Here is a 144,179-nt window from a genome sequence, read left to right on the forward strand (position 1 = left end):
AGTGACACATGTCATAACTGATAATCTGGAGCTATTGCTATTCACCCTGAGCTATGCGAGCAAAGACACCAGTACCTGTACCGATGGTGTACCAGTGGTGAAAGGCAAATATTTACAGTCCGTCCTTTTGATTAAGGGCCTAGTCATCTTCTCTGCCTACTTACTATTACGCCTCTCAGAGTCGGCTTGGAAGACGTATAGGAGAGCTGCTGGTCAGAGGAACATGTATCAGAAGATGCTCCCTTCTCCCTTCCCTCCTTCTAAGCTAATAAGCTTTCCTGCCATCACCTTCCTGCCCAAGAGGAAAGGCCCTAAAACTCTGGCAAGTCCATTCTACTCAATGTTTGGAGAGGGGGCACCCACTATATACAAAGCATCCTACTGCTGTTGAGTTTATAGAGCTGAGTAAGACATGGTTTTGTATGGTATCTACATACATAATTTGAATGAGGGAAAAAAAATGTAAAGCAATGTGGTACCAAAAGGCATAATATGCTATCAGAATATAGGGGAAAGAGATTAATTCAGGCAAGGAGTCCTAGTAACACTGCTTTTGCAAGGTACTGACTTCTCTGCTAGTATAAAGGCCAATAAGGAAGAACCAAAAAGCTAAAATTATGTTTCATGCCTGCCACAGTATGCAAACCCACATTGCTTTATTTGCCCTCAATTATCTAAATCAGAGATTTCCAAGTAATTCTTATCACATGCCCTAATTTAGAAAACATTTTAACAATTTTATAAATACATACATATTTAGCTAGGGGTAAAACGTGAGCATATACTGATATACTGTGTAAAACACATAAAACATAGCAAGATAATAAAAATGATAATCTGTGAAAATTGTATTTCTCTTAGATGTCTATGTCAATACAATTTATTCCAACCTATTCTTTTTGCAACATGATACTGACATTCCTTGATTGAGGAGAGGTGATGTCTGTGTTCCCTCCTTTTGAACCTGGACAGAAGTTTGTAACCATCCGGCTAGGATAGGACATAAAAGGAGATACTGTTGGCTCTCTCTTGGCACGTGTGCCTTGGGTGCCCTGAGCTGACATGCAAGAGTAGATGGCCAAGGTGGAGGGAAGTTGACAGTCGGCCTCAACTCCCTGACAGGATGATTGGATTCTAGCCTCTGAGCTGACCCGGAGACACCATGTGGAACAGAGACAAGCTATGCCTGCTGAGCACAGTCCTAACTGTAAAATAGTGAGCAAAATCAGTATTGTTGTTGTTCTAGACTACTAAATTTGGGGATGGTCTGTTTTACGGTCATGGTAACTGGGAAAAAGAAAAAGATGAAGTATTTCATCAATATTTCTAATAATTTTTCTAATAATATTGCTATGTAATTAATAGTAATTAAGACTTAATTAAATTATAGTAATTAATATTCTAATACTATTTCTAATAATAATTCTAATCTTTCTAAAACCTCATCAATATTTCTAAAATTATTTTCACTTTTAAGGGTATAAAAGCTATTCAAGCTCTTTTAATATTGTAATTCATAATGACATTTTTGGTGAGAGCAGCATAGTTGGAAAGACTTCATTAAAAAGCAAACAAGCCTCATTTAAAAATGTACAATGTGGGGTGCCTGGGTGGCTCAGTGGATTAAGCCTCTGCCTTCAGCTCAGGTCGTGATCTCAGGGTCCTGGGATAGAGCCCTGCATCCGGCTCTCTTCTAAGGGGGGAGCCTGCTTCCCCTCTCTCTCTTCCTGCTTGTGATCTCTGTCTCTCGTCAAATAAATCAAATCTTAAAAAAAAAAAATTACAGTGTAATAATTCAAAGTCATGATTCTATGCCCAGTTTATTTCCCCACTAAATTTTTTTAAAGAAGGAATAACTGGTACAATATTATATTAATTTCAGGTGTACAATATAATGATTTGATATTCATATATATTTTGAAGTGATCAATACCATACATCTAGTTAATATCTTAGGTCTACTTAATATCTATCCCCTTACAGTTAAAAAAATTTTTGGGGGGGCAATAAGAACTTTTAAGTTCTCTCTTAGCAACTTTCAAATATACAATGCATTATCGACTACAACCACGATGCTGCTGTATATCACATTCCCTTATTTGTTATTTATTTATTTATTTTACAACTGGAAGTTTGTACCTTTTGACCCCCTTCCCGATTAGATTTTCAATGGCAGACTTGGCCAAAAAGATACCTCATTTCATGAAAACACAATATATATCTATGGTTTGTCCCCTATAGTTAATGTTACTAATTCATATTTCAAAGGGTCCTGAAAAATTGTAATTTTTGACTTTTTGTCAGAGCTAAGTATGTCCATTCTGCTTTTACCCCATAATGTGGCTGACAGCTCATACCAAGAGTAGAGGGCTGGCTCTACCATTCTCCTGTTTTCTCTTCTGCTGCTTTACAGGAATCTCCTAATGCCACGCATTCATTTAGTGAGGAAGAGTTCAGTTAAACCAGATAAAGACAAGCACTACTGCTGCGGTGATCTGTTCCCACTGTCTCTGTTTACCTCCTCCAGCGCCTCCTCACCACCCTCAGGATAAATAAATATCCAAGCCTCAAACCTGGCAGACTGTGTCATCTGCTCCCTTGCATGCACCTGGGCGCCAGCCTTTCCAAATCACTTGCAGCCTCCGTTCAGTTTCTCACCAAATGAATGATGGCGGGGTACGTCCATGTATCTGAATTTAAGTCAAATGCACAGAAGACAGCCACTCTTTCAAATCATATACGCTTTGTCAGGATGACGCAGGGAGGGGGTCCCATTTACTTGCCTGGGGTCCGTCTTACACAAAACAATGGCAAGCACTAACCAAACATTCCTTAAATGTGCCTGAGATCTCCGGGTTGGGGGCAGGGACAGAGGAGTCCTTGTCCTGGCTAAGGAGTCTGTATCAACCATAGTGTAATCTGTCTCTTCTGACTGAGCATGGACAGAATCATGACAGTAACCCAACAATCAGCCTTGATGACCTTTCTTTCAAACGTATGATCTTTAAAGCCTTGTTATCTTTTAAGAATGGTTCCTGTTATCCCCTAGAATGAGACTGTTTATCTAGGACACAACTTTACTTTTCAGATGAACATCTGTGGCAGAATCCAATTCTGTTACCCAAACATTTCTTTTGCAGCCAAACCTTTAAAAACTCATCTATTCTGTAAAGTAGGTATATTTATATTCCTCTTTTCCTTCAGGGATGGAGGAGGGAACTGGGGTAGGCGAATGCGGTCAGCTCACCAGTTATTAATGTTGTGGATTACATTCTCTGTGGATTATAAGGGTGTGTTTTTCATTCTGGGCCAACACTGACCGAAGTACCTGGGGAATAAAAACTCATTTTAAAATTAGCCCAAGCAAAAATAAATAATGAGGGAAGAAAATGCATTGTAAAAAAGAATAATATGAGGCAGGTGAAAGGCAGATAATACGGTTTTGATCAATCACTGCTTTGGACTGTCTTTTCCCTGCTTTCTCTGCCATTTGCATGCATAATTGAATGTTCCCTACTCGATGAAAAAGAACACTTCCGAGAACATATTGCTATCAAAATGGGCAAGAGTGGCTAAACGTGTGCTTTACGAAAACCTCAGGGCCCCCTCATAGAAATTCGTTTTCAGAATCTGTGCTCCTTTACAATTTAGGTCTGGTTCGCCTTTCATGGATAGCTGATGGACCTTACAGGAAATGAGTTAGCTCTCCGTACCTCAGTGTGTCTCTATGAGGGATTCTTCATAGTGTTTCCTCATGAAATTTCCTCAGCCATTCACACCTCCCAGGAGATCTGAAAATGGCACTTCTTTTTTTTTTTTTTTAAAGATTTTATTTATTTATTTGACAGAAAGAGATCACAAGTAGACAGACAGGCGGGCAGAGAGAGAGAGAGAGAGAGAGAGAGGGAAGCAGGCTCCCTGCTGAGCAGAGAGCCCGATGCGGGACTCAGTCCCAGGACCCTGAGATCATGACCTGAGCCGAAGGCAGCAGCTTAACCCACTGAGCCACCCAGGTGCCCCTGAAAATGGCACTTCTTAACACTCATAATTGCCTTTTGTTTTCTCTTATTCATCCTTTGGAAAGTATTTTGAGGATGTGGTCTCTTTCCTTTCCCAAGTACGTAGTGAGCTAAACCTCTTAACTCCTTGGCAGTCTCTGTTCGTGAATCTCTCCAGCTTTTATCTTCTTTGTCACTGGAGTGATAGCATCTGAGTTAACTCAAGCGAAGAACATAGCATTAATTTCATACACTTCCAAAAGAATGAGAACACTGTATGTATGTGACAGCAAGGCAGCTACTGTGATGACTGATTTATTAAAATGTAAGGTTTATAGTACAGATAAAAGAAAATTAATCATTTGATGGCAACTTCACTTTTCCCTCTGTGGTAGGAGCATCCAATAGCTCAGGCCTGTATTCAGTGGAGTAATACCCCAAAAGCCTTTTCTTCTGCCTTGCTAAGTAGCACCATGCATCAGAACATCAACAAACCTCGTAAAATAATACCCTGAGGTGCCCCATCGGCACTCTAGAAGCCATCTTTAGGAGCCAGTCAAGCTCAATGAACTGCTCCAGGGAAAGTTCTGACCTTCTAGTAAGTTCCTTGCTGAGTTTCTGTTGACAAGCCATTGACCTAAGGGGCAGAGGGCATCCTGTTCTCTTGTTAACCACTGGAAATTACAATGTTTTCATAGACTCTCTTTACGCAGAGCAGAACGTGCTTTCTTTTACTCCTTTTGTGATAAAGTTAATTACTAGGACCTTGAACTTCACACAAAGTAAGTGAAAATTGGTCTTTTACCACTCCCCATACAGGTAGGTTACTCAGAAGATTTCACTACAACCAGGTGGCTTTCTCCTCCCATGTATGTTTTTCCATTTTTAAATCCAGACTTATAAATGCAAGTCATTGAAGATAACAACAACAACTAGCCTTTGGGCCTAATGTATTTTTTTTAATAATGATTTTTTTTTTTTTAATGGAACCTACATTGGCCTGACTTCCTTTTGTCTGAATAAAAGCTTTAGCACAGTATAAAAGGGTTGCATGTGCTGAAATGTTGCCCAAGGATATGTGTTATTATTCCTCCCCCCTTGACCAGCAGGGTCTCCGTTCTCTTTCCCTTTCAGCCTTTTGTTTGAACAGATGGGATTGGGGAAGCAGGGAAAGAAAGCCATTCTGTTCTCATTAACTCTCCCCATACACAAACACAAACCTGGGCTTCAGGGACTCTGAAACGGGACAGCTCCCACTCGATTGCCACTGAGACCTGATGTACTGAGATACAAAGAAAGCCAGGCTGAGGACCCACATCACCATTTCAATGAGGCCGCTAACCAGTGAAATTACATGTATATATGTTTTTATAAATACATTCACAAAAACATGTGCCTATATAATATACAATACAAGCAAACATTATGTGTATAGAAAAATCAATCTATTATATACACTCTATATAGTCCATGATTTTCAGGAATTTCTTTGTCACGTTTGGTGATAGCTTGGGTACAAATATATTTGTGATGAAAAATAATGGTATTCTGTGAATTATAAAACTCTTTGCCCTTTCATCATATCTTCTCTTTATACAAAAGAGCTTAAATATATCGAGAATGGTGGGGTTCCTATTATTTCCTGCTCTCTTGCTCAGTTTTAATGCGAAATAATTATTACTTTTTAATGCGAAAATAATTATTAAGGTTTCTAGTTTGGACAGTCCTGTCTGTTAAAGCTCTTGACCATGAAAAATGTCATTAAAAAATTTAAAAATATGGCCCAAATATTGAAGGCTCTCTCTTTAGGGGTTCTTATAAAAGTAAGAGGCTTAAATATATATATATAGAGAGAGAGAGAGAGAACGTGAAAGGCTTTACAGAACCAGATGAGGGTGTTTCCCCCTGGTGAGCTAATTCTGGGAAGTGCTATCTTTTGTTCTGGACATGGATTAGAAAGTGGTCTGGCCTATTTGTTAGATCATATTTGCCTTTAAATCTCCGTCCGTCCTCATTACTATGATGAGGGTACTGAGGCAAGGATAAATAGAGCCTGAAAAGATGTCTTCTCATGGCCAGATGCTACCACCTGAGCTTTTGCCTCCATGAGCCCCAAGTCTCAGGAGGGCGAGGGAAAAAGGAACACTGCCCAGGAACAGATGCATTTATGTTTCCAGCACATTCATACATTCAGAGTGCAGTCCCAGAGGACTGGGATGCTACTTTTATTCTTCCAGGACTTCCAACGGTGTGGAATGTGTAGAATTAAAACAAAATGGATAAAACTATGGAGACAGTGAAAAGATCAGTGGGTTGCTGGGGGTTGGGAAGAAGGAGAGATGAGTAGGCGGAGCACAGAGGATTTTTAAGGCAGTGAAAATATTCTGCGAGATACTATGATGACGGATGCATGTCATTATACATTTGTCAAGCCCCACAGAATGTACACCACCAGGAGTAAACCCTAATGTAAACTACAGGCTTTCGGTGATAATGATGTTTCGATGTAGATTCTCTACTGTAACAAATGTACCTGCGAGGGGCCGCTGATAGTGGGGACGGCTGTGCTTGTGTGAGGGCAGAAGGTATGCGGGAAATCTTCCGCGCCTTCCTCTAGTTTTGCTGTGAACCTAAAACTGCTCTAAAAAATAAAGTCCATTTTTTAAAAAAGAAAAAAATCCTATTTTTTTTTTTTAAACGAAATGGATTCTGTGGCATCTCTCTTGGAGGGATGTGTCCCAAAACAAGCATTTCTAAGTGATAAACAATCTCTTGCAGTTCTATGAAATATTTCCTTGGAGTTTGTTATGAACACAAATTAGCCAGTTTGCTTTTTTTTTTTACACCCAAAGAAACTAAAGCACAAAGTGCTCCAAGCCTGAGTTTGTGATCAAGAAGAGAAATAAGGTAGAATTTATATTCTAGATTATTCATTACTAACTCATGAATACAGGATTCAAAAGAACCTGTTGAAAATAAAACATTTTGTCAACTATCCAGAGCACATCAAAATATGCTCATATTTAATATCCTGTTAGAAAAAAAATGAACACTGTTATATACCATAATTGTTTCCTGCTGTATAGAGAGAACACATATTTGGACTCTAACTAGAAAATCTTGCAATATCTTTCAGTATTTTTATTTTCAAAATCGGTTCAGATTGACTAGGCTGAGGGCAGAGGGAGAGGACTATAAATTGGCCAAACAACAGCAGGAAAAAAAGGCCAGTGATAAAAGGCAGCCGATCCCAAGGGGGCTTGTCTAGCAGGGCGCTGCGGGGGTCAGCACTGGCTTTAGTCCTATTTAATATTTTTATTACCAATCTGAAGGGGGAGGGGAGACTGAATAAAAATGAAATCTGCAGATGGCTACTCATTACGGAGGATTTGCAGACCCTAGGAAGAGCAGGAATGAAATTCAGAGGTTCATTTGGAAAGGTGGTCAGAAAAGGACAAAGAAGGCTGGAAAGCCGTGAGATGGGGAATCATGGGGCAGTAACTCCACTACGGCAGGTAAAATGCATCTCAGGCTACAGGAATTCTGACAGCATCCTGGCAGCGGACAAGTTTCACCCCACACATTTTAGGTGTTAGTGCTGGCAAGGTCTGCGAGACTGCCTTTAGACTCTGAATTTAGTTACAAGAAGGCAAAAGGAATTTAAGTTAGGATTTCATCTCTGCGTTCGTAATTGCAGGTGCTCCTGCTGAGGGGTGATTTAAGGTATACGAATGATGGAAAAGACCAGTGTGCAACCAGGTCCTTGCCATTCTTTGATGTGTACCAGCAGCCCTCTGTCCTCAGATGTTGCTCTGGGCAGCTTAGCTCCTTAGAGGCACAGTGAGCACAAAGCCTTTCTTCAGGACAAGCTACCCACCAACCTGGTCTCCCTTTGCCAGTGCCCCCTTTATTGTGTGAAGTGCTGTCCCTGGAAGTTCTGCAAGCCTTGACATGATGATGACAGAGAAGTCATCATCAACTGATGAGATCTCCCCTTTGCTCTGAACCTTCCCTGGCTCCCTAGTGCCTGCAGAAAATTGGCTTTCCTTTGCTGGGGATTCTGGCTGTCTTCCGAAGAGCATATAGCTGTCTGCACCATCCCTGGAGTCAGACTGATTGGCCTCAAACTGCCAAACTCACCAAATGCCCATTGTTCCAAATATTAACTCCCAGCCACTTTCAATTACCAAACAGGATGATAACAATAGTTGCCTCATAGTGTCCTAAGGGTCAAATGAAGTAAACATACATGAAGTGTCTATATCATGTCTGGTACACCATAAGTGCTCAAGAGATGCCAGCCACAGCTTTTCGGTTGACAATTTTCACAGTCGATCCTTAATAACCATTTAAAATATTTTTCCTGGAAATATCAATTTCTGGACGATAAGACAACATGCCATAAATAAAATAATGAAGGTTGTTTTTGAAAGATCATTTTATAAAGTGGTTTTATTATGATATCTACCATATAAAAGTGGTATTTTCCGGGACGCCTGGGTGGCTCAGTTGGTTGGGTGGCTGCCTTCGGCTCAGGTCATGATCCCGGCGTCCTGGGATCGAGTCCCATATCGGGCTCCTTGATCGGCAGGGAGCCTGCTTCTCCCTCTGCCTCTGCCTGCCATTCTGTGCCTGTGCTTGCTCTCTCCCCCCTCTCTCTCTGATAAATGGATGGAATCTTAAAAAAAAAAAAAAAAGTGGTATTTTCCTACAGAACCCTGATGACCTGCTCCATGCTCGAACAGGTGCCAGTGTTCATAGCTCTGCCTACCTCACTGTGGACTAGCTTGTCACATAACATCCTTCACTTTGATCTCAGCCCCCAACCTTCTAGCTGCCCATCATTCCCCCTCTTCCCCAGGCCTCTCACAGTGTGTCCGCCAGGCACATCCCGCCTTGGTCCAACCCCTCAAAGACTAGTCACCCTTGCTGTTTATTCCCCCACCTCACTCAGTTGGGGTTTTCATGTCTTAATGAGTCACTCACGACGCTTCCTCATCCTGCCATTACTTCCTCACGTGGGAACAAAATCTCAAGTGTTCCCTTTAAGGTTCAGTCAAGATGGAACCTCTCCTGTGAAGCCTTCCCAGAACTACTCTGCTCCACCCCTTTTCTGAGGAACAGAGCTTCTTCTTCTGTGTCCCCACTATTACAACTCCCAACGTGCTGCGTATCTGTCTTCATCTCTATTGTGAGGGCTCCCTGGGTCAGAACTGTCTTACTCAACCTATACCTCAAGTTCCTAGCACAGAAATCCTCAATAAATACTTGCCGAGTGTTTTCATTAAGCTTGTTAAATTAATGAACAGAAGTTGGTCTTGCTAGAGAAAGGGAAGAAGCCCAGGAAATCCAAGGATCACCTAGGAAAGGGGAGAGAGAGAGAGAGAGAGAGAGAAGAGCCTGTTCTATCCACTGGGACCCCCTGCTGGACAGAGAAAGTGAGCGCAAGTAGCTTTGAAATTAACCTTGGGACTGGGAGCCCTTTCCCCATGGGAACTGGGTCTGGGTTAGCCACAGAGAAGTGTTGGAAGTGAGACTCCAAAATGCAATTTCACAGTTGGAGCCACCTCCCTCCTCCAGCGTGGCAGCAGCACGTCTGTCCTGGGACAGGCACACAGACTGTGTAATCAGGCTCAGCTGGTAATCAGGGAGCTGCCAAACAGACGCGAGACTAAATTACCTCCCTGTCCCAGACAAAGTGGCCTTCTCGATGAGGGTTAAAACCAGTGATGGTGGAAAAAACAAAGGAAGGAAAGTGGCAGCTGCTACCAAACACCTGGCCAGTGGACGGCTCCCAATCCGTCCTTATTCACCCGCAGACCCTCTAAAGCCAGGGTTGCTTAATGAGGAACGGGCGTTTCAGACCAAAGGTATTTGGTGCCAAAGTCATCGTTAGAGGACGAAAACAATTTATGCCCACAGTGACAATGAAAGGGGCAGAACAAATTTCCTGTCAATAGCTTGCCAATGGTGGGCCGAATAAACTTGTATGAGACAATGTGCCTCGGTTTCTCTCTTTTGTAATTGAGAGGGATATGCCCTCACACCTGAGATCCAGATCACAGGCTCCTTGTGGGAAAGAAGATGCTATTTCTGTTCTTGCATGTGTATGTCCTTGGGGGGCTGGAAGGGACCTGGCAATCACAGTCAGAACCATGTAAGTTCACGAGCTTGAGATAAAAAGGGCTACACAAAGGAAGGAAAGCCCAGAAATCAAATAATGACTGAGGAAAGGGGTGCTTCTGAGGCTTGGAGAGAGAATGAGGCTGCTCTGCTTGATCTGTGGTGAGTAAGGGGTTGGGGTGCCCGGTACATGCTGTGCACTGAGTATGCAATGGTGGGCAAAACCAACCAGAAGTTTGCCCTTGCCTTCGTGAAGCTTACAGTCTGGGAGGCACATTGCCATTAAACAAATCTTCCCACACGTAAATGTAAAACTGTGCTGAGTGCTCTGAAGAAGCAAGGGGTTATGGGAGCTGCCATAGAGGACTTGATTCAAGCAGGAAAGGCCCCTGGGAAAGTAGCAGCAGAGCTGAGAGCTGAGGGACAAGTGGGGTTCACTCCAGGTAGAAGGGAAAGATGGGCATCCTAAGTGGCTTGGACAGATAGACAAAAAAGCTTTCTACAATTGCAGGTAGGTCGTATTATCCACTGCATCGATTTCTGTCTGATTCAAACATCTTATACTATAGGTCTACAGTATAGGACCAGGCTAGCTAACAAGGCAAGGCTGCTTCCTACTACTGAAGCTGGTGATGAGGCAGGGGTTCCTCCTGAGTAGGATGGTAAAGTTCACCCTCTACAGGGGCCGGAGGCAGGTCTCGGGTTTCACTCAGCTATCCAGGTAACAGGAACAAGGTCAAGATGTTCTGCTACAGCTCGTGGGTAGCAGACAGTGAGGTGGGCAGGAGTTGCTCCAAGGAAAGGGATTTTAGACATGGTCTGTGACATTATATCATCTATATCAGTTAGCTATTGTCATAAAGATGCTGGAAAACAAGGCAGCCCAGCATTTAGTGCATCACCTATACCAGATATGTGCCCATGCTCATGGTCTACAGTTTTTCTGCAATTCAGATGATCTAGAATGGGCTACTGGGAAGCTCTGTTTCAGGCTGTGGGTCATCTAGGCAGGGCTCCTAGTTTCATGCTGCGTTCTGGTCCATTCCATGTGTCATTCTAGGATCCAGGTTGGAGTCCATGCTACGCAAGCCACATTCTTATGGCAGATCACTGGATACAAAAGCATACCAAGCGAGCACATTTAAGGCCTCTGTTCATGTGGTGTACTTGAAAATTCCAGTTTTCAAAGAAAGTCATATGGCTAAAGTCAATATTAATGCGACAAGGATGTATAATCCACCCACAGTGAGAAAGGATAAGAAATGACCATTTGCTGAAAAACAATGCAAATTACTACACTATCCTTAAGACCAGCATGTGGTTATCTTAGGATCAGAAACTGGTGCTCTGGAAACTCGCTATTTGTGTTGTCTGCTATTATTTCCTTTTTGTTCTCCCTTAGTATTTAGTTAAATTCTTTTTAAAATGTCAGATTGTCTTAGCTGTGTATGAAGAACTGGGGGAAACACTTTTGTCTACCCTTGATCCTGAGTTTGTTTTATTTATTTATTTATTTATTTATTTATTTATTTTTAAAGATTTATGTATTTATTTGACAGACAGAGATCACAAGTAGGCAGAGAGGCAGACACAGAGAGAGGAGAAAACAGCCTCCCTGCTCAGCAGAGACCCCGATGTGGGGCTCGATCCCAGGACTCTGAGATCATGATCTGACCAGAAGGCAGAGGCTTTAACCCACTGAGCCACCCAGGCGCCCCTGATCCTGAGTTTTAAATGGAAACTGGGTTACCCCAGGATCAGAATCCCAAGTGGGAGGTGAAACTCAGGGGACAGCTTCCAAGGACTCTTGTTCAGTAGCCACCACCCTCCTTGCAGGGGTTTTCCTTCCAGCGTTCTTCTCTGCTCACTTCTTGGAGGATTCTGGGGTTTGATTTCCTAAGAAAACCGTTTCAGTGTGCACATGTGTCAGAATACAGCATAGTAGATACCGTGTACTATCCATTCTAAACCAAGATGCTTCCAGCTGACTTGCCATCAGCAAGACAAGCCTCCGTAAGCACGGCCAGTTGCTCTAACCATCAAGGCAGGACTCTACACACCAGATTTCAAGTATGTCTTCATCTCCAGCCAGGACGAGTGAAGTTCACCAATACTCATATTATTGAAAATGAAACTTTGGGAAATTATCAACATTGCCATGCTGTTCCTGAGAATGAGTGCTGGTGGTGGTCAGGATCTGTCACTGAAACTCAAAATGCAGGTCAACCTCTGTGTCGCAGAGGGTAGCCTGACCCTCTCCCCATTCTTCCTTATCACCAGTGGTTCCAATACGCAGGAGTGTTCCTCAAACCTTAATGGGCTGAGGAATCACTTAGGGGTTTTGTCAAAATGTAGATTCTGACTCAGTGGGCCTGGGGTGGGCTGAGAGTCTGCATTTCAAACAAGTTTCCAGGTTCTGACACTGCTGCTCCATTGGTCACACTTTGAGTAGCAAGGGTTATAGAAATCAAGTCTGTTCCTTCTAGGAAATGAAGGAATGAAACTGCCACTTTAGGTATATCAAAATGTCAAAGTATGGGGTAACTTTTATCAGACTTTGGTGGGGATCAGGACTGGCTACATATGGTTTCCAGGCAAATCGGGGAAAAGGGGAAATGTTCTACAGAAGCCGATTTAGGTTTAACCCAACTGGTTTAACCTCAATTGACTGATTTAACCTATATCTGGTTATAAAGGACTTATAACCAGAGTTGTTTCCCAATGAAATGGCTACTTCTGAAGTACTGTACTTCCTGCTCTTGAAGGTGCTGGAAAAGGGGTGAAGGGACTACTGATGAGAGAGGGTTGGGAGGACTCCAGCTGGGTGCACAATGTGATCAGAGGACCAAAGACCTTCAAGCTCTTGGTCTATACTTAGACTGCATATCTGGTTTCTATACAAGGTATGATTCTTTCTAATTTGTGATTTAGCATTTTTTGGTTGCGAAATGCTCAGAAATGAAAGACGCTGTAAAGCAATGCAGTCAATGGAAATGAATTCTAACCCTTTCTTCCCTCAGAGACTTTGTACTCCTGGGCAATCACATGTGTTTTAGACATAAGGAGCTGATGGGAAAGTCTGTACACTGACCTCAAGGTACTGGCTTTGGAAGAATTCCCGTGGAGTAATGTGGAAACAAGTATGAAAGGCTGGCCAAGTCAGACAGGAGAGAGTGCCCACCTGAGATTAGAGCCTGTAGGCCCCACTGCTGGGCCTGCCACTGGAATAGCTCTAAGTTTTGGATAGGCCTTCACCCTTGCCAATCCTATAAGGGAATGAGAGAACTAGACTCGAGCTCTTTGCTTTCTTTTTCTGTCTTCTAAGTCATGGAACCCTTTTGTCAAATTCAATGTTACGTTAGGCAGCATAGAACATAACATAAAGCTGCTCTTACTGGAGTAGGGAGTCTGAAACTTCTCTATAGGTCCCCTAATGACTCCATGAGGCACTTCTGTGGAAGCCAAAAGCTGTACAGACACAGTCTACAAACCAAAGCAAATATCTTCCCTGGATGACCCCAAAGGTCCCTCCTGTTCCAAAGCTGTGGGGATCACCTCATCTGCAAGAGTACTCCCTAAGACTGTGTAAAAGATTGGAACTAAACCTCTCCCAGCAGTAGGACACTTGTCTGTGAAAGGCTTGGGCCTCTCCTTTTTACTCTTATACATACAAATTTGGGTTTTCAGGGATGAAGAATACATGATAAAATCCTGAGCATGGGGTACTGCTCACCAATCTTTGGCTTCAAGGGACAAAAAACAAATTTGATCCAGGTCAGGCAAGAAAAGGAAAATGTATTGACTCATATATCCAACTTCAAGAAGGATAGGAGGAGCGGATCTAAAGTCAACTAGAACCAAAGACTCAAAATTTCTCTTTCTCTTCCTTCTATCTCTGTTTATGCATTGATTCCATTATCACCTCCCAAAGTGAGCAACATCAGCTCTGAACAGTTATTCTTCAAGCTTAGTAACTAGAAAATGGTGAAATATCCATTGATATATCAAATCCAGTTAAAAAAAAATACCAAAGGGAGGGCTTTCCCTGGACTATCATGGGCTAGACATCCCTCCCTGGGATCCACTGCTATGGACCACAGCAGGGTATCTTCTGTGGTGGGCAGAATCCACTGGAGCCACATGGCTGGTTCCAGTGTGGCTATTATGAAAAGGAGGGGAAAGAGTAAGGGAGAAGAAAAACAGCATTCCAAGCTTTCCTGTGTGAGTCCAATGTGTATTCAAGAACTACTGCTCATTAAGGCTGCACACAGCCTTCATTCCAGCCTGACCAGAGTGTCTCTTGCCTTTTGCTTTGTCTCCCTTGCCTGACATGCCCCCTTTTCTCCCTTCTCAGCTGGTTTCTAGTCTTTCTAGTCTTCAAGGGTTAGTTCAAATCCAAACTCCCCCAGAAATGCCTTTTCTTCCACCCTGTATATTCTTTCCTTTCCAGGAGAAAGGATCACCTGTCTGTACATTCAGTGGTGAGTTGGCAAATGTTTAAAAACCACTCTCCTGAAAAACAAAGAATCAAACAAAACCCTGATTTTTCACTTGTCAATTCCCATGGTGTAAATACTCCTACCATGGTCAATTTCCCGCTCTCAGCAGGAGAGTCAGTGAATGAAGAATTGGAAAGATGTGTGTAATACAGCACCATTACACAGAATTCCCACCAAACGGATACTACAGATCTAAAGAATCTTGAGAGCATGCACATTCGTGAACTGAAGTAATAATTATGAAGTTTATGAGTTTTGAGTATTTATTAGCTTTGCCTTTAATTTAATTGTAAATTATCATATAATTTTTTAGTATCGGCAGTGTTTAATAATCATCTCACAAAATTCTTGGAAAATTAACAGCTACAGTTTTGAGTTTTCTAGAATTTCATTTAAATACAATCATATAGGGCACCTGGGTGACTCAGTTAAACATCTGCCTTTGGCTCAGGTCACCATCTCAGTGTCCCAGGATTAAGCCCTGCTTCAGGATCCCTGCGCAGCAGGGAGTCTGTTTCTACCTTTCCCTTTGCCCCTTCCTGCTGCACATTCTTCCCCCCATCACCTCGAACTTATTAAAAAAATAGAATCATATAATAGATAGTCTTTTATTATCTGGCTTCTTTCACTAAGCATGCTTTTTAGAATTATTCATGTTACATCATGCATCAGTAGTGTATCCACTCTTTATTGATGAAGGATAGTCCATCATATGAATAATACCACAAAGCTATAGTCATTCACGATTTTGGATTGTTTCTGCTGTTATGCATAAAGCAGCTGTAAAGATCTGTATACAGGTCTTTATACGGACATGCATTTTTGCCTGTCTTGGATAAATATCTAGGACACTGTTGTGTTGTATGCTAAGGGTACATTTAACTCTAAAAGGAACCACATCAATGTTTTTCTAAGTGAGCTTATTATTTTGCATGCGTATGAGAGATGTAAAAGAATTCCACTTGCTCGCCATGCTCTTGAACACTTAGTATGATCAGTCTTTCTAATTTTAGACATTCCTGCAAGTAGTGTAGTAATATCTTACTCTCATCTTGATATGTCCTTCTCTAATAACTAGGGATGTTCAGATCTTTTCATGTGTTTACTTGCCACTCATCTATCTTCTTTGGTGGAGTGTCAATTCAAATCTTTTGCTCAATTATCAACTGGGTTGTTATTGTGGAGTTGTTTTATTATTGAATTGTAAGAGTGATTTATACATTCTGGATGCAAGTTATTTATCAGATGTATGTTTTGTAAAAATGTTTTAAAGAGTCTGTGGCTTTTCTGTTTTCTCCTTTTGCTGCAGATTATCTAACCATTGTGTTTTTTAATTTAAGCTCAATTAATTAACATATAGTGTATTATTAGTTTCTGAGGTAGAGTTCAGTGATTTATCAGTTGCATGTAGCACTTGTGCTCATCACCTCACTAGCCCATCAGTCAGTTAGCCCATTTTCTGCCCCCTGCCCCCAGCAACCCTGTTTGTTTCATAGAGTTGAAAGTTTCTTATGGTTTCTCTTCCTCTCTGATTTTGAGCTCTTATTTTCTTAATAGTATCTCTGCTTGACCCAAAGTCACAAATACTTTCTCCCACATAACTAAAACTATTATTTTTCTTGGCTCTCATATTTAAGTCTATTTAATCTTTGTGCCTGGTATGAAGTGAGGTTTGAGGTCCATTTCTTGCATACAAATAACCAAACAAATAACCAGTCTTTTTTTTTTTTTTAATAGTTTTAGGTTCACAGCAAGATTGAGGGGGAAGGTAAAGAGATTTTTCCAGCTACCCCCTGGCCCGCACAGGCATAACCCTCCAATTATCAATGTTCCCCACTAGAGTGGTGGATTTTTTATAATTGACAAACTTACACTGACATGTCATAATCACCTCCAGTCCATAGTTCATGCTGGTGTTCAACCTTGGTGTGGTACGTTCTGTGGGTTTGGACAGGTGTACAATAACACGTATCCATCATATGACAGCATACAGAGTATTTTCTCACTGCCCTAAAAATCCCCTGCTCTGTCTATTCGTCCCTCCCCTTGTTTCAACTCCTGATCTTTTTACTGTCTTTTCTAATTTCTGATCTGCTTTTACTCCTACCTATGTATTTTTATTTCAGGTATTTTTCATGTCTAAAAGTTTCATTTGAGTTTTTTAGTAGGACCTATTCTTGTCACTTTAACACTTAAATAATTTGACTGGTCTTACCCAGTATTTTATAAGGCCATGGGATCTCTTATAATAGTCTACCCAAGAGTAAGGGTTTGAAATATATAGATGTGGATCATCTAACTTATTATTTGTGTCACCTCAGGAAAGTCGCTTAACTTTTCTGAGTTTACGAATGATCATCTATTAAAAAAAATGATCACCTATAAAATTGAACTGAAAGATAATGTCAACTGAATGGGCAGGAATTTGTTGACACAGCAAACAGGTGGAAGAGGTATTTGAGGCCATGAGGCCCCTCCCTCAAGTACTACAACCTCACCACTTTGGAAGCTGGTTTTAGTTATGAGTCAGAGGGGGGATTAGCAGTCCCTTTGCCCTCAGAAGGAGTGGCACAGGAATGCTTCTGGATGCTACAAGCCCAGCCCATATACTGCAAGGTACAGTGGCTGTTCCCAGAACATTGCTAAGATGATGATCGAGAGGATGTCATCCCCGCTCTTAAGAGCCCACAAATCTCAGGATGCCACCACAGGGGCACTGGAAGGATCTACCCTATGCTCCCCTTTAGGTTCACAGCTTCCTTAGCACTTGCGAACTCTCCACAGGACAACATCTCACTTGTGTTCCAGCATCTCACTGGCCGTGTGCTGAGGAAGCATAATCAGGGAGTTTCAGAGAATGGGTGGTTACTACCATAGGACCCAGCAAACAGGACAGGCAGAAAGACTAATCAATCAAAGGACCATATTAAAGCATGACCCCAGGAAAGGTAAAAGAACAAGGCAGGCTGTGACAAGTTGTCTTGGAACAGTTAAGGACAAGAGTGCCTTTCCCAAACTAAGCTTATCCTGCAGCCCATGAGGCAAGGAGACAGAGCTATAAAGAGCAACAAGCTATACAGTTGAGGCTGGAGACAGGCAGGGCAAAGCCAGTGCTCACGTACCAAACAAGGAACGAATTCTTCAGGTTCCATGAGCCGGGGGAAGATCGTTGCTACTTAAGTTACAAAGACCAAAACACAGGGTAATGTCCGGAGAGTGAGTCTCAGCCAGCACATGGGCAGCAATCTTTCCGTCTAGCCCAGGCTTTTTCAACTTCAGCACTAGTGACTTTTGGGGATCAGACAATTCCTAGTTGCGGGGAGCTGTCTTGTGTATTGCAGAAAGTTTCATGCATCGCTGGCTTCTATCCACTAGGTGCCAGTAACACACCAATCCCCTCGCCTTGGCTTGTGACAACTGAAAATGTTTCCAGGCACTGCCAAACGTCTCCTGGGCTGTCAGATCATCCTCAGATGAGAACTATTGATCTGACCTTCTGGACTCACACCTTAGAAAAACTGACAACACGAGCAATAATATTAACTGACAGCAGAGCTCAGTGTGAACTACAGGGACCTCTGCTCAAAACCCAGGATTTATGTTGGTTTACTTATAGCTGTGAAGCAAAAAGCCACTATTTATATAAAAGTTTACCCCAAGAACTTAACAGAGGAGAATGGTTAATTACATACACATGAAGGCATGGATCCTCGCTGCTCAGATTCCAGCTTCACCTGTGGATTATCACAGGCTCTGCTTCACAACGTATCTGAGGATATATATATTTGTTATTATATGTAACATGCTCAGAGCAGTGTTTGGCAAATGGTGAGCCCTAAAGATGGATCTCTTCTAGCACTTCTCAGCTCGGGGGTTGTGGCAGTGTTCCCTGTGTTCAAGCGTTCATGACATTAATGGCATTGAGACTTCTTTTTCTTTTCACAAGTCCCCAAACTACTAACTTAAATATCTTGCAACTTAAAATAAAACTGCTTGAGAGCCTCCAATGAAATAGGAGCACACATGGCCCTTAGTGAGTCAGACAGGCCAGCTCCTGACTCAGACAGTCACTGAGCTGCCACAGTGCTTTTGGCTATTGCAGAGCTTTCAATTATCTTTATTCTTACTCATCATGTTTTTTAACCTGTGCCTATAGCACATTATTGTACAAAGACAAAAAAATACAAGAATGCCAGTGCTGAAACACAAGAGGACACATATGAAATTAACTAATTCTAACTGCATCTGGAAATGATCTTCCTAAAGCTGTGAGTTTACTTTACCCAACCCAAATCCTAATTCACAGATCCAGATATAACCAACATTTCTAAAGTCAGAGTCCAAAATATACTATTATAGAGAATTTAGCCTTTCATTTATTAGGAACAAAGATATGCCTCACACCTGCTGCATTGTGTTCTCTGTCCCAAAGAACTTACAAACAACCTGATCCCCATCCAGGTAGACACTGTGATTTGCTCCGCACCCCCATTCCACTGGCTTTTGACAATGACTCCTTCCTGGCAGTCCAGGGCTTTGGAGGAATCTGACCCATCAGAGTCTCAGTGATTCAGTGTAAGTACATCCCCTGGACTCTGGTTTTCAGAAGTGGGGACATGACCTGATTTTAGCTGAGGAGATTGGAGAAGATGGTTGCTGGTGGTTTCTGAGGGGAAAGGTACCCACATTGTCTTCCCGGAAGTGGAAGAGAAAGCCTAGAGCCAGGACTTGTCTGCAGTCATCTATCAACAACCAAGCATAAGCCAATAACATGATGAGGGTTTAAGACAAGAGAAGGTAGGACAGAGAGATGAAAAGTAGAAGAAATCCTGAAAAATACTATCAAGCAGGTGAATTATACCGACACTACAGCTCTCCCTGGTTCCAGTAAAACAAGCTAAGCCAGCTTGCATTGGGTTTTTGTTACTTGCATCCTAACATAATTTCACTGCTATACCTTTAGCTCTTCCATTTAGAAATAAACTTTAAAAATTATAAAAACTAAATTAGTGAAGATAAATGTAATCTATGGGAATGATGAACATATATCACAAAAAGTAATTTTTGTCTATTTTGCTTCTACAGTCCATAGCTAAATTTCTAAGACTTTTGCTTCCAGTCAAAATGGAGTACCAAATACCAACTTACACGCGTATTTGAAACAATCACAACCAAAACAAATCCAAAAAAAACCCCACATGAAATAACAGTTTTGGAGACACAACACATTAGGCAATGGAAGAGTGTGATTCCTGAGAGACAGGAAACCAATGATACAAGCCCTACAACTGCCCTCACACACGGCCTACAGAGAGCTTCTAGGGAGCAGACATGGAGGGATAAGCACAGCAGAGTCCCTGTATTGAGGAGAAGAAGCTGAGGGCCCAGAGAATGCAAAAGGCTAAAGCTCCCGGGCCATAGGAGCAGAGAAGAGAGTTGTACAGAGAGACAACCACAAAGACTGCGATCACAGAGGGCCCTCCTCCAGTACTGAGCAGAACATCAATGAGTGCACGTGAGTTAGGAAACTTCATGAGACTAGTAAAAGAACAAACCAAAAGGATCAGACGAGGGGGAAGGGTACCCAGTGCTCCCATGGCCTAAGAAAGCCTGTTTCCACTAGCCAAGCTGAAAAACGTAATTTGTGAAACACTAGGTGGACTGCTTAGAAGAGTCCTGCCTTGGAAACAGAGAATAATTCATCTTAGGTCAATTACTGCTCTGGTCCTGCCAAAAATATATCTTAACATTGATACCAGAATGGAGACTTTTCCTCCCCAAAATTAACTTCATCACAGAATAAAGTTCAAGAAGATTTATAAAAGTTAAAAAAAAAAACACCACAGTATCCAATTAGATAAAATTCACAGTCTGGCATCAAGTCAAATATTATCAGGCATTCAAAAAAGCAGAAAAATAAGACCCATAATGATAACAATAGTAATTGAAATTGACCCAGAAAACTGACACAGATGTCAGAATTAGCAGACAGGGACATTAAAATAATTATTATTCTGTGTGTTCAAAAAATTAAAGAAGATACAAAAAGACCTAAGTCAGACTTTTAGAAACGAAAGCTGTAATATCTAAGAGGAAAAATACAGTGGCTGGAATGAACAAATCCTATACATTGAAGAAGAAAAAAACTAGTGAACTTGAAGACATAGCAACTGAAACTGTCCAAAATGAAGCACAGAGAGAAAAAAAAAGAATCTTGGAAAATGGAGCATCAGTGAGTCATGAGCCCAAGTGACTCTGTTTGCATAAGTGGAATTCTTCAGAGGGAAGAAGACAAGAAGAATATCTGAAAAAACTGTGGTCTAACATGTAATAAATCACGTGGAAACTGCATTCCCAAAGTTTCAAGGAGCTCAACACACCCCAAGCACCAGGAACATGAAGAATACTCTTACCACCAAATCGCTAAATCAAGGCCCATCGGAATCAAACTGCATAAAACTAAGGACTGAAAGAACATCTTAAGGACAGCCAACGGACAAAAGAAAACTGTGTACAATGGAACAAAGATCAGGATGACAGCAACTTATTGTAGGGCACAATGCAAGGAAGATGACAGCAGAACAACTTTGAGATACTACAAAACAAAACAAAAAAACTGTTAGCCTAGAACTTTTATCCACTGAAAATATCTTTCAAAAACAAAGGCAAAATAAAAACATTTTAAGATAGACAAAAGCCAAAACAATTAGACAAAAGCTAAGACAGACAAAATGAGAACATGTTAAGACAGACAAAAGCTAAGATAATTACGCCTCAACAGAGCTGTATCACAAGAAATGATAAAGGGGCCCTTTGGGCAGAAGGAAAATACCAAATGGGCAACTTTCGATGTTCACAAAGCAGTGCAGACCAATATCCCTCATGAAGCAAAGGTGCAAACATTTTAAACAAAATTTTAATACATTTAATACAATATTTATTAAAAAGGACAATATATTATGACTAAATGGGGTTTATCTTAGAAATCCAAAGTTGATTTTACTTTGAAAAATCAATCAATGTGGTAATTAACCAAATCAACAATGTAAAAAAGAAAAGCCATATGGTCATTTCAATAGATGCAGAAAAAGTGTATTCAACACCCATTCCAAAAAGTAAATTCAATATCCATTTCTGGTGAAAATTCTCAGCCAACCAGGAAAAAAGTGAACTTCCTCCAACTAATAAAGGGCATCTATAAAAAATCTACAGCTACTCTCATACCTAGCAGTGAAAGACTGAATTCTTTTCCCAGATCAGAGACCAGGCAAGGAAATCCATCTCACCATGTCTATCAACACTGTACTGAAGGTTCCAGTCAGTTCAATAAAGCAAACAAAAGAAACAGATGGCAACTAAATTTCAGATAAAGAAATAATATCTTTTTTGGAGATGATGTGACTATATAGAAAATGCAGAGGAATCCCCTCAAATCTAGAAACTCATAATTCAGTTTAGCAAGTTGAAAGGATATAAGACCAATATACAAAAATCAAATGCATATATACTATCAACAAAAAAGTGGAAATCAATATTTCAAAAGTTTATCATTTTAATCATCAAAAATATGAAATAGTTCGGATAAATCTGCCAAAAGATGAGAGACAATTATATGAAAAACCACAAAACACTGCTGAAAGAAATTAAAGACCTAAATTTACAGAGAGATATATACCTTGCTCATGTTCTAGGAAACTCTGCATTGTAAAAGTGTCAATTCTCTCCAAATTGACTTATACATTCAACACAGCGTATAAATATATAATACAACTTGATGAGCTCATTCTGAAGTTCACATGGAAATGAAAAGGCCTTAAGAAAGACAAAACAACTTGAAAGAGGAAGGTAAACACTACCTGCTTTCAAGACTCTCAAAACTACAACAATCAAATCTATGTGGTATTGACATTTAAAAGATAAATAGATCAAAGGAACGAAGTAGAGAGAGCAGAAACAGACTTACAGGTATATAATGAACTAATTTTTGACAAAGATACAAAGGCAATCTAGTGGAGGACAGTTTTTTCAAGAAGTGGTGCAAAACCAACTGGATATCCTTACATACACACAGCACAACCAAATTTGATCCATAGTTCCCACAATATTAAAAAATTAACTCAAATCACAGATCTAAATTTAATACTCACACGAGCTTTATGTGTGAAAACAACCCCATGTTTACCAACAGGGAACAGATAAACACATTGTATGTACTGATATGATGTAATTCTAGTTGGCAATAAAAATGAATGAACTAATAATACATGCCATAACATGACTGAGTCTCAGAACAATTATGATGAATGGCAGAAGACAAACTAAAAAAAAAAAAAAAAGAATAGATAGGGGCGCCTGGGTGGCTCAATGGGTTAAAACCTCTGCCTTCGATTCGGCTCAGGTCATGATTCCAGGGTCCTGGGATTCATTGATTCCAGGGTCATCGGGCTCTCTGCTCAGCAGGAGCCTGCTTTCTCCGAGCTCTCTCTGCCTACTTGTGATCTCTGTCTGTCAAATAAATAAATATAATCTTTAAAAAAAAGAGTAGATAATATATGATTCCACTTCTATGAGTTCTTCTCATAGAAGACTGGTGCAGTCTAAAAGCTGGGCAGATGAGTTTCAATCCCCACTTTGCCATTTAATAGCTGAATAGACTTTGGAGGATCACTCACACTCTGATTCTCAGCTCCCACCCCCCTTGTCAAATGGGGATAATTATGCCTATAGTTAGTTAACAGCCCAGTGTCTCAGTTTACCAATCTGTTAAAGGAGATAATGATTTAAATTTGTAAAGTACTTTAGAATAATTCCTGGCACAAATTAAGTGCTTCAAATTTATTTAGTAAATTTTTAATGGGAACTGGGAAAGGCCAGACTGATTTTGAGGATTACTGTGAACAGATGCTGTCCTCGCTCCTATGAGGCTCAGTCTAGCTGGGAGAAAATAAAATCCCCAGGGTAGAAATGTTTCCAAGGAGAAATACTATGTAAAAGGAGTGAGTCAGGCCATGGGCTACACTGAGAGCTTCCTTGAGGAAGTGATCTTAGTTAATACCTGGACTTGTTATTGGGAGGGCTTTGGGCTTTTTTCCAACTAGCTCTGGTCTTTTCCTGCTTGGTTCTGTTTGGGGTTTCCTGGTGTTGGGGAGCAAGTTCCTGGGGCTGCTTGATACTCAGAGGCAATAGGAAAGGAAGGTCTTGGGGTGGCTAACAGGCCTGTTCTGATCTAGTAAAGGCAGGCCCGAAGCCGGGGAACGCAGGGCTCCAGACACAAGCACTTATGGGACTGTCTACCAGGCCAGCAGGCTGACTTCCCGGACTAGGGGCCCAGGGCGAGGGAGCAGCGGGACCCAGGAAAGAAAAATGCGATACTCGGTTTCGTCCACGAGGTGGAGTATTTTAGCCGAAGAAGGGACCTTTGGAGGCCGCGCAGTCCTAGTTGCAGGACTTGTCTAGAGTCGCGCCCATCCAACCCTCCTCCCGCAGATGCGTCGCCAAACTTCTCAAACCTGTGGGCTGGGCCAAGGCCTATCCTGGTGAAAGGAAATCCTCTACAGACATTAACAAATTGGAACATTTCAGAGTCAGTAAGGGGCCAAGGGAGACTAGTGAGCCTGGCCCTTGTCCCCGCAAGTGAGCACTGTGAGGGCCAGGAGGTGAGTGACCGTGTGGAGCACGGTCGGTCCCACCGCCAGGGCTGCATCAGACCAGCTCAGAACCCAGGTCCCTCGGCTGCCTGTCGCAGCCCTCTCGCCGAGCGGCCTCTGGGTCCTTCGGGCCGCGTCCCTGCCCTGCAGACCTCCCAGCGCAGCTGTGAGCCAATCGGGAAGTTCTCCCGGGAGATAGAGTCTGAGCGAGAAGACGGACTGGGCGAGGAGGAGGGACGGGCGGGACACGGCTCTCTCGTGGTGGAGCCCCTAGGTCTCCAGCCTGGAGGCTCGCACCTCTTCTCCCCGCGACTCGCTTTCCTCAGCAACCTGCTCCCTACCTTGCCCCTCTCCTTCCTTTCCCGCGTTCCCTCCGGCAGACACCTGCCTCAACCACCCTTCCAAACCCTCAGCCACCGAGCCACGCTCCCTGGTTCCCAGTTCCCTGGTTCAGAGCACGTGCCTCTACTGGGCGTTACGTCACGCACACTGCGTGCGCATGCGTGCAGACTTACGCGCGTGCGCGCACACAGAACCCACGGTTACATTTGGCATTTTTTTTAAAAGATTTTATTTATTTATTTGACAGAGAGATCACAAGTAGGCAGAGAGGCAGGCAGAGAGAGAGAGGAGGAAGCAGGCTCCCCGCTGAGCAGAGAGCCCGATGCGGGACTCGATCCCAGGACCCTGAGATCATGACCTGAGCCGAAGGCAGCGGCTTAACCCACTGAGCCACCCAGGCGCCCCACATTTGGCATTTTTGATTACCGCCTGTCTCCCTTTGAAGATGTAAACTCAAATGAGTTCAGATTACCAACTAATCCCCAGTACCCAGAAGGGTGTCTGGTGCATAGAAGATGCCCAATAAAAATACAATTAACAAATAAAGGAAACACCATGGCTTCAAGTCCTGATTGATCTGTAAAATGAATTATTGTAAGGATAAAATTAAATTAATAAAAATTAAATAAAACATGCATAATCATTCTGCCACCCATGAAGAATTTTTTTTTAAAAAATGAAAGCGATTAGGTTAGATTAAAGGACTGTATGTAGTGCCCACTCACAGAGTGGAGGACTGGAAATTGGTAGCAAAAAGAAGGGGACTGAGTTGTGACAATCATCAGCTTCTATTTATATTGATTTGTTTATTTTGTTCTTGTTCAAACAAAACAAAGCAAAAATACCTGCTATAGTACATAAGGATACATACCCTTTAGCACAATCCCCCAAACTAAGAGTGTGTGCTTGATACACTGACTGGGACAGTAGCTAAAACCAGAATGAAACAGCTGATCTGGTAGATATACGGTTGATTCAGAAATGTCAGAAACATTCCCTGGTTACCAAATGAATTAATTAGAGCTGGTGATCAAGAAAGCAAAGGAAAAAAAAGTTAGAAAATAAAAGCAGCCAGAGAAATGGCGGTTACCTAAAAAGTAGACCGTGGATGATGAGAAGCCTGATTTCTACAGAATGTGTCCTCAGGGCTGGGCTGTGAGGCCCCCAGTAGAATCCAGGATCTGGGGACAGGAGCTTTCCACAATGGAGCTTTTTTCTGCTAATACAGAGTTGATCAGAAGCCAGAGAAGACTTAACTAAATTTTAAAAATTTCTTTTTTTCTAGGGTGCCTGGGTGGCTCGGTGAGTTAAAGCCTCTGCCTTCAGCTCAGGTCATAATCCCAGGGTCCTGGGATCGAGTCCCACATCAGGCTCTCCACTCAGCGGGGAGCCTGCTTCCCCCTCTCGCTCTGTCTGCCTCTCTGCCTACTTGTGATCTCTGTCAAATAAATAAATAAAACCTAAAAAAGAAAAAAGAATATTTAAAAAAATTTCTTTCTTTCTCTTTCTTTCTTTTCTCTTTCTTTCTCTCTTTTCATCAGTTTCAAGTCAGGAAATTCAAAGACTCTGACTTTAAATATTTCCCAGTTTTTCAGTAAAATTAAAAAAAAAGCCTCACATATTAAGAAAAGTGGGGCACATTCTAAATAAAGGTAACCCCATGAGATTGAGACAATGGGAACAGTTTTGGGAAACTGACCTTGAAAAGACAACACATACATCGTTTCACTCAGAAATCTTGCTCCCCTTAAATTCTCTAAAGAAAGCAGAGATCTCTCATGCTTGCCAATGACCTGGAAAGTTAACCATGCCTTAGAATGGCTATTTTTGGCTCCATCTTTAAAAGTTTACAGAATTCACCATTAGAAAGAACTAAAGGCTTTCATGGTTTCAGTGATGGGGGTTCTCCAATGTCCTGGCTTCCTGGGCATGAAGTGTCCTGACTGACAGCTCCTTGTTACCCTGCCTCTCAGCGTAAGGCCCTCCAGATGCAGTGAAGGGGTCTGGTCTCCCTCGAGTAGGATGACAAACTTCTCCTATCCTTCAATCCTCTGTAAATGTTATGCATGAAAGAGTCCTCACTCTTGCCAAAGCTGGTTTCCCAGTCCAAGAAAGACAAAAATTTGGTCCAAATTTTAAGAGCCATTGACCACTCTAAAGAGTCGAAAGATATGACTGGCCTGTTGTTTAACTAGAAGTGATGGTTGAGGAGCCACTTAAGAAAGGGGGTATTTGCAGGGAATTGCCCTGAGTTGGAGGTAAGGCAACCAGGAGCACCAGATTCCCAAGTCCTCATGTTGGCAGTTAATAAGGCAATCTCAGACAAGTTGCCAATCTCTGAATCTCAGTTTGCTCACCTGTGAAACTAACACTAATCACTTCTGCCCCAATTGTCTGCTAGATTCAAGGGGAAAGTGGATAAGAAAGGATTCACAAACCATTATTATTAGAAATTGACAAGTAGTATAATAACCCATGTTCTACCATTTCCAGCAAGAATAAAGTTAGGTATGACAGCTACCATGTTTGGGCACTTGATTTTTATAATAATGCTTTTCCATCTGTATGTTCCAAACCTTGCAATAGAGTGTTATTTGACAAGGGGGGAGCTGAGAACCAGAGAGAACGAGTGACCCCCTCCAAAGTGTATTCAATCATTAAAAGGCAGATGGGGACTGGAACTCTCTGTTCAACTTCTAGGCTTTGTGTACAAATCTGTCTTTAAAGAAGAAGAAAGGGGCAAGAATGTTACATTAGGGGTTAAGGTAAAAAAAAAAATATGACAGAGGTGGTAGCAAAAAAATCTAAGACGGTTTCTGAGGAAGACTGTTGAATTTTTATTTTATTTAAAATTTTTTAAAATATATTTTAATATTTATTTATTTATTTATTTTAGAGAGAGCGCATGAGCAGGGGGAGGGGCAGAGGAAGAGGGAGAAAGAATCTCAAGCAGACTCTCCACTGAGCACAGAGCTGGACATGGGGCTCAATCCCATGAACCCCGACATCACAGCCTAAGCCAGAATCAAGAGGAACTGTGGCCCCCGGTGGGCTAGCAGGCAGGGTGTTCCTATATTGCTTGCCTAGTTCCTGGCAGAGCCGTGTCAGCATGCATGGTACAGCGGCCAGCCAGGGCCAAGTTCCCAAGAAGAGAGGATGGGAGGCAGGGAAAGGCAGGTGCAGAATGTGAAGCTCACCTCGGGGCTGCACTTGGCTCCTGTGTGAGCAGTGTTAGGGGACAAGTAACCTGCCAGGAGGGGACAGGCTGAATACTCTCCCCAAATCCGAGGTCTGGGTGACCCTGTGTCTGTGCAAGCATCTTCACTGACTTGTCCCACTACTGTCCCATCTCTTTCCCCTCTCCTCGTCTCTCCCTCCTTCTTGAGTCGCTTTCTCTTCCTTGACCTTGCTGGCCTCCTTATGTCTGCTGCACACATTCTCCTCTTTCCCTCCTGCCTCCTCCCTTCCTACCCCTCTGACAGACTGTATCAGCGAATCCCTCAACAGAGGCATATCTAACTATTTTATTCATTGCATGATTTATTTTTAGCCTGAAACAACTGCATCCTAAAAATGGAGTTCCTGATGAGACAGGGGCTGGGCCGAGCTATGCGAGGTATCTGGGGGTTGGCCGCTCAGCTTGGCCCTCAGTCTCCGCACGCGTGTGTCCTGAGCCTAAGAGTACTGCTTGGTTGGAGCCCAGGAGGTGGGGAGTTGGTCCTCGGGCCCAGGAGGGACAGAGGGGAGGGACCGAATCTACTTCTCTGCTCCCCACTTCTCTCAGCCAGTCCTCTGGAGTCTTCCGGCCGCTTTCCCGCACTCAGGCTTCCTGGAAAAGTGAAACGACACTTCTCCCAGATGGAGAGAGTGCACCTGTTCATCGTGGGGGTCTACCTGCTGTCCTCCTGCCGGGCAGAAGAGGGGCTCAACTTCCCCACGTATGATGGCAAGGACCGCGTGGTCAGTCTCACGGAGAAAAACTTCAAGCAGGTTTTGAAGAAATACGATGTGCTCTGCCTCTACTACCATGAGGCAGTGTCCTCAGACAAAGTTGCACAGAAACAGTTCCAACTGAAAGAAATTGTGCTCGAGGTAAGCTGGGGACCTGCTCACCGCATTATCCCAGGGCGCATGGGCTGGCCAGCGGCTGGGAGGTGGGAACACCGGTGCGGAGACTCTGTCCTGAAGTCCAGCTGCAGTTTAGTCTGGTTTGAATCTGAAGATATCCTTGTTGCAAAGCTGGGCTGTGGGAAGAGCAAAGTGTGGGTCCCGGCTCCTAAAATGGGGGCAGTCAGATGTGTTGCACAACACAGAGTTCTGATTTAAACTCTGTCACCTGATGCTCCTCTTGACTTTTCAAGGGCAATAGTCAATGTTAAATCTATCATTGAAAAGCCTGGTCGAAATGCAATTCAGAGATGATCTGGTTTCCATTTCGTGTGATAACTCCCCCCTCTCCGCTCCCTGAAGTTTCCCCATGATCCTGGAGAGACAGGAGGCATTTGACCTTGCTTCTCCACATGGGTCAGATGGGGAATATCACAAAGTGGTCTTTGCCTCTAGGGATTTGGGTTCGGTCAACATTGCACAGTGTGCATATGCGGAGATCTGTAGTAACACGTTCATTAGCGGGATTTTTTTTTTTTTTTTCTCAGAAAGTTATTGGTGTGTGTTCAGGGCAGATGCTGAAGTCAGTTCTTATTTTATCTGTATTACATGGCCAGTTTGTAAGCCTGGCATGGGGGTGCATTCTCTAATCCTTGGTGAGTGCTCCAGGGCCAATTCCCACAACACCTTCTGGACAGTGTAAGGTTGCTTACACTTCAGGAGCACCTGTGAATGCCAGGAATTCTAGTAGTCACCAAGATCCCTTCACAGCCCCACGCCCAGCTTAGGGGACAGGGCTATTTGAGAATTATAGCAGCTTATTAGCTAGCATATCAGAAAGCTCAACAGAATCAAATATTTTGATTAACAAAGTTACCACATATCAAACACATGTAGATTTGAATCCCTCCAAATAGATACCAATAAATTCCATGAAAATCATCTCAAATATCATAAAATATAATTTAAAAAATACTTGAGAATTCTAAGTGTCTCTTGATCATACAAATACCTATTTTCAGAGCTCTTCTGTATGGTGGCGTGGTTATTACAGAGAGCTTGGGTTGACAAAAAGCTAAGCATTTTAAAAATATCACAACTACCATCATATTTTTCCCCAGGCTTATCCCGTGGGCTGGAAGTGGAAATTCAGTTCCCTCTGTGGGTTGCAAGCAAAGAGAAAGCAGGGACAGTTTTTAGATCTTTGTACTATATATGGGAATATCAGAGGCTGGAAGAAACCAGGACATACAGCATAGCTGCTGCTTAGCCCCTGAAATACTCACATCGTCATCTCTGTTTCAAATGGCCCTACTCAGTTATCAAGAGACACTTTTCTGAAGAAGTTCTTTGAAGACATAAGGATTCCACCCCACATGCTCGTCACTGTCTGATAGCCTGTAACTCAGAAAGAATGCCAGTACGAGTAACGATCTCCAGCATATTAAAATACATGCGCACCCACGCACACACATACACTTGCACACACATACACACACACACACTCCCTCAAGAATGTATCTCTCCCAAAGACCTAGGGCCACGTAGACCTGAGAAAGGACTTTCCCCTGGGCTCACAATCCCTTCAGACACCTTTGATCCGAGAGTGCCTGGCAGAGACCCATGGGGCATAGGCGATGTCCCACAGGCTGCTGAAGCTGAGGTGGGAATCATTAGGAGGAGAAGGACACAGAACATGGAGTCAGGGAGATCTAGATTTATATTTTGGCTTTGCTTTTCCCGGGCACATGATATAGGGCAGGGACTTAATTTCTCTGAGTCTCTTTTTCTTATCTATAAATATGGGAAAAACAATCATTATACCTATGTAAGAAATAATTAAATAACAATAATATTTATTGGATGCTCACTGTGTCCAGAGACTGTTCTGAGCACTTTGTATATGTTAACATGTTGAATCCTTACAGTATTTCTATGACATTGGCATAGTTCCTATCCCCATTTTACAGAAGGGGACACTGAGGCTCAGAGAGGGTAAATGCCCAGGGTCACTCAATCAGTGTAGGCGAAGGTGGTCTTAGTCCCTGCATTGCACTGCTGCTGTAACCAAATAAGATGATGTTTAGTTAGCTGCTAGATACCCTGTTGAGGATCCTTTCTAGTCTGCCTTAAATAGAGTTGCTCCGCCCATGGGCTTGGGCCTGGAGAGGCCAGCTGTATCAGCAGCAGGGTTGAGAAGCACAGAGCAACCTCCCCCCCATCCCAAAACAGGATACCAGTCACGTAGCTGTCCCAACCAGGGAAGAGTCCCTGCTTCCTTAGTGATGACCCGGGAGCGGAGGGGGATTTGCTGGGGTACCTGTCAAGTGCAGACTCTTTCTCAGAGTCCAGGACAAAAAAGGTTCTGGGAATACCATGGGTAGAAAGAAAGGGATGTAAGCCTCTATACTTCCCTCCTCATCAAAACAGTTATTTTGTCCTTTTAATTCCCTAGACCCCCCTCCCCAAGCTGCATTAAGGGAAATCCTCTGCCAGTGCCGGGGCTGTGGCTGCTGGGGGCTAAGAGAAGAGGAGGCAGCTCCCAGCGAATGTCCACAGGAATGAGGTCTCAGGCATGGGCAGACAGGGCAGGGACAGGGCTCCTTTCCTCCAACTTGTTCAGGGAGGTGGCTTCCGACGTTTCTCTCATAACTCACTCTGACCCAGTGATCATGGACACATGCATGCATCCGCACACAGGAAACACAGATTTCAAGGGACTATTACTGTTTGGGGAATACTTGGATTTTTAACAAAATTCCTTTTCTTCTATTTCATTCTGTTCTGTTCTTGTCTATTTTGATCTTTTTCAATTAAAAAATATTGATTCCAACGCATTAAACCGATTGCATTCTACAATGATGAGCTGTCACTCCCCTCCTTGCCTCACCGCCAGCCAAAACACCTAAGAGAATTTTAGGGATTAGGAGCTCATAACTTGTCATATAAGGGCTGCCCCGTTCTGACAAAAACTTAAAGGAGCTGACCATAGCTCTTGCCACTCAAATGGATTTTGCCTGCCACTCTAAGGGATGACCATGAAAAGACCCAGCAACAGCCCTGTCTGCAGGGTGAGGAGGCACTCCCCGACTTGGGGTCTTGAAATGCTGATCAGTCACACATACATCTGTCACTTGCATGTTGGGGTTTGGGCAGGGGAGAGATACTATGGATAAAGGAAAAGGAGACACTTGGGTGGCTCATGGCCCATTATGGAAGAAGGGCAAACAAAATCTACAGTGCAAGGAGCTCATTGTAATAATGGAGAGGCTTATAAGGTTCTCTGAGGGCACAAACAAGAGCCCCACTCTCTGGGAGAGAAGTGGAAGGCAAGACAAGGAAGAACTGGTTTGTTACAATGAGTGGAATTTACCAGGCAAGAAGCAAGGGCTGGGGAAGGAACTGCAGGAGGAAGGGTTCTGACAACACTCAAGTATCTCCCCACCAAATTTTCCTAGAATTTGGCCGTGATGGCCTCATTCTTTTAGGGTAGGTAGGGTTTTTGTCCCTACTTGGTTAAAGCCCTGTGGGCAGATCCTTTAAAATATTGCCAATCACTTGTACCTGTGTCTGACCGAGTTTGAGTTCTGAGTGAGAACAAGGTCTGATAAAGGGAAAGAATGTAAGGTCACTAAAAGCTTAGGCAGAAAAAGTGCAAATAAAATGATACCAGGAGGCACCAAATTCAAACTGCTGTCCAGTTTGGCTGGGTCTGGCTCTGGAAGGCACCAGGGGTGGTGCGGGGTACATAGTTCGATAGAGGTGTTCTGTAGATGCTTGCTGAATGAATGACGTGTCTGATGAAACTTTGTCTTTAAGAAGCATCTAGATTGCTCTGAGCCCTTTACTTCAGAGCTGTGGCTTTGTAGTGATGGGACTCAGCCAGCTGGTAATCCCGATTCCTGGTTGGGCATTTCATCCACAAAGAGCACATACTCACTTAGAAATGTCAGAATACATGGAAAAGAAAAACAAAGACAAAAATAATAGCCACACAGAAAGAAACAGTTCACGTACTGAGAGGTTTCTCTCCCATATTTTCTGTCTATATGCAAACATACATTTTTCAGTTGTTTTGTATTATTAATATAATTGTTTCCTTTTTTAAATTTTCAGTATATTGTGAGCATTCCTCTGTCATCATAGAGTGTTATATTCTTGGCAAATGTAATGTTAATGCTGGCCTAGCATTCCATTGTATGACCATGCATATTTTTAAGATAAGTGACCTATTTTGGGATGTTGACACAATTTTCAGAGTTTTAAAAATCTTTGTTTAGATTTTCATTGTACAGTTTCATCAAAAATTCTTTGATTTTTTTTTTAGCTAAATGGGATTTTCCTATAAAATTACCTGCCATTTACATTTTTTTCTCCCATGAATTAATTTTCTGACTTTCCCCCAGTTTTCTGTTGAGGTGTCAACACCATTTGGTTGCAATTTTATACACTGTTTCCTTCAGCTTCAGCCAAGACAGTACACAGAGTTATGCCGGAGAGGCCAGATTCTGTTAGCATCAGAGGACTCAGACTCAAGAGGAGGATCTGCCCAATGATTCCGATTCTTCCCTGCTCTTTTGTTTCTTGCTTTGACTCCCCCCTTGAAACTGCAATGCAAGCCATTGCTGCTATCATGTGTTCCACAAACGTTGCCAGAGAAAGTCCTCCAATGTCACCGACCTCTCTTGGGTTAGAATGCTTGAGAGGTGGTGTGCTCTAAAACATGGACTTTCGAATCAGGTAGATTTGAGTCCAGTTCTCAAGGAGGAAGTCTGTCTGTGGTCAGGCTCCTTGTTTTGTAAAGTGGAGACGGTGGTGGTGTGACGATGAGTTAGTCTGGCAAGAGCGTGGTTCAGGCATACGGAAGGTACTTTGACAAATATTGTCAACTTGCAGCCGGTGCTCCCCTTTCCAGTCATCATTTTAGATACCACCCACCCTAACCCTGCCACTTTACAGACTGAGGACACCAGGCCACTTGCAGAGAGCTCAGGACTGATAACACGGTGCCATGTTGCTTATTCTCAGCCAGCTGAGCCCCAGAGGGCAGAGGGGACTTGCTATTGCTCACAGATTCTTGATGTCTGCCCCCATGTGCAGCTCTCCCTCTGATCTCCATGACTTTGCTGACTGAGTCTGTGCTTGATAATACTCAGCCACTTCGCCCACACCATTTACGAACTGGGCTTCTTCCACATTCTCAGTTCTGGTGCCGTCCATCTTTGAGGGATTCTTCCAGTCTCCTTCCAGCTCCTTCTACCTTATTCTTTCTCTCATGGAGACATACGTGGAAGTTCTCTCTCTGGATTGGAAACCTCTGGAGGGCAACCTGAATCCAAAGCAAACTTGGTAATAGAGGAAGTGGAAAAAAAGCAAATGGAATCAAATTGATATGGGCAAGGACCACAATCGGCTTGTGCGTCAAAAACACAGCTGGATGAATGATCTGGGGGTGTAGGGTACTGGACAGCAGAAGGAGGCAGAGGATGGCAGAGGGGGCTGTGCATAAGCGATATGGCTTCCACATTAGGAGTTCCTTAGCTCCCTGGGATTGGCTTTCCAAACACCCAAGCAGGTATGGGAACGGTTTACTTCTTCCTATCCCCACCTGCCTTCACACGGATATTATCCCCAAGTCCAAGGCCCACTGCCTTTCCTCTACACCACTCCACTTCCAGGAAAACAGCATTCCAGCCTGAACAAGGAGAAAGGAAAGAGGACTGAAACTGTTTCCTAGAGAGCTTCATGCCCATATAGAAACGATGTCTTGCTACCTCAGCACCTCTAGAAGGAAAGGAGAAAGGAGACGTGCATGGACCTTGGTTTCAGGATCTCTGGGCATTCTATATCACATCTCATGTTCAAAGATGATACTATTAACTGTGTATGTATGTTTTGGGGGAGCGAGTGAATAGGCCAACCTGTAATCAATACACATTTATTGGATTAGGAGAAACCATGGGAGATCTACTCAGGCAAGTTACAGAATGTTTTAGAGCCTGAAAATAAGTAATGTGAATCCCTGAACAGAACTATCAGTTGATCAAATATGCACTGCCCTTACCAGACTCTGAGTCACGTCAGCATGAATACGTGAATGAATGAATGAATGAATGAGTCAGTGAACAGAAGATGAACGAGCTGTGCTGCTTTCCTCACTGTGAGCAGCTGACAGCCGCTTCGGTTGTTTAGGATGAGCTAGGTCTCTTCGATGGGCAGGCAGCCTGGAGTCTTGCAGGAATAGCCACAGCATCCTGCTAGCTGCATGCCAGGTTGACCCAGGTCTCCTAGTATTTTTCAACAGAACTTAGCTAGGGTGCAAGGTCAGAGGCTGCTCCTGAGCGTCCCCCGGCAGGGACCTTCCGTTCTTCCTGCTTATGAGGTCCCACTTCCGCTCACCGCATAAAAGCTGCTGCCATCCACACACAACCTTCTCGGTGGCTCTCTCCCATGCCCTCTTAGATACTGAATGCACATCATCACATACGATGATTGGAAATGCCCTGTCTACCAGTAGGAAGACAACTTGTTGTTATGACCAATTTTCCAGTGCCGGTAAGCAGATTATTTTCCAATAATTTTTGACGGTGATTCTGGCACAGATTTTTCATTATGCCCTGTGGGGGATGAGGGAGGCTGGTTCCACCATCTATAGCAGAATCAAGAATCAGAATCCTGGTCAGTGTAGGGCTCTGGGTTCTATTGCTACTTAAGGAAGTCTCTTGATACTGCTGCTCCCAGTCTACCAAGGTCCCTAACAGACTGAGCTCCCTTCTCTTTTCAGCACTTAGTCTCCTAATCAGTTTGCATATCAGTGAAATCTCTCTGGCTGGGAGTGAGTGACACAAGATTTTAGACCCTGCAGTGTGCCCAATGTCATTGTCATTGTCTCGTGCTCTTTCTGAGCATGGCCGGCCTCTTATATCCAACCTCAGATGAGGGGGCCATGCTCAGGAAAAGCAGACAACTGGAGTTCAGAGTGCCTGAAATTCTCTCACACTTGCTTTTTGAGAGTCCCGGAGAGGCACCTCATTTCGCTCATCTATTAAACCAATCATGTGGTTTCAGCCAGTGAGTTAAAAGACTTAAATGGAATGCATGTGAATAAAAATTTCTTATAAAATTGTAAGAAGCTGTACAAGAATCAGATATTATCTTGTTATGCTGATTACTATTACGCTGATACTAGGAGATTAATCTATGTAGAATGCCTAAAGGAGTACCTGAAATATACCCAGTGCTTATCAAATGCTAATTCTCTTCACCTGTTGCTTGAAATTTAGACCATGTTGTAGGCTAACTGCAACAGTTCTCAACCTTGGCTACATACTGGAATCACCAAAGAATTTTTAACAATACTGGTGCCTTGGGGTGCCTGTGTGGCTCAGCCGGTTGAGCATCCAACTCTGTGTTTCGGCTCAGGTCACGATCTCAAGGTCATGTTCTTGGGGTTGAGATAGAGGCCTGCATCATACTCTCTGCTCAGAGGGGGGTCTGCTTGAGATTCTCTTTCTGCCATTTCCTCTGCCTCCCTCACCCCTTACCACCTGCTTGTGTACTCTCCCTCTCTCTCTCTCAAATAAATCTTTTTAAAAAAATCTGGTGTTTGGGTCTCCTCCCTCCAGATACTTATTAAATTGGTGATGGGATAAGGGATGTTTTTTTAAAATATCAGTTTTTAAAAGCTCTGCGGGTAATTCTCATGTGCAGCCACGCTTGTAGACACTTGAGAATTGATGCTCAAAATGCAAAGGCATCACCTGGGTGCTTGTTACATTTAAATGGGATTCTGCAAGTGATTCTTCCTAGTGATTCCTAACTCTGGGTTAGAGTTTACCAAGCACAGCAGTGGTCTCCTGGGCTAGAGAAATTTTCCAGATGGCCAGAATCGTGTTCCAACTGGTTGATCTTTGGTCTGTTGACATAGCTCTGGTTTGAACTGATGCCATAAATTGGTTCTGGGGTTGGAGGGGTTCAGGTCTGCCCTAGGACTCAAGCCCCAGTATTCACCCACTGTCCCCTCTCACAGCCAAGGACTAAGATTTTGGACCTCCTTAAAAGGGGATATTTGGGCCATGGGAAGTCTTACCCTACTTGAGAGGTTTCCAGTGGAATTATGGATTTTTCTGAGGCCAGATCAGAGGGTAAGCTTTGGGCAGGGTACAGGATGTACCTTCAGAAAGGAAAAAAGTCATCCATTTGATTGCTATGTCACATTGCCCTTTTCCACAAAGAAATGGCAAAGTGGAGAACCCTGGAGAATATGGGATACTAACGGGTTTGTATGTATGGGTGTTAAAGTGTTTGACAGGAAACTATGGGAAATCTGCTTAGAGCAATCTAGTAAGTGTTCTATAATGTGAAATGGCCCTGTGACCACCCAAAGAGAAATATTCATTCCTTTATCCGTCACATGTTCATACCTGCTTCCTTACAAGATGCAGGGGAGGGGTGCCTGGGAGACTCAGTCAGAGCCAGTTAAGCAGCTGCCTCTTGGTTTCAGCTCTGGTCATGATTGCAGGGTCCTGGGATCAAGCCCTGGGCCAGGCTCCAAGCTCAGCGGGGAGTCTGTTTGAAGATTCTCTCTCTCCCTCTCTCTCTCCCTCTCTCTGACCCTCTCTCTCTGTCCCCCCCCCATAAATAAATAAATCTTTTAAAAAGTCTTAAAAAAAAAAAAACAACAAAATGCAGGTGATGCGGCTCCCTATAGCTAAAGAGATGTTCTTTTATTAATGCTAAGAACTCACTTCCTTTAGTTCTTTACTTAAAAGGCACCTTATAAAAGAAGTTATTTGCCTGACCTCCTACATAGCTCAGTCTCTGAGCACTCCTTTTAACCTCTCTTCCCTACTCTTTCTCCATAGCAGTAGGCTGACACATTGCCCACTGTCTGACACCCTTACAGAATGTAAAATCTATACAGGCAAGAGCAAAATGTTCCCTCCATTGCCATATGCCAGCATCTACATCAGTGTCTGGCTCATGGTGGGCACTCAGTGGCATTCGTTGAGTGAATGTTAAATGAACAGAAGAGAAGAAGAAGGGAGATAGCACTTGCTATAAATTTACCATAAACCGTACCTGATATGGGTGCTTTATGTATATTATTTTACTTAATTCTTACAGCATTTTTTCACAATGCATGCAAAGAAATGATCCCAAAAGTTAAGAGGGGGAAATTGCCCAAAGTCACAAAGCTATAAAATGGTGGAGCAGGATTTGAACTCCTATCTGTTTGGTTCCAAAGGACATGTTCCTTCCATGACACCAAGGAACAGCTGAGAGGGATCGCTTCATGTTTGTAAGCAGTGCCAGCTTAGAAAGGGACAAGTGTCTTTAGTTTGTATTCTGGATTTTCACCCACACTTGAGCAACATTTAATTGTACAGTTGGACTAGGTTGAACTGAAATGAACAGTGTGAGCAAATGGGCTAATGTTTCACGCCTACTTGGGATTTAATAAAAATCCAGCAAACGCTGGATGGATGGGTGGATGGAGGGATGGATGAATGATGGATGAACGGAAGGAGGAAAAGAGAGGGAAGGAAAGGCGAGCAATGGCAAATCTATTGCGTATACGGAAGATATTGTTCTCCTTGATCTCTCTTTAAAGTTAAATTAATTAAAAGAAGCATTGAGTGGAAAAGTATAAAATTAGATTGACCCTGTCATATCCAGGACTATTTTTGTCATCCTTGCTTAATCCCACTGAAAAATGGGTAAAACTGATTAAAAAAAAAAAAAAACACCACAGGACATTCAGTCCCAAGTATATATCCAGCATGGGCAGAAACCTCTAGGCTCTGCAAGGCTGACCCTGCCTTCAGACCTATTTAGCACTGGCAAATGTCCCTATGATTGCATTTCTAAACCCCAAGAGAGGAAGGCGAAATGAAGTTGCCGGAGTCAAGTAAATCTACAGATGGAATGATGTGGGAACCGTGGGCAGAGAATAGCAACACACACAGGATTCAGGTATTTCTTCCAACTGTTCACGGCCCAAAAATGGCATCCTCCAAACTTGCACCTGCTGCCCTCTGTAAAATCAGATGAGGTCAGGCTTATTTTGGTTTGGCTGTGGGAATGAATCCTCTCCTAGAACCAGTGCTCTCTCAGACAAGGTATACATGCCCACTCTGAAATTGCAGATCTCCTTAGAGCCCAAGTGCCTCCCAAATAATTGATGAGAGTTTACTGTGCACATCCCAGGGGCAGATAGTGAAAGACGGAAGTGCTATTAGAAGATCAGGGCTTGAACTGATGGAAAGAGATCATTTCTCCTTCCATCTAGAGAATTCATAGAGATTTTACAAGATGGAAAACCCACTGTTGATTCAGAAGTTTTTAGACCATTGGAACTTTCTTTTCTCAGTCTAATACTTGATTCCAAACAGGATGTCTGGCCATGATATCCCTTAGGTAGACCTTCTACCAATGCTATACATTTTTTAAGTGGAGACATGAGATACCATGAAAGTCACCACTATCAAACTATCATAAGGGGCGCCTGGGTGGCTCAGTGGGTTAAAGCCTCTGCCTTCGGCTCAGGTTATGATCCCGGGGTCTTGGGATCGAGCCCTGCATCAGGCTCTCTGTTCATCGGGGAGCCTGCTTCCCCCTCTCTCTCTGCCTGCCTCTGCCTACTTGTGATCTCTGTCTGTCAAAAACATAAATAAAATCTTTAAAAAAAAAACTATCATAAGATGAAGCAGTAAGATGAAAAATTCAGGGATAGGAGGTTTCAGAATCACATGGTTTTTCTTTCAAAACAGCAGCCCCCCTTTTTTTATAGTTTGGACACCTCTGGTTGGTCTGGAGGATTTTCATATCATTAACAGCTCGGCCTTAGCATCTAAGGTGACTTTGTCCACCAAGAAAGCCAGCCCTCCAAAGCATTGAGTCTGTACCCCAGAGCCTTGGAGGCTCTCTCCAAGAGAGGCCTTGGAGGCCTTGGAGGCTAGAAGAGGCTCCCTCTTCTAGCAACTGGATGCAGCTTTATCCAGATAAGCTGTTTCTGTTTGAACAGCTATGTGGGAAGACGGCCAGGGCGCCATCTTGCAGTGTGCTGGGCCCTGCCAGCCAAAGCCGCTTCTGAGTGCCCGCGGAGCCTGTTCCAGGAGTGTCCGCCTGCTGCCCACTGCCCCACGCCAGGCAGGCCTCTCCTCACCATCTGCTGTGTGCTGGGCAGGAGGCGGACCAGGCCGGCCACCAGGTAGTCCTTTACACGCTCACCTGCCTCTACTTCACACCCACACGCACGGTCACTTTGGCTCAGGACCCCAAACGAATCTGACCACACGTTTCCGATTTATTTATGAAGGAAACGAGAGCGTCTCCTATATTCACGGGAAAAGGTGAACATGACACATAAACAGCAGCCCTCAATATTGCCCCACAAAGAAGCACATGCTTTGGGGCACCTGGGGGGCTCAGTCGGTTGGGCATCTGCCTTCAGCTCAGGTCATGGTCCCAGGGTCCTGGGATCAAGCCCCATTTTGGACTCCTTGCTCCGCAGGAAGCCTGCTTCTCCCTCTCCCTCTGCTGCTCCCCCTGCTTGTGCATACTCTCTCTCTGTCAAATGAATAAATCATCTTTGAAAATGGAGCCACAGTGTCAGGTTGGAACCCAGCTATGTTACTTAAGTGCTGTGTGGCCTTGGGCAAGTTGGTTGACCTTTCTACGCCTCCATTTCCTCAACTACAAACTTCTGCTTTCTGTGGGTTTTGGGAAGATCCAGTAAGATAATCTATGTAAGGGACTGGAGCAGTATCTAGCACATAGAAAACACCCAATGGGTGCTCTTTTTCTTACTGTTACACTGCTTCTCAGCATGGTGGAAAGAACACACAGCTCTGGTTCTTGGGTCTCGTCCCTGGCATTGACAAAAGACGGAGCCTAAGAACACCAGTAGAAACCATCAACAGCCTCCCTTTTCCCCTAAAGCTCTCTCGGAGGCCACCCATTCCAGCCTCAAGAAGTCCCAATATTTACTTCCATCTCGTAAAAGAGCTGTTCCACTCCCTCGCCTTCCTCCTGCCTGGAGCCATCACGTGCCAACGCCCAGCTATACATAGCCTGGGCCTCATCTGCAGGTGGCAGAAAGTGCCGGGAGATTACTGGGGATAAACGTCAGCTCTCCAGTTTCAAGGGAGGACACACAGCTGCTGAGTGACTTGACACGTTGCCAGATGGTATGAGGGATAGTGGGTGAAAACAGGGTGCTTTTTGGCTTACAAGGAAAGAGCAGCATTGTAGCCGGGATATTTTTAATGACCAGCCTCAGGGACGTTCACTTTAAGCAAAGACCTGTGACATTTTTTCCCCAGGCTTCTCAGTACTTCATTTTCTTCAGATTCTTGACCCTGCAGAAAGTACCCCCCAACCCCCACTCTCAGTTCCCTTTAACAGAACCTCCCCATGCCTTCCCCACCTTCCCTCTGACCATGAGATGTGGCACCAATGGAGCTTTCCTCAGTCCATCCCGGGAGATAAGGGGTGCCATGAAGGGGCTGCACTTAGAGGGTCAAACACAGGGTCCTGATGGTCTGCATCTGCTCTCCCAAGGCCTGGGGGGCGGTCACACGGCCCTCGGAACGTGCCCCCTGGTGCGGCTGGATGACTCTTTCCTGCCTTTCATGGGCAAACTTCTTGAACCAGGGATCCACACCTGCTCTAACATGTCCTTGCCACCCACTCAAATGCTTAACTCCCAGTGCTTTGGCTTCTGGCCCAGCTCCTCTCTGAAAGGTCACCAGTGACTTACCAGTCCTGAAAGGAGAGGCCTAGTGGTGGTCCCACTGTCCCTGACTCCCCTGCACTATCCCTGATCCGGCCACCTGCGCCTTCTCCCCTGCTGTGACTTTGGAGTCCCCACACTGTGTTCCCCGTCTTCTGATTCCTTCCCCAGGCCTCCATGCCTCCAGGGCACGCTCCTCTTTCTGTTCATGCCTCCTGTGAGACGGCCAGTTTCCCATCCTGTGGTTTTCTCACACCCTGGCCTCCCTGAAGATGCTACCTGCCCTTCTGCCCCCACCTCTCCCCTCCACTTCTCTCTTTGAGACCCCTCCCCCGAGCGCCAGGTTGACACCTCCAGCTCTTGGCAGGACTCGGATTGCCATGAACGCACTGCATCGAAATCCAAACGGAGAACTTCGCCTCCGGGTCTGGCAGGCCCCAGCTGATGTCAGTGTTTCGTTCTTCCGTTCGTTCCCTGGCTGGGGACCCTGGCACCATCTCGCCTCTTCTTTTTGTGAGGTCTCCCTCCCTTCTCTCTCCAAAGCCACGGAAGAGCTCTAGTTGGACTGACTCTACACTTGGAACATCATTCCCTACGTGACCTCCATCCCCTGCCACCGCCTCCGTCTGAGACCCGTCCTCTCCCAGACAACGCATCAGCCTCTCAGCTGGTCACCCTTCCTTTGCACTTTCCTTTCTGTCGGTCAGAATAGACCCTCCTCCAACTCCGGTTAGCTGTATTGTTCTCCTACCCAAATACCCCCAGTTCAGAACCACTCTCCTCATATTCAAATCCTTTACCCTCTTTTTCTTTTTCTTTTTTAAAAGATTTTATTTATTTATTTATTTGACAGAGATCACAAGTAGGCAGAGAGGCAGTAGAGAGAGAGAGGAGGAAGCAGGCTCCCTGCTGAGCAGAGAGCCCGATGCGGGGCTTGATCCCAGGACCCTGGGATCATGACCTGAGCTGAAGGCAGAGGCTTTAACCCACTGAGCCACCCAGGCACCCCTACCCTCTTTTTCTTGTATGCCTTAAATACACCACTCCATTCAGCAACCTCAGATAACCTCTCTGTTCCATACCCTCCCTGCACATCTGCATCTCCAAACCTCTGCTTCTGCCATCTTGTCCTCCTGAGATGCCCTTGGGGCTGGCTTCTGCTTATCCCCGTGCGGCTCCGCCATTCAAGGTCTAGGGGGCCTCTCCTCTCCCAAGCAGTATCCTCTTGCATTCATTCATTTCCTTGAGAAACTAATTGTGTTTTTAGTTTACTGCAAGGTAGCAATGTGGTTCCAGTTCTTCTGATTTTTCAAGGAAAGTTGGAAACCTCAATTTCCATGTGAAATTGCTTAATTTAAAAATTTTCACACTGTGCTGTAAAGATGGTTCCTACCAGAGGCACATAGTCCCTTAAAATTACAATTTATAGTCTACTTCATATACCATGCGGATAGCAAATCATAATATATTCAGTGTACAGAAACAAAAGAGAGTAATAATTCTTTTCAGGACAGGTTTTTGGATCTATAAAAGTAGATTTTCTTGGTAATCAGGAGTTGGATGTTCATCCTATGAATTTGGGATTTAAATGACAGGACAAAAATATGGCAGTGTTCATCACTTCTGCATTTTACAGGTGAATTTAGTAATATAACATTTCTATCAGTTAATGTCATTAGATGGCTTTAAAATCTTATTTTTATTTTATGAAAATATTCAATGAAACAAATTTATTATAATTTTTTTTTTTTTTAAATAAAGGAGGGAGAAAGGCAGGGGAGGAGCAGAGAGAATCTTAAGCAGGCTCTGTGCCTAGCTTGGGCCTCTACCTCACAACCCTGGGATCATGACTTGAGCCAAAATGAAGAATCAGAGGCTTAACTGACTGAGCCACCCAGGCCCACTTCAATGAAACAATTTTCATTGCGATGTAACTGACATACATATTATTAGTTTTAATGATTAGATTTAATCATTAGATTTAATGATAATGATTTGATACCTATGTATATCCTGAAATGGTCCACCACAGTAACTTTACCTAACACATCCATCACCATACATAGTTACTAATTTTTTTGTGATGAGAATATTTAAGATCTATCCTCTTAGCAACTTTGAGAAATACAATACAGTATTATTAACTATGCCTATTATGCTATATATTACATGCCCAGAACTTACTTTTCTTATAGCTGAAGGTTTGTACCTTTTGACCCCTTCATTCATTTCACCCAACCCCCACCACCTTTGGCAACCACTCATCTGTTCTCTGTATCTACGAATTCAGTTTTGTTTTTTTATTTTGTTTGTTTTTAGATTCTATAATTCAAATGAGATCGTCCTGAAGGCAAGGAATTAATGTTTTTTGAGATCCATTCTGGTCAATTAGTCAAAGGGAGAGCAGGGGGAGAAAAACAGACAAGGACACTTTGTTTACAGCTATCAAATAAGTAAGTATAGCTAAGTGATTATATAAGTCAAGGCATCCTTTACAAATTGAGAAAGAGGTGTAAAGGAAAATTATAGCGTGCCTCAGACAAGAGTACAAAGGGCACCTGATTCAGACGAGGAGTCAGGGCATGTCTCTTGAGAAGCTGATGTTTATGTGTAGACTTCCAGGATAGTTGGAGTTGGTGACAAATGGAAGGAAGAGACTTCTAGAAAGAGAGAACGGCATATGTGGAAGCAGAGCACCTTCAGTGCCTTTCTGTGGGTAGAACAAAGCATTCCCTTCAGGCAACTGCAGCTGGTGCCCAGCCTAGGGCTTGGGAGTACTGCTGAACAGACACCCCATGCAAAGGCCTCCCAGGGTAGAAAAGAGCTTGACAGTTTGAGGAACTGAGGAAGAGTGTATTAAGTAAGAAGTGGAGTGGCCCCAAATGAGGTTGGAGAGGCAGAAAGGCCAAACCATGAAGGGCCGTGTTGGCCATGTAGGGATTTTAGACTTCATTCTGAGTGCATGGAAGGTAAATACACACTGCTTATCACAGCTCAGTAGGCTCTGTGTGATTTGACTTCCCTGCCCACGAGCTCTCTCTCTCTAATTCTCCATAACCCTTGTTTTCTACCTTTTGTCTTTTTGTACCTACCAGTTAATTTTTCATTAGCTTCCTTCTTAAAGAAATCACAGAGTTCTTGACACTCTGTATCTTACACACTTTCATTGAGCACATACCTTGATCATAGCAGGTCTTGGATGAATAGTTTTTGCTTTCTTTCCATTCCAATACATTAGGCTTTGGTTCTTTTGAATTGGCACTAAGTCCAGAGTCTTATCCAGCTATCATAATATTAAGAAAAAAAATAACATTTATTAAGCACTTACTGACTGCCACACTGTGTCAACAACTTTACGTGCATTATCTCATTAATCTTCAGCCTTGTGACATAAATATTGTTATTGTCCATATTTTGTAGCAGAGTCCCAGCACTTGTGATCTAGTCAGGAATCCAGGTCTCTGACACCAAGCATTGTATTATTAACCAATGGGCTAAACTATTTGAAGATGGGATTCATTTATTCATTTAAAAATGAGATCTACTTTGATTCTATCATTGTAGAGATAACAATGGTGTGATAAATACCTATACGATGCAATATAAAGAGAGAGAGAAAGGGTATACTATGGATAGCTACTTATTTACACTGACTTGTGCAAATAATCTAGTATTACTTTTTTTTTTTTGTAAAGTTAGTTTGTAGTCAAAATAATCATCTGGGGTCAAAGCAAATCCTAATGTTTCTGGAAAGAATGAGCATTGCGCCAGTACCCAAGGCTGTGTGTACAAACCCCATTGTGTGTGACAAACACATTCTCTAGGAAAGGCAATAGATAAGACCATCTGAGAAGTAACCAACCAACCAAACAAAACCAGTGGGGAAAAGATTATAAGTCAACAGGGGAAAACTGTAATCACATCAGAAAAGAATATTCCAGTTTTTTGAGAATTCAGGAGACATGTTGACTCTGTTTTTTCTCTCTGACTCCTATTTGTAACTCTTAATCACTATAATTAGTGACAATCGCCTCTTCCTATTTTGGTTCAAAATCCCTTGATCTTAGAAAGTGCTTGGGCCAGTCCATCCATTCATCAAAGTATGCTGCGTCTCTAAGCTGCTACACGAGAGACCAGAGGCACAATATGGGTCCTGGTGTTCTTAAGGAGGAAAGGTTGGCCCTGCAGAAGAGGCTTATACACGACTCTAATGACTGTGAAGTCAGTGTCAGAGTGCCATGCCCCTGCCATGGGCTTTGGAATTCACAGAAAGGAGGCTGGAGTGAAAGATGAGCCTGGAGCTGGCTTTACAACCAGGGGTGCCAAGGCTGGCAGCAACTGAGAGAGCACAGTGAGACTGGGCTGCAGGAGAGTGGAGAAAGGAATATATGAGCTGGAGATTTAAGATCAGAGCAAAGGCGGAGACAAGATGGAGCCAAGTCGGAGAGTCTGGCTGGCCCCATCAGCTCGGTAGGGATTCTTGGTCCTGGGGGGCCTGGGTCATGTCAGGACTCAGCCCAGGAGGGCCCAGTCTTTCACCACAGACCTTCTCCCCCAATCCAGCCTCACTGCTTTCTCTTGGGTTGCCGCCAGTCCTGGCCACCCCTGGCTCAGCCCATGGGGGTGATTGCTGGGACTGACGGGAGTGATGACAGAGCTCAAGTGGGCAGGCTTTGGGCCTAATCAGGTTGGGGGGCAGAGTGACAGGACACTGCAGGGACTGCACCTACGATTGCCAAGGAGGAGGTACACAGGTCTCAGCTAACATGCGTTTCTGGCCCATCTGTGACTACAAACTCTGTTCGTCCATCTGTTTTTAGGATAGTGGCTGACTATGCTTAGTTAAACAAGAAACCCAAGAAACAGGGCTGAGCTTGTTTGAGACAGCACCTCTCACTCATAGGGGTTTAAAAGTCACATATAAACATGGATAAGGTAATAGATGCCATGCTTTCCATGCCTAGGGGAGGCATGCATTTGCAGCGACCTAAAGCCCAACAAAACATGGTGGTGTATGCCTAGGAGAGGTCAGGGGTAAAACTTCTGTTCAATTCTCAGAGTTCATCACTTATATTCTTACTGTAATTAACATTTCTCTCCTGTGCCTAAGGTAGAGGGGTCAACAGAGCCAAGCATGGGCCCGAAGGTCACAGTTGAAAAACATGATAACCATATCACTTTTGGATGAACTGACAATCTTTTATAGCAGTGATTTCCACAGTGTGGTGTGTGGCCTGAGATCTGCTGTGTCAGAATCAAAGGGTGTGGCAGTGTGGCTTATAAAAACATACATTTCTGAACCCCACCCCAACTCTGTTCTCTACTTTCTGGTGCGGAGGCCCAGGAAGCCTCATTTTAGCCAGTGATTTAAATGCATGCTACTGCTTAGGAACCACTGCTAGAGGCTCATGCTCCAGGAGTAGGGAAACTTACTAATATCACAAAGCCATTAGGTCTCACCATCATTATTTTTGAATGATAGACAAGGGAACATTTACATCAACGTTTTGATAGCACTAAATAGGGCAGAGCGGCTTCTATGTCTACATTTCAGAAATGACCTTGTCTAATAAATTGAAGGCCGTAGACAAAAGCCAAGTGACTTTGCAGAAAGATGGGCCTGTTTAAGCATTGCAGGAGAGCTTAGATGAGTCATCACATAAACACTGATGATGTTGTCTTTCATCCTAAGCCTTCCCTAGTCTTGGTCAAAATCCAAGAAAGGAGAGAAAACTGCCTGAGGGGCGGGTGGTGCCATTTGGTGCCTGCCCCTCCACCCCTAGTCACCAAGGCCACTCCACAGAGCAGCTTCTGAGCTGTGACCAATATGCTTAGCCTTAAAGGAACAGAAGTGGTTAGGAGCAGAGAGAAAGAAAGAATGAGGAGCCTGTGAGAAGGTTAAGAAGGGAAGAATGAATAGGCACAGAAAGTCCTCAAAGAAGTTATAACAAGGAAGGAAATCCAAGGGAGAAGCCATAGATGCCGGCAACAGTGAAGGGAGACAGGGATGAAGAGAAAATGAGAGAAGCAACCACAGAAGAGGAAGCAGATGGATTTATAGCACAGACTGTAGAGCCAAATAGATCCAGGGTCACTCCACCAAGAAAACAATAAATCTTAAAGTTATGTGCACCAAAGAACAAAATAGCAAAATGTGTGCAACAAACACTGATAGAACTGAAAGGAAAAGTAGACAAATTCCTAAGAATGAGAACAAGGCAGGGATGTCCACTTTTAACTACTTTTATTCAATATAATGTTGGAAGTTCTTGTTGGTGCATTAAGTGAACACAAAAAAATGAAAGGTATACAGATTGGGGTAAAAAATGTCCATATTCGTAAATGACACAATTGTCTACATAGAAAACCCAAAGGAATCTGCAAAAGCAAAACAAAAACCTCTTAGAATTAATAATAGTTCAGCAGGGCTGCAAGATGCAAGATAAACATACATCAACCAATTCTATATCTATTTACTGGCCATAAACACATGGACATCAAAATTTAAAATATGATACTATTAAAAAATCACTGAAAACATTTAAATAGTTAGGAATAAACCCAACAAAACATGCATAAGACTTGTATGCTAAAGACTACATACTGCTGGTGAGAGAAGTCAAAGATCATCTAACTAAATGGAGGGGCATACCATGTTCATGAGCTGGAAGACAATCGAGTAAATATGTCAGTTCTCCCCAAGTTAACATACAGATTTAAAGATTCAATGCAGGGGCGCCTGGGTGGCTCAGTGGGTTAAGCCGCTGCCTTCGGCTCAGGTCATGATCTCAGGGTCCTGGGATCGAGTCCCGCATCGGGCTCTCTGCTCGGCAGGGAGCCTGCTTCCCTCTCTCTCTCTGCCTGCCTCTCCGACTACTTGTGATTTCTCTCTGTCAAAAAAATAAATAAAATCTTAAAAAAAAATAAAGATTCAATGCAATTCCTGTGAAGATCCTAGAAACATTTTTTGTAACTATAGACAAGATTATTCTAAATTTTATATGGAAATGCAAAGAAACTAAACTAGGTAAAGCAATTTTGAAAAAGAAGAATCGTGTGGGGGTGCCTGACTGGCTCAGTCAGGGAAACATGCAACTCTTGATATTGGGTTGTGAGTTTGAGACCCATGTTGGGTGTAGACATTACATAAAAATTAAATTAAAAAAAAAAGAATCGTCTGGGAAGAGGCAGTTTACTCACCTTCAAAGTCTATTTTAAAACTACTGCTATCAAGACCATGTGGTATTGGCAGACAGAAAGGAGAAAGCAGCAGTAGATCCATATAATTATGTCAACTGATATGCACAAAGGTGCAAAAGCAATTCAATGGAGGAGAGATGGACTTTTTAACAATAGTTAACTGAACAGAAAAAAAAAAAAGAACTTCAACATAAATTTCACACTTTACCTAAATATAGCTCAAAATGGAACATGAAATTAAAAGTAAAATTAAAAATATACAAATTTTAGAAAAAGAGGGGCACCTGGGTGGCTCAGTTGGTTAAGCATCCAATTTTTTTTCTAAGATTTTATGTATTAAGTGGAGAGAGTGAGAAAGAGAGCACAAGCAAGGGGGAGAGGCAGAAGCAGAGGGAGAAGCAGATTTCCTGCTGAGCTGGGAGGGTGACGTGGGGCTCAATCCCAGGCCCTGGAGGTCACAACCTGAGCCAAAGGCAGCCATTTAATCCTCAGAGCCACCCATGCACCCCCCACGCATCCAGTTTTTGATTTCAGCTCAGGTCATGATCTCAGGGTCTTGGAATGGAGTCCTTTATCAGACTCCCTGCTCAGTGAGGAGTCTGCTACAGGATTCTCTCTCCCTCTTTACCCTTCCCTCTACTTGCTCTCTCTCTCTCTCTCAAGTAAATAAATAATTTTTTTCACAAAAATTTTTTAGAGAAAGAATTAGGAGAAAATTTCAGGGTACAGGGCTAGACAATGAGTTCTCAGACTTAACACCAAAGGCCCAACCTATAAATGGAGAAACTGATAAATTGGACTTCATCAAAATTAACAACTTTTCTTCTGTGAAAGACCCTATTAAGAGGATAAAAATAATAAGTTATGGAGTGGGAGAAATATTCATAAACCATATCTCTGACAAAGGGCTAATATTAAAAGCTCTCAAAATTCAACAATCAAAAAGCAACCCATTTAATGTATAGGCAAAGACCTGAAAAAGAATTTCATGGAAAAGAAGACATAGATGTCAAATAAGTACATGAAAAAATGTTCAGCCTCATTAGACATTAGGGGAATGCAAACTAAAACCATAATGAAATGTCACTACACATCTGTTAAAATGGCTAAAATTAAAAATAGTAACAACCACAAATGCTCGCAAAGATGTAGAAGAACTAGATCAATCATCACTACGTTGCTGGTGGGAATGTACAGCCACTTGGTTAGACAGTTGGGCAGTTTCCTTAAACGCTAAACATGCAATTACTATACTCAGCAATCACGCTCCTCAACATGTTTCCTAGAGTAATTAAAACCAACCTTCACAAAAAAACCTGTGCATTAATGGTTGTAGCAGCTTTCTTCATGATAGCCAAAAACTTTAAACAACCCAGATGTACTTCAATGGATGAATAATTGACCAAACCGCAGTACCTCCATACCATGGAGCACTTTAAAAAATAAATGAACTTTTGATATACACAAAAATCTCAATGAATCTCCAGAGAAATATGGTGGTTAAAGAAGATAATCCGAAAAGTTTACATACCTCGTGATTCAACTTATGTAACATTCTTGAAGTGAAAAGGTTATAGAAATCTTTTAGGAAGGGGATGAGGGCAGGAACAAGCAGATAGGACTATAAAGGGATAACATGAGGGGTCCTTGTGGTTACGGAAATATTCTGTATCTTGACCATATTAATGCCAAAGTCTAGTTTGCAATATTGTATGGCAGTTTTGCAAGATGTTACTTTGGGGGAAACCAGGATGTGCAAGAGATCTCTGTATTATTTCTGAGAAGTGCACGGTAATTTACAATTACCTTTTTAAAAAAGTTTAAAGAAAAGTGATATTAATATTCATGATCTTTCTGGTAGTTTCTCCACTGTTTCTATTTAAGCCCCCATTAGTCAAATGGCAGGACTTAGACCTCAGTCTGTCAGGGCCTCCCTGCTTCCTTAGAACTGAGTTTCAGGGAGGTTAACACAATGCCAGTCCCGCGCTTGACATCATCATCCGTGCTGTTGTCTACCCAGAGTAGCTCCCAGCCATCTGTCCCCCTAGGACACTGCTGCATCCTCTTCCCTGTTGTGGCTGATGGTTCCATTCCAGTGTACCACTGGTTCTTCCTCTCTGTGGGCTGCGGGAACACTTCAGGGGCCATCTTGGATCTATCGGCCAGACACACCCAGTGCACATTCCTACTCCAAAAGCCCAGGGGTTGAAGGTTGAGAACTGTGCTTGGGTATTGGGGACACCGGTCTCCTTTGTTTTCCTCAGCTTTTCTGGTGTTCCTCAGTTTTTTCAAGACCGAGAGGGAGGATTTAGATGGGGCACGGTTAAGTGACCACACAGGGTGCATTGTGAACTCTTGTGCCGCCACCTGACTCCAGGTTCAAATGGTGGCTAGCGAAGGGCTCTGAGCCCCTTGTCATGTAGCCATGGTCATCCAAGTATTCTTGGCTTCCTGTTTGAGTCCTACCTCCCCAATTTAAAGTTTATCCACCTTGAGGGCAGAGGAGGGTATGGGACAGTGGACATAGTCTTCCAAATCCTATATCTTAGGATTCTCACATTTTCTCTCTTTGGTTCTCAGCCTTCTGCTGAACCATCCTTCTGCTGAGGGGATAGCATGGAATCCCTTTATGCTGCTTGAATTGGTCAGATTAGCAGAACATATGGAGGAAAATCCTCTTGTTATTACGTCATAATATTATCCCATGATGTTTTCTGCCATCTTTCTGCCCTCGGTCTGCTCACCCTCTGGCTTGTCTTCTCCTTCAGCTTGTGGCCCAGGTCCTGGAACATAAAGATATAGGCTTTGTGATGGTGGATGCCAAGAAAGAAGCCAAGCTTGCCAAGAAACTGGGTAAGTGGGACTTTCTGAGGTATACCAGGAAGAAACGAATGTGTCTTGCAAAAAAAGAGTACAGTTTCACTTCTTTGTGCATGATAGCTGGACTATTTTTAAACAAATATGAAATGATTCTGCACACCTCATTCTTGGGTTGAGGAAGAGTTTCATGAAAGCAGTATTGGCTTGAATTGAATGATTTCACATGAATGATCTAATGTAGCTTTGCTTCATTGTAGAAACTGACGCAAAAGAGGCAAACCTTTCTTTTTGGCTCCTAGTGGGGGTTAAAAGCCTAGCCTCTTTATGTCACTCCATGGTGATCTCTCTGGGGAAAAGAAAAATCTCTTCTCCCATCACTATTATTTCCTTACCTCATGAATGAAGCAGCCAGCACAAGATAGCACTAATAGTAGTGACTCTGGGGTCACAGTGGTTCTAAGTGTAAAGCTAAACCTCAGCTGGGCATAATTGTTGAGGGCGAGAGGGAGGATTTAGATGAGGCATGGCAATGTGACGGCACAGTGCATGTGTCCATGTGTCTTGCTTAAGTCCAAGTGCACTTTAAGAATCTCACACCCCTAATACCAAGAGAGAGAGAATATGGGGCGTTCCTCTGCTTTCTGAACACCCACACATGGGTACCGCCCATTTTGCCTTTTCTGCATGACCAGTGGAGAACGGCTATTTAAAAATAGCAGGAGGTTATAAAACAGGACCTTTGAAGAAAGGTTAATTGGATTTGGAGTAGTAAACATAGTGGGGGAGAAAAGATTAGTAGTGGCGTCAGGTACATGGAAGTTCATTATCTGAGGACATTACAAACAATTGTCCTTTATTATATTTTCAAGAAGACCAGCTTTTTTTTTTTTAAGATTTGTATTTTTTGCGATTGTATTTAGGTTAGATACAAATAGAAATTCACAACTATAAAATGATAATGAATTATTAAGAATGTCTGGGGTATCGTTTTCCCTGGAGACAAATAAAGGAATATGTTTTCCCTCTGAGCAGGAGAACTAAGTGTGTTAACTCTTTCCCCAGTCAAAAGCAATTCAATGCCATGTTTCTCTTCCTCCAGAATGTATTGATTCCCTAGTTTTCTTTCCTGTTGTTATCATGGGAAGCTGAATTGGGGAGAACTTCCAGTAAATTTAGTTAGAGGAAAGCACTAGTATTCCAGTGATCTAAAAATTTAGCCAGGGCACAGGCTGGGCGAGCTTTCCTAAGAATGGACCAATGGATATTCTCGCAGTGGATGGAGCTTGAAAAATCAACATGATCTCTTCCTGAAAAGCTCACCCTGGAGGAACTGGGGGAGGTTCTTTTGAACCAAATAGTTCTCGGAGTTTTTAGGAGAGTTGTATTTTGTGAAGCTGCTCCTTCATCTTCTCCTCTCTTCCATTTGCCTGAGTTTCGTCTCCATCAGGCTATGCCTGAACTACTACAAAAGCCTTCTAACTGACCTCACTTAGAACAAAATCTGACATTGGGATATCGGCTGATGTTCCCAAGGTACCCTTCATGATCAGTTATTGCTGGCCTCAAGGTTACCCGGTACAGAGGCCCTTTGGCTTTACAAATGGTGCTCCAGGGTGTGCCCTGGGCTCTTCAGACGCGCTCTGGGTGGGATAGAGCAGGCGGTGGGCCAGCCTCCTTTTCCCTAGAGATTCTGCAGGAGAGTTCAATTGGAGAAAGCCTTCTCCAGCTAATAGAGAGCTTGGAAAAAATTAATCTAAGGAGTCAAGGATGCCATACAGTTGAACTAAATGCCAGCCTCGGTTATTTAATATTCCTGGGGAAAGTTTTCCAGCAAGCATTTGTTAAAGCACGCAGTATTATGCCAGGAGCGAAGAGGGTAGAAAAGATGCAGAACCTTCCCTTGTGGCATTATCAGCTAACTGGGGAAAAAAAAAAAAAATGTGCAGAATTCAGCAATGATAGAAAAGTAAACTTTTCATTCTGGCCACGGACATTTTTGGGGTCCCTGATGTGTCCAGGATCTGTGCAAGATCCTGGGGTGCTGAGCAGACCGTGGTTCTGCCTTTGGAGAGCTTTCTGTTCCGGTGAGTACTGTACATGGAGCCAAGAGAAAAACAATGGTGGCAAGAGGGTGGCCTTCTTGGGGAAAATGAGTCCAAAGTGGAGATCTGAAGGAACTGACCAGGATTGGGGTGCGGGGGCGGGGGCAAGAGTAGAAGTCACTCCAAATTTGGGGAACCAGGAGAACATCTGTGACTTTTCCTTTACATACCCTCTCACATCAGCACAAGGGCTAGAAGCAAGGAAGCTGCACAGGGGGTTAAGAGGGCAGGCCTATCCAGGAGAGAATGTGAAGTGTAGAACTGGTGCTAGGTTGCGGAGGGACTGGAATCTGGAATGCCTGGCTAAGAAGTCAAGTGGGCAGGGGGCAATGAAACTTTTGGTAGGGAGAATAGGGTTGGCAGTATTTCTGGAAAATTAAAGCAGTGGTAGGGTAGAGAATAGATTTTTCTTTCAAACTGAAGTCCTGGTAGAGCTGCTGGTTCTTAACGATTTCAGTTTAAACATGTGCTTTGGGCACCCTTGACAAGGGTGTTTTCAAGAAACTGATCCTAAGTTGAATGCTGGCCCCACTGATCCTTACCCCACTATCATCCAGGGATCCTGAGCCAGATGTCAGCCCACAGGATGGCTCTTCTTGCATTGGAATGACCTTGTCTTGTGGACTCTTTGTTTCTTCCAGGTTTTGATGAAGAAGGAAGCCTGTATGTTCTTAAGGGTGATCGTACGATTGAGTTTGATGGCGAGTTTGCCGCTGACGTCCTCGTGGAATTTCTTCTGGATGTAAGCATTTATGCACAGTGGTCCTGCCTGGGGCTCTTTGGGTTCAAATTTAAGGGAAAGTGAAATCCCAAAGTAAGAACCAAGAAGCTGGATAATCTGTCCTGGTCTAAGACTGATTCCTCGGGCTTCACAAAAAACTAAGGAGGACTTACTTCGCAATGCTATTTTCTTCTGGTGGGAAGCTGGTCCTTAAGTTACCTCAGAAATTGTTTTATTAGGGGTCACTAATCGCGACTGTGTTGTAGTAACACACTAAGTTTCTTAGTAATTAGACACTACCATCTCCTGAAATCCCCCTGGCTTTGTTCTAGGGCTTCTGAAGAAGAGCTGGGGAGAGTGGGAAGGAGAGGTGGATAATCACCCAAAGAGGAAGTAATAATCAGCTGAGTTACCGTCAGAGCAGGATAAAGAGCAGGGCCCCACTATCACAGCCCCCCAATATCACAGTCCCTCTCAGCCATGGGGGTACAGCACTCCCAGAGCCATCTGCTCAGGCACATAGAGGAACAACACATAAAAATATGTTATCCATAGACAAACTCATACTTTCCATAATAGCCATGAAGCTGAATGCTTTTGAACAGATTCCTGTGCAGGTAAACGATATCCCTACCGATGATTCCTTGTCTACCAGCTAACACACGGTGGCCTGGTGCCTTTTCCTCATGGCCTCAAAAACCCAGAGAGAGTGAGTCAAAAGTGAGTGGAAAGCCACCTCCTGCAAAAAAAAAAACACCCATGGACTCTGCCTGGCTCTCTCCTGGACCCATCCCTGCAAGCCCTAAAAAAAAGTGAGGGAGGCAACAGAAAATTCTGGGCCAATCTCTATCAGCTAAGTGGAGGCTTTTAGATGCACATGACAGAACCCATGCCCACCTACACAAAAAGCACAAATGGAACAACAGAGGGAGGGCAGATTTTAGACTGATAAATCAGAGATCGTGCTCTCTTCAGTGTGTTGGCTTTGTCCTCAAGCTGACCTTTTTCTAGTTGCTTGTAAGACAACCAGTGATTGGAGCTGATAAGTCACATCTCCTCATTCATATCCAACGAGGGCTGTGGGCTAGGGGAAAGGACCTGGCTTCCACTGTTCTCCTAGAAGGAATGGAGAATTTTCCCCAAAGCTCTCAGCAAATCTACCCGAAGAGTCACTGGCCAGAGTTGGGTCACATGCCATTCTGAAATCGATAATGGAAAAGAGAAATAGAATTGTCTACCTACCTAGTGTCAGCCTACTCCTTGAGTTAAGCTGATTCCTCAGAAGGCACTGTTGCTGTGTGCTTTGGAGGAGGATGGGGTCCACAGATCCCTGCCAAAGCGTCCTACGCATGTGCCTGATGTCCCCACTGAGGAGGGAACATTTTTCTCACTGAACATATCTTGTGTATGTGTGCGTGGCATTCCAGCTAATCGAAGACCCTGTGGAGATCATCAACAGCAAGCTGGAGGTCCAAGCCTTCGAACGCATTGAGGACCAGATCAAACTCATTGGCTTTTTCAAGAGTGAGGACTCGGAGTGTAAGTTTTCTGAGCCCCACCTGTGAGTCTAAAGGCTAAATTCCCCACCAGTTATTTAGAGTGCTGCCCCTGAAGAGGATGAGGGCATCAGCGTATCCGGTGCTGGGTGGAATAAAGGGAGAATAGTCCTCGCACCCTGTGTAATGGGACCCATCTGCAAAAAGTATGCGAAGCAGGCTGGGATGTTGGAAGAGGCATAAAGGTTGGGCCATGTTCTCTGGTCTTGGGAGGAGCATGTTTTATAGAGAGAAAAGTCTTCCTTCCCCTTTTCTACTCGCCCACCTACCAGTGGGACTCTTCCCTAAAATAGGTAAAGAGTGGGCTCTCTCCCTGATGTTGGCAGCTCCTGTAGCCACCAGTTGGAGAGCTTCTCAGTCACTTGGACAGGATTAGAGGAAAATTTGGGTGGGCAGGGCTCAGCCGCCGCCACACAATGTGGAAAATTGCTGGCCAAGCCCACAGTCGACCACCAAAGCTGCCCTCAACAGCACAGCCTCACCCCTGGGTGTAATCCCTTTGAACGCTTTGTGGTCAGGTTTTGGGTGGGCACGGCAGTGCATCATAGCCTCACCACAATCCGTATGGGAGGGAGAGAGCGGAGAGTGGGAGTCAGGAAAAGGAGAGACCAGGCAAGCTAACTCCTGGAGTGCGTCTTTTTAAACAACTTTGGCAGCGTGGCCCAATGAGGTAAGACTTTTTCTGGAGCCTCAGCTGTGGCATAACCACAAAAGAGGATCTGGTAGCATTCGTACATGGGGGACATGCAAAGGAGGGCTGCTTATGATGTTTCTGCAAACTCCAAAATATTTTGAAAATTATTTGCAAAGCTGTTTCTTTGCCCGTATGCCAGCTGGCACCCTCAGTCTTCTCACCAGCAAGCCACCTATTTTCCCTCTGCTGTGACCAAACTTAGCTGCCTTCTCTTGTGCTATATAAAAACCTCTATCTGGGGGAAAGGTGGCTATCCAGAGAAATTTGCCCAGCCCTCCTTTGGGTGACTTCACTTCAATTTTTATGTTTCTTATAGATGCTAACTACTCTGGGGTGCCCCAGCTGCCCCCTTCTTCTTTCTCCTTAGACTTCTTTCTATTTCCCTTTATCCATTTCTGTCCCCACCCTTCAATCTCTTTTGTCCTCTGTTTCTCTCCCCTCCTTTAAGCTCAGAATAGCAGGTAAGAAGGAAAGCAAGGCACAGACTGGGATAAAGAGCACATCGTCTAGTTTCTCTCCTCCCTACTAAGACAGTGACAAAAACAACTCCTTTAATCAACACATGTCACGTACCAGGGTCTATGCCAGGAGCTCCATAGTGACACCTCACCTTCTTTCTCACTACTAGCCTGTAAGGCAGGTAGCATATTATCAGTGTTTTGATGAGGAAGAAATGAAAAGAACAAAAAAGTTCAATTAGCTCACTATCACACAGCTAGTAAATAAATCCTACAGCCAAGATTTAAATCCTAGTAATCTGACTTTATATCTTGCACACGTAAACACCATTTTGTACTTTCAAGATTTTACACACTTTTTAAAGTCATGGCACACACAAAATGTGGTGATGTTTGCCCAGCCCATGGGGTAAACTGGAGAGGATTTGGACTTAGTAGAAAAATAAAAAACATAACAAAACAAAACAAAAGATTCTTTTGCTTTCTTTATATACTACTACTAATAATAATAATAGTAAAAGAAGATAATAGAAAAGTTTTCAATATTGCCTTGTATAAATCCTCCAAATAAAATATTTTTAGGTTTTTTTGAATGAGAATGTTGTACTTCCTTCTAAAACTATAGCTTTTGAAACAGTGACACGAAACTCCTGGTGAAGGGTTTAAACAATCTCTTCTTGATGGTCACAGTCAACAAGAGACTTTGCTTGAACAGGTGGATGGTGGCAAATGACAAGGCAATAGTTACTGCTTTTCCTCTGATTGATGAGCGGTCTTCCCTTGCCACTGAACAAAATTTAGGAAATCTGATCTCTAAATTGTCCTTCAAGGACATGAGCATTGCTTCAGTCCTAATGGCTTTTACTTTCATTTTCACCGGCAAATGTAATATTCTTATAATTTGAATAGATTTCAAATACAAAGTTTTCCATATTATATATTTCAAAAATAATAATGAAGCATTTCCTTAAGAATACACAGATCGAGTTCTACTAGACTTAGAAATTTTTTTCTGGAGATTTAAGTAATAAAATCACTAGCGAGCCATTTCAACATCCTCTTTTTTTTTTTAAGATTTTTATTTATTTGACAGACAGAGATCACAAGTAGGCAGAGAGGCAGGCAGAAGGAGAGAGAGGGGATAGCGGGCTCCCCGCTGAGTGGAGAGCCCGATGCGGGGCTCAATCCCAGGACCCTGGGATCCCGACCTGAGCCAAAGGCAGAGCTTTAACCCACTGAGCCACCCAGGCGCCCCTCAACTTCCTTTTTAAGGTTGAATTTTTATCTTTAAATTGACAAACTTTGTCTTTAGGAAAGTCTAAGCCCAGATCATGTTAGTAATACCGATGATGATGATGAACATGATAAAGAATAGCAGTCATACATTCATTCCATTGATGTTAGTAGACAATATGAACATTCAAGTATATGAAATCAAAACAAAAAAAACTCCCCAAACCCTGAATATTTTACAGTATCACAAACCAAAAAACATTACTAATGACAAACTAGCTTGGACTATAGTCACAATCACACCAACTGAGAAGGCCTGGTGAGGAAGCAGTTTCCCCAAGGATCTCTCCAGCTGTCATGCTTGTCGACATCTTAGTCAGAAAATATTATAGAATGCAATAAGTTTACACTTTCATATATAATATTAACTACTGTGAAATTTTGAATGGTTGTAGAAAACATTTTTATCACCACAAAAAATGTATGACTGTTACACACTGGCTGAAAGCATCATGAAGTTCTATCAGACATTCACGTCTCCCTGTTTCTTCTTGCCATGGGGTCCATAGGTGGGGAGTTGGGAAGGCACCAAGGGAAAGCACTCAGGAAGAATCCTGTATTTCTGCTGTAGTTTGAGGGTGACTGGTCAAGGAAATTTAATGGCATAAAGACATTGGCTTTGCAAAATGATCCCAATCTATCCTACAGAGAAATGGGAGGACAGTGGAGAACTAGAGGGTTTGAACACAGAGGTAGACTGGAATGGTTGGGGAGAAAAGTGTCCTAAGATATAGAAGATCAAATTAGAAAGGACTTGGAAGAATTGGGGGGCCACATCTTCCAAGGAAGTTGGGTATGAAACTTCACATCCAACTTGAGCACATAGCCATGAGCACATAGCGTTGAGAGAGGGTGACAGGAACTTCTGAGGGGAACTCAGCAGATAGTTAAGAATGCCAAACTGGGGGAAATCTGGAGGTGGACAGCCAGTATCCAGTATGAAAAACCCTGAGAAATTGGAAGAAAGGTGAGGAAATGCAGTATGCAGTAAGCTGGAGGTTAAAGGCTGATTGTTCAGGAGCCTATTCCAGAAGGGGAAACGGAGGGTCAGACTGGAAGAGCCAGGAAGGAGCTGGTCAGCATCAGAACAGGACATGAGGGCAGGAAAAACCTGATGTCACATGACATCAAACAGAGCAGATTAGACCAGGTACCCTAGAAGACAACCCCTATTTGGGAAAGGCTAAAGGTTCAACCACAATTTGAAGCCTCACCTTGGGGGAATTACCTTGTTCTACCCTTTTTCATCTTAAAAGGGATACAGATTGGTTCCCTAGGTGAAGAAGGGAATTCTCTGGACACAGTTGTAGGCCATCCTTTCCAGCAGGGGAGGAGTTCGAGGACGTGGGGAGAGATTCTTCAGGGACAGGGGGGTCAGGGAGGGAGAATACAGACGATTCTGCTGGAGACCTCTATAGTTTTAGACAGATGTAAATAGCTTAGGTATAGCCCTAACCCTTCCACTCTCCCACCTGCTGTCTATTCGTTCTCCAAACCTCTCACCCATCTTCTTCCCCATCCACCCAGTTCTCAACCTCAACTATCAGGCTATATGATATATTTTCCAACTAACCAATTACCTTTATGGGGAGAAGTCTTTGTGAATGTGTATCAGTATGGAGAGACATTTTTGTAAATTTTTCAACCCCCTCTCATCTGTATTTATTGCACTTACCTCTATTCTAGCAACCGTCACATTACATTGTGGTTCTTTAAGGGTCCATACCAACTCTGGGTTGTGTGCCTTTGAGATCATTATGGTCTTTGTCTTACTCATGTTTGTATTCCCTGAGCCACTATTAATCGTGAAGTTTTTGATTGACTTGAAAAATTCTGCATGCTCCTGGAACTCAGGCAAAAGCTTATGTCTCTAATGATTAAGAGATAGGGAACTCCACAAAATGGGAAGAGGTTAATCTTCTTAAGAATGAATCAAAGTGTCACCAACTTTCAGGATTATGGATGTTATGTAGAACCACCCCTGCGAGCATTCCCATACCCATCAGCCTCACCTCTAAAGCTGAAATACCAGTGTCTTCTCCAGGTCACTGACGAGATGTGACAAGGCACAGCATGGCCACGCTCATGGGTCTCAGGCGTAACATGACCAGTTTGGATTCAGGTTTGAGACCAGAGTCAAGCATAGGATTGATTGATTTTAAATCATCTTCTCAAGGAATCAGAATAAGAATGAAAACTTAAAAAGAGGGAAAGAAAAATGAGGGTTTACCAAAAGGGGGACTTCTGCTAAGAAGCTTAAAGTACTTTCATGATGTCATTTTTGATTGAGGTTGCTTTACATACTAAGATGGATTTCCTTCTCACCTGGTGGTCACTTATAGGAAGCTGTGCTTACACACTCATAACTAATGGTGAGTCTGAGTGGAATAACTTCTTCCTCAGGTTTAGAGTCTAATATTCTCTTTTTCTCCCTTTCTCAGTTTCCTTCACTTTCTCCTTCCTGTCTACCAATTTCTGAAAAGACATAAAAATGTGGTAAAGGGTTCTTCTTTAGCTCAATAGAATACCAGTCAACTCAAACTCCTTGGGGGAAATTGTGGGTTTAAATAGCAATAAATCGGGGCACCTGGGTGGCTCAGTCATTAAGCGTCTGCCTTCATCTCCGGTCATGATCCCGGAGTCCTGGGATCGAGCCCTGCATTGGGCTCCCTATTTGGCGAGAAGCCTGCTTCTCCCTCTCCCACTCCCTCTGCTTGTGTTCCCTCTCTCGCTGTGTCTCTGTCAAATAAATAAAATCTTTAAAAAAAAATAGAACTAAATAATTTTCTATCTAAATAATAATCTACTAAATAATTTTCCAGTCATGATTAATTGGCTCCCCACTCTCTCTACATTATTTAAAAAGAGAAATGTCTTTGGCATGCATCTTTAAAAGTTCTCTTTTTTTGATCTTTTTTCCCTCTCAGATTACAAGGCTTTCGAAGAGGCAGCTGAACACTTCCAACCTTACATCAAATTTTTTGCTACCTTCGACAAAGGGGTAAGGACCTATGAAACATTTGGATACTTCTGTAGGTATTTGAACTTCCCAGTCCTTTTCTAAATTTTAGAAACATTTGCCATCTTCCATCCATTAACACTTTATCCAGAAGTGTTAGAAATACAGCAATAAGTCACTTTTGAATGGGAGATGAATACAAAGATGATTAATTCAGAGGAAGTAAGCTCATTTCTGAAAATAGCTGATGAAAAGTGATGAACCATTTTTAACCACCTTGAACACTAAGAATGGGCCGTGCATGAGCAGAGCATGCCAGGACACTAGTCACTGCTTCCTTGTCTTTAGAGCTATTCTCTCCCTTCCCAGGGGTGCATACTTCCTCCTCTGTTGGGTTAGGATGGGGAAATGGAATGGGGAGGACTACTGGTCATCTGAAACCTGGAGTGCTTCCATAAGTTACCTATTATCTTCAAGAGACGTCATTAATATACTCATGTGTAATTCAATTTTTCTTTCTTTCTGGATGTGGCTCATGATTTTGTAAGCCAAAGTACATATATGAAGGACCTTGAATCAGTGGGTAGTTTTTTTGGAGTTCACTGTGGGTGGAATACTCCACTCTAACTTCAGTTAGAACTAAAATGGCTACTACTTATCGAGTGCTTTTTGTGTGTCGGGTACAACTTGATGCATTGTATGTCTATGACCTCTAAGCCTTTAAACAACTTTGGGAGCCAAGAAGTCCCATGTCCCATATAACAAAACAGATTTAGAAAGAGTAAGTAATATCCAAGGTCTCCAGTGAATTAATGGTAGTGCTGAGATCCCAGCTATGCCCCACACCCATGCCCCTTCCTTGGTAACATCCACTTAAGTAGAAGACTCTGTACCTGCCCTTGAAATTCAGGGTGTATCCCCACACACCCACATTCACATAGAGACACCCACATTCACATAGAGACACACACAACACACAAAAAAATTCATACATAATACACATGTAAAACACCCAACACACCCACAACACACAACAAACACAGCACACAAACATGACACACATAAGCACACAACAAACAGGACACATACAATACACACATAACACACACCTCCTCACACACACTCACACTCAAACCCACACCCACACTTATATAACTCTCAGTACACATGCACTCACACTCATAGCCACACCTATACACATAAGACTCTCTCTCACACTCACACACATGTCACAACTAAAATCCTTCAGTCACCATATCTACTAGAACAAATAAGTCTAGGACAAACTAAATCCTGATTACATTCAAGTCAAAGTCCATCAGAGGGTGACCTACTGAGGGGTAAGGCAGTTGAAGAGCAGGGCTTGTGGGCCTTTATACCATGGGGAGTTCAAGTATTCTGTGAAAAACAGAAGGAAGCCTGTAGGTTCTGGAACAGGGAAGGAGTATGACAAGAAAAGGTTGTATTCAATTCCTGTATATGTGTACATCAAACCACCTCTGTGGATATGGCCCTGCTCTAAAAACTCTAGATTGAAAATAATCCAGAAAAGAGTCTATAATCTGAGTCATAAAATCTAAACCTGAAGAAAATTTACCTTGATTGGTTGGATTAGAGTCAAGAGAGATCCAGAGCAAGAATACCAAAAGCAATAATAACTACCACTTACTAAGTAGCTTTTATGTGCTAGACTCTGTGCTGAGAGTTTACATAGCTCTTTCAGTCATCTCCAAGTGCCCATAAAGGACATATTAGTATTCTCAGTCTACATAGAAGGAAGCCAAGGCACCGAGAGATTAAGTGATTTGCCCATGGTCACACAGTAAGGGAGCAATGAAGACTGAGGTGTAATCTTAGGTCAGTGTTCATACTATTGTGCAGAGAAAGAAACAATACACATGAAGCTCTTGGCTGAAGTCTGATGTGGGGAGCATTCTGTAAATGTTAACTAGTCCTGTTGTGCATAAAAGGCAGCCATCTAAGCCCAGGGGAGTGGAGGTTGGGTGAGAACTTTAGCAGAGAAGGGGAGGTAAAGGGAGACCTAAACTGAATACATCACTGCCATTCCATTATGACAGGCCAGCAGTGACTGCTGTGGCTCCCGGGGGTCAGCACTCATCCGAGAGAACACAATCAGGCAGGCAGGCTAGGCCAGCCAAGAAAGCCTTAGTTCTTCGAAGGGTGGCCCACTGTTCAGTTCAGGGTGGTATCGGTTTTCAGACATGCCTCCCAGCCCAACCATATGGTTTTATGTCCGTGGCCCATGAAGAAGGTGAGGTCAGGCTATAATTACAAACTCAGAAGCCTCTTCACTCCAAACTCTGTAAGACACTGAGTCATAAGTGCCCCCATTCATGTAGCCTTGTGGGATTTTACAACATTTAAAAGAAGAAAGACACACTCTCTACCTCTACATGGAACATGGAAAGAAGAGGAGTCACACTCAGAGGACTCAGTGCCATTTGGGACTTGAAAATTTCATCTATCATTTGCCGGTGAGGGAGGGAGCCAGAGCCCAAGGAAGTCTCATGGTGTCCAGCAGGGGGCGCTGGTGCAGAAGAGGGAGCTGCAAGAACTTTCATTGAGACCGAGGGAAGCCCAGAAGGACCAGGGGAAGGGAAAGTATTTCCTAGAGGTGTGAAGTCAGGAGAGGCCAGGGCCAAGGAGGCACTAATACAGTCCCAAAGATGAAAAGCCAACTGGCAGACGTGGAGATGACAAGAGGACTTGGTCATTACTGAGGTGAAGGAGAGAAAGACCAGAGAAGATTAAAAAATACAAGACTGCAAGTCTCCTCTTCGAGATAGCCAAGATCCTGAAGCTCCTGAAACCATTAGGGAATCGAAGAAAAGAATCTACTGAGAAACATAAGATGGGGTTGATGAGTTCTCTTACTACAAGTGGGGAAGACGTACAACTAGAAGTATCTTTCATTTATTCATTCATTTGCTCATTCAGAGAATATTTATTGAGTGCCCTTTATGGGCTGGAAGCTCTTCTAGAGGCCAGCGACATTACAAGGAGTAAAACAGATTCCTGCCCCTGTGGGATTTAGAGTTTAGTGCGGTAGGGGAGGGGACAAGGAGAAGATGGTAGACAGAAAGTAAGTAAACAAACCAATAAATATGTTATATTCAGTACAGTATATGAGTTAGAGAACCATGAAGACACTGGGATGTCAGGGCTGCTGAACCATTGTCCAGAGGGGTCTCCCCAAAGAGCTTTTAAAATCATGGATTTCTGGACCCCACATCTAAGATGAAACTTGTATTTTTTTGTGTTGGGACCAGGCCCAGGAACATGCATTTCCGCAGAGCTCCTTGGGGGCATTCTACCTGACCTGTAGGTTTGGGACCAGCACTAATAGTTGCATCCTGATCCTAAACCAAGCTATGATATCTCTGATCTGAATCCTATGGAGCCAGAGAGTCAGAGAGCTAAGGATGGCATTTTATTGGCCAAGATACAACTGAAAAAAATGGAAGAAAGGGCTTTCCTTGGGATAAAAGCTGAGGGCACTCCATGGTGTGGGATATAGTGACTAGCCCTCTGGAAAGTTTTTTTCAGGTTTCCCAAGACCTAAACTTAAGAATATCACCATCCAGCTTCACGTTTGTGGTCTTAACATTGCATACCCAGACACTGGCATTCAAAGACACCCCCCACAACCCACACACACTTCACAAGTTGGGGATGAAAAGAGATTGCCATTCTAGGTAATAGTTTAGAACACACCACTGCCCGAGATTCACTTTTGGCTGTCTCCCCTCCACATACAAGATCTTAACAAACTGCAAACAAAGACTGGGCCTCCGGTTCATTATCTGTAAAGTAAGTAATAATAATGGTTCTTACCTTAGCAAGCCAGGTGAAGATGTACAAAGTAATCAACTGCACTAGCGCCCGACACAGCGTGAGTCCTCTGGGTGCTTACTACCTTTCCTGTTTTACTTCATCTGGTCACTCCCCACTTCCTTTAAACACGGTTTCCTAGTTCCTAAAATATGTCATCAGTGAAGTCAGCAACCCAGAATCCAGTGTCATTTTCAGCCCATTTTCTGATGGGCCAGGCTCTGTGAAGAACATGTGAAAACCCAGCCCCTGGTTATACGTTTGCTGTTTTTTTCCAAAGCTCCCCACCCCAGCATCCATACCACCCCCACCCTGTCAAAGAGGGCGAAAAGTAAGAAATGGCCCCACACTTCCCTGTCCCTCAAAACCACATCAACATGATGATAAATCTCTTTTGAAGGACTGGAGCTCTTAACGTGGCCTGTTTTCTTTAGCTCTGGGTAGGATGCTAGAGTTTCTTTCCCTGAAGTCCTATGAGAAATGTCTTTTGGAATATGGTGACCCAGAATTAATAGCGACTGATGACAAAAGCCATAGGGACACCCGTGTTTGCTCAGAATGGCCTTACTTGTGTAACGGCTTATGTAATACCCAGTTCCTCCCCCTTCCCAATTAGTCACGGCTGTCCTGGACCTCTGCACCGTTGGTTACCACCACAGGGCGTCAGCTCTTAGGCAATTCTTCTTTCGTTTCAAGGGAACCACTGTTCATCCCTGTGCTTTCTTGGACCACAGCTCAAACGGGAAAAGAATGGCATTTGGTTTTCTACAAAGCACTGCACATTCCAGGCCTCTCAAATCATTTCACAAAAAGAGGCTTGAGCTCAGCAGCCCTGCGGGCAAACACAGCACCCATTCTGCCCCAACAGTGAGACTATGTGGCCACTTTAATCAAGAGAGCAGACGTCTTCCGGGCTAAAAGCTGGCTCCCCGTGCTTTTTATCTGGTAGAGGGTGAGCCCCTCATCCTGGGTTGTTGGGGGACTATCCCAGTTCTAGCCTAAGAGTCTGAACCCTGGGAAGTCCCTCCGTTCTGGACAAAGCAGGATGGTTGGTGACCTTCTGGCTGGTAACAAAGCAGACAGGTCCCAGAGTCTGAGAAACCATTGGACAAGCCAGTACTGAGAGATAACCCTGCTTCCGTCTAAATCACAAGTAGGGGTAAGGAGATGATCAAGGACAGATTAATGGGTTGACCTCTGATTTTGAGTACTTGCGTGCTGTAAACGGTTTCTGTCAATTGCCTGTGCTATCCAAATTGGTTCAATTAAATCATGCATCTCAGAACACTGAGACTGTTCTGTTGACATTTGCTTCTTTCTCCAGCCCTGGCACATACAGTGGAGTGATGATGATTGTACAGTTAGATTTCCCACTTTTCATTCCTACCGCTCCCTTCTCCTGGTTGGATCTCATTTGCCAAAGAGGGGTTTTCCTTGATTTGTCCTTCTCTGATGGGTTGAGCAAGGGCTTAGGCAATGGGTTTCTACCACTTCAACATTTAAGTTAAAACTGTACGTATACGCTTGTATCTTTGCCAGAAAACCCACACACTTCTTATAGATGGGAAACCTATTGCTACTCTAGACTAACATTCAAGGAAATTATTGTGGTGTTTCTAATTGTCACAGGTTGCAAAGAAATTGTCCTTGAAGATGAATGAGGTTGACTTCTACGAGCCATTTATGGATGAGCCCATTGCTATCCCTGACAAACCTTACACAGAAGAGGAGATCGTAGAGTTTGTGAAGGAGCACCAAAGGTGCCTCAGATGGCATGCAGGGGATGGTGGGTGGGGGACAGGCGGTGGTCTAAGGCCTGGGGGATGGAGAAGAACCTCTCAGTCCTAACATTTTTAGGCCTCCCATGAGCAATAACCTGGAGTTACTACCTCAGAAGAACTGAAATCAGTAGTATGGCTTTGTTGGTCATTGATCAGTTGGGCAGGGATATTGCTACCTTTTCTGAATATGGGGGTATACTTGCAAACAAGGTAGACCAACTCCCCACAATCAGCAAATCCCCTCTAAGTCAGAGTAAGTTACAAGTCATATTCTACAATAGTAACAATAGAGATTTACTGTCAGACTCTTATATGCCAAATACCATGTCAGGTGCTTATGGAAGCTATTTTTAATCTAATATTCAACATTATGGAGTATTATTACTATCCTGATGTTACAGATCAAGGGATTGGGCTCAGAGTAGTTAAAGAACTTAGCCATGGATGAGTGTTTAATACATAGACTTCTGGAAGAGGCATATTTGATACCACTTAGAGTAGCTCTAGCATGGATCAGCGAACTTTTTCCGTAGAGGGACAGAGAATAAATATTTCAGGTTCTGTTGGCCAGATGGTTCCTGTTGTAATACTCAACCTTGCTGCTGTAGTGTGAAAGCAGTTGTAGACAGTATGTAAACAAATGGGTGTGGCTGTATCCCAATAAAAGCTTATTTATAAACACAGGAGGCACTGGCTAGATTTGGCCCACCAGCAATGGTTGGCTGACCCCTGCCCTTGAGGGAGGGACAATATTGAAACATGGAATGTGGTAGTGGGTTCGACACCTCGTCACACCACCCTCCCTCTCCAACGCCTGCTCAGATATGTCCACTGAACCTGGAGCACTATGACTCCATCACCTGGTTGTCCTGGTCCCCATAGAGAGGCAGCATTTGGAGAAGGAAATCTCAGTGTGTCTAATACAATTTTCCAACATTCAGAAGGAAATAAAACCATGAGCAAAATATAATTTTACTTGTTCCTCCAAACATCCCTAAAGAGCTTTAAATGATGATCCTGATGATAAGACAATGCAGTCCTGGCCTGGGAGAACCACTACTTCTGTTTCTTCTCCCAGGTGTCCTCATTATGGGCCTGCTCTGGGCTTTGAGCAGTGGGCCCTATCTTTGAGGAAGGAAATGACTTCTTGCCCTAGGAATAAGCTAACCCTGAGCCATTGTTTGTAATCGACTTTATTTCTGTATTTATTTGGCTCCACACTTAGAGTGGAGCCTAACATAGGGCTTGAACTTTATGACTGTGAGATCAAGACCTGAACTGAGATCAATAGTTAGATGCTTAATCCACTGAGTCACCCAGGGGTCCCTGTAATAGGCTTTATACAATCCTTGGATCAAATGGGTCTGTGAAAAGGCTGGCAGCTTCAGGCCCAGCTAGCTCCCCGTGTGATGTAGCAGGGTAGAACAGCTCCATTTCATTAGGGGAGAATTCTAGAGCTCTTCATGCCTTTGCAAATGAACCAGCATCTCATTTTATATTCACTATGCTGAGGCTGTGGTGTCTGCCTTGGTAATCCCTACTCAAAGAAGCTCATCTTTGTTTTTTTCAGACCCACCCTACGTCGCCTGCGTCCAGAAGACATGTTTGAAACATGGGTAAGAAATGAGAAACTCTTTCTGCCTTGTAGACACCACCCCAAGTGGAGTACCCCTTTGAGTTCCCAAACTTAAACCACATTTTATTTTGCTGGAGTGGATGTCTAGATGATGGAGAATTTGAAACGTGGATAACATCACGCTCACTTAAAGCCCAGTTCTCCTTGGATCTAATTTAAGCCTCTTGGGTACTACCCACAAGGCAAAACTACTCTTTGAGTTCATTTCCCACAGTCACTACTGGCTTCTGGTCACTGACTACCAGAGACCCAGGGTGACATCATGGAAGGCGCTCAGGCTGTGGAGTCATAGAGACTTGGGTTCACATCCAGAATCTGCTACCTGGTAGCTCTGCATCCTGTATCAAGTCATGTTATCTTTCTGAGCTTTAGTTAGTTTCTGCTTCTCAAATCAGGGCTTTTCGTAAGGATGAGTGGTTGCAAAACACCCAGAACCTGGGAGGTATTTGGCCAATTGATGGTAGCTGTTTTCATTAATATCAACTCAAGGCACTGGAAGATGCTGAGTCAGATTATCCCCTAGGTCTATGCCATAGACAACGTGTCAGGCAAGTCAAAATAGTATAGAAAGAAGGCCATGGAGATACAACATCCCATGCCATCCCATTCCACATCAGCTTTATATAAAATTCCATAACCATAACAACCAACACCTGTGGAGCTTCTTCAAAGCATTCCACAGTATCCTTTTACACTGAATGTTTCAAGAGTTCTAAAAAGTGAGGAAAACTCACTTTTACATGGGGAAACTGGTGATTGTACAGATTAAGTTGATTAATCAGGGATACATAAGTAATAAGCATTAGATCTTGGGACTTAAGTTTAGATCATTTGGAGCCAAATCTCATGTTCTCTTCAGTATAGTTCCCCAGAGTAAGCCATATCCCCATGAGGTGCCATTTTGTCAAGGGGGTGGGGGAGAAGAAAGGAATTAAAATGAAAGCATTTATTTATTTGGTCTTTGATTCAGAGTCTAAAATGACAGAACAGAACCATGAAGTAACTTATCACTTGATGTCTTACTGGCTGGTAACTTATTTGTATGTCTGAAGGCAGAACAAACATTTCGTAAGACCCTGAAGAGCAAGTCATCCAGTCTGGATAATCGGACTTTCGAAGAATAACCCAGCAGTAATGGCAACCTGTTTTCTTAATATTTAAACCTTTCAAAAATGTAATCTTTAAAAGGTCTTGTTACTAGATTTAAAAAGAGTGTATCAGTGTTTTAAAAATAATATTCTTTTAAAAAATATCTTTACCTTTTACTGAAAATCGTTTCACACTTACAAAAAACAATGTAAAGAATTCCATGATCTCTTGACCAGATAACCCAAATGTTAACATTTTACTTTATTTGCTTGATCACATACTTCTTGACAGATAATGGTTATAAACATTTTTTTCCCTGAATTATTTGAGAGTAGCTAGCAGACACAAATCTCCTTATACTTCAGATGTTTTCTAAAAACAGGGAATGTCTCTCAAAACCACAGTGTACTTATCAAAATCAGGAAATTAGTATAATTCTATTTCACCTATGGACCTTATTCAAACTGACCAGTGTCCCACTAATGTCCTTTATAGCACACACACAAAAAATTCCTTTTTCCTGGCCCAGGATCTGATCTTGGATCTCACACCTGAGATTTGTTGTTCTATTCTTTAGTCTTTAACCTGGTGTGAGTTCTTGGTTACCAGAATCTGCTACCTGGTCTTTCTCTGTCTTTCATGACCATTTTAAATTGAGAGTGAGTGTCACTGCTCTCTTCTGCTATGTCTCTGTTCTTAGTTCTTTTAATTTTCTTCATCCCTAAGAGAAGCCCTTCCTTCAGACCTTCTCTTAATGACACAGCTATATCACATCCCTGACACCATATGCCTTGGTGGGAGAGCTGTGTCCTGTCCCCTCCCCCTGACCACAAATACCCCTAGCCCCCCACACTGCCCAGTAGCAATGTTCCCTCTTATATATCATAGTCAGAAGTTCAGAAATTTCACTCTCTGGATTCACTGAAACTCATTCTCTGCTCTCTTTTCACTTAAGGGAAAAGAGAAGTTACTACCTTTCGCTATAATATAACTGACGGCTCATATTTTACACCATTACTATATATTCAATTGTTTTCTAATCAGGAAAGGGCTTTGTATTAAATTTAACCTGGTAGAGAAAAGGGCAACTAGACTGGTTTTCTTCTTACCTGCACACCATCATGGACTATCCATGTGACATCCGCAGGAGCTGTGACCAGACCTAACCGGAAGGAGGGCAGGATCATCTTTCCATCCTTAAAAAGGAGAAGCAGAAATCAATCTGTCAAAGGGATCTCTGGGAAGCCACTTCCCAAGTGCCTTCCCCATCTACCTTTGCCACCTAGGGAAGCATTGCTCCAAAGAGCAGCATCTTCATGGACCCCTTGGCTGCAGCAAATGAAACCACAGAAGCTGGGGGAAGGTGACCGGTTATGAACTTGGAAGTCTTTATCTTCAACACCCACTTTCCCAGACGTTGCAAAATATTTAAATAAGATAGGAAAACTAAGTCAAGCTAAAGCAACTATTGACCTTTTTCTTTCTCTCATTGTGTGGGTTTTTAAAGAGCAAACCATAAAAAACACATACTTGATTATTACTAAAGAAATTGGTGGCTAGCAATACTTGCTTTGTAAATCAAACAGCTATTTGCTTATTTAGATTCAAAGAACGTCAAGGTGGGGCAAGGTGGTCCAGACTGAGTGCCGGCTTGTCCTTCCCTTTCAACACTCTTACCTTCCAACCAGCTCTCCATCCTGGCAAGTGGTCAGAGTTCTGGGCAAAAGTCTATGGGGATGGGAGTCAGCAGTTCCTTCCAGAAAGAACCTTCTCTCTTTGTGGCAGTTACAAAGTAGTACTTCCAAAAGGGGGCCAGAAACCTCCAGATAAGCCCCTGGAACATTCCATTGCACCAGGGAGTCTGTAGTTTTAAGTGCATGTTTTTTTCTTTGCATTGCTTCAATCAAGAGAACAAACATTCAACAGAACCTGGAAGGAAACAGAGCAAAACAGCAACAGTGGTAATATACCTGGGTGGTGGGTGACTGATGTGTGGTTTCTTTTTGGTATCTCTAATACTTTCTATTTTCTTCAACTAGTGTGTAAGCTTACACATCCTTTTTTCTTTAAGTCAGTGGACATTCATAAGAACCTATTACTTTGTGCTAAGCACGGGGTTTATAAAAATGAACATTGCTATTGTGTCCTTAGAAGTTCAGGGTTGAATAAATGAAACAATCTTAAAACATATAACACCACTCCAGTATGCCCATACTATGATAGATGGATGTACAAAGTGAAAGAGAATTCAGAGTAGGGTATTCACCAAAGTATTCCTAAGTCTCCAGTTCTTTGGGGGATATGGGGCTCAGTCATTTTACATAAAACCCCCTTACCAGCTCCTTTAACTAAGAGTCACTAATCTGAGTTTGAAACATCTGCAAACCCTGCAGGGACAACAGATTCATTCTGTTGCTATTGGTGATGTCAAGGAGGAAAATTGTTTCTTCTACCCTCTTAGGTTCTGTATTAAAGGGCTGCAAATTAAACTGACAAAACACCGATGAGCATGGGCAAAAGACAGATTTAATGACCTATTTATGCAAGGGAGTTTACAAGGAAATGTGACTCAACAAAGGGCTTATATACCATCTTAATTGGAAATGGGAGAGGCAGGAGGCACTTCTGGGAGAAAAAATGACTTGTTAGAAGGTTGGGGAGAAAGGGAACTTATGGAAAAATAAACCACATCTTTGGAAAAAGAAATGGGCCCTTGGGGAATAGATGGGAGATTTGCTAGTTCTGTGATAATATCTAAGAAGAGAAATTAGAACGGTTCTTGGGTACGGGTTTATGACAATTGAGTTCTTTTGGGATTCTCTGTTTTTAGGTAGATAAGGCATTTAGGAATTCATATGCTTTCAGCCCAAAATAATTTTTGTGCCACAGTGGCTTATTCTGGACCCCTTCAGTGGGAAAGAAAAAGCACGTGGGGCCAGACAGAACGGGCTTGAATCCCAGTTATGTCACGTACCAGTTCTGTGGCGTTAGGTAAGTCACTTCAATTCTTTAAGCACTAAATAGGAATAAGACTTTCATTTGCAGTTTAGAAATGACGTACTTGTAAAGAACTGATACAAAGAACGGCAGGGGGCAGATACTATTGTGGCCATTGTAATTATCCTTGTTATTTTAAGGCATAATCCTTCTCCTCAGAGAGCTTGCCATCTGGTTGAGAAGGTAAGATTTGTGCTATTAAAAAGAGAGTTTCCAAGGCAATGTGATCCAAAGGCTAAATGGGTGATCTGGAGCAGAGGCTGTGGGGTTCAGAGAAGGCCCCGGGGAGGGGGGGTGTCTCAGTCCTATGCATGGTCAGCTTGGCTCTTCCTCCCCTGTGCACAATGGATTCTCACTGAGGAACCCTGATTTATACACTTCCCCCATGGATTCTTGCTCTGTGAGTTTATTACTGAAAATACCCGGCACCAAGCAGGCACCTACCTCTTTGCCAGTGTTCACTACAGGTTTGTGAACTGACTCTTTGATCCCTACAAAGAGACGGGTTCTTTGCCTGGATGAGAGCCCTCCATCCAGGCACCATCTTGGGTCTGGGGAGTGACAGTCACATTGTGAGCAGCCTCTTAACAAACGAATATGGATTCTTAATTCCAAAAGCAATTTCCAAATGTGTTCTAGAAGGGCACACAGAAATGAAGCCTACTTCACAGAGTTAACACTGCTCACTTCCTGCTGATGGCAGGAGACAGAGACACAGGACAGCCTAATGAGAACTGATCAGGATATTCTGTCTGGCCATAATAGCAAATGTAAAACAGTGAAACCTTGGGCTCCCCTTCTGGTTGGTGTCAGATTTGTGTAATAAACCTGCACACACACGCACACGCACACACATATATCTGTAAAATTCAATTCCCCAAAGCATCTGACCAAGCCCATGCCCACTCTCTTGTTTTTAATAATAATATTTTCCATTTAATCTCTCAGAATTTTTGGAGCTTTTGTCCATTCCAAACTCAAAGGGGAAAAATTAGCATTTAGATAGGATTGCACCAGCATTAAAATCAATTGAAATGGAAACGGGGATCATGGGAGGGTTGCATTAAAATCAATTGAAATGGAAACGGGGATCATGGGAGGGTTGAGATGCCTGGAGTTTTTTCCATAGGATGATTCTGATGTGATATCCGGGATACCCTGTGACTCCCTTTCTCTGTGTCAGCGATAATCGGTATTCACTCAGATTTGTCCCGGGTGCCTCCTTCTTAAACATCTTCCTCTCCATGTTTTTTTGGTAATCACATTGCTCACAACAGAGCCTCCTCCAAAGGAGACACAAAGAATTGATGCAAAGGAGACACAGGTGTACGGTCCTTTCTGTCGAGAACATAGAACCATGCAATGCTGTTTGCTCGCTCAGGGATGTGACGGACTCGCTGAATCCTTGGCCTTGGCCTCAGCCCCCGCAGCCACACCCACGTGTCACGTTACACCCTCAACTTTCCCTAGTCCCCAAATCCACTTTTCCCATAGCCTCCCACACTCACAGAAATGCGTTAGAGGCCCTCAGCAAAATTTGGACCTGAGCAGAAAGGACCCCAAGGTGGGAACCTGGATGCCACAGTCAGCAAGGCACCCCTTACTGACTACACAGGTTTTTCAGTAGGAGGAGTGTTCACAGAGGAGCCCTACGTTTGTATATGATTCTTGCGTGAACAGAACAGACCCACGTCTTAATTGACCTAGAAGATTCCTGTCTGCTGCCAGTCTGTGGACAGTTTCAGGATTTGTCAAGGGCATTCAGATGTTCCCATATTTGCTGGTTGCTGGTGGTGAATTCTCAAAACACAGACTGACAATTTACTGAGCTATATTCAGAGTGATTGTTGCCCTTGGAGCTCCTAATAACCAGAATCATGTTTTTCCTCCTTTTGCCTTTTGCTGCTGCTGTCCTGGACCCCACAGCCCACAGGAGTGAGGCCCATTCAGTGCTGATGTCTTGTGTGTAGTGGGTGTTCTCCTGTCTTGTGAACCCATGGATCAAGCAGCTCACATTCCGCCCAGTTGCTCATCAATATTTCCTTCCTTACTGTGCACCCCTCAGTTCCCCTGCCCCATGTCCACTACCCCAACACCTCCCCCCTTCCCATTTCCATGCCACCCTTTGTCTCTGTCCCTGACTTGTTCCTTTCTATCTCTCCACCTGGGAGTATAACTTCTGATTCTTCTCTCCTCCAGGAAGATGATCTGAATGGGATCCACATTGTGGCCTTTGCAGAGAGGAGTGACCCAGGTAGGAAACCCCCATCTGTCCCTTGACACCTTAAGCAAGATCTGACTTCTCCCCTTTGCCAGCCCTCCTTCCTTGCTCTTGCCTCAGCGCTTGTCTGCAAGTCCACTGCAAGATATTGGGCACCCCCTGGTGGTCGCCAGTTAGGTATGAGTCTGTTGTCAGTTGTGCACACAGCCAAGAGATGTAGATGGATCAGAGCCTCATTCTTTTCTGCTTGGCTCTCCAAACTAGGAAGAAGCACTGAGTACTGGAGGGATATAAAAACATCCTAGCTTTACAGGGTGTATGCGTGTGCACGCACATGTGCATGTGAGAGAGAGGGAGAGAGAAATGTCCGTCCACATTAAAAGTTTATTTAACAGTACTATGATCTAGTCTATATAAATAACGATCCTACATTTCAACTACAACCAAAGTATGCTTTGCTTTGTAAAATATGGTATGTGCTTGGGAAACTTAATAGAAAACACTCCCTCAAAGAGTGAGGCTTGGACAAAACTGGCAGTTAATTTCTAAAGTGCAAAATGACCCTATAAACGGATGAGCAGCTTTGTTTTATTTTGGAAACTGAATGACTTTTTCCTGGTCACATTCTTTTTAGCATCGGTGGAGAAGGAAGTGCAGGAAAAATCAATATTGCTGGCTGTAGAATGCTGAGTCCCTTTGGCAATGCTGTGACATAAAGGGTCCCCAAAGCATAAGTGGGCATTCTGTGGCGCATATGCAGAGACTAGGCACGATCCAGATGGCACACGTAGAAGGCAAGGAACTTCATTTAAGATGGCTCAGCAGCTGGCCTTGGGCCATGAGGTGCCTGGGCAGGGGTCGCCAAACGTGACAGCATGAGAACCAAAGCCACCTGGGGCTGATTATAACAGGACCTTCCGAAACCTGTAATTGCACAGAGCTCAGAGGCAAGTGTTAAGGCACCATCCGGTTTAGGAACCACGGCCCCAGGTACTGCAGAACTGTGGTATTTGCCTGAGACCTCTTGTACACTCACAGGGACGGACGAGGAAGCTTCAAGGAGTTGAGCAATCTGCCCAAGAGGGCACAAGGAGTTCATAGTGGGCCATGAAGGAGCCACAGGTTGTCTTGGTCCTCAGTATGTACCTGGTCCTTGTAAAGCACCTTGACACATAGTAGGTACTCAATAAACAGCTGTCGGGAGGCGATGGGATAAGCGGATGACTGACCAAGACTGAGCCCCAACACTTCAACCCCACTCCTGTTTTTGTTGTTGTTGTTGTTAATACACTATTAGCTTCCATAGTTCTTACAGACAGAAACCTAAATGCTATTATTATCATACAGTTTTTAATCTTGAGAGAGAATCCACACATGACAGTATTCACCTTTTTAAAGTGTGCGATTCGGTGGTGATTTTAGTGTATTCACACAGTTGTACACTAATCCGGAACATTTTCATCACCTCGAAAGGAAACCCCATGCCTGTTGGCGGTTCCCCCCATTTCTTCCTCCTTCCCCCCGTCCCTGGCAACCACGAATCTACTTTCTATCTCTACGGATTTGATTATCGTGGACATTCCATGTGATTAGAATTATGTAATCTGAGGCCTTTTGTGCCTGGCCCCTTTCACTTACCATAATGTGTTCAAGATTCATCAGTGTGTAGCGCACATCAGTAATTCACTTCTTTTTAGGGCCAAACAATGTTCCATTGTATCAAAACCAAATTGATGCTCTAAATTATTTGAGGGTTTCCTCCCCCCCTTTGTTTTTACTAGTTTTTGAACGCTCACTGAGGTCGTACTTTTCCCATCATTGACTTGCAGAGTTGGCAAAACTCTTTAAGGATATCTAGTCTTTGTCTGAAAAAAAAAAAAAAAAAAAAAAAGCCAGTATGGTTCCAGCATTTTCTGGCCACCCCTCTGCCCCTGCAGGGGAAAATACTGAAGGAAGCCAATTGCCCGGGGTTTATAAGCTGTAATCAAACAGAGTCAGATCCCTGGTGTTGTGTGAACAGAGAAGAAATTGCCATCAGCAGCAGCGGGCTGGCCAGACCCCAGCGGGCTTCCTCCTCCCTCTGCCTCACCTGCCCTCTTCCAGGATTGTGGGGAAGCCTGTCTGGCCCTCTGGAACAATGGAACAAAGAAGCCTCCAAGAAGTTGCTGGAACCTGTTTGACCGAGATTGCTGCTGCAATGAATCAAGCTCCTGAAACTACTTCCACCTCCTCCTTGCACAAATATCCTTGGGCCTGAAGCGGCGTCTTTCCCCAGAGGAGCCCAAGCTGGGGCTTGTTCCTGGGAAGCTGGAAGAAACGCACTGAAGGCGGGGAGGGGGGGGGCAATATGTGGGGGATCGAAGTGTATTTTTTCATCCAGGGAGGGCCTGGCCCACTCAGGGCTAGGAAAGGCTTTTCTGTGAAAGTCCTGACGCTGCAGCTAGTCAGTCATTACCCGAAGGTCACTGATGTGTGACCCGGGGCAGAGAGGCGTGGCTGTAGGACCAGGAATTTCGCTGCTGCCCAGACAGCGGTTCCTTCTATACTTTTGCTCTCGCTGGCCGACTGCCGCAACGGGACCCCTGCCCACCGGCCAAAGACAGAAGGTCATCTGTCCGGGAAGTCCATACAGCTCTCCTGAAAGAGCTAACAGTCTCGAGGAACCGTGCTGTACGGAGATGATCTCGTTGGGTCCCTAAAACCAGGCTGTGATAAATGCGTGATTATTACATCCCAGCTCAGAGGAGAAAAGTGGTCTGAGAGGTTAAAGGGCCTAGATCGCTTGCTGTGATTCAAATCCCGGCAGGCTTAATTGACCTCTGACCGTGGCCTGATGATGATGAGGCTGGTGATGATCACTTCTTGATCACTTCTTGTATGCTTACGGGCCAGAACCCTATGTGGGCGCTGCTCGTTTTATTCCCACTTTACAAATGAGGAGGCTGAGGCCAAGAACGAAGCTGAGGGCTGTCTGGCTTCCTTCACGGTGGCAAGAGGCCTCGCTGTAGACTTGAGGGCCCCTCGCAGTTACTACCCCCGGCGACCTCCTCCAGTGACCCTTCAGCCCACCCTCCTTCCTCTCTCCTGCCCTTCATCACCCCGCCACCTCACCATGAGCAAGACCCAGAGAAGTTCGGTGACTTGCTTGAAATCACACAGCTAGGGGCACAGCGGACACACGAGCTTAGATTTCTCTCCGGCTCTTCAGCACCCAGTGCAGCTGAGCCCACTACCTGTGGGACTGCCCGGCCCGAGGCTGGCTCTGAGCACGCCCAGTGATGCTGCTGCACTATTGGGGGAGGGGGGGGCAGGGAGAGCAAGAGAACGCAGCCACCTGGAAGCTTGGGAGCCAATTAAGGAAGCGACGTCAGCTGTCCTCCCTGCTGTCCACTGATGTTCCCAGATTTGGAATTCAACCGACTATCCGAGTGACCTGAGTCCCCAGGGGGCCCTTCTCTGAGCGGTTCCCACAGTGCCAGCTGTGAGCTTGCTCCCCGGGCTGCAGTGTCGCTCTCTGGGCCCTGGAAGGACGAGCCTGGGCGCTCTGCTCTTGCCCCAGGCCCTGCGCGCTGCTTGGTCTTCCTCCTCCAGGGCCTGTCCAGCTCCTGCGCTCAGGATGCCCCCGGAGCTGCTGTTTGACGGGTTTGAAAATGAGCACCTCTCCTCTGCTGCCCCCAGATGTGTCTGCAGCAGGCTGACATCTTCTTTATAACACCTGCTGAAAGGTCCGCGGAGCGGCGTTTCTACACGAGCGCATGCTGGATGGATATATCCTCTAAGGGCCCAGGGAACATTAGCACTAACAAGCTGGAAATGCAAGGACAGGCTGCTGTGTGCGCGCGTGGGTTGGCCCTGCAATGAACGTCTCCAAGCCCCGTTCCGACTGGATTGCAACCGCCTGGGGTTCTTGGAAAATGTTTCTGAGATCCGCTGTCTCAAGTAAGAGTGCTGACTGCTTATTTGAGCTTCCCAATGTAAATCTGGTTTATCAAACTTTTGGTTCTTGCTCAGTGCTAACCATGCATGTAATCTTCCCAACAACCCTGTGTATTAGGTACCATCCTTACGATCTGCCCCGATGTACAGATGAGGAAGCAGGGGTATAGGAAGTTAAACAATGTCACCAGGTCACACAGCTAATAAGTGGTGGAACTGGGATTCAAACCCAGGCTTCCAGCTCTTAGGCTGTGCTCCGAAATACCCACTTCTCTGCCAGAGCCGGCCCTGGTCTGACAGGGTTGTGACTGGCCTGGAACTGGTCCCCCAGGGCTTGGTGCAGCCTCATTCCCACCAGATCCTCCCTGCCTGGGAAGGAGGAGAGCATAATCACCGGTTTCCCCTCCCACAGAGATGGGATTCCCAGAGGCCTCTTGCTGGCCGTGGGAAACCTGGCTCCACACGAGCCCTCAGCCCTGGGTCATGGGACTTCAGGTTCCAAGTCAGTGTGGCAGGGGAGGGAGTCACGGTTCTCTCAACACCGTGTCCCTCTTCTTTATTTAGGTGGATCTCTGAGACTCCAGTCACTTAGGGACCTCGCTGACTTAACCCACCCTCCCAACACAGTAACAGTGTGGCCAGGAGGAGGAGGGTGCCCAGCAGCATGGTGGGGGGGGGGGGGGGGAGAGGGGCTCCGTCCTCCAGAGGGTTCTGCCCCGTGCTGCCTTCTTGCTTCCCTCCTATGGAAGCTTTCCCACTCCGCTCACGAATCTCAAGCACAATCTTGAGGAAGGAAGATGGCAATAGCTTTGGTAGGGATGCCAAGAACTGGGAGGGAAAGTGATTGTGGAAATGGTTCTAGACGTGCAGACCAAAGAACTGAGCTAGAATCCTGGCTCTTCCACTTGCTCCCACGTGATGCTTGGCAAGCCACGTACTCGATCTGTGTCTCAACTCCATCGTCTTTAAAATGCAAATAAGAACATCTTCCTGTGGCCATCGGGACTAGATGTGAAGATTAAAAACACTGACTAGTCCTCTAGGTTTGGTGATGAAATAATCACCAGCCCCCAAATCATGGAATAATATTTCCTCCTTTAAAAAAAAATTAGCTTTTTGAAAATATTATGGACTCTTCTTCCTGAAAGATACACGGCCACAGTTCCAAAAGGGCTCTAAGTTTAGGGTATCACTGATGAAGGAAACATCTATTTATTCAAATACATCCATTCATTAATGAAATCGTAACTGTGGACTCTTCTTGGTCTTTACACTGAATTACAAACGTGAAATATGGCTTCCTGCACCTGCCTTCCTGGTCAAAAAGGGAGAGCCCACGGTGGCTGTTTCCCTTCCCCAAGACACCTGCCTGGACACCTGTTTTCCAAAGAAACAGAAGCTCTCCCTAAGAGGAAATTGAACTTGTAACTTGCAATTTTAACAATTAAATACCTGGGAGACCAGTTCAGCTGCCTTAACTCCGCTTTCCCGGATGCAAGAGAATCCATTCCAGCAGGTCCACATCCAAGGCTGCGAGGAAAAGGGGAGAGAATGTACCAGGCTTGTGAACCTTGAATCAGGAATATCCAAGTTAGCTTAATGACTTTAAGAGAAAGGAATTAAACTTTGCTCTAATCCACATATTGGGGCAAGGTTCTCATACTCACAACTGCTGGCACAGCCACCCCTGAGGCCTTCAGTCATAGAATCATGAGCAGGGCCAGAAGGAACCGCCCCATGACATACTATCTCCTGGCGTGACTTCCTACGAGCCTGTCTTCTCTACTGTGTGGTGCTGAGACTGTATCAAACACACTGCTTATGCCCAGATCATTGTTCTTGTTACCTATGCCCTGAATGGAGAGATGAATGGCCAGGTTCCTTGTATTCAGGCAGAAAAATCCAGATCATTTAGGAATAATGGCTTAAACTCACTCTGTGCTAGGCACTGTCTCAGTGATTTAGAGGGTACTAACTCATGTAACCTACAACCACCGTATGAAATAGGTACTTTTATTATCATCATCCTAATTTATGGATGAGGGACCAAGACTTAAATAACTTGCCCAAAGTCACACTCAAAATGGCAGAACCAGGATCTGGACCAAGGTTGTTTGCCCCAATGTCGGTGTGTTTAAGTATCATTCTGGGCTGCCCCTCCCACTCCGTTCTGTTCTTGAAAATATCCAGGAATGCAGAAAGATTATGTCCATTATGGAATTCATCATCTCAAAAGTCGAAAAGCTGTGCTTGGATCTAGATGAGGTTTCTCCTGCTTTAATGTCAGCCTCATTTATTGATGTGTTTTGTGAATGTTTTTTGAGTTTTCCTTACTCCTCTGTGGACTTAAAAACCTTTTGTATTCCTAAAATTAAGCACTAAGCGAAAAATTTGACTTTTCTTGTTTACATAAAAAAAGCTGCCACCCTTTTAAGTTTTCTAGCAGAACCCATTTTTTATTCCTTCTATCTTTTCATTTTTATCTCCAAACTTGCTCTAGCATGTAGAGTAGAAAAGATTCTATATGCAGCATTTCTTCTCATTAGTTCCAACGTTCTGTGCAGTTTTCTATCAGAAACCTACCATGCTTTCTTGCGTGTTCAGCTATAGTACTCATGATGCCTTTGTCCCTCTACAATATGGTGCCTAGATGGCTTCTCCCCTCCCTTTATTCACGTCTGTCTTTTGATCCTCAGATGTACTTTCTACGTGAATCAGGGTCCGTGTCTTTGAATTTTAGCCTCTTTGTGAATTTCTGATTTATCAAGTTCACTTTTGCATTTGGTTCTCACCTTCTAGAATACTTCCTTCTGGTTCTTGAAAGTAGTCATGGAAAGTGTTTTGGAGAATTTCCCATTGTGGTCTGTGTATTATGATACACAGATTCCCTGTTTGGACACAGTTCTATGCCCAGGGAAGGAGGAGCTATAAGGTTCAGAGAGCAGGGGCCAGTGGAACTCTGGAGGGGCTTGACCTTCTCAGCCACTCCTACAGGAGGCAGGAGTAATATCCTCCAACCCCATCTCCACCCAATTCCCACAAAGATAGTGAACTCTAAAGCCTGTGGCCTTATTCACTCCAGGTGTCTGCCATACCTGGTTACTAGTGATACACAGTCTTCCCTCGCTCTCCCAACATTCTCATTATGTTGCTTTGCTTTTACAAAATATCCACATTAGTATCTGTTTTTGCTGATGAAAAGAAGTCCCAAGAGGATTTTTTATTTTATGACATGTTATTGCTTCTTCACTTTACAACATTTCGGTTCTTAGGAATGTTCTACTTTTGGATATCGGGGGAAACCTGCAATTCTGCAATAGATGGAAAAATCACGCAGGCAGAGCACAGCTCCGCAGGAAGGGGCTGTGGCCTCTTCTCTCCCGCCAGTACCTCTGCTTTCCAGGTAGCAAGGCCGAGGGGGCCCAGTCTGGATCTTACAGTTAGTAGTCGGGAGTTAGCAACATTGAAAGTGATTACACCCACTCAAAGCAGAAGTGCCAAAAATGGCATACATTTCACCTGGAATGTATAGGCGATGAGGAAGTGCAGAGAAAACCCTTACCCAGAGGCGCCAAGTAGCCAAACAAAGGCTAAAGCTCCTGGGAAGAGAAGAGACTTGTTAAACAGAAGGGCTCAAAGTGGCTGGGACCTCAGGCAAAAGAAGAAACATTTACAAAGAAAAAGCAGTTGCCAGAGGGAATTCCGAGACAGGTGGGGGAAGTTGCTGGTAGAGAAAGTGTACATTTCAGGTCACATGTTCAACCAGGCCAGAGATATAACTTTGCTGTCTAGATTCAAACCTGTATTGTACCCAGTGGGAACTGTGTCTGGTCATGGGTGGCCCCCCAACCTCACCTCACCATCCCGAGAGGTCTGGTGTCTCGCGGTTTCCCAGACGTAGACAGGTGGGGGATACATCTAGATGGAGAAGGCTGTGGGTCCGTGTGGCCTCTAGCTCTTGTTCCCACCACTGGTCCTGTCCATCCCAGCCGTGGCTTTGTGCATCTTCAGAGCCACAGAGAACTGGTGGGGCCTCCTGGCAGACTTTTCTGCCCTCATGCTGCCGCACCAAGGGGTTCTGCAAAAGATTTGGAGGCCTCTCCATTTCCCAGAGTTTCATTCCGAAACACTGCATGAGTGCCCTATGCTCTGAGATCCCCTGGAGCTGGACTTTCTTCGTGTGGACACACATGCACGTGCGCACCCTGGCTCGCAATCTGTGCGCACGCATGCGCCTCCACATACACACGGGTGCGGTGCTTCTTCTCAGGGACTTTCCAGAATCTTTGTTTCTAGCTGGGAGTGGGGTGGGGATGCTGAGGGTTTAGGGTGTGCTTTCTCTTACTAAACGTTCTTCCAAAACTTGTTTATGGTATAAACTTTATGCTACCAGTCCTTAAAGGTTTAGGCTCTAATTTTTTTTAATTAAAAAAAAATTTGTGTTCTTGAGGCTCACAGGGCTTGTCTCTGCTTTTCTTATGAATCATTCCTCCCCTGGGGGCCATAAATGCTGCTGCTTGAAGAGAGGGAGGGCAGAGCATACCAGGAAATGGTGAGAGAGGGAGGGGAACCCCATTTACTATCTCAAAGCTATGAAACCAGCTGTAAATCAGAAGCTTCGTTTGAAGGTTTTACAGATTCCAGGTTGCAGAAGACTAAGGGTCCAGGCTACATGTTCTTGGTCTGTAGAACTCTGAGTGATAGCAAATTGTTGGTTTCAAGAGAAGGAACAGAGCACTGAGGACCAGGCAGGGGTTCTTCTGATCTGATCAGCAAATGGAACCCAGCTTTAAGAATCATCCACTTCCCTGTGAAATTCTAATATTTTTTATTTAAAGTTTTTATTGTTTCCTTTGAGTAAGCTGCTTTGTGGCTGAAGTTCCCTGACTCACTTTGTAGAATAATCCTATAATTGAGGGTATGCACCAAATGCCCTAAGAAACTCTCGTGGAAAGACCACACTCCTGGCTCCACATGCTGGAAGCCATTTATGTACAGGGGTTACTCAGACTTCTCGAATCCTGCTTCAGATGGCTACGAGTTCCTGGAAATCCTGAAACAGGTTGCCAGGGACAACACCGACAACCCTGACCTGAGCATTGTGTGGATCGACCCGGATGACTTTCCTCTGGTGAGTGGCTCAGCCCTGGGCACTGGCCTTGGTCACCTTCATAGTCTCGAGTGTGTGTTGGGTGTGAGACCCAGAAGCATGAAGGAGGGTGTGCACTAGGAGGAGCATGTGCAGAAACACAGTGTGACCACTCCTATCTTGTGTGGAAGACCTTGGCAACATGGTGGGACACCATGGACCTTCATACTGGGCGCTAGCACTGACATGGTTAGACCCACCATTCTCACTCCCTGGAGACCAGGGATCTGAGCCACCCACATGAGTGAGCTGGGTGAAATTCTTCTACTAGAACTTCCATTCCTGTCCCCCATCCCACCACCTCCCTGTTACAGCCTCTTTCATGTTTTTGGGTGGGTACCATCATTCATAGGCAACCCGAGTTGCTAAGTCATAAAAATTAGACTTGACCATTTTGCATAGGATGAAGAACTTCATGGAGAGCAGGAGCAGCCTCTCAGAGAGCAGAGACGCTATCTTGTTCATTGTGTTCTCCCAGGTCCTAGCATGTTGAATGTGTAAGAAAGTTAAGGTCCAGACTCTTGCTAGTGTCAGTGATCAATGGTCAGAAAGCCTTTATTATACTTAATTTTAAAGGGAATAAACAGGAGTCCAGTGGTGATGACAATGGATGTAGCCAATATACTGTATGCCTGGAAGTATAGTAAATTCTTTGCAGGCACCATCTCATTGAACCTTCCTATCAACCCTGTGAGGCAGAGACCGTCATAATCCCCATCTGACAGATGAAAACAAAGCTACTAGGTGGGAGATGAGATATCACAACCAGATCTGTCTGATGCCAAAGATTTGTCTACTACTCAGTCAATAGACTTTAGGTAGAGCTAACTGCTGGTAATCAGAACATGTTTAGTTATCATTAGGTTTAAATGATATAATTCTTCTGGGAATTATTGTTTGGTGCATAGGACCTGACTGATCATATCATGATTAAATAGTCAAATTGGGGCAGTTGAATGATTTCAAGGGTTCTGAAAACCAGTCTTACTTACAGAATAAGACAGAGACAGAGACTTTCATGATATCTGATGATATCATGGAAGTAATTCTTAGGTGATTGTAACAAAGTCATGGCCTCATAAGACCCTAAATACTGTAACTTTTTAGAAAAGATGTTATTTATTTGAGAGAGAGAGTTCACATGGGCAGGAAGAGGGGCAGAGGGAGAAGCAGACTCCCAGCTGAGCAGGAAGCCTGATGTGGGGCTCGATCCCAGGACCCTGGGATCATGACCTGAGCCGGAGGCAGACGTTTAACTGACTGAGCCACCCAGGTACCCCTAGTATAACTTTTTCGTTAGCCTCTGCCTGGCTATATTTTGAGTTTCTCTGGACTGTTCTGTTGTGTAAGCTTGCAGATGGTCTGCAGTTGTCCCAACCTGCTCTGTATGTTTGTTTGCCTTGGTGTTTGCAAGGGAAAAATCTCCAGACTGTTTGGATATCCAGGTTCCTGACCATCCCCGCTCCCCATCAGGCCACTTATTTGCGTTGGAGACTTTCTGCCACTGAACATTTATTTGCATTGTCTTAGCCCCATAGCCCCGACTCCTTTAGCCCTGTCCCAGTCAGGGATTAGTCCCTGCAGATCCCAAGCCTGGTGAACGAAAAAGCCCTCCCTTTACTTGCATGACACTTCTTGTCTCCACCACCACGCCCTCCCCCACCATCTTGTGGATCTGAGTAGTGCAAGGTAAGGGATTTTTAAATGGGACATTGAAAGAGAAGTGAAGGAAAATGGCTCCCTGACCACTCATGAAGTATAAAAGAGCCACGGTCATTTGGGAATTGACATTGGGCCATCTCTGTAATATTCTTCCTTACAGCTGTAGAAGCTTTTATAGTACATGTCTTCATAGTTGGTGTTATGACCTCTTTTTTTCCCCACACTTATTTAAAGTGTTTGAGGGCTGAGGCCAAGGCTTCAATTTCTGAAGTGCCCACAGCTGTCTTGGAAACCTTAAAGCAATGGTGACCGATGAAGGGATGGCAGGTGGGTCCAGCCACAAAATGTGGCTTTGACAGGGAATGCCCTCTGCCTGCTGTCTAATCTCATTTTTTGTTGTTTCAGCTCATTGCCTATTGGGAAAAGACTTTCAAGATTGATCTATTCAAGCCACAGATTGGGGTGGTGAATGTGACAGATGTGAGTATACCCTGGTCACTGCTAACCTGTCCTGTTTTCTGCCATGCAGCCCAGACTGTGACCCCATGGATAGGAGTCTAGCCTCCCCTGAAATGAGCAGGACCCTTGGCCTTGCCCAAGCTCCGTGTGTCCCCAGCCTAATCTCTGAGCCTGTCTCAATCTATGGCTTCAGGACTGGGCACTTCCTGGGAAATGCATGGGCACATTTCCTTTATGGGGCCAGCCCATCCTGTTTGACTGACTCTTTGGAACTTTCTACCCAAGAATTTTCACCAACTTCCCACCCTCTATTTTCTCCTAAGGCCCAACAACAAACTATTCTTACACAAAGGAACCCACATGTGAAGCTGCCATTGTGATAGCAGGTGATGGAGGGGGCTGGGGGCGGGGGGCAGGAGGAGGAACATGAATGAGGTGGAGGCCACCCCTCACCAGGCAGACAGCTGCAACCGAGGGTGGAAGAAGCTGGTGTGTAGTATGCTGGCAGATCGTGGGGAATTTTGAACCTCAGTCTTGACTGCTGATACAACTCCATCATAACAAAACAGAAGGGAAGACAAATACAACAGATAATGAGGAAATAAATAATGGACAGAAAGAGATGGTCACAGAGAAGTCATTAGAGGCATAATTATTTGTGGTGGGAATGCTTGTGAGTGGGGGTCAGTTAGCAATGTCCTGTTATCCTGTTGGTGGACGTTTGGTCCCCTGGGGGATTCTACATTTGTTTATTCTGTACACTGCTTTTTAAATTAATAATAATAATTAATACTGTCAAAAATTTACTCCAGTTAAAACATTTATAAATGGAACATTTGAAATATATATGGTGAAAAGCAAGAGTATTTCCCACTCCCTGACCTCTTTCTTAGTCCCATTTCCTGAGGGAAACATGGGTGATAGTTTCATGGCTAGCCTACCGGAAGCATCACGTACATGTTTGTCATTATTATTACATAGGTATCTTGTAGATACGGTCATGAAATCAGAAGGAAAAAACAGTGCAAATATAGTTCTGATTCATAATAATACTTGATTTCGATACCCCTGGGAACTGTTCCAATCTGAGCTACCTCGCCTGCCACCCCCAGCACTTTCCAGACCTAATGGCGGGGATCCGGAGGGCAGGCAGTTTAGGGTGGGACGGGGACTCTGCCAGGCAGTGCCGCTGATCTGCTTCAGGGTGAGGGGGTAAGGCAGAAGATAGGAAAGATGGCATTTCAAAGAGGGATGGGGTGGAAGCAGCTACCAGTCCTGGTATGCTGGGCCTGGCTTATTCCCCTGCCAACCCTCCAAGCCTCACCTCCATACCTGCTCTCCTTCCCCAGAGACCTCTGTGGGCACATTACACACACACACACACACACACACACTGGAATGCACGCTTCCTTTGACATCGCACAAGCAGGCTGCTACACACAGCATTCTGCATCCAGGCATTCCCATGAAACCATGTGCACATGTTCCGGATGACATGGCCCGGCTGCTTGGAATCCTCTGGTCTGGCTGGTCCTTCCATCACTCACTCACTCACTCTGTCCCTCACTGCAGGCTGACAGTGTCTGGATGGAGATCCCTGATGACGATGACCTGCCCACAGCCGAGGAGCTGGAGGACTGGATTGAAGATGTGCTTTCTGGAAAGATAAACACGGAAGATGATGACAATGAAGATGGAGATGATGGCGGTGACGATGAGGATGAGGACGACGATGATGGTGATAATTCTGATGAGGAGTCTAATGATGACAGTGATGATGATGATGAGTAGCTCTGACTCCAGCTGGTGGATGGAAGCACAATCATAGCTGCCCACTGCCCTGCGGATAGCCCCGGGGGGCGGCAAGCAGCCCTGGCCCCCTCCCACCAGCACCTTCCCCCTTTTCCTATCTCTTTTCCCACCCCCTTCTTATTGGGAGCTGTACCGTTCAACGAATGCCTCTAAAACCAGTGATCCCACTCAGCAGGGACAAGTGGGGAATTATTCCCATGTGGACTGTCTGATTGTCTTGGAAAAGCTCTCGTTCTTTGCCTGACCACCCATGGTCATGGCAGTGCCGGAACCTGGCGGTCCGGGGACAGCAATCCCCTGACACCTTGACTCAAGTTTACTTGTTGTCTTTGATGGAACAGTAACAGAATTGACAGCTGAAAAACTCAAAGCATAGAGTGATCTCACAGTCAGAGCCCAGGGAGACCCATGATTAATCCATTTAGCCCCTGTGCCTAGCACATCAGTGACAATCCTTTCTTAAGGCAAGAGGTTCCCTCCTAGGAGAGGCTCAGCCTTAGAAGCAAGTTTCTAAATCAGGTTCTCTTGGCTCTATTAAACTGATTATGTCAAGTGTGTGTCACACCATTATGAACTCAGATCCAAGTGTTTGGACAGCTATTGGGAGGCCTTGAAACACATGGGTACAGATGTCCCAGTCATTTTTGGTATGTTGGGATATGGGATGAGAGGTTGGTTTGCTTTCCGAACTTCGCTTTAATGACAAGTCTCACATGATTGGCAAGGGGGTGGGGGAACTGGAAGGATGAAATGTTTTCAGTTTTTCCTGCTGGGTTCATACCCCTGATTGAGTCAGTTGGCTTCCTAGCCTGAGCTGGGATCTGGGCACCCTTTTCTGTTGCTGTGAGTGAGTCCTCCTATTGGGAGGGGAAGTTGGTTTATCCAGAGGTCAGTTAATGCCCCATTTGTCAACCCTCCCACACTTGAGTGGGACAATAGCTAGAGTTCATAACGGTGGCCTGAGGCACTGAGAAAACCCCAAAGTGCCTTCCAAACTATCTAGAGGTTACCTTGTGCTTGTAGTTTTAGCCTTAAGTGTGCATTTATCATGTTCTAATTTATTTTCAATATCTTAACACATGTGTAAGACACTGTGCAAATTCTTTGGAAATAGAGTAATCCTTTTATGGAATAGTAGCCAATTAACTGTCATTAAACTTATACTTTGAAAATACTGAGACTATCTTAAAAATCCTCACTTGGTTTTTCTGATCCTGTCATTCTATCTTGGTTCCTGTTCTACCTCTCTGTTCCTTCTTTGTTTTCCTTTCTGGCCCCTCTTCCCCTTCCTGCCCTTTAAATGATAGTGTGTCATAGTATCTCTCAACCCTAACATTCTTCCATGTCCATCAGCTACCACTTGTGTATGATGGCCTCCAAACTGGGTCTCTAACCTTGACCACTCTCTTAGTTTTAGACCCACCATTCATCTTGGTTCCGAGGGTGCACAAGCAATTCAAACAATAGAGCAAAACCCCAATTCACTACCTTCTGCCCTCAATTCTCCTCCTCTAAATGGTGTCCCAGATTGGAAGAGTGATATCACCACGTATCCACTTGTCTAGGCAACCACAAGGGGCATTTTACACATACCCCCGGTCATGGAAATTGTCCTTTAAGTTGTAGTACATATTTACTTGTCTGTCCTTTCGCTAAATTGTAGGCTTCTTGGAGGCAAGGAATTAACTTACTTTGTATCCTCAGCAGCTAGCACTCTGTCCAGCACAAAGTGGATGCTCATTTATTGAACTGATGGATGAATAATTGATTAACCAGAATATCTATAATTCCCCAGCACTGTTGGATAACAATGGTTACAAGACCTCCTTATTTTTATTTCTCACCTTCACAAAGCGAGGCAGACACTTGCCAAGCTGGACTATGACGCCATCTGGCCAGATCCAAGCACACCTCTAATAAGCTCTTGGGGAGGTACATTTTCAAAGCAGTCATTGAAGCTAATCTTTCAAATAGCCAAGGAATGTGGTCTGTCATGAAAGTGGTCTATTCTTCAACCCAGGAAAATTCTTTTGTTCCTGGAGGCCTGAGTAATATGCATTAAGTTAATGTTTGATAGTCCCATGTTAGAAGACTGAGTGGTAAGCTAGTACTGTCTGTAAGTAGTAGTGCTGTTTAGTCACTGGTCTAAACCTTTTTAAACTGGTATTTATTGAATGTTTGGTATGTGCCTGGAGCACTAGGCTATGTGGTTTACAGGTATTATGTCATTTAGTCCTTACAAAGGTCTTATGAAGTCTTGTTATTACCCCCCATTTTACAGACAAGGAAAATAAGATGCAGAAGGCCCAAGAAATTCTCCCAGGGTCACACATTCACTTTAAAGGCGTATAGGGGTACTTGGGTGGCTCAGTGGGTTAAGCCTCTGCCTTTGGCTCAGATCATGATCTCAGGGTCCTTGAATCGAGTCCCGCATCGGCCTCTCTGCTCAGCAGGAAGCCTGCATCCCCCACTCTCTCTGCCTGCCTCTCTGCCTACTTGTGATCTCTCTCTGTCAAATAAATAAAATCTTTAAAAAAAATAAAGGAGTATAAGCGTAACCCCATTTTTATACTTAAATCAAGGATTTCGATGAAATTAAACTCCTTAAGTTAATTAATCAAAGGATTCCATTTCTTTTCCTCAGATAGTGTCTTGAGATGGACTCAAGTGAATTTCCCATAATCCTTTTCATAGCTTATGCCAAGATACTCTTTCTCTTTTCCTTCTGGAGGCCATAATTACCTTATCCCGTATTGGAAATTGAGGCTAATTAAAACTGCAAAGACTTGCCATCTTGTTGGGGGAAAAAAATCATTGTGTTATCAAGAATGCACGATCATTGTCAGTGTATTTTTTAGAAAGATATTTATTTATTTGAGAGAGACCGCACACATGCATATGGGGGGAGGAGGAGAGGAAAAGGGAGAAGCAGATGCCTTGCTGAGCATGGGGCCAGATGTGGGGCCTGATCCAAGGACCCTGAGATCACGACCTGAGCCAAAACCAAGATCAGATGCTCAACTGACGTGGGCTACCCGGGCATCCCCACTTGGTGTATTTTTAAAAATAACATCTCATCACTAGAAACAAGCTTGTCTTTTCCATAATAAGGCTGTGTACTATTTAGGCCCTAGTTCTAACAATGCAAGAGGCCCACACCGGTAAGATCATTAGATCATTACTAAGTAGCTTTTGATCAACAATCTCTGATACGTGCAAACACACACATGCTTCCTAGGTGCAGATGGGTCCTGGGGCTCTGTCCTCCAACTTTCCACTCTCACCAGGGTGTCTGAACCCTGCTCAGTGAGCATCAGAATATTGTCTGCTGAACTTACTTAGAAAACACAGATGCCTTTCACCAGTCCAGACACCGTGACATGCCATCTCCAGAGCTGGGGCCTGACAGTCTGTATTTTAGAAAGGGTCACTGGGGACTGACACAAGCCAGGGCAGAGACCAAAGCTGGTCCACAACCTAAGGTCATCTCACCCAGCCGGTGGTTACCAACGTCTTCGGTCTCTAGCCAGGCTCTCCTGTTTCCAAAGCCCTCACCCCAACTGTCTCTCCTGGACAGCTTCATCTGGAGTTCCCATAGGGACCTTGGATCAACACAGCTCTAGGGTTTAAAGATCTCCCCAAAATTAGATCAAGAAGTCAGCAGTGAACATAGTAATTATTAATAATAATTAATAATCACTGTTATCATAGAAGAACAGCAATTTGGAGACTTAGAGATGAGGAAAATGGGCTTCCCAGCTTCCTACCTCTAACTGCAGGCCACCCAAGGGAATCAGACTTGTAGAGCAGACCCAGGCCATTGCTGCTCAGTGGGCTAGGATGAAAGGGAGGAGAAAAAACTGGACTTTCAATTATTACTTCACCCCAAGAACTTCACCCCAAGAAACATGGACAAAGGGCTATTGCCCACTAACCAGGTAACTCACTCTATCTCTGGAGGGGAGTAAGGTTTAGGCAAAAGGCCAGCAGCAGTCCGGAAAAGATCCTTCTTCATAGAAGCAGTGGAGTAGGGAAGAGACAACCTCCTCCAACAACGCTCACTCAAGCCGGAAGCCTTAGAGCCATGTGTTGTGTCCCGCTTCCGCATTGAATAGGGAACAGGTGCCGTGCTCCCCTCTCGCCCACCCCTACTGAGGCTTTACAGTCTCTCACCTGGCTTGCCGCAAGGTTCCAACGGCTCTCCCATCTCACCGCTGTGATCAAGTGATCTTTCTGAAATGAGAAGCTGATCATGTCACGCACATGCTTAAAATGCGTTAATGGTTCTCTATTCCCAGTAGGTGTTTAAAAAATTTTTTTTGTTTTAAGACTAAGAGGCCAAAGAGTGAGCTATGAATGGAACGATTGTTGGCTGCCGAATGTAGAGCTGGGCTGTGTGGTGGGAGGTTGAGGAGGAGAAACAACGGGATAGGTCTCGTAAAACCCAAAGTCCTTGAAGTGTCTCTCCTCCCTTTGAGGAAAGCAAAGTCTGGGTAGGGCTGATGCTGATGCTGGCGATGTCTGGGTTCCTGGATTAGCAAAGCATTGGACTGAATGGGGGCAATTTCCACTGTGTACATGGAGTATCTGTCTGGAATTAGGGCGGCCCCAAGCCTCATTTGGGATTATAGCACCCAGTTGTCATTTTAGCAGAAGTTGGGTCAGCACCCCCAGCACCAGGCTAGGGGGTCAGGTGTGAACAGAATTGGTAAAAGCCAATTTCCTTTGCAGGGCACGCAAGGTCTGTGTGAGCTACCTTTTGTCCACTTTACCAGCCTCATCTCTCACAAAGCCTCCCAGCCACCTGCCTCCTCTACACTTAGAACCAGAAGTTGAGAGAAACTTCCTGGCTGCTTATAATGTCAAGCCTTGGCTCATGCTTTTCCATCTCCTAGAATGCTTGTCCTTTCCCATCTGTACCTGCCTGGCAAACCCCCAACTATATTACCTGAGGTGCGAAGTGGGGGACATTCTATGCCTGTTCCAGTCGTACCCCAGTTGAATTGGCCCCCTCGTGCACTGAGCCTCACTGTGCTGTGTACAGAGCTCTCTTACAGAAATCACAATTTATCCTGCATGTATGTCTTCCTCCCCCTGCTAGTCTGAAAGCAAGCTTAGGGAAAAGGCTTTAGCGGCTTCCATTCTACCCTCAGTGCCTATTTTCTGATAGGTACTTAGTCAACTTGTTTGCCTAAGAGAGTACTTAGTTGACAAGTTGACTAAGTACTCTCTAAGCCCTATGTAAAGCTAATTTAACAGTGATTAGTACCACGAAGAATGTGCTAGTGATTATCAAAAGCTCTTAGTACCATTAAAAATATGCTAGTGACTATCAAAAGTCAATCAGGACCTTTTTGGCAATGGCATCATCTTTTCAGATCCGCTTAGAATAGCAAATTGGGATTAAAAAAAAAACTCAAAACACAGAATCTCTTTGGTGCAGTGGGGAGTTTCTGATGTGCGGCGTTCTTTACTCAGGTCAGCAAAGTCTCCTAGAAATGCAGGCATCATGATGGCAAGCGAAGCAGCATGGGGATGACAGCAGAAGTCCCAGGCCCCACTCTCTGGGAACAGAATGCCAACAGCCACCTAAGTGCCCACTCACTTATTTTTTTTTTAAGATTTTATTTATTTATTTGACAGAGAGATATCACAAGTAGGCAGAGATGCAGGCAGAGAAAGAGGGGTAAGCAGGCTCTCCACCGAGCAGAGAGCCCGATGTGGGACTCGATCCCAGGACCCTGGGATCATGACCTGAGCCAAAGGCAGAGGCCTAACCCACTGAGCCACCCAGGCGCCCATCACTCACTTATTTTAATGTATCTGCTGACCCACCTAAATGTTTGCAAGGTAATTTAAGGACTTCTTTTGAATTAATCTGGTATTTTACCAGTCTGAACTCTTCAGAGTAGTGATGGCTAGAATTCCTACTGTTAACCCTAGGATCCTTCAAAATCCCAATGATTCCCATAAAATAATCATATATGATTAGGGTATAGGTGGTAGCTTCTGCACAGAGTAAGCCATGTTGTTCTCATTCACTCATTCATTCAAATATTCAAGGCTTGTTTGATAAATGCAGATCCCAGAAGGCAAAAATGAGTGGGTGAGATCAGAGGCCTGGGCAAACATCTAGAAAAGAAAACTGTTTCAAGTACCTTGTGTTATCATCTTTTGGTCTGAACTATTAAAATTCTCACAACCTCAGTTACACATTCAGATGTAAATACAGAGAACATAGCCATAGGTCAAGTGTAGTTTTGTTTTTCCATATCCACATTAGCCTGTATACCTACCTACAAGATGCTTGACACCGATGTTTTGACACCGACAGGGAATTGCCAAGTCTCCCTGGAAGCTGGGATACTGCCCATTGCTCTGCCATTGCCGGAGGGCTCCTGTCTCTGGCCTTGGGTGTGCACACAGTGACTTAATGGATGCCATCCTGATATCCCTTGCTCCACTTCCATAATCTGATCATTTATCATTTGGTTGTCTGAAAACTCTTCCAAAACTCTATAGCTATATGACGGGTAATGAATGAAAAAGAGAAGAGTCCTTGGTTTATGTCTGCAGACAACTCGAATCTTTTCTCTAGCAGGGTTTGCTTTTGCAGATATAAATTATGCACGTCATGGCCAATGGCCCACAGAAACAGTTTACGATAATCTATACAGTAAATCTTCAAATCGATTGCTTTCTCTAGCTCCTGTCCATGGAATAGGTAAGAATTTGTGCACTATCAGTACTCTATGCAGATAAAAAAAAAATAGCTGAGTGTAGCAGAAGCCAAGTTCCATTTCTTTTTTTTTTTTTTAATTAATTTTATTTCAAGTAGGCTCCCCACCCAATGTGGGGCTTGAACTCATGAGGTCGAGTCACATGCTACACCCACTAAGCCTGCCAGATGCCCCCATCCCATCCCGCCAACATTTCTTTCTTATATTATCAAGTTCTTTTTTTTTTTTTTTAAGATTTTATTTATTTGTTTGAAAGACAGAGATCACAAGTAGGCAGAGAGACAGGCAGAGGGAGGGGAAGGGAAGCAGGCTCCCTGCTGAGCAGAGAGCCCAATGCGGGGCTCTATCCCAGGACTCTGGGATCATGACCTGAGCCGAAGGCAGAGGCTTTAACCCACTGAGCCACTCAGGTACCCCTATCAAGTTCTTTTTAAATAGACCTATTTTTAAATTAGTCAATAATTAAAATTGAATTACCAAGCCACTCACAAAAACAATCCAATATTCACTCCCCCTCACAAATCCAGGGTCTGACACTTTTCTTCTCCTTTTCTTGATTCAAAGACCTTTATTCACTTGCTGATTTATTCAAAAGGCCCATTTCATCTTCATTTTTAGACCCTAAGATTTTAATTTTCAGTAATCTATTCATTTAAAACATTCTCTTGAGCATAAAATGATTGCAACAGATAGTTTTTGTTACAGTGACAATCCACTTTCTGATTCAATCTATAACAATCAGCTTGGTTTTCATAGAAACTTGATAGGTTGTCTTTTTAAAAAATATTTATTTATTTACTTGAGAGAGAGACAGAGAGAATGAGCGGGAGGGGCAAATGGAGAGAAAATCTCAAGCAGACTCTCACTGAGCGTGGAGCCCAATGTAGGTCTCAATCCCAGGACCCTGGTGATCATGACCTGGGCTGAAAGCAAGAGTCGGATACTTAACCAACTGAGCCCCCCAGGTGTCTCTTGATGGGTTGTCTTTAAAAGGGTATAAAAATTATACAAGAGTGAAAACCCTCCGTAAAAAAGCAAACAAATCTTTGGATTGAAATAATCACATGAGAAAAAGAAGCAAAATCCAATTTGGGATTTCAGTTTATTTTTCAAGTTGTACGGTATAAAAAAATGTAACATGTAAAATGTTTTACAGTCAGTTGGGATGGGGGATCCAAAAGGGGACCAAATAACTTGGCTGCCAGGTACGCCATGTCAGTTGTAAACGTTAACATTCTTACTGTTGGATGTCACAATGAGAAGACATTTCATAGCATACACTGTATGAATGTTCATAAACGTGCTGACGCAGATAGTTGCTGGTAGAGTCATTCATTTAAATGTTTGAAATGCCTCAACAGGGCCCACTACCCATTTATGCAGGTAATCATACTCAGACTTTCTCCGACATATATGGTGACTGGAGAAGAGACTGACAAGAACTGCCCCTCCTGGTTATAAAGTGCAGTATTAACTACTAAGGAAGAACACAAAGACCTCTGGCCACATCTTTGTTCAAACAGTGCTGATTCCATCAGATAGAAAATCATCAGATGATTTTGTCACTGAACTTTCTGGGTTCGAAATCCAGAAGTGAAAAGTTCTTTCAACACAAAAGCAGTTGTCCAATGAACTTCTCTGAAGAAGACCTGATTCGGGTGTCCCTGGCTTCTCCCTAGCATCGTGGTAGAGGAACGGGTCATTCATAAGGCGATTTATGTCGATCACCCCAGTGAGCCAGTATCTACCCATCCTCACTCTGGCTAGCATTCTGGACTCTCTACAATAGTTGTTCTCCTAAACAACTGCTTGGAAATCACATTTGGCCAATGTTGTAACTCAGGGGTCTCAGGGTAGCCTGCTATACATAACTAAAGCCCACAGCGAATCCATCATAAAAATAAGGCATTACCACCACCGTTGGAATTTTACGTTCCTTTTTCTTTTCTTAAGAATGATGAACAGCATTAAAAAAAAATGAACAACATTAAGTGGACATTCCATTATTTCTATGACTGAGGGGTACTAGCAAATGAAAAGCCACTGCCACCTCTTTCTACCTGGCCCCTGGAATGGTGACAATGTGCAACTGTCTAAATTCCCTATGATGCTGAGTTAAACTAGACTTGTCACCCACAGACCAGCTGCCTGGGTCCCATTGCTAATTCCCTGAGCAATAGTCACTGGGCCTCAGAGAAGAAGCTTCCCTAGGCTTTGGGCTTTTGGGGGATCTTAACAACTCCTAAGTGATCAGCTCCTTCAGAATGAAAGCTCACAGTACAAGGTAAAGCACCGATAAATAGAAGCAAACAAAAACCAGACAACTGTACATTCAAATATTTTTATGAATTATTTCAGTGCCAAAAGAAATGTCAAAGACACTCTTAGAAGTCTGGGGTTTGTCACATTTTGTTCCCCAGGCTTAAGATGAGTAAGTACTTTTATCCCACTAAGGCAAAACATTGGTGTTTTTAAGCCGCAAGATAAATTTTAAGATTTTTTTTTATCTTATATAAATTGTAGATTTTTATTATATATAAAAATTATATAAATTGTAGATTTTTTAGTGTCGTATTAGCTGTGACTTTCCCGTTACTGCTTAAGAGGTCAGAAATCTGTTGTTCTAATGGGGGAACTTGAAAACAATCCATTCAAGAGATTTATTTTACAGGTGAAACAAGAAAATTGGGCTATCTAAGTAGAAATGGGACAGGGCCTGGCAACGGAGAGTCACAGAGTCCCCAGATTCTATTTTATTAGTTTTATCATTCCCTTTCTACCCTTTGACAATCTGCCCTGATTCCAAATGAGCAGCCACGCTGAGAGATGTATCATCTTCGTTTTCCTGTGCTCCATGCAAAGTGAACAGCAGGACAGAAAGAGGTGGTTTGTGCACAACAGGATGAAACTTCAAAGACCTCAGAAGAGAGGAAAACCGTGTTTTCAGACTTCTGTTTTATGTCTGTTAAAACTCTTGAGGGCAAACATGGGGGAAAACGGTAGGCTGCAATTGCTTGCTGAGAACACGTAGGTCAAGGAGGGAGGCCAGGGGACCCCCGTTCCAGACCTGGGAAGGGGCTGGACATGCAGGTGCTCCCTCTCCCGCTCTAACCTGGGAAGCCGAGCACCAGAAAGAGGCTTCCTCAGCTTGGGAAAAGTCCAGGTCCACCTCGGCTCAGCTCCCTATGCCTAAGACCCCAGATGCCCACCTGCCCAAGCCAGCAGGGGCAGGGCAGAGGGTGAGAGGGGCAAAAGCAAAGGCTGGCTGCTGAACCATAGTCCCTGGGTCTATCAGCAGGTGTGGTGCTGGCGGGACTGGTTTTCTGGGGGGAGGGGCATTCTCAGGTTCTTTCAATTAGAAATCCTGAAAAATCTGCCAGCATACTGGAGAGGTTCTCCTGGGGGCCACAGCTCTGGTGTAAAGTGCAAGAACAGAAGGGATCCCACCACCTCACCCTAGGTTCTGAGTCCAGGTTAAGTGCCCTCACGTTCCTTCCCCGTTTTCCAAAATGCCAGATCATTTAGATCACACCTCAAGGCACAGTGAGCAAGGGGCTAGAATCACATTAGATTTGAAATCCCGTTCAGGAGCCATGAGATGCGAGACAAGTCCCCCCCTCTCTGATGGTCCCCTTCCTCACCTGCTCAGTTGAGAGAACCCTGCCTCAAAGGACTTCACGTTCTGGAACAGCACCCAAACACACAACAATACCAGATAAATGTGTGTTGCTACCATTCTCTTCCTTGTTTGAACAGAATACGTTTTGTCAAAAACATGACCTGAAGTCTGATTGTGTTGGCATCTGCTTGGCTACAGTACAACACACCGCCTTCAGCATAGAGTCTAAACTACCTCAGTTGACTGCTGCACTGAACACCATTCAAGGACTGTGCTATGGGCTTCAGAACAGTTCGTATTTTATTTATGATGGAATAGGACAAGGTTACATCATAAATTCACAGTAGTGATTTATTATTTTTTTTGTAAGAAGATCCATAAAGCATAAATGCTACCCAGAAATACTTACATCACTTTATAATCGCAGGAAGGATCTCTGCTGGACTACTTAATTATGTTAACGTTTCTGTGCTACTTTTAGTCATCAGTCTTATGGTTTTCTTGGTGAAGCTCAATTTTTAAGTTATATTGAGAAATATGTAGTAAGGCTTTCAGGGTAGTAAAGTTGGAGCAATAATTATGACAGAGCTTGACCTTTCTCTGATTCTTGTGTTTTCACCTCATAGGGTCCTGAGGCAAGAGTCTAATGGATTGCCTGCGGGACATCAAGCTTTCCAGAAGACTCTTCTCTGCTAAAGCTATTTATTCCTGGGGAGAAGCCAGTGTCATGGAGGGAAAGGAATAAAAGGAGCCAAGGGAGAAGTAAACTGGCTTTAGAGCAGCCTTCCAAAAGATGGGTGCCATTAGGAAATCTCTCCACCATAGGGCACAGGGTAGAAACACAGACACTCATCCATACAAACACATGCGGAAAGTTACCAGTTGACATGACACCCACCAGCGACAGGCGACACAGATGTTCAGATGGCTAACATAATATTGGTAATTACACTCAGGGCCATGCACACATACATGGAAATGCATACCCACCAAAAAGTATGTGCCCCTATTTGGGGAGCCTGAGTCCTGAGCCCCACAGGACTCAGCCAGAGGGGGTGTGAACCAAGGACCCGATTCTCTTGGTTTCACAGTGTGACTAACACCTCCCCTGGTGTAGGTGTGGGGTGAGTGAGGAGGGGCAGGGTAATGACATCTGCCACACCGACGGGCAGGGGGCTTGTCACAGAGCTACAACAGCACTTTCGAAATACGTGCATGCAAAATGAAGAGAAGTCTCAAGTATGGTGATGGTGGTGGTGGGGGGCACCCCATCTCATCTCCCTCGCACCAGCCCAGCCTCCTCCTCCCCAGGGAAAAGGAGCTCCAACTCCAGCAAACAACCCAGTGCGATGTGCACATGCACACAAACACACAACACACCAGGGAGGCGCAAGCTCCACTTGTGCACAGAATTCATCCTGTCTGTAGATTCGAAAGTGAAGGACAGAGGGAGAAGGGGGATGGTGACAGCTGGGCAAAAACGTGCTCAAGCATTTTCTCAAGGGCTTATATTAGGGTGAACTTTAGCAACGGTATTCTGCGTTTCGACTTCACTGATAACGCAAAGGATGGAGATATAAAACCTTAACTTCCCTTTCAACTCAAAGCATGCAGACATTTTAACATTCAGTTCATGGATGATTAAAAATTATCACCACCTTCAGAAGGATACACCGAGGAACCCAAGTTAGCCACTGGTTAAAACACCACCAGGGGAGAGAGTGATTCCCGGCGGGCGCTCCTGATTCGGGTCTTCTACTCTGAACATTTAACAGTCACGTTTTAATAACTTAGGTTGAAAGTTATAGAAAATCTATAAACATTTAAGGCAAATGAAATCTTGCCTCCTCCACTGTTAAGTCTCATATATTTTACTAGCCCTAGGGCAGCTTACCCACTTTCCCAAAGAATGGCCGATTTGGTTCCAAGGACTGAAATAAAAATGCATCGTTTTCGATTGGGTGACGCAGCTTTCTGAAACCTTAAATCTTTTTAATGCCATTTACATTGTTCCCACTGCACCAGTAACTCAAATTATCAAGATTTTGAAAGTGCAAAGGCTTTATACAAAGATCCTGCATTTTATTTTGTTAGGCTTTCAAAAGGGACTCGATACAAAGTCAGTGTAAAAAAATCGATATCCAATTTAAAACTGAAACAATAATTTCAGAAAGTCTGACATTCTCCTATGCAAAGACTGGGGGAGAAAGAAGAGGGTAGAGAGAAAATAAATTCCTTAATTTAAACCTTTCTTCACCCTGCTGGGAATACCAGCAGCAAAGCAATGACTCCATCTTAACCCCTTCTGGTTGGGTAACTTAAGACAGGGCTGGAAGCACAGTATTTTAGAATGCAGGTAATAGTGTCGCCATGAACCACATGTTCTGTATCTGACCTACGAGAAGTACTCAGAGCATCCCCAGCAGCTGTGCCCTGATGCAGAAGCCTCGGACACACACAGTCTGGGGCATGACAACCGGGACCCAGGCGAAGTCCCATATGCTTTCACCATTCCTTGCCCGATCTCCCAAAATATGTTTCCTGAGAAAGACATCATCAGCATAAGGAATGTCTAGTTCAGAAACTAAGAACAAAAGCACCACGGTTCCACGGTATGCTTTCCATAAACAGAACCACGCAGTTAACATAGTGCATCTTGGCTCCACGCCACACCGACTGGCTCCTCCTTTCTTCTGTTCCAACATATCTGTTTGAGCTGCAGGCTGTTGGTTCAAGAGTGCTGTTTACTTTTGCAGGTACAGGTGTATTACAAATATCCAAAGCCTGTTTTGATTTTTAAAGAAGATACACAGATACCGCAGCACTTCTGGAATGCCCAAACCAGGAAGGGTGCTCGCAAACACGTAGAGCATTCTGACAGTGTCCTCCTTGTCTAATGTGAGGTGACTGGCTACTCCCGATTCTTGGGAAAAGCAAGGGTGAATACTCTGTAAAGGTTGGCCGTGGATACAGGAAGGCAAATGGAGGCACAGACAGGAACTCCCCGGTAGCCTTGCCACCTGCCCCCCAGGATCCCAAGATCGACTCTCTCCCTTTCCTTTCCCCAAGCTCTGCTGCTTACCCATTCCGTCTCTCCACTTTACCTACCACTACAAGGACTTCCAACACCAGTGCCGAAGCTGCCCCTTCCCTCGTAGTAAGTGGCAGAGGTCATGAGTTGCACAGTGATGGTGGTCAGAAATCGGGACCGGACAGCAGGAGCTGTCACTGCAGTGGACACTGTTTGGTCTCCCTGGGCAGGGCAGCTTGCCACAAAGCTTTGTGAGGACTTCTCTCCCCGGGAAATTAGAGGCTCCAAGCCACACCTGCCAGTCCCTGAGTCGCGGTGTCAGTCTTCCCCTGGTCCCTGCGAGCAGTGGGGAGGAGGAACTGGGAGAGGGGCTCCCAATGCACCCTAAAAGGGACAATCTGGCAGGCTGCTGTCCCTGTGTTCGACCTGGTTGGCATTCTATGCTTCCCTAGGCAAACAAGCCACAGCACCCACGGGAGGCAGTGCACAGAGCCTGTGAGCACACATGGAGAGCTGGGTCCTGGGCAGCTCTGCAGGCTGGGCTCCTCTGGCCAGGGCCATCAACCAGGTGGGGGTGCTGTGCGTGTAGGGGAAGGCAGATAGAGGGAGATGGGCAGGCCATCAGAGGGTCAGGAACGGGCTACCTGCTCAAACCTAGGGAAACAGGGCCAGAAACAGGACAGGTAGGTTTTCTCTTTGGGGAGAAAACCAAATAAAATCATTTAGAGCTGTCAAGTGATAGTGCACATTTTTCATTGTGACCTTTCTCAGTAGAACCTAAGGCAACAAAGAACAAAGATGAAGGCAGTTATTTCCGGAAGGGCCAGTGGCTCCCATGGGTGAAGTGTTACTGGACGTTCACGTACACAAGCACCCATGTGGACATGTCGTGCCTGGTTTCCCGAAACAGAATGAAGATGCGTCCCCCAGGAGGTCTTACAAGGGGGCGGGCCAGAAGCAACAGGAGGCCGTGGCTCTGGACGAAAGGCAGGGACTAGCCACTGAAGGGCGAGGCTCCCGAGGGCCACCTGCTCCGCTTTGGTTTACAGCTGTTACAAAACGCCAGGGAACAGCTTCGCGAGAAGTCCCATCCACAAGAGTCAGATGTCGTCAGTCGCTTTTTTTCCAGGGCAGACATCCCCTGCTTCCTTCCAAGTAAAGTGCGGATGGTCGAAGGATACTGGTCTGTCATCTGCCAGTGTCAGTCAGCAATGAAGAATAATAATAAAAAAAGATGCCCCTCTGGTATACATATATCTATATATCTATATATTCTTTTTTTTTTTTTTTTTTTGTAATAAAGCCACAAATATAAAACTTTTAAACCGATGTCTCGGACTGTAGGCGAAGGACAAATTTGTGAGATTTGGGGTCTATGAACTCTTCTGAGAGGACAATGAATGGAATTTTCTTCACATTGACCACGAGGCTGAAGTCCAAGCATTTCAGGACGAAAACGATGCCATCCCGCAATCCGTTCGTCACAGCCTCGTCACTAACCAGTCTCCACTGCGTCGAGAGCCAGCGCTCCTTGTCATACTGCAGGGTGGGGCCCGCGCTGAGGTAACGTTCTAGAAAGGCCTGAAAAAGAGGGGGAAAGGCCATGAGAAAAGAACTAGCCCGCATCAAGGGCAGCGACGGCAGCGGTGTACCCACCTAATCCCGGTGAGAATGTCTGCCACCAAACCGAGACGGAGCCCGGCTCATCGGGCCGTATTCCCATCAGGCGCTCCCACAGGAGTCCTTGTGGCGGAGGGAGGCCTCCGAGGACTTCGTCACTCCCCTCCACCAACTTCCAACTGGAAGCGGGGCTGGAGGGAGGGCTGGCACCTGTGTGTGTGTGGAGGCTGTCTCCGAGGCACCAGCCCGGCCAAGCCATGGCCCCCCACGATGCCTGCCACCGCTTGTACCTGTGCTGGGCCTGCCTGCTCCCACACCGACAGCTCCTCAGGGCAAGGGCAGTGCGCAGAGAGGCCCTCGAGAAGCGGAAGCTGAAAAAGTTAGGATATTCCTGCACGCATGCGCAAAAACGCACGCTCCGCCACTCACGGGTTGTGTGACGTTGGACAAGTCCTTTGACCACCCTGTAACAGCTCCTCAGGGGGCGGCAGCGAGGCTGACATGGCTGCCTCTAACCGTCTCATGGCACAAAGTAAGCCCAACCAGTGCGGGCCATGATGACTTCCTGTGGGATGAAGTGAGCACAGGCAGGCCCGAGCGGTGCCAGAACCCATGTGCCCGTCCCTCTCACGAGCCCCGTGCTCCAGCAGTGCTCACCTGTGGGAGGTCTCCAACTCTCCACCCACCCACTGGTATTTGTTGTTCCTCCTGGGCCTTCCAATTCTCCTCAGACCACCCCCTGAACCTCTGGGCAGATTAACACAGCCTCCTCCAGGTGCTTATCATCGCTGGCCTGGCTTCCCCGTGACATTTACTGTCCTGAGGATCACTGCGGATTTGCATGTTTGTCCCCCACACTGGAATTTACCCCCCACCCCCGACAGAAACTATTTTTTAAATCTGAATTTCCAGTGTGCCTGGACATAACAGGAGCTCAATGATATATGTGTGTATTAAATCAATAGATGCTGGTTTAGTTGTAAGAAAAGAGAAGAAAAAGCAAGTCTGATTCAGTCAGGAGGTACTGGGATTTGTCACTCTGGTCCTAGACACAGGTCAAGGGCAGTTTCTACATGGTATCCCCTTCCATCCACACCTCACTGCTGCTGCCAACTACATTATTTCTGATCCATAAGCCTATATTCCAAGGCAGGAAGCAGAACCATGCCTAAACACACTTCTAATATAAAAATAACTCTTATGAATCCTAAGAAAAAGAAACAACTCAGCAATGAGAGAACTGAAAGTAGTAAGATAATTTATAGGATACTAAATATTCATAGAAAATTAACAAAAGATGCTCTACCACGTTGATAACTCATGAAATATGAATTCAAACACACTTTTTTTTTTTTTTTGGCCTCTTATGTGGGCAATGAGTAAAAAGAATGGTAACACCCAATATGTCAAGTGTGTGCAGGAAGTAAACAGAATTGTATCCCAGAGGCAAAGTGTGAAAGAGTAACATCCCATGGAAGAACAATTTGGCAGGATCTCTACCTTTGATCTAGCTGTTCCTCTACCAGAAATTTCTCCTTTGGAAATACCTGCACAGATATACAAAGACGTATGTGAAAAACACACTCGCTGCAACACTGTTTAGACCAGGGGTTGGCAAACTTTTCTCTAACATAAATATTTTCAGCCTCACAAACCACACTCTGTCACTACTGCTCAACTTGGCCTGTGTAGAGAGAAAGCAGCCATAGACGATATGGAAATAAAAAGGTGGGGTTGTGTTCCAATAAAACTTGATTAACAAAAACAGCCAAGCCCCGGTTTAAACTACTGAAAGACATTAATCCAAATGTGCATTGTAAGCACTGGTTACACAAATCACGGTATTCAGCAGGATAAGATGCAGCTATTAAAGAGAATGAATTAGAACTGTAGGGCAGAGAGCTGGAAGTACTGACAGGGGAAAACACTGTAGATATAGTTTTAAGTGAAGAAAGCAAGTTTCCAAGTTCCCATGTGTGTGTGTGTGTGTTTGGTATGAACTCCCATTTGTGGTTTGCCTTTTTCCCACTCCTTCTTTAATCACACACACCCCTCTGAAAGCATACACACCAAAAACTTTAGGGGAGGAGAATGGAAACTTCCCTTAGCACATTATAATTTCCTTTTCCTTTTTTAACTTTGTTTAAAGATCTATTTATTTGAAAAAGTGTATGCGCGAGCAGAGGGGGGAGAGGCAAAGGGAGAGGGAGAGAGAGAATCCCAAGTAGGCTCTGAGCTGAGCATGGAGCATGACATGGGGCTCGATCCCACGACCCTAAGTATATGACCTGAGCAGAAGGCTAGAGTAGGATGCTTAACCGACTGTGCCACCAAGGCACCCTCATTATATTTTTCTTTAATGCCTGGATTCCTACAAAGAGTATCAGTTATTTTTAATTCAGAAAAGTATACTTTGTTTCTTTAATGAAAATGAAAGCAACCAAGAACTAAAAGATCTTGAAGAAAGGAAAACAATGGCTTTTGTTCTACATGGTACAAGCAGGTATGCAGACATACTGTACTCATTGGAGATAAACTATTCATACTTTTTTGCATTCTGGTTTTGGTAACTTAATTCTTTTTTAAAGATTTTATTTATTTGACAGAGAGAGAGCGAGAGATCACAAGTATGCAGAGAGGCAGGCAGAAAGAGAGGGGGAAGCAGGTCCCCTGCTGAGCAGGCCTCGATCCCAGGACCCTAAGGTCATGACCTGAGCAGAAGGCAGAGGCTTAACCCACTGAGCCACCCAGGCGCCCCTGTACCTTAATATTCTAACAAAGATTCTTCTATTTTTAACAGGTGATACATGATAATTTATAAGCCACTGTTCTATTTTTTTTTAAGATTTTATTTATTTTTTTGACAGAGAGAGTGACAGAACACAAGCAGGGTGGACAGTGGGGAGAGAGAGGAAGAAGCGGACTCCCTGATGAGCAGGGAGCCCAATGCAGGGCTCGATCCCAGGACCCTGGGATCATGACCTGAGCCGAAGGCAGACGCCTAACCATCTGAGCTACATAGGTGCCCCACCACCATTCTACTTTTTTTCCCCCCTACCATTCTACTTTTAAGTTATGTCCAGTTTGGAGTTATTCCAGATCACTTTGCAAAAATCAACTTCATTATTATTTGTGCATGTGTCTGATTGTGCTGAGAGCTTATTCTAGAAGAGGGATTATTAAGTCAACGAATATGGAAACCCTTACAGATTCTTACTGAATATTTCTGCATTGCTTTCCTAAGGGTTGTTAATGGTGACAATGCAACCATATGCTGTACATGTACAGGGAGCATCTGAACATGGATCCTTGTAACAAAAACCACTCCACATGCATTATAGGCGAAGCTCATTTACTCTCTTCCACGTGATCAACATGTCATGTTGCCATATCGAATATAATTTTCACACAACAATGCAATCAGGTAGATACTACTATTCTCCCTGTTTTATAAAAGGAAACAAATGTAGAGTGACTTCTACAAAGTCATGACCCAATCAACTGGTGGAGCCGGGAACTCAAGCATCCCCCCCACCCCCCGATTGCAGGTCATTTGCTCAGCCTTACTCTATTCTGCTTCCTTGGCCCCATCACTCTCTTAGCTACATGGCTGTTTCTTGCAATCTCCCTAAAAGTGTACTCAAAAGTGTAAAAGTGTAATTCAAGAGGCCAAGTAAAACTAACTCTTTGACGTCCAAAATGCCTAGGAGAGTGATGGCATCATTTCACCACTAAGAACAGCCATTTATCCAGACCTTACCACATGACAGGCACAGCTTGAAGCCCTTCACGTGAACTCTCTCTTTTATTTCCCACCACGACCCCGTGAGGTAGGTATCACAACCAGCCCCCATTTACAGGGTAGGAAAGGGAGGCACAGAGCCATTAAACGATCCGCCCACAGCAGCGACCAGCTTGTACGGGGAGGAGCCAGGCTGGAACGCGTCAGCTGGGCTCCAGAACACACAGAGTGCCCCTCCCTGCTGCCTCTACTGCCTCTAGGTGGAAGGCTTCCCTGTGCTTGAATCTAGAGGCTGTCGAAAGGCAATTGCAAAAACCGGTGGCACCCAGAAAATATAAAGTAAGTAGGAACTGGCCATCCTCCTGAGTCAGGGCTTTAGAGAAATCCTGGAGTCCATTGCTCCTGAGCATAACCATCGACAGGTGACACCTGCCAAGCTTTGTGGCGAGTCGCACCTTGGGGGTCATGCTGTTGGTGATGCAGAAGGCCAGGTGCTGCAGGATGCTCTCCATGCTGTGATAGTGCTGCTGCCGGGTGGTCCGCAGGTACTTCTGCAGAGCTCGGGCCATGGAGGGGAAGATGGCCTGGGCCGCCTCCCGTGGGTCCATCACCTCCCCGGGGGCTTTCTGCTGCTCTTCGGCCTGGAGACGCTGGATGTGGATGAAGGCCTCCTCCACCGCAACCACCAGCCTGGAGATAGGGGGGCAACGAGACGGTCACCAGGATGGGGCCTGCTGCAAGGCTGGACGACATTCAGGGGCTGGAGGGCCTCCTACCCACCTCTGTGTCCCAGCCTGCTGCCAGCTAGCTCACCTGAGGGTCCCCTCCATTATGGCCCCTCCAGATGGCTGAGAGGGGAGGAAGGGAGGAAGGAAGGGGGGGGCAGGGGTGAGGGGGAAGGAGACCTGGGACTAGGAGATTGACCTCTGTTCTCAATTCTGCCACTACAGGGTTTGGGGACTCACTTCAATCCTTCCATCTCTACAGTGAAGGATTAGATGAAAACAACTCTAAGATTCCTCAAAATCTGGCCATAAAAGGCTCTGCACACACTGAGAGGTGGCTGGTGACACAGAAGAAGCCTTGCAAAGCAGCACAGCCGTAGCCCCCTCAATTAAGCCACCCAAACAGCAGCCCCTGGGAAAAAGGAAGGAAAAGGCCCAGGATACAGGACGGAAACCAACCTGGTCCACTTCAGTTAACACGATCAGAACCTGAGAGCCAGCAAGGGACTAGGGGAGGACTGGGGGCGGGGAGCATCAAAGTGTGGGGTGTGAGCCAACAGCTTCAGCATCAGCTGGGAATTTGGAAGACATGCATACTCTGAGGCCCAACTCCAGCCCCACTGAAGAGGGAGTAAGTCATTTTTGCAGGTGGGGCCCAGAACCTCAGATCTGTGCTTTAATAAGCCTTCCTGGTCCCGCTGGCGCATGAGAAACAATGGAGCAGGATACAATCCTAAGGTTTACACACTCAGATTTCATTCTTGTGATAAAAAAATTAAAATTCCCCTATGACAGGGTGTTAGTGTTGGGGGCGGGTGCGTGGGCAACAGACCTCGCTCTCCGCTTCTTCACCCGCCGCTCGTGCTCCGCCTCTTCATAATACAACTCATTGTGGCTTGAGTCTCTGCGTCGAGCAGCTGCTGCAATCATGGCCCGGGACTGACCAGTGGCATTGTTACTGGGGCCTTTGGGGAAGGACAGTGGAGGAAGAACAGCTTTAATGCCATGGGGCTGCAAAACAGAGTAGGAAATGAGTACCACGGTCTGTCGATACCGTCCACCCAACCCCTGAGAGGCACATCCACCCATCTCAAAAGAAACTTCCAGAAGGGCGAACAGCACTCCTGCCTCACATTTGCTATGCTCATGAGAGGAAGGAAATCTCCCCCAAACCCATGTCATCTGTGGAAATGGAAAAAGAACTCAGAAGGAGAGGAAGAATGCCGGGCCATGAAAATGTTGGCCAAAAATAACACACAAGAGAATGCTGAAGATGTTACTCACCATCTGTTACAAAAAGTTTCAGTTTGGCCATAAGGTAGCTGGAGCATCACATTTCAGCAACAAGACAATGAGCGAGAATGAGAGGGAAGGGGAGAACAAGGACAGAGAAAAAAGAAAGTCAAAGGACATGGAGACACTGGTTACGCACAGGACGAAAAGCCATGCTGGACTGTCAACGGTAGTCACAATGTTTCATTAAAAAATAAAATACTTGAGGACTCACAATATGGCCCATTTGTGAATACAGACTTAGAACTCCCCACCCTGTTCCCCTGACCACAGAGCGCCTTAACTTTGAGAAGGACAAGGCAGATCCCATGCTTTCTTCTGTATCAACTACTTGGTTAATGATGTGGTTTCGCTGGTGGGAATTTTCAGTTTTCAGATCACAGGTGAAATTTACTAGTCCTCTGGGAATCCCAACTGAGCATACATCTCATAAAGCCTCCCCCCACCCCCAGCCACCCCCGCCACAATGGGGAGGATATGGCCACTAAAAATTGACACCATCCATGAATCACTTGACTTGCTAACAATAGGATCCTCTTCTAGGGCCCACAAAGCCCTTGCCCTGACCCAAGGCACCCAGCAAGAAATGACACTGTGTCCTGTTTCTCGCACTTAACTATCTGATAGCCTGACGTACTCAGCCTGGCCTCTGGCCTCCTGCCACCCACTCAACCCCAGCTCCTGGCCAAGATTGAGAAATCTAAGTATCTCACCAGATGCTGAACTACTGAGAGCTACAGGCTTCATGGATCTAGGGAGCTGAATCCTTGGGTAACTTATCCGAAATTTGAAAAGCAGCTTTCCATAGATGTTCCCACAAGAGGCAGGAAACACACATCACTATTGTTTTCAATCAGAAAACCCTCAAATGAATGAACCTCCCACATGTGTAGACTGCAAATCAACATTCCTCTGAAAGTATGTTTGCTGAAAGAGAGAGAGAGAGAAAGAAAGGAAGAAAAGGAAAACAAAAGAAGAAAAAAGAAAAGAAAAGGAAAGAAAAATTGTTCTGCAATGAGAATGTATGATAGAGACAGACACTGAGGGGAAGAAGAACCAAACGGACCACAGAGTTTAAGCTTAAGAGTTGTCCGAACTGTGTGCCCCGCACCCACCAACCTCAGACACCATTTCAAGGCACGTACCATCTACATTGTAGACTTTCAGCCCGGCCATGTGCTTGGCTGCCCGGAATTTGGAGGCTGTTAGGAGATTGGGGTTATAGATGGTGAAATCTTTATAGTAATTTTCCAGAACCACCAATGCTGCTCGCTGGATACTGAGAAAAGAGGGCAAAATTAATGCAATGCTTTTTCATAGAAGAAGCAGGTTCTAAGTGACCAATAAATAAATAAATAAAATAAAATAAAATAAAATAAAAATCCTCTTTTGGAGTCAGATAGAACAGCAGAGTACCACGGGCAGCCACTCATAATGTCTCCAGGATGAGAACTTCAAGGTGAGACTGAGTTCAGTCATTAAGTGGCTTCTTGGCCTTCTCCCAGGATACGTCATGAGCCATACCCCATCTGGCTAATAGTTGAGAAAGGAATCAGGTTTAGGCCGCACAGAACTTTCCTATTTTCCAAGTTTACAAAAGAGGAAACTGAGGATCCCCAAATGGTCGAGAGAATTAGAGGCGGTGGCAAGGCTAATGGGTGAAAGAACAAAGTGTAGATTCAGATTCTCAGGTTCCAGGGCAGGGTCTCCCCATAGGCCTCATGACCCCTGCTGTAGGGAAGGCTGGGATTTCGTTTCTCCATGGATCAGAACTAACTACAAGCACACACGGCAGAAAACACATGAAGGAAGCTGGCTGCAGACATTAATGAATCCTGATCCCTCCTCTGAGTTCTGTCCTCTCTGCCCCAGGCCAGCTGGAACTCGCTCTTTGAAAGGAAGCAAGACCCCCTTCCCAGTCCTCAGCTGAGACTTCGATCTTTCTTGTCCCTTAGACGCCAGGGGTGTACAGAGAGGACCCTCTGCTCTAATGTCCTGCAACCTCTCCTCTGTCACCTGTTTGGCCCCTCGGACAGCAGCAGAGAAGCAGAGAGGAGGTAACACCGACAGGTGGGAGGGTGGAAAGGGAAGGTGCCCCTACTCCTGACTGGTGGCTAAAGAACTTGCTCTTGGTCGTTGATGCATGCCACTCACCACTTCAAAGAGAGACCTGTACTCATGAGGCATGGGTTTTCATGTACCGTCTTGTCTGACTTCCACAATCATTCACAGTAAGAAGACCGAGGTTCGAAAATCTCTGACCGGCACACGGCATGCATACCAAACCGAAGAGCTGGATCTCTAATCTGGAATTCCAAGGCTCTAGCCTGTGTTCTTCCCCTGCAATGTGTGGCTTCTGTGGGGCAGTGGACGTACCCACACCAGCCCCACAAATTTTCTTTGTATCTTGTCCTTGATATTCTCCTTCCCAGGCCTTGCTAGGTGGGTGCGGTGACAAAGATTACTTACAACAGCCCGGGCGCCAGGACAGGGCTGCCTTCTGTGCCTGGATGACTGCCAGAACTCTCCACGTGGCTCAGGGATTCTCACATCACACTGAGACCATACAGGGTCTAAGCTAACAGCAGGACGCTCTGTCAACCCACCACTCAGCTCCCCTGGTTTAGCATGGAGTCCTGCAACAATCTAGAAGTCAATCAGTTAATCTCCTTGAGAGCAGAGTCACGGCAAAGCTTTCTCACTTACATCCCGACAGTCCCTCCATCCATGATCAGGGCTCAGATGCTTAGTATCAACCCTGATACGTACACTCATGAGGGGAGGTGGTGGTGGAGGGGGGCGGGTGGGGGTGCTGGGGATCTGGCGTGACTCACCCTGTATAAGGGAAGTAGAAGAGTCCTGAGGGCAAACCCACATTTTGAAAGCCCTCATCATTTAGCGGCTCATTGTTGCGGCCACAGTGGAGCGCCCCCATCTGCCCAGCCCTGGGAGTGCAAAGATATGATGCAAGGAGCTGCTCCTTAGCCTGGCAGAGACCCTAAACCCAAGGGAGCTAACTGGAATGCACGTGCGCTGGGGTAGCAGAGAGAAGAGCTTCAGAACACCCAGACTCGGGAGGGTGCCAGAGCAGCCCCCCTGAGCAAAGAAGTGGTCCCTGAGTTGAGGTTTTGTGGCAAAGTCCCTTCTGTTCCCATGCAAGTCTGCCCTGTGGCTTTCAGCTTAGCACGGCCCCATCTCCTCCTTGACCCCTGACTCTGGTAATTTCCAGAGTGGGGCGAGCATTTCTTCTCCACCACCCCCTTCCCTCCAGAGACTCTCCAGGGCCTGGGGACACGTGCACACTCACAAAAACTTGCCCTCATAGGCACCATCCCACCTCCTGCCCGTGCATCTCTGGAGGCTCTGGGCCTAGTGAGATAAGACGCCCCTCCTCACTGAAATGTCCCCGTTTATGCACAACAGACATGCTGGGGAGCACATATTTCCTCCCACATTCCCACATGGACATGAAAACCTCTCTCGGCTCCTGGATTCCAGCAGAGAATTATCGCCCTGATCAAAATTTGAAAAATTGAAAGGCCACTCAGAGGTTATTCTCAGGCCCATCTTCAAAGCAAACCCTCTTGTGGTTGCTGGGTTTGGCTCTTCTGTTCAGCCAGGCCACAAAGAGGAGCCCAGGGGAGCCTACTAGCCCAGCCAGGGCCTGCTAGGCGGCTGAGAGAAAGCTGGATGGGAGCCTGGTGGCTCTATTTCCCAACCTCTCCTCCCCAAACCACAGACAATGCACTGTGCTGCCCGGAGAAGGGGTTTCTGTCCATGCCTGGCTCTGTCAGGCCTTCCCTTGTAAGGGTGCACACCCCACACCCTGCCCCCTTCGAAGACAGGGCTGCAGGCAGATGCTCTCCACACTGGGGCAAGTCTGAGGAACCCCTCAAAGCAAAGCCCAGCCTTGCCAAAGCCCCAGTGGCACCGGGGAATGCTCCAGGATGGGGCAAGAGCTGCTGATGGTATGTGTGCAGGTCTCACAGCCTTCAAGAACCTTCGCTCGGGGGAACTGAATAAGGGTGAAAAGTCAGGCAGTGCTCCCTTCCTCCAGCACTGTCATCTCCACAGATGCATCAGAATTTGCCAGAAGCAGCCATGGACCTGGCCAGCCCCTTGGGCTGACAAGTGAACGCAGGAGCTGAGGGACTCTCCCGGGAAGTTTAGAAATGCATCTAAGAGAGCTGCACGCCCTAACCTATGGGAAACTGCACAACACCCAACAGATCTAGCAATGTCAAGGTATGAGAAGCTTCATGCAACAGAAAACAATGCATAACTGAAGTACCCAACTTAAAAAAAATATATATATATATGATTGTGAAATTTGGATTAAAATACAATATGCCTTTTTTCATGTTTTTAAAGAGAGGAAGCTATACATGAAAAAGCCTTGCTGGTGACTCAGGATGAATGTTCACACTTTAATCATGAGCTGTGCGACACAGGCAGCCCAGCAAAGATGTCAGCCCCCACAGGAGACAGAGGCCACCTGTTCCCACACCCCACGACGCAGGGCAGTATGAACACTCAGCTGTTTCTTCACATCCTTTCCATATTCCCTGACTATGGCGATCAGAGTCCTTCCCAGAGGCCGTCAATCTACCTGCCTCTGGCCATCATCTTTCCATTCTCATATACCCTCAGCTTGGGTATAAACAGGGAAAAGGGCTTTGAGAGACCCAAGTGAGGAACTCTGCTCCAGCTAAGTGATCCCCGCTGTGGCATGGGAGTCTGTGGTCTGTGTCAGTCCAAGGCCAAAGGTCTTTTTCATTTCTGTTCTGGATCCTGATTCATGCTGTGAATTGACTGAGTTTGTCAGATACCTGACTGCAGGTTCAAAGGAACTTGCTACTAATGTATCATTTGGCTCTTCAGTAAAAGAGCAATTCAGCACCCACTGAAGGGACAGTCTGCCAGGCACCCAGCATTGGCCTCAGCCATGGCTCACAATGCCAGGATGCAGGAGCACCCTTCTTCTCGGCCAATGTCAAGGTTCAGTATCTTCCTGCCTCTGTTCTTCGCCACCTTCCAAATGTGGTGTCTTCCAAGGCCAAAGCAGGCCCGATTTCTTTGGGGAAGCCTTTTCTAACTCTCTGGCCCCCTAAATGCACAGCACCAACAGCCCCCACACAGGACTTGAGAGGTCTTCAAGCATGTTATTCTCTCTCTAAGGCAAGGCCCCGTGCACAAGGGACACTTCCTACAACTTCCCCCAAGTATACTCACTGGCTCAACTTGTTCATGTAGGAAACCCTAGAATTCCAACATGTGTAGGATTAGTCCTAAGCATGCCTTTCCTAAAAACCATGAGGTTTCCAAGGCAAAAGGGGCCTCAGGGATGGGGAAAAGCAAATCCTTTAACTAGTCCTAGTCTCCAGACCAGATCATCTCTGGGGAAGGAGGGAGGCAAGAAAAAGCAAGTTGGTGAGAAACCTGCCACCTCTCTTATCACCATCCGATTTCGAGAAACAGTAATCTGACTAAACCATCCTTATACAGAAACCCCATATAATAGGCAGGTGGAGCCTGATGTACAGATTACAGACGTGGCCCCACCAAAACCCCACGGCAAGGAGCACTCTCCCAAGACAGAGAATGCTGAGCTCAATTAATACCGTGTTCCAGCCCACCCACCCATCTCCCTATCCCGGGACATACCCCTTCCCAGACCACAAACAGCTGCGGAAGCCAGTATGGTGATACGCGGGGCTGTGACAGGACTTTGTGCAGAAAGACGTGCACATGTAAGACAACCGTGTGAGGCAATATCTAGTGTCAGAAGAAGCTAATGTTACTGCCCGTGTGAAAGCAAGCCCCTCAACTCTGCCCGGCCTGGGCTGATCCCAACTTGAAGTTGTGCACAAGACAGGCTGGCCATAGATCAGCACAGAGTTGTGGCAGTTCAACAGCCACATTTCAGTGTGAGACTCATCGCCGACCACACTGCCCGAGTGGCCTAGTCTCTTTTTAGGACAAAAATGGTGGAATGAGAAGGGTTGTGGCCTTTTGTGTCTTATCAACCAGGAAAACATTTCCAGTGTTGTTGACAACGGTCACACGGCCACCACGGCAACGGAGACGAGGGGCTCTTGCTCGCGCTGCAGCCGAGAGAAGCACCTCCAAACGGAGTTCGCATTTGAGTTCATAAAAACCTGAAAGACATGTTTTTGAAAGAGGAATTCTGAAAACCAAAGCCAAAACCGAAAGAGTATCCCCTGTGTCCACGCTTCCTGCAGTCCCGTGCATGTCTGTTGTGGGAGGAAGTATGCACAGAGCGAATGGCACCAGACAGCTTTGCCTGACAGAATTGCCCCAGACAGCATGACTCTTGCCTCTACCATTTATTCTTTGAACTTGAATACATTATAATTCTGTTCTCCAAACCTCTGATTCTATGTCTGTAGGATGGGAAGAACAATACCGAAAGCCCTGCTATAAAACTAAGCTGGCTCCAAGATGCTCAACTCTATAAAATTTATCACTGAAAGGTCAACGAAATGACTGGGGCTGGTGTGGGTAGCGGGTCAGAAGTTCCAGAGATAGACAGCAAAAGCCAAATACGCCAGGCGCTGGCCAGAGCCTGGTGTCAGCTGGGGCAGTGAACTCCCGAGCCAAAATATCAACCGGGGCAAATCTAAATTCTATGACTTTCCGAGGCTTCAAGGTCAGTTGGCATTGAGGTTGGGAAAAGTCCCGGAGACTTGGGAGTCCACTTCTACTTTCTTGCTCCCAAGGAGGGAATGTTTTAAAGGTGTGTGTTAAAGATTAAATGAGATACGGTATTCCCAAGCACCTGGCCCAAAGCAAATGGCTCCTGTATGGAAGCATGACGAGCGTACACCTCCAGGTATGCTGGGGAGGCCCTCTGTCCCCAAGTGTTCCTGCTCTATTCCCTCAACTCAGCGCCCACCGTGAGGGCACTGCCACGGGAAATGAGCCAGGGCAGATGCCCTCTGCACTGCTTTGTTAGTGAATCAACCCTACGCTCTCTGTTTCTATGCAGTGCTTCCTGACCACTCTCAGCAGGCTTGGTATAAACAGGCCAGCCTCAGACTCAGAAGGCCAAGATCCCAGATCCGCTCCTGCTCCCGTATAGCCCCGAAGAAGTCATTGCCCGCTCTGGGCCTGTTTCTTGGTCCGTGATGGATGGAGGGCACCGACTGCTGTGTGTGGATGTCGGGGAGAGCCAACAGAATCAGGCCAGGGAACGTGTTTATAAACTACAGGGCATCAGGCAACTACAAACGGTCATTTGGCAGCAAGAGAAGAGGCTGCTGGCGGCTAGATTATTCCTACAGTCTCTGGGCATAAAAGCATGACCTCAGCTCCACTTACACGGAATCACAAACTTTTACTCTTCAGAGAACGAAGAGAACCTTAGTTTTCACCCAGGAGGAGACACAAGAAGCAAAGAAATCAGGGTCCAGATAGGCCAAACTCCCAATCCATGTACTGACTCCCTTGACAACAGCCCAGACAGCCGCCAGCCTCTCATGAAAAAAAAAAAAAAAATTCACTCTCGCTTGGCCTTGGGATGACCCTTCTCAAAGTTCTAGCCAGTGGTCCACCCACAGCTTCCTTCTGGACCCCAAGCCCCCTTTCTTGTGAAGGCTCACCAAATACTTGAGGGAAACAATTGTGGCCATTTACCTCCCCCCTTTAACTCTCTTACTGTGCACAGAAGAACACGGAGGCCTATAAAAGCATGTGGACATGTGTGCACAAAATACACGCCTGCACACACATGTATATGCACACGCACACATAAGGAGTTATTTCATCCACCTTTCCCTGGATCTGGTTGTAGCCTCCACAATTAACACACGCTATTAAGGGACGCCTGGGTGGCTCAGTTGGCTAAGCAGCCAACTCTTGATTTTGGCTCCGGTCACGATCTCAGGGTCCTGAGATCGAGCCCCGTGCTGGGACCTGAGCTCAGTGCAAGAGTCTGTTTGTCCCTCTCCCTCTGCTCCTCTCCCTACTCTCTCTCTCTCTCACAAATAAATAAATAAAATCTTGAAAAAAATACATGCTGTTAAAACCAAAACATTCATGGTTCAGAGCTCAGGCAGTCTGAGACCCTCATACTTCACAGCCTTTACTGTCTCCCAGGGCAGCGAGAAAGGCTATCTCTCTCTGTGACAGGGCCGGATGGGGAAGCCTCATTCTGGCTTTAGCCACGTCTTTTCTAATATTCATTTGCCCTTTTTGGCTCTGCCAACCAAAAACAGCTTTCTTTATGCGTGAAAAACGTGGAAGCATCTCTTACATGTCAACACCCCACATAAATGCCAGCTACCATGAAGCTGATCACCTCAGTGTGTACTGACAGGAAAGTACTGAAGAGACAGAGCTCTAGTCACAGTAAAATCTGCAAAGGCCTGCTTTCAGGGCAAGTACTCATTACCTTGCGAGGCACCGAAGCATGCTGACACCCAAAAATCTTAACCACCAGTCTCTCCAACACCATTCACAGGCCAGTATGAATTAAGAGCTCCAGCTAAATCCCAAGGACCTGGATATAAATGTGAAGAGAACCTTGAGAGGCGTTAAGGTCCCATTGGTGTGATGATCCCCCACCCCCACTGGGTTGGGACAGAACATGTGACCAGGATGGGGGCTTCAGGGGGAAGATCTGCTGAGGAGGTGAAGCTGAGTTTTCCAGTTACGTCTTAAATGATGAATGATGGCCACACCATGTGGACATGGACTGTAAAGCCACTTCCAGGCAGAGGAAGCAATGCGGGCAGAAGCAGGCTGGTGTAAAACCATCCTCCTCAATACCTTCAGTAAGAGTGACAGGGCCGCACTGTTGAGTCACAGAGCAGCTGTGAGAACCTGCTATAGTGGGATGAAGAGCATGTCCCCCAAATCCATGTGCATACCCACAACCGCAGAAAAGGATCTTCACAGACGTGAGTGCGCTAAGCAAAGGTCATGCTGGTGTCTACTAAGAAAAGGAGACACAGGCAAGAACACCATGTGGCGACAGAGCACACAGATCACAGTAATGAGGCCGCAAAACCAAGGAGAGCCGAGGATGGCCGGCCACCATCAGAAGCTAGAAGGACAAGGCAGGGTTCTTCCCGACACGCTCCAGAGGGCACATGGTCCTGCCACTATCGAGATTGTAGACTCCTAGCTTCTAAAACTGAGAGTGAACACTGGTTTTGTTTTTACTTGTTTTAAACATTTATTTGAGAGAGAGAGAGAGAGAGCAATTGAGAGAATGAGTCGGAGAAGGGGCAGAAAGAGAGGCATGCCCCCCCCCGCTGAGCAGGGAGCCTGACACGGGGGGGGGGGGGGCGGGGGGGGGCTTGATTCTGGGACTCTGGGATCATGACCCAAGCCGAAAACAGACGTCACCCAGGTGCCTGAGAGACCACTGTTTTAAGCCACCTAGTGTGGTATCCTCTGCTACAGCAGCTTTAGGAAATGAACACACGTGTATTTAGGGCAAGAAGGACGGAGGCAGGTCAAGAGGAAGGAGGCTGAGAGGCTGGCAAAGGAGAGAGGGGAGAGAGGGTGGGACAGACACAGAGCGTGTGGGTGGGAGAGAGGGTGAGCAGGCCGTGAAGACCCAAAGGATGGCAACAGTAAAGGTTGCCGGTGCCAAGGCTTCCTCCTCTCCTACTCTTCAAGGTGTGCCTGCTCCTCGGACTGCATTTTAGGCCCGAAGCCAGGGTCTTTGAGAAAACTCTAAAAGTTTCAGCATTTTACGAAAACTCCCAATGCAGGCAAGCCAGCTGATGAACCAAGTTTTATCTGACTGACCTCTCCCTGGAAGAGACAGCAAGACTGCCACATGGATGTGTGAGCTTCACTGGCCCCTGGACGGAGAGATCAAGTGACTTCAGGGTGACCAGGAGTTGGGACAATTTGCAGCAATGTTCATGTGAGTCTCAGAGACGCGAGTATAATTCACCCCCAAACGCCACTGCCGCCTCTGCTGGGAGGCCAGCCCACACGTTTTGCATCTCCGAGACCTCCTACCTTTTAATTAAAATGTTTCTCTTGCAACTGCCTTTGGGGATGTGGATTCCACGAGTCCCACACAGATAACAGGCAATGAGCACCTTGGAACTTGAGGGCAGGGAGGGGCAAAAATGAAGCATGGCTTGTGTCTACTGACAGAGCTGGATTAGATGGCACAAAGACCTGGGAGGCTAGATTTTTGGGGACTCTGTCACAATAGGCCAAGAGGGACATAGACCGGTGCTTGAAATCTGGGGACATGAGGCAGACTGACAGAAGACACAGAGATGGGGCCCTGTCCTGCCAGGATGGCCTGTGGAGGCCCTTCTCTAGGCCGCATGGATTCCCAGGGGGGCCCCGGCCTGCAGGCTCCCCAGCTCCATGGAGTGGTCACTGCAGTGCAACCTAGTTCTCTGAACCCATATTCATAGGCTGCCAAGTGGCCCTGGCCTGGGCACTGAATACGGGGCTGCAGACAAGCCCTGCATGGCTTCCCCACCAGGAGAGAGACCAGAAGCTGGGAATATCAGCTCTGACAGCTCAGAGGAGGTAGAGTCAACAGGAGTTGGTCACCGTGGAATGGGCTTGAAAGCACCATCTGGGGAGCTCTAGAGAACCTCCCTCTGCACTTTATTGTCCCTGATGAAGGATAACACTGGAAAATGCCCTCTAAGGTCAGTCAGACCACACTGAGAACATGTCCAGAGGAGACCCACTCTGTCTTGCCCGGGGAGTCCGTGAGGCTGAGAAGGAGTAATGGCTACAAGCACCGGCCTGGTGGTTTCAGGGACTAAACAACAGAAAGCTGTCCCACATGTCATACTTTCTGCCTGAAATGCCTCCATCCATCGGGCAGTTCTGCGTGTGGTGTCCGCCCCGAGGCAGCCTCCTTCGAGCAGCTGATCCCATCATGGCCGACTGTCCACCTGACGACCTTTGCTACAGCAGAGATGCTGCCAGACGTGAGAAATGCTCCCTGTGAGTGACAGGTTTGGCTATTGCCACGGTCCACCTGGAGAGCCCACAGACACGCTTCCAGGCCAGGGCCCAGACCCCACTGCGCAGCCACCTCCTGCACCATCCAGTTCGGGCTGCACCTGCCCCGCCTGGGATGGAAATGCAACTTTCTCGATGGTTCCAGAGACTGTGCTAAATCACGCCAGATAAACATCAAAGACAAGTGGCTGCTGAGGGCTCTCGAAGACCGAGATTGAGACAGGAACTAAGGTTCCTCCAGACCCACCCCGGATGCTGGCCTGGCATTCTCTCATCTGGCCTCACATTTCTCACCGGCAGGACTTCTGGTTTTGGGGAGAACCACAGAAGCACGGCATGAAGAGTCTGGAGTCTGAGGGCAGCCAGCCTGGGCAACTGGACCCCTCTTGGCAGGTACTGAGCCAGAATGGGCACAGAGCAGAGCAGGACAGGGACAGCAGACCCCCGTCCATTGGCATTCTTGAGGATTAGCAGAGCTAGTCACACACTACATCAGATCACACCCATCAGTCCTCGGGGAGACACGCAGGATGCCAGGCCCTATCTGTAGTGGGAGTCCTGCGGGAAAAGCAACAGCACACTCTCCAGGGTATGGGATCTACGGCCCAGCCACCTGTGGCCCCGGCTCTCTGGCCGTCAGTGGCTGAGCTCTTCGAGGGGTGGCTCCTCTGGGCCTTGGAGCGAGCCTTCTGGGCAGACAGCATTCGAGGGAAGCCTTCCCAGCTGCAGCGGCTGCCAGGAGGCAGCTGTGCAAACACACAGGGCTGCAGTGTCCAGCACCTTCTGCTCTCATTACAGCCACTTTGAACAGGCACCTTGTGGCCAAACCACAAACGGCAGCTCTGTGCCCGCCCTCAAGGTTCTCCCACAGCAAAGCTGATCTGAGCAGAAACCTTTCCACTCTACCCTCTTCTGCTCTTTTTTTTTTTTTTTTTTTTTTTTTTAGCCCTTGCGCTTGGAGGGGGTAGGAGTGAGGACCGTCATACATCTTTACTGAAAAGCAGTTAAACAAAACAGGCGTTTCTAAAAGTGAAATTGTGTATGAGACCATGATCGTAAGTGACATGAACCCAAACCTCTGGTGGTCATCTAAAAACACCACCCCACTTCACAGCCGATGGCGCTGGGTCCTCCCCAAACCATGGCTGCTGGTCTTGAACGTGGGAGGGAGGGCCCACAGCCCAGCGCGACAGTCCGATCTCACTGGTCATCACTGACTTGGGTGGGTATCACTTGACCCAGAATCACAGACATAAGATTTCAAGGGAGCTGGACTTGCCCTGGAATTACTGGATTAACCTTAATCTCCCCTGGAGATGCTCCCTTTCTCACTTCTAACCAGAAAACTGAAGTACATTCTAGAGAAGAGGGGCTCCCACTCAAGCTGGGAGGACGCAGGCATGAGCCAAAGAAGGATAATATGAGCTCCGTTTCATCAGGGTTGAACTGTGCCCACTGATCCCACGGTTTCCTGGGGCTCTGGGGTCAAGGGTCACCCGTGTATACTGCCCCTGTCTTAGCTTGGGCTGCCATCACAAAATACCACAAACTGAGTGGCTGAAACAACAGAAACTTATTTTCTTCCAGTTCTGAAGCCTAGAAGTCTAAGATTAAGGTTTCGCTGATTCCATTTCTGGGGAGAGCCCTGCGGCTGGCTTGCAGATGACGGCCTTCTTGTGATATCCACACGTGACCTTTCCTTGGTTCATGGGCAGAGGGAGAGAGGGAGAGAGTAGAGTTTACACATACTCTCTCCCTCTGTCTCATAAGGACACATATTTTAGCAGATCTATGACCTCACTGAACCGTACATAATTACTTCCTCAGATACCCCATCTCCAAACACATGGGGTTTAGAGCTTCAACCTATAGATTCTGGATGGTCACAATTCAGTCTGTAATATTTCATCCCTGACCCCTAAAATTCATGTCCTTCTCCTGTGCAAAATAAACCAATTCCATCCTAATAGCCCCGACAGGTCCTGACTCATTCAGGCACCAGCCCAAAGTGCAAGGTCTCACCTAAGTGCCAAGACTCACAGTAAAACCCATACCGAGGTAAGGTCCCTCTCCAGCTGTGAACCTGTGTTACCAGATAACTTATGTGCTTCCAATATAGTCACGAGACAGGCATAGGAGGATAGGCATTCCCATTCCAAAAGGGAGAACCTGGAAGGAAAGGGGTGATGGGTCCCAAATAAGCCCAAAACCTAGCAGGGCCAATCCCATTAGATCTTAAGATCTTGATCTTCAGGATAATCCTCTTTGATTCAATGCTGCGTCCTCGGGGCTCTGGGGGTGGCCCTGTCCAGGCACTCTCAGCAATGGCCACCCGGCCCACCACGGTGGGGGGCCCATCCTATGAAGCCAGTGAGGAAGCACCCTGACCCCTGGGCCTGCGGTGGGAGGGGTGCCCTAATGATCTCTGGATCACCTTTGGGGTCCTTCTTTGCTTTCCTTGAAGGATACTGCATGTTCGAAGCCTTCCTTCCATCAACCCCCCTCCCCCGCCCCCACCCCCAACCCACTCTTCTGTTTCCTTTAGTCTCAGGTGCTAGTGGTGCTGGCACTGGTACGAACCCACCTTCCCATCCTTATTCTTGGCTTCTGCTGGAATAGCAGGTTAAATGCTGATTAAATCAAAGAGTTGGCGCCTGGCTGGCTCAGGCGGTAGAGTGTGGGACTCTTGATCTCCAGGTCATGAGTTCACAAGAGCCCCACGATGGGTGTGGAGATTACTTAAACAAACAAACAAACAAACAAACAAACTTAACAAATAGTCAAACAGTTGTGTGACCACACCCTTGGTGTCCTCTTCAGTATACACTTAATCATTGTTTATACTATGGATAGGCTGAGAATTTTCCAAATCTTCAAGTATGGATTCCTGTTTGCAGAATTCCTTCTGCAACCCAGCTTCCTCTTCTCACATATTATATGAGCAGTGATGGAGGACCCACGCTGCCGTCTTTTATTGGGTGCATCTTCAACACTTGGCTTAGAAATTCCTCAGCTATGGGGCGCCTGGGTGGCTCAGTTGGTTAAGCATCCAGCTCTTGATTTCAGCTCAGGTCATGATCTCAGGGTTGTGGGACTGAGCCCTGTGATGGGCTCATGCCAGATGTAGGGCCTGTTTAAGATTCTCTCTCCCTCTGCCTCCTCTCCAGACCTGCCCACATGCGCGTGCTCCCTCTCTCTAAAAAAATAAACATAAATACCTCAGCCAGATATCCAATTCCATCCCTCACTCACAAATTTTACCTGCCACAGAACACTAGAACACCAATACAGCTCAGCCAAGTTCCTTGCCACTTATAAAAACAATGGTCTTTCCACCATTATCCAATAACATGTTTCTCATTTCCACCTATGAGTTGCAGGGGTGGGGTGGGGGAACCACAACAGTGTCTTTCAACACAGCAATGCTATGAGTATGCATGATCATAAACTTGCAATGTTTAAAAGCAATCCAAGAATCATTTCTTTTTCTTTTTTTTTTTTTTTTTGTAAAGATTTTGTTTATTTGATAGAGATCACAAATAGGCAGAGAGGCAGGCTGGGGCGAAGTGGGGGGTGGTGGGTGGTGGGGGGCAAGCAGGCTCCCTGCTGAGCAGAGAGCCCCATGCGGGGCTCAATCCCAGGATCCTAAGATCATGACCTGAGCTGAAGGCAGAGGCTTAACCCACTGAGCCACCCAGGCGCCCCTACTGCTGTGTGGTTTTAAGGTCCTGGTGTTTGCTAACTGAACAAAGGAAGCAACAGGCTAAGAAATGCCTGCAGGATGCAAGCCAGACATCTCTAACCCTCTGCGTTCTCCCCTTTCCAACCCTGAAGCTAGGAGTTAAACAGAATCATGTATTTAACAAAAGAGCTAGGGTCCAGCCTGGCCCAAGATACACAACACAAACATGCTTCTGAGCTCATTCGAGTGTTCTGAAAGCAGTACTGTGAGCATGAACACAACTATCCCAAGGCACAGGGGAGGGGTGCGACCCCGAGGAAGCATACAGTCCCCAAACCCACAGCTGGGGCTCTCCTCTTCACAGGGCCGCCGCCCCCTACCACCTGTCCCACCCTGAAGGGCAGGAGCGGTAAATGACATGGAACAACTGAAAAGCCCTCTGTCATCTCCCAGGCACCGGGCAGAGAGGTTAGAAGTATCTTAATCTATTTACAGTATCTCACCTTACAATAACCTTCCATTTTTCTGAAAGTTTTTAAATAAGCCCATAACTCCATTCGTGCCAACAAGCAGGGACTCTGTACCTTTTATGAGAGCTAACAAGAAGCATCTTTCCTTTAAGAAACTGAAGAACAGGCATTCTTTAGACAACCCTCAAAAATAGCTCAGTTGATTCCATCAAATCATCTTTGAGAACACCCCCACAAAAGCACTCACCACTGCTCTGCACCTAAGGGAAAGCTTTCCAGAAAGGGAAGGGGGAACGGCTTGCCAGTCAGCTGAGGACGACTTGCTATTCTGATCCCCGGACTCGCTCTCTGTCTCTTCTGATTCCCCCATCCCTCCTGTCTGTTTCCACGCTCTGCAAAAGGGTTCTGAAGTTATATTTCTGGCCCCGTGACTCTTACAGCAGCCACCGCTGGGTTCAGACCAGATTTAGCCCAAGCAGCGGCAGGCGGCTGAGCCCACACAGTGCCAGCAGGGACAGATGCCAAGCCCGCTCCAGCTCACACACGCGGAGGGCTCGATTTGAGAGCAAAGGCACCTCTCTGTCCCTGGCCAGCTCTCCACCCCATCAACAGGGTCTCTCTCCATGCGAGGGACCATAGGGGCCTCCTTGAGGGCAGGGAAAGGAGGAGAACAACAGGTCCTGGAGAGAAGCCAAGAACCTTGACATGTGCCCCCCACCCCCACCCAGGGCTGCCGGAAAAGTGGCACCCGTGGGTCTCCCCAGGGGTGGTGGCTCCAGTGTTAGCAAGTTAGGGCTGAGCAGTTGTTGGTCATGGCGAGGACAGGCATGAAGGGTGTGTAGCAGGCCTGTGGGTCACACGGTGTTGCTGGCCCTGCCCTCCCACCCAGGTGCCCCCCCCCACCCCCAGCAGCGGAGCCGTGGTGAGGCTCCAGGGCTGCTGCCAAGTTTCTCAACACAGTACAGGCGTGCTGCCCCTGGGCTGTTTTGTTTATCCCCTCCCCACCCCTGCTCCTATCCAGTCTTGGAGGGAGGGGCCAAGTGGGAGCTGTTGGGGGGGGCAGGAAGTCACTGGAATGACCCAAGGGGAGACAACTCCCTTCCCTTTTCCACCCCACAGATGGGGTTTGCACCGATGAGGGCGGAAGCCAGTGTCTTGGCCACTTACATGAAGCATCCCAAATATCACTCGTCTCTACTGTAACCAGAGCTAGATTTCTCTCCACCCCCTTCAGCTTGAGCAAAACCTGTCCTGTCTTGGGACAGACTGCTTCCTGCTGCCACTGCCTCCTCCTCCCATGTGCCCACCTCTGGTACCTGGGCCTGTGTCGGAAACTGTCCAAACACAGCGGGGCACTGGTCTCTCAACAAGGGACAGTAAACCCCATGAGTTCCAGACAGAGCTGTGAAGGCAGGCAGCATTGTGTCTCAGGTACCCCCAGTGCTGGGCTCTGCATGTGGCAGATTTTTGGGGGTAAGATTTTACTTATTTATTTGGAGAGAGAGAGCACGCACGCACAAACAGGGGGAGCAGCCAGCTGAGGGAGAAACAGGCTTCCCATTGAGCAGGGAACCTGATGTGGGACTTGATCCCAGGACTCTGGGGCCATGACCTGAGCCAAAGGCAGATGCTTATCAACTGAGCCACCCAGGTGTCCTTGTGGCTGATTTTTTTTTTTTTTAAGATTTTATTTATCTATTTGTCAGAGAGAGAGAGAGTGAGCACAGGCAGACAGAGTGGCAGAGGGAGAAGCAGACTCTCTGCGGAGCAAGGAGCCCGATGAGGGACTCGATCCCAGGATGCTGGGATCATGACCTGAGCTGAAGGCAGCCGCTTAACCAAATGAGCCACCCAGGCGTCCCACCTGTGGCTGATTTTTAATGCAAGTCTGCTGGTCATTCTCCACCGACAACGGGGTGGCGGGTAGAGGCGGTTGGAAGAAAGCAGAGATGAATAAGCAGCAGGGACTTCCTCGCCCTCAGAGCCCCACAGGCATCTGCAAAAGACTCAGAGACATACGATTCTGCTGCGCCGGGCCTGTGACTCAGACACTGATTCCCTCCAAGGACCCGTCAGGACAGCAGCCGCTTCCAGGGCTAAACCACCCAGTCCTCGGGGGGTACAAGCTAAGCCAGAGGAATGAAAGATGGTTTGGCAGTGTGACCCAACTCCAAACCAGGGCCGGGCCACCTTCCTGTGTCCAGGCCAAAAATATGACAAAGCCCATTGTTCTGATACTCAGTAGGATGCCCTTGCTGGTCTTGGCCGCTCTGCCAGGTACGCAATCACAGGCCTTAATGGCCATAATTAACTAAGTGCTCGCCGTGTGTCAAGAAGGTTACACACATCGGCGTGTGTCACCGGAGGAGGCAGGAGAGCCCAGCAAGATGGCAAAGCCAGTCATCCTAGGTAACCCACTCACCGGTAACCATGTGAGTGCCAGCTGTATGCCATGCTCCAGGCCAAGCCCTGAGGATGCAGTGAAAGGGAGACCCAGCCCCTGACCTCAGATCCCGCCTCAATTTGTGGCAGGAAAGAGACAGAAAATTGATCCAATAAATAAAAAGAGAGAGACTACCTAGAGAAAGCCCTGCCCATGTGCACCAGGAATCCTGAACAATAATAATCCTGATCATAAGATGTGTGCTTATAATAACAAATAAAATAAAATGGAAATAACATTAATGGCCAAACAAACAGAACAACCCTTTAGAGAAACACAAAATGAGAAATGCCATTATAGGGTCATTAACTGAAGCCCAGCTTCATGACAACTGGGTAAATCCTAAACGAGGCCTGCCACGTTATTTTCTAAAAATTGTTTAAATCCCCTAATCCTCCATTTCCTCATCTGTAATGTTGGGATGAGTAACACCTAAAGCAAAGGGTTCTATGAAGACTCAACCTGACAGTCTATACAAAGTGCTTACCTTAATATAAATAAAAATAAATAAAATACGATTATCCCTTTTTTAGTTAACCACAAAATACATGACATGCATCTCAATATACTTCTAACTTTATCGTGTGTATCCATTTCCAAAACACTCCGTGCTCACAAGTTTGAGGTCTCTCACCTGCATTTGATTCTTTACTGGGGGTCCCTAGGGTGACCATATAGTTTAGTGCCTAAACCGAGGCACCTCTAAGAGTTTGGGGGGGGGGGGCGGGGAGGAGGAACAATCCCAGCAGGACAAGGGTGTAAACCAGATGTAGTATTTTGAGCAAACTGGAGGGGCTGGTTACTCTGTCCACTGTTCACAGGCCAATTTCAGGGGCAAGGCCAGCAGCCATCACAATGCGCCCCTTCTCCATCACTTTTGGGAGCTGCCAAGTTTGAGAGCTGGCCCAGTAAGACTGCAACTGTGGATGAAGCCAGCAACGGTGTCACCCCACCTGGCAGTCAGGAGTGTCAACGGACATGGACAACCCCCCCACTTCCCCCAGTTCCTCCCAAAACCCGAAGCCCAGCACCCATCCTCACCCTTCTCGTGCTATCTGCCAGCACGACGGCAGTCAGCAGTCCTTTCTACTCCTCGATCGGGCCCCTTACCTCAGGTGTCCCAGGCTGTAGAAACGGGACTCGCCGTCGGTGGAGCGGACCACCTGCAGCGTGAACATGGGCTGCAGCTGCCGGAGCTCCAGCAGGACGATGGCCAGGTAATGGATGAAGAGGAGGGCGTCCACCAGGGACACAGCGTACTGCACAATGCCCTGGTAGTTCCGGTCCCGCGAGTCCAGGATGCGGACCCCATAGAACAGCCAATAGGAAACCACAAACAGGAAGATGAGGACCAAGAGGAGGGCGCGGAGCACAAACACCCGTGGCACATCGGCCCTCTGCTTGCGGAAGAAGAGCGCCCAGGTCCCGATGAGCAGGATAAGGAGCTTGAATGCCACGGAGATGAAGAGTCCCTCGCAGATGGTGCCACAAGGCTCCAGCTCGTCCCTCCACAGGATGGGGGGTAACAGGATGAAGGCGATGGGAGTGAGGAACACTAGAAGTCCCAGGACGGAGGTCACGGTGAGGCCCAGGTAGCGCCTGCAGTCCAGCCCCACGCTGTCCTCCATGTCCTTGCTGATCCTGGCAATGTCCTCCTGCGATATGCTGTGCTCTGAGGTGCCTGTGATGGCCGTCGTCGTCTCCCCCCAGTTGTCATCCTGATGGGGAGAGGACAGGGAGTGTGAAGAGCCACAGGCAGAGGTCACCGGGAAAAGCCACGAAGCCGGCACTTGGACACACGGAGGGCCCGCCTCCCCGAGCCAGCCCACACCCACGGGCAACCCCAGAACATGGAGGCTGAACCCTTCAAATTCAGGAACTGTGAAGCTTGATGGCTTTCGTTGAAGTTTTTCAAGCTGTATGCTATATTTACCCTTTCACGCAGAGAAGACACAGTCTAACCTTCTGATGGGTGTGTTGGGGGCTTCAATACTCTAACCTTGATCATCCTGAGTCAGTCACCCCAGGTGATCCACTCACCGGTACCCTTGTGAGCGCCAACTGTACGCCATGCTCCAGGCCAGGCACTGGGGATGGGGTGAGAGGGAGACCCAGCCCCTGACCTCAGTCCCCGCCTCAATCTGGGGCGGAAAACAGAAAAATCGTCCAGCAAACACAAAGTAAGACCGTCTAGAGAAAGTCCTGCCCGTGTATGCCAGGAGTGCTGAACAAGAACGCTGGAATCTCCTGAGGCTCTGGGTCCGCTGTGAGACTAATATTAGAGGGCCCACCTATGGCGGAAGAAGACTGCGTTCGCCTCTCAGCTCCTGGCTGGGTTAAAAAAGGCTGACAAAGTCCAAGTTCTGGAAGTGGGGCCCTACAATACCCTCCAATAGCTCTGAAAAGCTATATGTACGAATCACAGCCCACCGGTAGTGTTTTTTGTTTTGTTTTGTTTTGTTTAATAATTATCAGCGTCAAGCACTCCTTGACCATGTTTCTCACTGAGCAAGCTGAGCAAATTCAAGTAGCGCTGGCCAGGACAGCACGAAGATTCCTCCCCAAATACGCGTTCTCGTGACACACGATGTTCTTGTGAACATCGAGGGCACAGAACTCCCAGGCTTACTGCAATGTGTCTTTGACTCTCTTGCTTTCTCTCTTCTTAAACTCAGAGGTATTTTCCAGGAGGACTGATCAGTCCCTTTATTGAACAAGATCCAGGTTCTTAGGATTTCTAAATGATCCTGCTATCTTGCTGGCAACCCTGACTCCACTACAAAGCAACAAGAGAGCAAGAAGGCAATGAAAAGCCACATGGGGTCCAAAGAGGTTTTGGCTGAGATTTGTGTATATGATTTAACTTAGAAAAAATAGTCTGATGCAGGGGCAAGGCGGGTGAAATTCATGTAGAAGACACCAACTTAGAAAAATCAAGTTTAAGCTAACAGCCAAATCAGCAAGATAGGGAGGGATCCCATGACCAAACAACAACCTTCAATCTAGTCATGATCAGAAAAATATGATTTATGAATGTACAGGCTATAGCAAGGAGTGGCGGCAGTGGCAAAGGTCTTGACCTACGAACAGAGTTCTTCAACTTGGAAAGTTACAAGTGTCGCATACCATGAAAGAAAGAACTCTTTACGACGACAGCCAGAAGCCACCAAGACTCTCACACATGGCTAAGGGAGGGTAAAATGGTACAATCACTCTTGAAAACAGGCCTGGCAGCGTCCTACAAATTCAACTTATATGCTCAACTGTACGATCCAGCAATTCTACTTCCAGGTTTTTATCCAAAATAAATGTAAACATATGTCTGCAGGAAGACGTGTGTCAGAATGTTCTTAACAACTTTATTCATGATACCCCAAATGGCATCCCTCGGGTATCTATCCATCAGGAGAATGGGTAATAAATTCATACAAGAGAATATTCCTCAGCAAAAATTTAAAAAGGATGAATGGCTAAAACTCACCAAAACATGGATAAGTCTCAAAATCACAAGGCTGAGAAAAGTTCAAAACAATGATCCCAATTAAATTAAGAATATAATTTCATACCAATCATATTAAGAATATGATCCCAATTACATTAAGTTCTAACAAGCAAAACTAATCTACAGTGATAGAGATCAAAACAGGGTTTGTCTTGGAGAGGTGGAGGTGGGGACGGGAACTGACTGGGAAGAACATAAAAGAACTCTGTAGAGAAAAAAAGAAATATATATATATATATCTACACACACACACACACATATAAACAGTGTGAGTTTCATGGGTTTGTTCTGCTGTTTGAACTTCTCAAACTGTACATTTTAGATCTGTTCTTATCTCTGTGTGTAAATTTACTTCAATTAAAAAAAATCATCAATAGGGGAGAAAATTGCCACAAATAACGACAACTCATAATATAAAGTAAGTTCATAAAATAATTTACTTTGTAACACTCTGAAAGAGTGAAGGACAAATACCAGATTTCACGTTTTGTACTGGGCCTAATATTCAGTTGATCATCGATTTGGAAGTAATTATTACTATTATCTCGTGGTCATTTTGTTGACCAGCTATTCACCCTTCTGTCCACCAGAGAGCTGCTTACTAAATCCCCTGGACATTTTGAGAATGGATGTACACCTGTGCCTTAAAAATGTAGATGTCTGAAGGGTCCTCTTAAGCTTGGGGCTCTTAGAACAGAAAGGATCTAAGATCCTCTAATCTGATACCCAAGATCTCCTTTAAAGAGCCTGAGGCCCACAAAGGTCAGGATGGCCGTGGTCACAGAGCTACTGAGAAACAGAGCCTCCAGATGCCCACTGCCATGCTTTTCCTGTCATATCCACGTGGTATAAACATCAACAGCTTCCTGATACAGCTTCCCAGTGAGCTACAAGATGTAGGGAAGCTGCAAAGAAGAGATGCCTTCCCAGCGGGCCCTCAGTACCTCTCCAGAGTGCTTCAAGGTGGTCCGATCTCCGGATCAGAACCAACCATCCAACCATCCAACCATCGCTCTGGCCCTCCCAGCACAGTGGCAGGTAGTACAACGGTAAGGACTAACAATAGGTACTCATCTTGGACAAACTCTACATCCATCCCACAGCTGGGCTTTGGGTCTCAAGAGCACCTCACGTGCTTTGAGCAATTCCAATTTCAGTCCATCTACCTGCTTCTACATGCATGTGTGTGCGTACCTGTGGGTGTGAGCATACTTTGGTTTATTGGGGGCCACGGCTGGCCATGCATATATTTCCAGAGCTGTGGAGGGTATGCACAACACGTTTCCGGGGATAGCTCAGGGTTTATTTAGATCAGGTGGGCTGCCAGACAGTTAGGACCCAGAGAGAAGAACCTACACAGCATCTTTTTTTAAAGACAAATACATTGCCAATATTTCAAAAATGGGGTGACTTCACATAAAATCCTAGTTTCCAGCTTTTCTTCAATACCACTAGACCCAGGAGCACTGAATTCCCGCATTCCTGAGTGGTAATAAGAGTCCAGAGCTGGGGAGCTGCCATTCCTCCCACAGAGAAGACATGTTCTCTAGTTTGCCACAGACTGCATCACTCCATGCCATGGCCCCCAACAACAGCATGCCACAGAGGTTGCTGCTCACCCCCGAGCTTGGCTGATAGGTTCTGGCCCCTTCTCTGTGATGCAGGGCCCATTTCATTCATCCAGTTTTCCTGTCAGGCAGCTCAGTGTACAGCCCCCCAACTGACTTTGTATACCTTGTAGCAGTCAGTCTGGGCTCTCTTAACCTCTTGTTCCCCATAGTACTCAGGGCTTCTGGAGAGAGTTTCCACCCCTGGCCTTCTGTTCCACTTTGGAACGTGTCCCTGGAGACGACGGCCTGCAACTTTCCCTTTCTCTGCCCTGTCATCAGCCTGGCAGGCTTCTTTCAACACCATTCAAAGCAGGCCAACCAATCACACTTCAGAAGAATCCCCCAGGTAGCCAATGGCAGGACAGGTTGTCCTTAGACCAACAAGAAACCACGAGACATAAATAAACTCATTACCATGCTAGAAAAATAAAGATAAAAACCCAAGAGAACCTACTGCAACAAGACTTAGGAAAACATTTACTGAAAAGAGTCTTGATCAAGGGGCAGTGTGCTCACAGACCGCCTTTGATCCTTACCTGAACTTCCTCCGTCCGAGTAGAATCGTTGGCCAACAGGGGCTCTCCGGTGGGAGCCTGAATGGTGACAGACTTTTCTGACCCTCTGCCATCTTTATTCCGGGGTGATTTGTGTCTCTCTCTATTTCTCTCCCTATTAAAAAAAAAAAAAAAAAAAAAAGGAGGTTATCAGCCAGCACATTTATACTGTATGAATCACCTCTCATCGAATTTACATTTCATTGTGAGTTTAGGAAAATTCTACATACACGCACACACACAGAGCCAACACCCACCCAAGCCTCCCCCTGCAAGGAGTAAGCTAATTTTTACTCCCTATTTAGTATTTTCTGTCATTCTAAGATCCAAAACAAAGACTGTCACTCCTCCCTCAACAGTGGAGTTGAAAATAGATTTTTTCAAAGCCTAAAATTGTGAGTTTTAAAATTTCTGTAGCTGAGGCACATTATACTGTAAAATTACTGACTTGATTTGGTTCTAATTTGCCTAAATTCATTTTCTAAGGCTTTCTTGTGGGGACAACACTGCAAAATATTTACACTTTGGTCTGTCCAAAAAAATCTGGGACACGCTGTCACCCTACACCTTTGGACAAGTTGAGAAGAAAGGAAATCCTAAACCAGTACAAAGAAGCATTTACATCTCAATCCTACGAATTCAAACTGAAAGTCATTCCCATAGGTTCTGGCTGAATTCAAAGGCATTCAGAGGAACAATAAAAGCCAGGACAAATGACACCAAGAGGTGCGTGTGTGCATGTGTGTGTATTTTCAGGCTTCCTAAGGAAAGCAGGCTGCTGCCTCATTTTACCCCAGATAAACTTCCTGGGTAGTCCAGGGTAACTATGAGAGCACCCTGCCTCGGGTCAATCTTGAAATTATAAAAGGAAATCAATCACTGTACAAAGCTCTAAAGTCACAACCTGGCCACTAACCACCTATGGAAACTGACACTCCTGTCCCCAGCTGTGACAGTCAGTCCAGAAGCCCCCACAGGAGCCTGTCCATCAAGGCCTCCTGTCTTAGAGGCCACCTTGACATCCCTTCAAACACCTGCTCTCATTCCCAAGGTCCCCCCAGGCAGGACAGAGCACTGCACACACCGGCTTTGGGGACAACAGTCAGATTTCAGTCATGCTCCTTTGTGACCTTGCACAAGTTATTCAACTTCTGAAAACCTCAGTTTCCTCTCTGTGAAATGGGGACAATGATAATGCCACATAGGTAATGTATGCAGAGATGAGTACAGGGGCCTCAGAGGAGATGTGGACAGAACTAGTAACACGTGGTCCGACTCCTTCCCCTCCACAGTGTGTGTCCTAATAACCTGCTCTTTCGCCAACAAAATCCCATGCAGACTTCCTGTGGGCAAACTCTGACCTTATCAGCACCTCTCTAGGATAAGCATTGGTTAGTTCCTTCAAAGAGCAGGGAGGCGTCCTCAGCCCCAGAAACTCTCAGTTGAGAGCATCTCTAATTGCTAGAGCTTAACTTACCATCCTGATCTACTGTTATATTAGGGCCTAGAAACGCATGTGTTCTGATCAACTTGGGTGTTTCAGTTTAACCAGGTAACTGGGGGGACAGCAGAAAATCAGTTAACCTAGAGATGTATCTATCAAGGCCGATCATTCCACTCCCCCCTCCAATTTAGAGAGCGCTTTCCTAGGTGCTCTATGATATTAATTTCACCCCATCCTAATCCTAACAATGACTGTATGAAGCCAGTAAACGTGTCCCCATTTCAGAGATGGAAAAAACCGAGGCTCACAGAGGTTAACTGACTTGCCAAGGTCATAGTAAGTGGCAGGATGCGACCCCAGGTCTGCTCCCACCACGTTGATTCACACCCACTATGGCTGCACTGATCTGAAGAACGACTGAAGATCCGGTAGCATGAACATTCCTACTGTTCGTCCGGGCACCCTCTACTTGAACCGCCGAGCTCTGAAATCCGCCTGTGGAGCTACTGCTGGCAGGTGCAAATGCCCTATGACCTTGGGCAGCACAACGCGATGAGCCCAACGCTCTGAGTTGCCAAAGACAATCACTTCAAAGGCCTGAGGGTGAGAAACAATAAACAATTTGGGAGAGCCTTCCCAGGCACCTGGGCACTCCTTGGGGTGACGTGTATGGGCGGGGTCTAGAATCCCTGCCTCCCAGGAGTCTCCTCTTCTATCTTGTGTTTCCATCACCAAGTCAGGTCTATCTAGCCAACCCCATCTATCTATGCACTACTCCCATGGGTCAAATCCTGTGACAGCACAAATTCCAGTGGACACCAAAATTCTTTCACTGAATGCCAAGCACTGGAGCCTGAACCCGGCCAAGGCAGAAAGCAGGTCGGGGACACACCCAGGGCTGGAAACTGCCTCCCCAGGGCCAGCCATCACTCTGACCCCTGGCCCACCCCAACTGGCTCTTAAAGGGCCCAACAGCATCCAAAGGAGAAGGCCCAGCCTGAACCATTCCCTTGGTAACATCCGGTAAACCGGATAGGAACCTATCATTCAATAATTCCAGGAAGGTTCTCTCATCCCCCAGAGCCAGAAACCCGATACCAGTGCTTCTCACACCTGAGTGTGCAGAGACACCACCTGGAGTGGGCATTTGAGTGCACATTCACTGGCCCCACCCCTAGGGAATTCTGGAAGAGAGACAACAGGAATGACATTTTCACCAGCACCCCAGGTGATCAGGATGCAGGGCATCCGGGAAACTTTCCCCAGGGTTCTTCCACCCCAATGCTCCCGGGGAGAGGGGTGTGGGAGTGAGTGCTCGGAAGTACGGCTGTCTGTTAAGTGCCTGTATGCAGTAGGGGCTCAATAACGGGCCCATTATGCACAGCCCTACGATGTCATGTCGAGGTAGAGAGTAGCTTCCTTAGTAAAGTGGCATTCAGAGGAGGAGGCTGGAGGGAAGGCTCAGGCCAGCATGCAGCAGGACTCAGCATCAGTCTGTGCTGGTCCCTGCTGCCAAGGGACCAAGATGGGCCATGTAGCTTTTACAAAAATCACTGGTCATCAACTACTGCTCCAGGAAGGTGTCCGAGCCGGTTCTCAATAGAGAAATCCAACAAAAACACTGCCATCCAGTGCTGTCCAGGGTGCCAAGCTCGGAGCGCAGGACGGCTGCTTCACTGCACGAGGAGCCCACGTGTTCATCTCAATACTCCCAACGCTGGGACTCCAAGCAAGGGACAAGTGCACTCTGGGAGAGGGCTTTGTGGTGGTGAAGACAATCCATTCATGGGGTCTAAGAGTGAAAACAGGAGACGGGGCAGAGCATGGCGGGGGCAGGGGGTACAGCTATCAAACCACAAAACAGCTGTTAGGAACCCAGGCGCACCAGGGAGGGTTTCCAGATGTGCCTGAGTAGTAGGGATCACCTGTGCCTTTGCTGGGCAGGTGCATCAGCTGCAGGAATCACTGTATCTCAGCATCAGTCTCCAGGCAATATCCACCAGTAAGGGTACAACGTATCTGTGCTCGAGTGTGTGCAGGCCAGAGGGTGGAAGAGCAAGCAGCGGCACACGGGAGGCCCAGGCAGGTGTCCGTACCTGCCGTGCGTATGTGCATAAACCCATCTACTTAGATGATTCCAGAGCTGGGCCCTTGCGGGCAGCTGTAAATGCCCCTGGTTCCAGCCAGAACCCCCATCAGTTCCTCTTCCCTTCCCACTACAGACGGCATTTCCTGGGAAAGACGATTTAGCTCTGTTTCTGTTGTTGGTCTCTTTCTATTTGGGGAAAGCCAGCCCCACCAGTCACTCCGCCCTTTCCTTCTCCATCACCACCTACTACCTGCCCTTGCTTGGCTGGCGGTGGGGCTGTCTGGCTGCTGCCGCTGGCTCAGCAACGGACTCGGGTGGGAGGGCTGGGCACAGCACAAACCAACTCTGAGGCCGCCTGGGAACAAAAGCGCCAATTCCCTCCCCATCCTGGCCATCCTCTCTTGGACAGTGCATTTCAGCACATTCGTCACATGAGTTTCCTGCCCCACCCCCACTCCCCCTCTAGATGCTCCCCATCTAGCACAGCCCGGGGAGGAGCCGGGCTTCCAAAGGGCCAACGAGTCAGGCCGGAAACCTGCCAAGGGTACCTGCTAGGCTCGTAAGGTCAGGCAAACAGCACTGCCTTTCCGCACCTCCCCTGTTATTGCCTGCTAAATGGGACGATACCATAAATACCACGGCTCTAGGACAGCCATGAGGATGGGGGACAGGAGCTGAGGGTCCTCACAGGTGCCCACCAAGTGTTCCTTGGCGTCGCTGGCCGCTGCGGTATGTGACGAAGGGAACTATTACTCCAGGCTCAAAAGGTAAGACAAGGTCAGCTGAAGTCGGCACCCTTTTCCCAGCAAGTTGACTAACTGGACACCCTCTGGAGAGAGCAGATATCACAAAACCAGCCTGCTGACCTCTTTGTTGGAAAAGAGTCAGGTGTCATCTGTTTGGAACCCAGCCAGCCCCCCACAGATGATCACGGTGTCACTGGGCATATCAAGTTTGGTGCACTGCATTATTCCTTTCTGGGTGAGAGGCCTAATACAATTACCCCAAAGCAAGGTCCCTCCCCTTTCTTCCTTTTCCATTCAAATTCCTGACAAATCCCTGAGCAGAACAGCCTTCCCGGGGACCCTCCTGGGGGATACCATACCCTTGGCAGGCGCTAGGGCCTGCTTACACACTGGTGAGGGGTAATCTTACAGCTTAATATTCTTTATGCCCGACACAGTACTCCTGGGCCCACACCATCTACAGACTACAAGCTTTGCCCCGTAGTTAGCTACTGCGCCTTACAGGACCCTCAGGGAATTCACCGCATGTGGGTGCTGTTTTTTCCTCAAGAACCCATGGAATCTCTGATGGCCATTCCCTCCACCCAGAGCTTTTCTGAACAGGCATTCAGCAGCACTCCTTGAATACTTTATTCAAAGGCTCAGCTTGTACTCTCATTTGCCAAGTACTTTCCACATGGGTCCAAGGGACACATTAAGAGTTTGGCATGCTGTTTTAATTGGAAGTTATTATCTCTTAACGTCACCACAAGAGCACTGCTGGACCAATTTCTGGGGTCCCCAAGGGGCCTGAGAAAAGACTGGAGCACAGCCTGGGGCCCACACATAGGACAGTTGGGACCCATGTGTAGGCAGAGAAGACCCGAGATGGTTCCTCCTCAGAGTCGAGCAAAACGTCATCCCCCATTCATCGCCAAGCACGAGTGGCACCCCAAATTCCTACTTCTGTCACTGCCGTGTGGAAAAGAGAAGCTTGGTATGCTGACAAAGGAATGGCTTTCTCCAGTTGGATGTTTCCAAACAGCTGTTTCTGGTGTTTTAGGATGAATCTAATGTTTGACTCGCTGGTTGAAACTGGTGATGAATCTTTGATCCCCAGAGGCATTCTGACTTTCCAGAGATCTGGGCTCTGCCGTGTCACCTGAGGCCTCCCTCACGGGCTTCTATTCAGCATGCTGCCAGAAAGACTGACCCAGCCTCCAGGAAGAGCTCTTTCACACCCCTTTCCACATTTTTATGACTTTAAGACCAACACGTGAAAATTTAGAAAATAATGAAGGCTTAAAAAAACGAAAACACAAAACCCACCCTAATTTTAATAATCCCTACATTCAGAGACCAGACAGGCACGGCCAATAATGTTACCATTCATCTTCTCATAAAAATACTTAACTATTATAAAGCACAAAGTTTTGATTCTTATTTTAAACATGATTCCTCAGGTTATTAAACAATCTGTGAAAATTGTCGTTTCTCATTCTTTCACTTCATTCAGATTTTTAAATACAAGACACACCCTTGTAGAAGACTGAACAGGTACAGAAAAATAAAGCAAAAACAAAATTCCCATCAGCCACAATCTTGTGTTCGGCCCCTTTCCTACGGTGATCCGCTGTGGGCAGCTCAGAGAATATCCTTCCAGACCTCTGGCTGCCTGTGTACATGCAGACAGGCTCACAAATAAATAAGTCTATTAGGCCGACACATCTTATCGCTGCATTACAAAAAAAAGTCCCACTCTGCATTTGGCTGCTTTTGTGAGGAACTGCTTGGTCAGGGAAACACGGTTCCCAGTCCTCACGGGGTGTGACTGCAGCTGGGCCTTTGGGCAGTGGCCAGTTGGGACCTTTGAGCGTGATGCTGAAATGCCACGGCTGTTAACAGCATTCATACAGTCACTGGTTAGTGACCTCCCACTGTGGGCCATGTTAAATGCTTTACATGCACAATCATACAGAATTCTCTCAACAGCCCCGCGAGGCAGCTGGACCCATTTCACAGATGAGGAGTCTAAGAACGAGGTGGGACTACCACTTCACCAACCGTTTTCTCAGCCTCTCCATCCACTCGTTCCCTTGTTCCTTTACTCACCAATCAGTCTCCAGGTCTGCAATACTGCAGGCGCTGTGAACACCAGCGAAGACCTGCGCGGGAGGGAGTCTGGCCCCCATACCCTGCATGGCGGGTTTTCATTACCCAGGCTTGTTTACTGGGAAAACTCATCAAGAGAGAAATACGGCACTAGGCCAATCCCACCACCTAGTGTATAAACCTCGCTGCAAATGCCTAAAGGGCAATGAGTCAGCGACTTTAGGTAAAAAGCAACAAATCAACACTTTTTTTTTTTTTTAAACTTTCATTTACAATCTTGGTAAAGCTTTGGGAGACCTGTTGTCTGTGAGAAGTATTTAGAAATGAAAACCATTTCCACTGTAGGGAGAAACTTTAATTTAAAATCAATTGTGAGAAATTAAGATCATCAACCATAATGGCAGCTATAAAATGTAAATTGGTGGTATAGTTACTCCCAACACATGTTAAATGCTCTTAAAGCCCGCCTTCTCGTGGGCCGCTGGACCGACCCTCCAGCAACAACAGCCCGGCAACCCGGCTTCACCACTTGGAAATTGAGTCTAGAAGGCTGCACTGACCTGCGAGTTTCCAGGAAATGCGGAACAATCTAGAGCTTACGTACCCTTGTCTGTGAGATTTTTTCGAATGACTGGAATAGTAAGAATATCCAGAATATGTGGATTCGGTATCCATAGCAATGGGGAGCTTGCTCTTGAGAAAGGAGCAGCAGCAGTGTTTCTCCTCGGAGGTAGAGAATTTCACCAACTAGACTCTGAAAGCTGCCAAGGGTCTGGAGATCCAGGAGCCGCGCTTCGACAGGAACAAATTCTAAGAAAGCAGGGAGGAAAAAAGGATAATCAACTTCCAAAGGCAACCTAAAGATTCTGAAGATAAATGACAGCAGCCACCTCCCCTCTGGGTCTCTGTTGGAGAACAAGGAAGCAGGGAAGGAGCCTCTGAACGCTAAGTGCTTCCCTAGGGGTCCAGGAGGGAGACAGGTAGGGACTAGGCAGGCTACCCCTCTAGCACAGCAGCCGCGTAACACACGTGAGAGAGACCTGGCCCCCGGCCATTTCCTGGACACAGCCTCACACAACATCACCACCGGGGTTCAGGCTGGAGGAAGTGGCGTCCCACAGCCTAGACAGGGCCCAGTCCCCACTGCCAGTTTGCTGGTTACAAGAACAATACGCAGGAAAGCGGCTTTTAAGGGATTTTTGCTCATAGTTTCCAAAAAACAAACAAACAAAAAAATTCTCTATCTCTTTAAACCAGGGCTCCAAACACCAGAAAATTTATCTTAAAGAACTGATTTTTTTTCAAAGAAAAACTATTACCGCATTGTTTACAGCAGAAGAAAGCATGAAATAAGCGAAATGCCCCCAAAGTGCTGGAATAGGTAAGGAAACCACGTTCCTCCACCCAAGACAGATATCACATAGCTGTTTAAAATAATCAGGAAGAATGGGAAGTTTTACAACATAATGGTAAATTTAAAGACCAGACTACAGGATCATGGATACACCCTGAGCCTGCTGTTACAGTTAAAATCATATAGCAGGCTTACGTAAACACAGTGATTAAGAGGGAACATCAGAAAATGAAGGAAAGCAGGTGACTTATTAGTTGCAGGCTCTGGGGTCTTTGCCCCACGTTTCCATTAGCTATTGCTTTGCAATAAAAATACACTGGAAACACTTCCAAGTACATTCCTGAGGCCTGAGTGCTAAAAACCCTTTACTTCTAAAGGCCTGAGAAGCACAAGTTTGTCTCTCCCAGCATCCCGCACCCCAGTGCTGGTCTCTGCACCTCAAGGCTCCTCCTTCCAGTGCCCCTGCCCTCCCCTGGGAGCTGAAAGTGCAAACAGAGCCAGTGACTTAAGTGTGAAGGGAGAACAAAGGAGCTGCAAATGCCACAGCCTTATCCCTACTGGGAAGGGGCCAAGGCACCCCCCCCCCGCTAGTACCCCTCCCAAGCACCCCGCCCCCAGTAACCTGCAGGTCCAGAACCAACCTCCTGGTCAACTGCCACACACCAACACAGCTCCCAGTCTCAAATACCACCTAAGAGGGCTTTGCCCTTAGCGTTCATTCTGCCTGGAAGTGAGATGCCTTCACTTCCAGGCACTGTGACCAAGGGGCTAGCCTCCCTTGTCCTGGGTCTCGTGACTCATGGTTTCCCACCTCCTCTGCCATCAAGAGCCCCAGGCGAGCAGTGGGTTCTAATCAGAGCTCTTCACCGTCTGATAGAACCCAGGAGAAGCCACTTGCCCTCTTCCGCCTCAGACTCCTCATCTGTCAAACTGGGATAAATCACAGGGTTGAGGGGTACCTGGGTGGCTCAGTCAGTTAAGCAGCTGCCTCCTGCTCAGGTCATGATCCCAGAGTCCCAGGATCGAGTCCCGCCTCTGGCTCCCTGCTCAGTGGGGAGTCTTCTCCCTTTGCCTGACACTCTGCCTACTTGTGCTCTCTCTCTGTCAAAAAAAAGTAAATAAAAAAATCTTTTTAAAAAAAATCACAGGGTTGATCCGAGAAAGGAAACACATACAGGATCGGGGGCTGGGTTCCGGTGCCTGGCTTTCCCCACATATTGGTTCCGTAACCTCAGTCACATTACTTGAGCTCTGAGAACCCGCACTGCCGAGTATGAGAACCAGGGCTGCTGGGAGAAACAAGGGGGCTCCAGCTGCAAGTGGGCCCAGCACAGGCGGCAGGGGCAGCGGGTAAGTGAGAGTTAGGGCTATAAGACTTCCCTTAGGCTCTGAAAGCTCATGTCCCTCCTTGTCTGTCTCAGCAAGAGAAAGCCCTGGACAGGAGCAGGGCAGAGCCAGTGCCCAGCTTGCCCCGCCACTGGCAGCCCATCTCCAGACGGCATCTCAGCCCCCGGGGGTTGGTAACCAGCTGTGCACTCAAGCAAGGCAGTGTCCCACCCATAAAATGCAAATGAGGCCCCTAGTCTGTGGGCTGACTGTGAAAACATAGTGGCATTTTTTTCAGAATGTGAGTTTTGCTTCTGGACCACCTCCACTTCCTTAGAAGACAGCAAGAGACCATCACAATCACCCTCTTTGCGCCCAACTCTGCCTCCCACCGTTTTCCACCAGCGATTTCAGGGAGCTGCCAGCACCCTCGGTTCTCATCTCTCTGCTCTGGGGTCTGCTGCTTGTTCATCTGCTTTGTACCTGGCTGACACCTACACCAAGAGGTGAGCCAAATCCCCAGGACTGCCCAGCAGGAGCCTCTTTCCCTGAAGGCCCTCCGGATCACCCCCCTTCTTGTCCCCACTTCCAGCTAATTCTGGCTAAATGCTGCTGGGGTGTCTCAGAGGCAGATGACCCAGGCCCTACAGACCTGGGCTGGTGCTATTCATGCTTCCTGATGGAGACATCACTTGAGCCACTGTTGCCCCGCCCCCCATAAAATGAGGCCATTTAACGCGAGCTCTTCCTAGGTCCCCGAGAGCAATAAACCAGGCTCCCTATGTAAGGCTCATGGTAACCCAGGCTCCATTCCCCTTCCCCCTCTGCAAGAGGACATCATTCCAAGTCCTCATTAAAATCTCTGGCCATCCATTAAGACAACTCCAGGCACGTCCCTCAAAGGCAATCATGGGCTCCCAAGTGCCCTCTGGGGAAAGGCTTTACCCGACTCTACCAGCACCCATGTCCGGGTTCTCCCCAAGTCCTCCCTGTACTCCTCAAAGGGGTGGTCTGTATATGCTGCCACTCCCTCCCTCTCAACTGCCATCCCAATCTTCCTCCCTCAACACTCCACTGAAACAGCTCTAAGTGGGCCACATGCAAAGGTCACACCCTCGTCCTCCTTTCCCTGGACCTTCGGATCCCATTCTGTATTCATCTCTCTCTGTATTTAGCAAGCAGCCACAGGAGAGCACGCTAGGCAATGCTAGGACACAGCAATGACAAGGCGCACATTTGGCGCCCTGCCTGTGTTCCCAGAGCTTCCTGCGGCCGTCCATCCTCTGACAGGATCGCGCTGCTGCCACCGCTTCTCCAACATTCCCACCCTCTCTCCCATCAGGTTATCCCTTAAGGCTCAAAACTCATCCATGTTTCTTCTCCATCCATGGATTTACTCTAGTGTAAGCTTCTTGGAGACAGGAGCCACGGTTTCCCTACCGCAGCATACTCTGGACGTATTAGGTACTTGGCAAACACTGAAAGAGTAAATCCCCAGTGCACATCTCCCACTCGGCTGCCTCTTGCTCCCCTTGGGATCATCATTATCCCCACCAGTGCTTGCTGGAGTCCTGGCCTATTCTCTCCAGTGTCCTCTGCCGGGGGATACAGTCATCACACCAATCCTGTCCACCCAGCCCCATGCCAGGTGTGACACTCTCTCCCGGGATTCCCTCACATCCCGCTGTCACTGTCCTCAGGAGCCTCCCCTCACTCTCCTGGAGCGCGGCCACCCAATTGCCCCAGGCTCCCTGGACAGAGGGCTAACCTGTCACAAAGCCTGCAAGTTTCCCCATGGAATCTGGTCTACAGTCTACGCTGAGCTCAAGCTCCTTCCCCTAAGTCATGCTGTTCCTCTCATAGTGACCGACTCCTGTCCCAGATCTGAGTAAGGATTAAGCAAGAGCAACGGAGGCAAACTGACAATATCCAGAGTGGACTCATTTTAAGGGCCAGTGAAAGAGCGTGGATGTAGTTAATAAAACACCCATCATGAAGCTTATCACTGCAATGATATGCTTAGGAGAGAGTTCGCTTGCATGCACAAGAAATTAGCAGAACTCAAATAAGGTCAGAGGGACCCGTTATCAGGAAGATAATAAAGCAATGGCAAGGAATCAGGTCCACCACCCCTAACCCCCCACCCCCGGGGTAATAAATGGACAGGAGGCAGCACGGGCCTGAAGAGAACCACCAAGCAAAGGTGGAAATATGGATCCTAGAATCTGGAACGGTGGGCCCCCGGAGACGACCCACACAGTGCAGCTGGGCAGCTGCCACGGTGATCTTCCACGTCACAATGTGGATGTCACCTCTCTGCTTCAAACCCTTCCGTGGGGTCCCACTACAGTTGGAATACAACACGAAAACCTCCCTTGGGTCCGCAGGGTCCTGCCCACCTGGCCAGCTGCACTCCCCTTCTGGGGCTTTTAATGACAACACTGCTTTTCTCAAGAGGCCTTTCCAGATCCTCCAGGTGACAGGGGGCCCGTCACAGCACCCAGAACCACAATTGGCAACGTCTGTGCAGTTCCCGGAACGTACCAGATGCTCAGTAACTGTGTGCTGAGGGAGGGTGTCTGTGGCCGACCTCAGGCTGTGGAGGCCACAGAGGCACCATGGACGGAACCTTGGAGGCTGCCCATCTGCCATTCTCCGCACTCCAGGAGGGGAGGGCAACACGGTGATGAGCGGAGCAGCGACGTCAGAACCGCCAGCTTTTGGATCACGGGACAGTGTCCTCAGGGCAACGTTTCTCTTCCAGACATGCTAGGGTAGGAGTCAGCTATGATGTCAGTCCCGCTGCTGCCCGATAGTGCCTGGCCCCACTGCCTCCCCCTGCCTTCCTGCCATCCACCACCCTGCACCCTGGCTGTAGCAGCAGCTGCAGGTACTGCCTGGGCGGGGGGGGGGGGGGGGGGGGGGCTTGTTGCAAAAGCCAGCATGGGGCTGGAGCTGGTCAGTTCACATCTCTGCAAAGTTGAGACCAGTGCACTTCTGCTGTGCGGCAGAAGGTCCCAGAGAAGCCCCTTCGCCACGCTTTATTCAGAACAAAATGACCATCAGTGGCCTCCAAGAGAATCTCTCCCTAAAGTTAGGTTCACCCACACATAATGTGCCTGACTACTACTTAAAAGAAAAACACAGTGTTCAGAAAATCATCTGAGGGAAATAACACGTTACGGTAATGACAGTGGTAAACATTAAGTTAACCTTGGCGAAAAGGAAATTATAAAAACATCAACGGCTCTGCCTACAGCTATTAAGTAATT

The 144,179-nt window shown here is 45.9% G+C and overlaps 2 protein-coding genes and 1 long non-coding RNA gene across 4 annotated transcripts in view; 1 reads left to right on the forward strand and 2 right to left on the reverse strand.

Annotated features, from left to right (window-relative positions):
* The first annotated feature begins 28,391 nt into the window (after positions 1–28,391).
* Positions 28,392–89,023, forward strand: CASQ2 (calsequestrin 2). The gene is made up of 11 exons (XM_082688821.1): positions 28,392–28,701; positions 51,421–51,505; positions 54,216–54,316; positions 55,723–55,834; positions 61,224–61,297; positions 66,737–66,867; positions 68,459–68,504; positions 74,810–74,864; positions 83,798–83,898; positions 85,984–86,058; positions 87,610–89,023. The coding sequence occupies exons 1-11, from the start codon at positions 28,468–28,470 to the stop codon at positions 87,826–87,828; spliced, it is 1,233 nt and encodes a 410-aa protein (XP_082544947.1). The 5' UTR covers positions 28,392–28,467; the 3' UTR covers positions 87,829–89,023.
* LOC309843371 lies at positions 28,708–65,664 on the reverse strand. The gene is made up of 4 exons (XR_014300101.1): positions 65,111–65,664; positions 44,631–44,735; positions 32,387–34,045; positions 28,708–28,853 (listed from the first exon to the last, which is right to left on the reverse strand). It is a non-coding gene; the product is annotated as an uncharacterized lncRNA (long non-coding RNA).
* An 11,246-nt stretch (positions 89,024–100,269) lies between the features above and the next one.
* VANGL1 (VANGL planar cell polarity protein 1) overlaps positions 100,270–144,179 on the reverse strand; it is a 48,005-nt gene continuing 4,095 nt past the window's right edge. For both annotated transcript variants that reach the window (XM_082687784.1, XM_082687785.1), the window contains 7 exons: positions 138,832–139,037; positions 131,840–131,972; positions 127,302–127,909; positions 109,765–109,898; positions 108,159–108,291; positions 107,057–107,291; positions 100,270–102,820 (listed from right to left, as the gene is read on the reverse strand). In XM_082687784.1, coding sequence (XP_082543910.1) covers positions 102,560–102,820; positions 107,057–107,291; positions 108,159–108,291; positions 109,765–109,898; positions 127,302–127,909; positions 131,840–131,972; positions 138,832–138,902 — 1,575 coding nt within the window. In that variant the 5' untranslated portion in view covers positions 138,903–139,037 and the 3' untranslated portion in view covers positions 100,270–102,559. The remainder of the gene's footprint in view (positions 102,821–107,056; positions 107,292–108,158; positions 108,292–109,764; positions 109,899–127,301; positions 127,910–131,839; positions 131,973–138,831; positions 139,038–144,179) is intronic.

This window comes from Mustela nivalis, assembly GCF_964662115.1.
Source record: "Mustela nivalis genome assembly, chromosome: 10".
NCBI lineage: Eukaryota > Metazoa > Chordata > Mammalia > Carnivora > Mustelidae > Mustela > Mustela nivalis.

Excerpts from the sequence above, each read along its gene's own strand:
- CASQ2 (XM_082688821.1), top strand. The coding sequence starts at position 28,468 with ATGGAGAGAGTGCACCTGTTCATCGTGGGGGTCTACCTGCTGTCCTCC. Across the intron at positions 74,865-83,797 it reads TGCAGAGAGGAGTGACCCAG|ATGGCTACGAGTTCCTGGAA; the intron begins GTAGGAAACCCC and ends ATCCTGCTTCAG. Across the intron at positions 83,899-85,983 it reads ACCCGGATGACTTTCCTCTG|CTCATTGCCTATTGGGAAAA; the intron begins GTGAGTGGCTCA and ends TTGTTGTTTCAG.